The following is a 136,992-nucleotide window of genomic DNA, read 5'->3' on the forward strand; positions in this document are numbered from 1 at the left end:
AAACACACACCCCACAGTCCCTCTCCAACCCCAAGAAGTGACTCAAGAGTCTTTATCTAGGAAGACTTCTAGGGTTCCTCACCACTACAGCAGTATTTGAAACTAGGAGGCCATGGTAAGGAGGAAGGGGAACTCAGGAGGCGAGGCATGTTAAGGGGGAGAGGATGAATTCGGTTGGGAGGCTGGAACGTCAGAGGGGATGTCAAGGAGGCAGTTGGCTGGATTGAGCTGGTGCTCAGAGGGGCAGTCTGGATTAGAAGGAGAGACGGGGAATTCCCTGGCGGTCCAGTGGTTAAGACTCTGCGCTTTCACTGCCGAGGGTCCAGGTTCGATCCCTCGTCGGGGAACTAAGATCCCACAAATCGCATGACGCAGCCAAAGAATTAAAAAATAAATAAAAAAATAAAAAATAGGAGAGATGACTGGCAGCTGAAGCTGTGGACATAAAGATCTCTCACAGTCCTGTACAAAAGAAAAGAGTCCAAGGATGGTGCCCAGAAAACCTAGACTTAAGGGCTAAGCAGAGAAAAACATCCCTGGAAGCAAAGAAACAGTGTCCAGAAAAGTAGGCATAGTATGGGGAGAGAGAGTTGTTATAGAAGGCAAGAGAGGAGGCCACTTGAGGCACTAAATCCTATACGTCTGTGTTTCCTTCTTCCTTGTTCAAGCTCAGCATCTGGCACCCAGTGAGTTGACGAAGACTGGCGGAGGCTAAGGGTTTGGACTTGGTCTGAATCTTGACTCCACAACATATAGGCTTTGTGACTTTGGGCGATGGACTTAACTTTCCCAGACTCCAAGCCCTCAGCTACAGAACGGGAGTAATGCTAGTATTTACTTTATGGGGCTGCTGTCAGGATTACACAAGATCATCTTTGGAGAGCCCTTTGATTCGTGTTTTGTCCACAGTCTAAGAATGAATGAGCATCGTAAGTGCACACATGGCAGGAGCAGGATGCAGTGGTTCCGGCTAATAGAATTGTTTCCTAAGTTCAGCCAATAAGAGGGCTTCAGACAACAGTCAAACAGCCCCTCACCCCTTCTATTACACGCCCCCTTCTCTTGATTTGATCCCTATTAAACAAACCTATGGTGGGCAGGCTCTGTTAAATATTGTCCTTTCTCCAAAGCTTCCTTCTGAAAACTGGCTTTCCCCCAAGTGTGCCCGCAGTCAGATGATGCTGGAGTTTGCCTACTTGATGGCAACTAAACCTTCTTTTCCAGGTAACCATGGTGACACTGCCTCCTCAACACAGCTACCTTCTGTGGGTACAGGTAGGTATTCTTGGGCTCCTTACTGGGAGAAACCACTGATGTCTGCCAGGAGCTTCTGGCCATCTCATCTCTGAAGGAAAGGGAAGTGTGTGGATGACCATTTCACAGCTTAGAAAGCACTTCCACAATATAACCTCCCTTTCATCCTCACAACTGCCCTGTGAGGTAGTAGATACAGCAGGTAATAACTATACTGGTCCACACACATCAAGCATTCCAGTGTACCATGCTCTGTGTTAAGTGTTTTCATAGGTGATCTCATTTGAACTCACCAAAATCCTATGAAATGGGTTCAATCAGTTTTTCCATTTTACAGAAGAGAAAAAATGGGGCTCAGAGTGGTTAGACCTTGCCCCAGATCAAAGAGGTAGTAAGCAGTGGATTCAAACCTCAGACTGTCTGACTCCAAAGCCACACTTTTAACCCTTCTTCAGTACCGCCTCACAAAGCAAGCATGTTATTTCGCAGGTATCATTCTATCCATTAGATTGAAGCTCAGAGAGGTAAAGTGACTTGCCCAAGGTCTCACAACCAGGAACTGGCAGAGCTGGAATCCATAATTGGATCTTCTGATTCTGAGGTTCCTGAAACCATGAAACTTCAGTGACTGGGCTTTATGCTATACAGGATAATTATTTCTGCAGCATATTTGCCTTGCCAACCCTACTCAGCTCAGAAGAGCATTTTGCTGCAGGAAGTCCTTCCCGACCATTTTCAGGAAATTTTTGTTTTTGTTTTTGTTTTTGGCCGCACCCCGCAGCATGCAAAACTTCCCTGAAAAAAACAAAACAAAACAAAACAAAACTTCCTTGACCAGGGATCAAACCTGCATCCCTTGCAGTGGAATCGTGGAGTCTTAACCATGGGACCACCAGGGAAGTCCTGAAATTTGTGTTTTTCTGAATCCCAAAAATAATCAGTCAAGAAATTGGGAAAACAGGAAAAACTATTATAATTCTCCTGTGAGAACGAATGCTTAACAATAAACATCGAGGAATTCCTGGTTTGAAGGAATCCACTGATGTCAAGTAAAAAGCACGGCACGAAAAGGAAACGCTGACACAGAGTCCAAGGTTAAGGTAGACATTTCTGGAACTTGGGACCGAAGTACATAGGAGATAAGTGATCACAACTAATCAGTCTTTTTTTTATACCTGTTGCCATGTAAAAAACGTATTCGTGGGAATTCCCTGGCGGTCCAGTGATTAGGACCCCACGCTTTCACTGCTGAGGGCCTGGGTTCGATCCCTGGTCGGGGAACTAGGTTCCCACAAGCCGCCACAAACAAACAAATAAAAAAACGTATTCGTGGCCCTACTTGTTGTTAACAGTGAGTCATTCTCACAGATTAAAATATTAACCTGTTTACATGTATTGTATATCTTATACAAATTCTATGAATGATGTTCTGAGAAGTAAAAAGTTTTAGAAACAAGTCCTTAAATTGGCAATTTCAACACATGATTCTGTGTAGTGTAGTTGATCTTGTTGAAGGTTTAAACATTTTGTTATCCAAATACTACCCAGTAATGTTCTCTGGTATTTTCCTGGTTTTGAATATTTGCCATAGCCTACAGTTCTTCGTAACCACTACTAAATGTTTATTTCTCATTAAAAAAAAATATAGAAAGTTATGAAAAATACAGAATAACATGACTTCAGGAATTCCTAAGAATTCTAATTTTTCAATCCCCAATCCTAGATTGATATGTGTGGGGAATTTAGAAACCTTAGCCCAGAGAAACTCGATGACCTTCCTAAGCAATTCAGTAGGATGGCAAACTGGGGAGAGGCCATCTTTCTTGGCCTCCAGGAAGGTTCCACACAGAAGCTGGCCCTGCAGCAGAGCTTCCCTGGTCAACATCCCTCCAAAGGCAGAGGTCTGAGAAGAGGTCAGTTCAGGGAGTCAGGGGCTGAGCCTGAAGCCTTGACCTTGGCATGGAATATCTCCGACGTCTCAAGTTGCATTTCCATCTTGGCACAAATGTTCACTTTCATTCCTGGGAGTATCTGCTCACTTTAGTATAAAAAGTGTTTTAGGTAATTACCACGAGAAAAATGGATGCTTCATAAGCAGATGTCCTATCAAACCTGCACCCTTCACTCGTGTACCGGCAGGAGAAGCAGTGCCGTGGGGCGGGCTGCGGAGTCACGCAGGCAGACCTGGGTCTGAATGCTGGTTCTGCCACATACTGGCTGTGTGACTTTGGGCCGGTCCCTTAACCTCTCTGAGACTTAGTTTCTCCTTCTGTAAAATGCTGATAATGAGAACCCCAATGGCACAGGACTGTGGTGAGGATTGAATGAGGTCATTCCCATAAATCACAAAGCCTGGCACGGAGTAAGCCCTCAACCAATGGGAGACGTGATTATTTCATAGTACGACGGGCCCAGCCGTGGAGTGGGCAAGCAAGAACTCGGTGACGGCCATTGGAACCGCTCAAAGGGCTCACTCGCCCCGGGCCTTCTCCAGGTGGGGATTTTCCGGGTCTGTTGCGGGTGGCTCAGGGTTGTGCCAGAAGCTTCGTGAGCTCCCCGCCAGCCAGCCCAGGCCACCTTCCGCATCCCCACGTGGGCGAGGCGGGCGCCTGGGCGGGAAGGTCTCCGGCCCCGTGGTCTCCCGGGGAACTGGCGAGGCTGGCCCCGCCGGGAGGTCTTGCTGCAGGTCCTCCAGCGATCAACAGAACTCACCCGCAGGCGGGGCATCCGTGGGCCTTCGGGGAGGCAGGAGGGAGGCGGTGGGGAGATGGGCGTGTGACGCAGGGTCTCTGCGCGTGCGCTGCCTCCCCGGGCCTTGGCCGGAGGCTGGCGGAGGCCCCGGCGCTTCCCGTGCAGCCCCTCCCCGGGTGGAGGCCGGGCGCGCACCCAGCACTCCGGACCCTCTGGCTGCGATGCGTCTTCAGGCGCTCGATGTGGTCCGATTGTGCCCAAAGCCCTTCCCACACTTGGGGTGTCGTCGAGCCCGCTCTGTGCGGGTGTCGGTGGCGAGCCAGATGGGTGCTGTGGCCTTAGGTTCGGGTCAGGCTGGGGCTGCTCGCCCCCGATGATCCCGCGGTGGCTGTGGAGCTGGGAAGCTCTCTGCACCCTCGGGGGCATGGGTGGGTGGCTGGATCTTGGGGCGGCCAAGGGAAGCCTAAGGGCCTCGCCTTGCCTGGGGAGCCGGCTCACCTCCCCTTCCCCTGGGGGGTCGTCCTCGGTGCCCTCGGGGCCTTGCTTCCTCCCACGGGAGCTCTGGGGTCCTGAGGCACCGCAGAACTGGGCCGGGCGTTTGTCCGGAGGGCCCTCCTGGGAAGGAGCCGCCTGAGGGGCTCTGTTTTCAGGCCTTTCTCGTGGAGGGCTCTCCTGGTCATCCTCACTCCTGAATCCTGCAGTGAAGAAAGAAGAAGCTGTAGTGTTTTCCCTTCTCCTCACCCCAGCCAAGACTAGGAAGACCCCGCCTTGGGAGTTCTAAGTGGGACAACTTGGTGGAAAGTCTTTGTAAACGATGTATTTCTGACATCGGGCAGAGGTGGTGGCCGGGCCCTGTGGGAGCTCAGTTTCTGAAATTTGATAGAGCCGGGCAGCTCTACACTTATTTGCAGTGTGATTTCAGGCAAGTTACATAACCTCTTACAAAGTCTCAGTTTGTTCAGCTATCGGGTGGGGATAATAGTAAGGGCAGCATCATGGTAGCCACAGACCGCCAGGAAGGCAGGGCACAGCAGCGATATGTTAAATTGGAAAGATCAACATAAACGTGTAACGGGGACTTCCCTGGTGGTCCAGTGACTAGCACTCCACACTTTCACTGCCGAAGGCCCCGGTTAGTCCTTGGTTGGGGAACTAAGATCCCACAAGCTGCCCCGCACAGCAAAAAACAAAAACAAAAAACAAAACAAAACAAACAAAAACCAAAAAACCTGTACCTAAAAGAACACTTCTTTCTACCAGGTGAGGTCCAGTACCCCGCTACTAACTCTCATGTATACCCCTAATACCCAGATGTTGGTGTCATATTATTTACCATTAAAATAACCAGGAGTCCTAGGAGGGTAGTGGATTCCATTTCTTGATACAAGAAAAATCAGGATGGGTCTACAAGCATCCTGTTGAGGCCAGAAAGCAAGGATATTTTCAAGGATATCAGGGGTAGTGTTACAAAGAGAAAGACGCTAAGTAAATGGACTGCCATTGTCCAAGCTGTAACGATTTGAGCACCCTAAAAAATATGATGATCGTTATGCTTAAGGGAAATATCTGGGAAAGGCTGTGAGACCCTAAGCTACCCAAAAGTATAGTTAATATCAAGTCTTCAAAAAGGTAGTTGTACTACCTTTCTTACATAAAGAAAGGTGATGAGAATAGATATGTATAATTTTGATGCTTTTTATAAGTAGGAGAGTGTTAATATATGGATATTTTGTTTCTTCTATTCTTCCTCTATTTATAAGGCATAAATATGAACTCATTTCTATATGTGCAAGGAGGAAAGAATAGACCCAGGGAACTGTGAGTCCAGTGACCCTGGAAGAACAGGGTTACCATGACTGGACAGCACTGACGGATACATACAGTAACCAGGTAGGAAATTTCAACACTCTTCCTATAGGATGATATACCCATTTGTCCTGATGAGAACTAACTTAAACACACTGTCTCATTTCCTAAGAGATGACATGCGAAGGAGCTTTAAAAAATACCGATCTACAGGTCTCATCAAAAAGATCCCTAGATTCTATGATAAGCGATTAACATTCAGGCTATCTAAAGAACTCCCACAATATAAAAACAATAAAACAAACAACCCGACTGAAAAATGGGCAAAGAACTTGAAAAGACACTTCTCGAAAGAACATACACAAACTGACCAGCAAGCATATGAAAAGATGCTCAACATCACTAATTATTAGGAAAATGCAAATCAAAACCACGAGATGCCACCTCACACTCATTAGGATGGCTACTATTAAAAAAAAGAAAACCCAGAAAATAAATGTGGGTGCGGATGTGGAGAAATTGAAACCCTTATTCACTGTTGGTGGAAATGTAAAATGGTGCAGCTGCTGTGGAAAGTATTATGGTGGGCCCTCAAAAAAGATCCAGCAGTTCCACTGCTACTGGGTATATATCCAAAAGAATTGAAAGCAGAGTCTCAAAAAAAGTATTTGAACACCAATGTTTATAGCAGCATTATTCACAATAGTCAAGGGATAGAAACAACAGATGAATGGACAAACAAAATGTGGTATATACATGCAATGGAATATTATTCAGCCTTGAAAAGGAAGGAGATCCTATCTGACACGTGAATTAGCATAGGTCCGTACTTCTGGCCATTTCTCATGCTGGACATAGTCAACAGCCAAAATGCACTGCTCGAAGTTCTGTCCAGTGTGAGGATTTTTCTTCACCACTGTCCTCCAGGTTCACCCAGCTGGGGAGCGGGGGCTGTAGCTGTCCACTGTCAGCTCATAACGGCCTATCAGCCAGACTCATCTGTAAACAGGCTTGAGTCTTCATCAGTCAGCTGGGCGTAAGGGACACCCCAGAAAGTCATAGCCAGTGATTGAGGGAGAGAAGACCATGCAACAGGAGCCACCTGGTCCTGTAAATGGCTCGCACCTTCTGGACCTTTCCAAGCCTGGTCTCTTATATCAAGTGATGATAGATTGCTGCTGTGCACACCCAACCTCGTGGTTGGGTTGGTCAGACAACACCCCATTCATGATGAGAAGCTCAGGTTGCATGGTCACCTGATGTCACCTTGTTAGGTGTTCAGTTCCTACCAAGTCCCAATGGCAAGCCAGAGACTGTTGCTGAAAAGCAGAATAGTTATCTATAGAAAAGAGCCTACACTTATCAAAAATCCTATGAGTCTGTGCTTTGATTCTGCTTTTGGTGCTTGCTGGAGTATCACTGGCTCTGGGGGATCATAAATACCAAGAGATAGGGCAGCTGTACTGCAGCCTGAACATGTCACAGAGCCTTCTCTTGCTCTTGTCCCTACTCAAAACTGGCACCTCCCAGGTGACTCTATTGTTGAGATACACTGCCTCCAAAATCCAAATAGGCCTACCAAGCACTGGGCCTCTTTTAGGGGGAGTAGGTTGTATGAGGAGCAACTTGTCTTTCACCTTGGAGAAGATACCTTTTCATACTCTAGGCCACTGCATCTCCAGAAACTTCACTGAATCTTTAGTGGGGCTTATCTCCCACTTTCTAGTTTGCATATGTCTTATTAGGGCAATTAAAGTACTTGTTACTTGCTGCTCATCAGATCCAGTGATGTTGTCAATATAGTGGACCAGTGTGGTGTTTTGTGGGATGTTAATGATTAAGATCTTTGCAGACTCTATTATGGCAGAGCGGAACTGACAGAGCCCTGAGGACACCTGAAGTTACATGGTGGCCTTGCCAGCTAAAAAGGAAACCGCTCTGGTGGACCTTGCACACTGGTATGGAAGAAAAACCAAGTTGATAGCTGCATACCAAATACCAGGGGAAAGGTACTAAATTTGGGACAGCAGCTGCAATTGGAAGTGACACCTGATTAAGTTCATGAAGGTCCACCGTCATTTTCCATCTGACTCCTGCACAGGTCAGACTGGCGGGTTAAATGGGTATGTGATAGGTCTCACTACCCCTCTTCTTTCAATTCTTTGGCATGAATCTCTGCACTTCTCCCAGGGATGTGGTATTTTTACTGGTTTGCTGTCTTTGTAGGAAGTGGGACTTTCACTTAGCCCTCCTTGCCATATTGGTCCCCAGTCTGTGGGTCAGAGACCCTATGTGGGGATTCTGCCACTATGACAGTTTTCAATTTATTGCCTTTCAGCTCCAAATTCAGGCTCTAGTATCTGCTCTGCGATACTGGACTGGACTATTTATGCATTTCTCCTTGCAGTTAAGCTTTGTCAGTAGAGGGCGCTAGAGGGACATTGAAAGAGGAAGGGGATGCTTTTCCTGGCTCTGGTCCTGTTGAGGTTTGTTTTTTTTCTTGCGCTTGCTGCACAGTTTTGCAGGGGCACATCCAGTGGTTCCCTGCCTTAGATGTGTGTGAAAGTGAGGAGTCCCTTGAGGAGCTCGCAGCCCCCAACTTGCAACCACCTTGCCGCACCCTCTCTACCCCCACGTGGTCACCACAGACCCCAGACCACAAGCTGACTTTGCAGTGAGTGGACTCAACACTTCAGACTTCTTTTGCACCTCATGAGGCTTTCTCTAGCACTGATCTCTGGCAGAGCAAGCTTTCTCCAACACTCGACTTTGGTAGCAGTCTGGTTTTCTCCAGCACTCTGCTCTTACCGAGTGCACTTTCTCTCACGTCAACAGTGCTTGATTCTTGGGGCAGCTTTCTCCAGCACTGGGCTCTCCCTGATTATACATCTAGCTCTTGACTGCACAATGGTATGACTTTCTACAGTGCTTGATCCCCGTACTGGCAAAGCTCTCTCCAGCACTGGGTTCCTGTAGAGAACACTTCCTACACTCTTGGTTCCAGCAGTGCTCCATGATTAGCATGACACCCCAGAGGGCAAATTTCCAGGAAGTCCCATTGGTGAGGCAGTCAGCGACTTCTCTGCCATGCCCTTTCAAGTGAAGTCTGGATCTCAGCCTGGTGGGAGAGGACTCTTCCTTGGGCTCTCTATCTCAGTCCTAGGGAGAGTAGCTGATCTTAATACCTCTGTTTCTGTATTCTTTAGAATTGTCTTTAGCTCTAATTAGCCAATTCCCTATTATTTCCAATCCCCTGTTAATAATGCTTTATGTTAAACTTTCCCATTGTGGCTTCTTTCTCCCGGTTAGACCTTGATTGATATAATAATTGGTACTGGGAGTGGTCCCAGGAGAAAGACTCACAAAGATGCGATTTTGCAATGATATGGTCATACCCTTGAGTTTGAGCAGTGCTGAGCTCCTAACCAACGGGAAATGGGATGCCAGCAATCCATGGTATGCAGTGGCATCACAGTTAATCAGACTGTCGCCTGTGGTTGATTGTGATGAGGTGCCAACTGAAGCTCATGCCTTGGGAGCCCAACTGGCTGCTGCCCTTGACTCCTACAGCAGTAGTAATGACTCAGACCTGTGGTGCAGGATGGATTCTTTGCAGTGCACTTGGGTGATTACAGAGAGAAAATGACAAACTCGGGTCTCTTAACTTCCAGCACAAGTCACAATCTGAGAACCAGGATACTTACATGACAGTCCTAAAACTATCTTTTAATTATGTAGACCCAGGGCTGATATTGCTAAAAGTCAAATACAAAATTTAATTGTGTAAGTTGATGATTTATAATGACAGTTGAATTCACACTCTTATCCAATTTGTCATGGGAAAACTAGGGCATCAATCAGGAAAGAATAAGGTCCAGAAATTCGGAAGGGTGCATCTGGTTGGAATCAGATGAAGCAGACAATATTGAACTCCCAGGTCATTCTGAGGCTCCTTTGCCAGTGGAAGTAGCTTGCTCTTCTGTGTCTGATGAGACTAGCTGTTCTCTGTCTGAAAACCCTGTGATAACCTCACCTGGGGCAAATGCCTTGAAAGGGGGTGCTCATTCCACTCAAAATTCACCACAACTACCCTGTTGCCTCTAAGCCTTTAACAAGGGTCAAGTCTCAACACATTTCAGGAAGACAGGTACACACCATGATCCAGGAAGAAACAGCTAACACATCAAAAGAATAGCAATACATTGCTAATATGTTGGCAGAAACCTAAGGAGTATGTGAGAATGGATTCTAAGAGTGTTAGACCAGTGAGGGTAGAATATAACACTAGATAGGGCCACATTCACTTATATGGGTGTATTTACTAAAGATCCCAGATTTAATGTGCTAGCTCACACACCTGAAGTTGGCACTAAGAAGTTATTTGGTTAGCTGACTGAAATTTAGACCTAATAGTGGTCTACATTTAGTGAAGTTGAGATACTAGAGTTCTCCTGGCATCACACAGAAGTGAGAATCCAAAGGCTTGGATGATAGACTGATTTATCATGTGTAATCTGTCAGCTGTATTCAGTGAGAGGACCCAGAGACAATTCCTTTGCTAAAACACTGAAGGGAGCATCTCCATGCTTGAAAAGCTCTCTGGTTATTCTCCTTTGTAGGCCAGATATGACTGTAGGGGGTATCACCATTTATTTGGACTCCCTGCTATCAGTGGGTATGATGGGATCCAGATAAGGTGGACACATTAACTGTAAAGGGCAGCAGGGACCACCAGGCAATCTGATTTCTTGGCTAGCAGAGATCTTTGGCAGTGGTATTTGTTCACTGTCCCTAGCAATGAAATAAATGGGAAACCTACTCCACTACTGTTGGATTTGTTTCCTTCTTGACCTTCTGTCTAGTTATTTCATCCATTATTGAAAGTACAGTATTAAGGTCTCCAACTATTATTGTTGAATTGTCTATTTCTCCCCTCAATTCTGTCAGGTTTTGTTTCATGTATTTTGGGGTTCTGTTTTTAGGTACATATATGTTTATAACTATAATGTCTTCCTGAGGGATCAACCTTTTTATCATTATAAAATGTCTTTTGTCTCTAGTAACAAGTTTTGTTTTAAATTCTGTTTTGTCTGGTAATTAGTATAGCCATTCCACATCTCTTATAGTTGCTTTTGCATAGCATATCTTTTTGTATCCTTTTACTTCCAACCTATTGATGTCATTGATTATAAAGACAGCATATAGTTGGATCATGTTGGGTTTTTAAAATCTGTTCTGCCAATCTCTATCTTTTGACTGCAGTGTTTAGTCCATTTACATTTAGTGTAATTGCTAATAGATAGGATTTATGTCTGTCATTTGGCTATTTGTTATTTATAATTCTTTTCTTTTTTGTTCCTATGTTTCTCCACTACCACTTTCTTTTTGTGTTAAATCTTTTCTAGTATTCTATTTTAATTCCCTTGTTGTTTTATTCTATTCTTTTGAGTTACTTTTTTAGTGGTTTCCCTGGGTATTACAATCAACATCTCTACTTAAAACAATCTAGTTGGGCTTCTCTGGTGGTGCAGTGGTTAAGAATCCGCCTGCCAATGCAGGGGACACAGGTTTGAACCCTGGTCTGGGAGGATCCCACATGCCGCGGAGCAACTAAGCCCACGCACTACAACTACTGAGCCTGTGCTCTAGAGCCTGCAAGCCACAACTACTGAGCCCACGTGCCACAACTATTGAAGCCCACGTGCCTAGAGCCCACGCTCTGCAACAAGAGAAGCCACCGCGATGAGAAGACTGCACGCCGCAATGAAGAGTAGTCCCCACTCACTGCAACTAGAGGAAGCCCGCACGCAGCAACGAAGACCCAATGCAGCCAAAAATAAATAAATAAAATAAATTTATTTAAAAAAAAACAATCTAGTTCATGTTAATGCCAACTTAATTTCAGTAGTATATAAAAACTTGCTCCTATATAGCTCCCTTCTCTCACTCCTCCTTTGTGCTATTATTTTTATTTTTAAATTTATTTATTGATTTATCTTTGGCTGCTTTGGGTCTTCATTGCTGAGCATGGGCTTTCTCTAGTTGCGGTGAGCAGGGGTTACTCTTCGTTGTGGTGCGTGGGCTTCTCATTGCGGTGACTTCTCTTGTTGCGGAGCATGGGCTCTCAGTGCGCAGGCTTCTGTAGTTGTGGCTCGTGGGCTCTAGAGCGCAGGCTCAGTAGTTGTGACGCACGGGCTTAGTTGCTCCGTGGCATGTGGGATCTTCCCGGACCAGGGCTCAAACCCATGTCCCCTGTATTGGCAAGCGGATTCTTAACCACTGCACCACTAGGGAAGTCCCCTTTGTGCTACTATTGTCATACAAGTTACATCTTTATTTATTATAAGCCCATAAACACAGTTTTACAATTATTGCTTTTTGCAGTTGTCTTTATTTTTTAATTATTATTATTATTTTTTATTTTATTGGGGTATATTGTTTTATAATGTTTGCAGTTATCTTTAAAATATAAAAATTATAAACAAAATATATTTATACTGTCTTTTCTATGTACTTATATAGTTTCCTTTATTGATGTTCTTTATTTCCTCATGTGAATTTGAGTCACTGTCTAGTCCTTTCATTTCAGCCTGAAGGAGTCCCTCTGTATTTCTTGTAAGGTAGGTCTGCTAGGAACAAATTCTCTCCATTTTTGTTTATCTGAGAAAGTCTTAATTTCTCCTTTATTTTTTTGAAGGATTGTTTTGCTGGGTATAGATTTCTTGGTTAACAGTTTTGTTCTTTCAGCACTTTGCATATGTTATCTCACTGTCTTCTGGCCTCCATAGTTTCTGGTAAGAAGTTAGCTGTTGATCTTATGGAAGATCCCTTGTACATGATGATTTGTTTTTTCTCTTGCTGCTTTCAGTATTCTGTCTTTCAACAGTTCGATTATGATATGTCTAGATGTGAATCTCTCAGTTTATCCTACTTTGAGCTTCTTGGCTGTGTAGATTAATTTTTAAATTTATTTATTTTATTTATTTATTTTTGGCTGTGTTGGGTCTTTGTTGCTGCGCACGGGCTTTCTCTAGTTGTGGCGAGCGGGGGCTACTCTTTGTTGCAGTACGCGGGCTTCTCATTGCAGTGGCTTCTCTTGTTGCGGAGCATGGGCTCTAGATGTGCAGGCTTCAGTAGTTGTGTCGTGTGGGCTCAGTAGTTGTGGCTCGTGGGCTGTAGAGCGCAGGCTCAGCAGTTGTGGCACACAGGCTTAGTTGCTCTGTGGCATGTGGGATCTTCCTGGACCAGGGCTTGAACCTGCGTCCCCTGCGTTGGCAGGCGGATTCTTAACTACTGCACCACCAGGGAAGCCCCGATTAATTTTAAAAAAAATCAAATTCAGGGAAATTATTTCTTCAAATACTTTTTTCTTTTTTTTTTGGCTGCATTTGGGTCTTGGTTGCTGCATGCGGGCTTTCTCTAGTTGCAGTGAGCAGGGGCTACTCGTAGTTGTGGTGCGTGGGCTTCTCATTGCGGTGGCTTCTCATTGCAGAACATGGGCTCTAGGTGTGAGGGCTTCAGTAGTTGCAGCACGTGGGCTCAGGAGTTGCAGCACGCGGGCCCTAGAGCGCACAAGCTTCAGTAGTTGTGGCTTGTGGGCTCTGAGCGCAGACTCAGTAGTTGTGGTGTGCAGGCTTAGTGGCTCCGTGGCATATGGGATCTTCCCGGGCCAGGGATCAAACCCGTGTCCCCTGCATTGGCAGGCAGATTCTTAACCACTGCACCACCAGGGAAGTCCCCAAATACTCTTTCTGCCCCTTTCTCTTCTCTCCATCTGGGACTCTCATTATATGTATATTAGTACATCTGATGGTATTCCACAGGTCTCTGGGGGCTCCATTCCTTTTTCTTCATTCTTTTTTCTTTCTATTCCTCAGACTGAGTAATCGCAATTGACCTGTCTTCAAGTGTGTTGATTCTTTCTTCTGCCAAGTCAAATCCTCTATTGAGCCCTGTTAGTGAATCTTTCATTTCAATTGTACTTTTGTACTGTTGAGCTCCAGAATTTCTATTTCTGTTTGATATATATATATATGTATGCATGTGTATACACATACATACATGCACATTTTTAATATAAATGTAATTTTTCTATATGCTTATTAATAGTCTCTGTTTGGTGAGACATCATTCCCACACTTCCTTTTGATTCTTTTGGCGTGGTTTCCTTTAGTTCTTTGAATATATTTATAATAGCTGATTTAAAGACTTTGTCTGATAACTTCCTCAGGGACAGTTTCTTTTGACTCCTTTTTTTCCTTTGTATGGGCCATACTTTCCTGTTTCTTTGCATGTCTCATAAATTTTTTTATTGACAGTGACATCTTAAATATCATAAGGTGGCAACTCCAAAAATCTGATTCCACCCCTCCTCAGGCTTTGTTGTTGTTGTTGCTGCTGTTTACGAACTTTCCTAGATGAATTCTGTAAAGACTGCATTCTTTGCGCATGGCCACTGAAGTCTGTGCTCAATTAGCTTGCTTAGTGGTCAGCTAATGATTGGACAGAGATTTCCTCTAATGCCTTCAACCAATAAATTTCCTAGTCTTTTCTGAGGGGCTCTATGTGTGTGTGTGTGTGTGTGTGTGTGTGTGTGTGCACAACGCTGCTTTAACTCCCACTTCCTGCTTGCACAGAGCATCAAGGTCAGCTAGAGGTAAGAGCTTAGGGTCTTCTCAGGTCTTTCCTGAGTGCATACAGCCCTACTCATGCTTGTGACCTTATAGGGATTCCCAGGAATGTGTCAGGGCTTTTCAAAGCCCTCTACGGATATTTCATTCCCTAGTTTTTCCTTTCAAGTTTTTTTGTGTTTTTTTTTGTCCAGCCTCTTTTTTTTTTTTTTTAATATTTATTTATTTAGTTGGTTGCACCGGGTCTTAGTTGCAGCAGGTAGGCTCCTTAGGGAGTTGCGGTATGTGGGCTCCTTAGTTGTGGCACACGAACTCTTAGTTGCAGCATGCATGTGGGATCTAGTTCCCTGACCAGGGATGGAACCTGGGCCCCCTGCATTGGGAACGCGGAGCTTTAACCACTGCGCCACCAGGGAAGTCCCTAGCCTCTTTTTTTTTTAAGTTTTTATTTTTTAATTTTTTGGCCATGCTGCACAGTTTGCGGGATCTTAGTTCCCCAACAAGGGATTGAGGTCCAGCCTCTCGTTACCCCAAAACTGGTATCACCATCTCAGGCTGCTGTGATATTAAACAATGGCCACTGATTGTTTTAAACTAGGGATGTTTCAACATATCCCTAGGGATATGGCTGTAGCACAGGGAGAGTTCTGAGTCAGGTCAAATAAAGACAAACTCTGAGAAGAGAGCTTTTCAGAGAGCTACCAAATAGAGACACTTCTCTGGGAATGGAGCTGTTATGGAGATTCAAACCTGTTCCCCCTCCTGTGGCTACTAAGCACTGGTTTTCACAATTCCTTTAGTTGTGAGGCTTTTATTTTCCAAGGTTTCTGTGAACCTGTGAAGAGGAGAATGGGACTAAGGCAAGTTAAAACTGCACAAAGTTCACTGTTCTCACTAGGACACAGCTGTTTTTCTGGAATAAATGCTCCTTGGGTTGTAGCTAGGCTTTGGTTAATTTTCAGAGTTCTGAAAAAGCTTATTTTGACCATTTTAGCCAGAGTTCTTCTTGTTTTTATGAAGGAGTGAATTTTCAGAGGTCCTCAATCCACCATTCTGGAAGTGTTTCTCTTCTGCTTGATCTACAGTAGAAACCCTACGTCTGGTAGCCAAAATTCTGATTTGAGTTGTCACAGTGGAGAATCATAGCCTGTCACTAGTTCGCAGACCCAAGTCAATCATAGACCCAGAGCCGCTTAACTGAGGGTGATGCCAAGTCTCCTTGAGGAAGGACCTTGTACCATTGCTGCAAGTACTCATCATAAGTCTTTCCCTAAGCCTTCCCCAAAGGGACCTGTGGCCCTTTTACTAGGGTGTGCACTGGGTAAAAGGAAATATCCAGACCCTTCATGGGTTATTAGACATTGGCTCTAATGGACACATTCCTAGGGACCCAAAATGCCACTGTGATCCACCAATCAAAGTAGATGCTTACAGCAGCCAGGGGATAGATGGAATCTTAACTCCAGGCCAATTCAGTGGGCCTAGGTGGCCCATAGACCCATTCTGTGGTTATTTCTTCAATGCCTAAATTTATCATTAAAATAGACATACTTGGTAATTGGCACAGTCAGTAATGAGAGACTCAAAGATACTGGAAGAAATCTTACAACACATCAAAAATATAAGGGAAAAGAAATCATACCATTAAATGTAAATTTGAAGGACAGATCCAGAAGACCTAACACACAAATAATAGGAGTCCCCAAAGGAGAGAAAAGTAACAGGTGGAGAGGGAAATTTGAGTCTGAAGATTAAAAGACTGACATGAATGAAGATAAACATCTAGACATATCCTGATGAAATTCCTGAGTTCCAGAGGTAGAAAACAACAACAACAACAATTTGCAAGCTTCCAGATAGAAAGACTAGGTTACTTAAAAAGGAGCAAGAATCAGACTAGTTTAAGACCACCCATCTGCAATCCTATGAGCTAGGAGACAGTAGAATACAGACTGCTAAGAGAAAAGGAATGTAACCCAAGAATCAAAACAAGTCATCGTGTCACTTCTCAACCAGGGCAAAAGAAAGACATCTGCTAGCATACAAGATTCAGTGCATGCATCAAGTGCATGCCTATCTGAGGGAAGTGCTCAAGAAATTCTCTCAATAGTGATTGAGAGCTCATGATAATGCAAGATGAAGAGATGGGGTAGCAGAGGTGAGCAACAAATCTTGCGATATATATAGTTTGGTTTAAATGGTAGGAGATAGACTGGGAATTTATGCTGTAGGTATTAAGTAAGGATTCTTTTGCAGAAGTCATGAACTTTAATGGAAAGCCTAATAATAGATTAGAACAAAAAAACCCTGTAAACTATCTTAGTAAAACTCCAGGAGTAGGGAGAGTGGGGAAGTTAACAGCATTCTAAAGGTATCATCTTTCAGGAGATTGTGTGGGAATGGGCAAGTAAAACATTTTGGTGAAGGAGTAGGATTATTACCATGTACTGATACAACAATTTAAGAATAATTGTGATTGCTAGGAAAGAAAAGATAAACACTAGCAGCTTAATAAAGGGGGAGGGTGGATGGCAATAAATAGAAACTTGACCAAGTCAACAAAAGTTAAAAAAAAAAAAGCAAACAGGAAAACATTAATGAAAAATAAATAGTAAATGTAAAATAAGGTAGAAAGAAAAAAGTATATTGTTTATTACAATAAATATGAAATTATAAGGCAGAAACTGAGACTAAATGACTTTAAAATCTAGCTATAAGCAATTTATAGGAAACACATAAAGTGACAAAAATGTTTCAGATAAATGGACAAAAAATTTTCAGGCAAATGCAACCAAAAAAACAAGATTGAGGGAAGAGTTCTTGCCAAGATTCTGGCAATGTTTATTTCTGGTTTTGAGTGGTGGTTATGAGGGTATTTTGTTCTATAATATCATGTTAAGCTATTTCTTTATGAATGTCTATGCATGATATTTCATAATTGTGATAGGAAGAATAATGGCCTTTGTCTAATGTCCTAAAATGTCCACATCCTAATCCCCAGAACCTGTGAATCCGTTACTTTACATGGCAGAAGGGACTCTGCAGATGTGATTAAATTGAAGTCCTTGAGACAGGGACGTTATCCTTGATTATCCAGGTGGCCAGTGTAATCACACGAGTCCTTAAAATTGGAAAACCTTTTCTGGTTATGGTCAGAGGGAGATGTAACTGTGGAAGAATGGTCAGAGAGATGCAACATTGCTGCTCTGAAGAAGGGGGAAGGGGACCACGAGCCAAGGACTATGGAGTCCCTCCGGACGCAGGAAAAGGCGAGGAAACGGATCCTCCTCTAGAGCCTCGGAAGGAACACAGCGCTCCCTACCCCTTGATTTTAGCCCAGTGAGACCCACGTTGGACTTCTGACCTCCAACACTGTAAGATAATAAATCTATGTTATTTTAAGCCACCAAATATGTGGTAATTTGCTATAACAATAGAATACTGATACAACAACAAAAAAGCTTTAAGATGTTTGCCTTCCTGTTATGACCTCTACTTCATCTTCCTTTTCTTTTCAGCTTCACTCTTTTTTAAATTTTATCTTATATATATTTTTGGCCGCATTGCGTGCCTTGCGTGGATCTTAGTTCCTGGACCAGAGATTGAACCCAGGCCCTTGGCACTGAAAGTGCAGAGTCCTAACTACTGGATTGCCAGGGAATTCCCCCAGCTTCACTCTTAAGCTAAACTTCCTCCTTGCCCATAGCTTTGTAAGTCAACAGTCATGGGGAGAGAACGAATGGAAAGAGCACTGAGCTTCAAGATAAGGAACCAAAGTTGTAGTTCTAGCTTTGCACTAACTTGCTGTGTGACTCTGAGCCAATTGCTTTCCCTCTCTGAGCCTATAATGTTAATTATTTTAATTAACAAAAATTATATATTGAACAAAATATTTAGCTAGATGTTGTTCAGGGGTATAATACTTCCCCAGTCACAAAGTCTACTTATCCAAACTCTTAAATATGTGAATTTACTTCTTTCTGTTCAACTTATAGGCAACTCTGAGGATTTCAGATCCAGTTCATACAAATTTCAAATCATTCCTTGTTATGACCTTGGGATCTGGAGCTGTAAAAATTAAAAAGGCAACAAACATTCCATAGAAGAATATCCCTCTCAGAGGGCATGCTACCTATCCCAAAATAACCCACAGAAAGAATGAATCCTAAAACATTTCAAGAAAATAAGGAAGGGTATATAGAATATCCATTAATAGAGGAAGTAGTTTAAAAATATTTAAAATGCCACTCTATGCCTATTCAATAACTTTAAGTGAAAGAAAAAAATGTGTAGGATTTTTCATAGGTTTATATATCCCATGCAGCTGCTGAGCATTTATGGTGGAGCCTCACAGACACCTGGGACATTGGTCATGCCCTTTGAGACCCACGGAAGTCATGGGGTCCCTGGAACGTCCGTGTTCCTTAGAAGTGGCACATTCACTCCCAGCACAGTGACCCCACCAGACTCCTGATATGGGCTCTCATGGCCCCTGCTGTTTCAGTTCACTTTTTTCTGGGTCTGGCTTTCAAACTTCCCAAGAGGTTAGATCTGATCAGCTGGGTAGGCATGATCCAGTTGGGCAGTATTTCCAGGCCCAAACACCTCCCAGGCCACCAGGACAGCCTACAGGAGTCCACTGGCGTTCTGGGCATGACCTTTGCTGTGGACACTGCCTGGTGAATTATAGGATGACCACCATCCCTCGGCCCTGCTAACTGCATGCCTGTAGCAGCCTCAGAAATTACGAAAATCAAATCTGCCCTATACTTTTCTGAATGCTCAGGCCCCACTGAGAATCACTGCTATGGAAAATTGGGTTCAGATGCCAATTCCTGGGCCCATTGGGGATTTGAGAGGAGGAAAGTGGGGTGTCATGACATTTGCTCAGATGGGACTGCAGATGCAGCTGCCATGTGAATTAGGGGGACACCTCTCTAGGTACAAGGTCTTGAATTCCTTAACTGGAATTTCTCCCACCATGGGGGTTTTGAGGTATGTAATCATTTAAACTGGAGAAAGAGTACTGTACATGTAGGGGCATAATGGGGGGGGGAACTTATTTTTATTTTATTATGAAAAAGAAAATACAGGGAATTCCCTGGTGGTCCAGTGGTTAGGACTCCGAGCTTTCACTGCCGAGGGCCCAGGTTCGATCCCTGGTCAGGGAACTAAGATCCCACAAGCCACACGGCATGGCCAAGAAAGAAAGAAAGAAAGAAAGTACAGAAATACAGATAAGCAAAAAATAAGAGTAACACTATATTCCTACCACCCAGAGATTCCTATTGCTAACACCTTGAATTGGTCTTTTCTATCTTTCCTAAGAGCTCAGCATGGGGCCCAGCATAGAACAGAACTTCCATGGCTGTTGAGGAATGAACCGAAATGATTCCTCACCTATAAATTAGGAGGTATGATGAAGTGATCTCTAAAAATCTCCCCTCTAAAAATCTAGAAGTGTAGAGTAGGGCGGTGGATAAAAACTTGACCTCTAGTGTGTGTCTCATGTAAACATACACATTACATATACCCATCTATCCAGCACTTAACCTAGGGCCTGGCATGTTAGGAAGACCCAGTCAATGGGAGCCACTGTTACCATCATGTCCTTGCTTCCCACAAGGTTCAAGGATCCCCATCTCCTTTCCCCCAAACTCCAAGCCCCTCAGCCCACTTGCTGCTCTGAAAGCCGTGGCAGAAAATGTCTCCTTAGAGCAGACTGTGAGACTCCTTTCTTTACAGGAACACTCTCTTTACAGTGGTCTTTGAGTTTAATTTTGAAATTGAAAAAAAAAGCCTGCTTTCGTACTTCCCTGGTGGCGCAGTGGTTAAAAATACACCTGCCAGTGCAGGGATCATGGGTTCGAGCCCTGGTCTGGGAAGATCCCACATGCTGCGGAGCAACTAAGCCCATATGCCGCAACTACTGAGCCCGCGTGCCACAACTACTGAAGCCCGCGCGCCTAGAGCCCGTGCTCTGCAACAAGAGAAGCCGCCGCAATGAGAAGCCCGTGCACTGCAACCAAGAGTAGCCCCTGCTCGCCGCAACTAGAGAAAGCCCGCGCGCAGCAACGAAGACCCAACGCAGCCAAAAATAAATAAATAAAAATTTAAAAAAAGAAAAAGCCTGCTTTCATTAGAAAGTTGGGAAGAATAGGGAACACTAAAATTTTGCTGTAGATGATGGAGGAAATAGTCTGACTTCAGAGTCTGTGCTCTGTGTTAGAGATCACACGCTCTCCAATCAGACTACGTGGACTCACATCTGCCTCTACTATTTACTGACTGGGGGACCTTGGACAAGTGACTTAACTTCTCCGTGCCTCAGTTTTCCCATCTGTAAAATGGACACAATAATAATATTTATCTCGCAGAGTTGTTGAAATGATTTTTGTGAGATTATGCATGTAGTTTCTTAGAGTTTTACCTGGCTCAGGTTTAGCTATTTGGTTCTATATGGGCCCAAATTATTCTTAGATCTAAACTGCTTGGAGTGAGGGTTGAGATTCTCACGCAAGTTGAATAACAATGGACCCTAATTGCCTTTGAAGGAGGATAGGTGTGATTAACTTCAAGTTTGGGTCCAAGCTGAACTGCACAGCTATGTGAGTGGAGGACCAAGTATGTTTGGCTTCTGTATGCTACATTTTTAAAGTTAAGATTTAAAAATTAAGCTCCCTGCCCTCGAGGAAAAGAAACTAGTTTAAATGGAAATGGGCTCTGAGTTTAATGTGCTATTAAAGCCAACAGTGAAAGAATATGAAGTGTATTAAGAAGGGTAGGAGGGTGGGAGGCAGAGGGTCTTGGTGGAGGTGATGGCAAGGGATGGAAAAGTCCCCAGGCCTGGAAGGGGAGAGAGGGAGTCCTGGCACATGCCCCAAGGCTGTGCTCCATGAAACTAGCCAGTCCTAGGAGTAGGTGGCTGCCTGATATTCCAGGAATAATGGGATCCTACGTACAAGGAGTCTCAGGCAGCCCTAGATTCTGGTGCCTTGCATGTGGTATGGGGCAGAAGCCATGGACTTTAAAGGACCACTGTCCCTTGGACAGCGATGCCAACAGCAGCCAAGATGAACAAGGGATTAGACCCTCCCTGGCACCAACACACACACACACATGCACACACCCCTAGTTATCCAGGCAACACTTCTTGGATTCTGGTGTGCCCTTGAGAGAGGAAGAAAGCCCCAACAGTACCTGAGATGGAATCTCTGCTTAGAGTCACAAATTACATTGTTTTTTAAAAAAATATTTGATTATTTGTTTGAAGGGATACCCAAAACAACCAGCCTGGTCCCCACATGTTTTGGTCTCGTGGCTAGAGTCCTCTCTCAAGCCTGCTACTCCATTCCTCACCCCCAGTTTTACTTTCAAACTTGGTTAATAGGTAGTCTTTGGAATTAAAGAGACCTTAGGTTAAGTCTAGGTTCTGTCACTAGCTGTGTGACCTTGGACAAGTTACCATAGTTAACTTTTCTATACCTGTTTCTTTTTTTTTTTATTTTAATTTATTTGGTTGCACTGGGTCTTAGTTGCGGCAGGTGGCCTCCTTAGTTGCAGCTCGCAGGGTCCTTAGTTGTGACTTGAGGGATCCTTAGTTGTGGCACGTGGGCTCCTTAGTTGCAGCAGGTGGGCTCCTTAGTCGCGGCTCGCGGGATCCTTAGTTGCGGCTCACTGGCGCCTTAGTTGCAGTACGCAGGCTCCTTAGTCGTGGCATGTGAACTCTTAGTTGCGGCATGCATGTGGAATCTAGTTCCCTGACCATGGATTGAACCCAGGGCCCCTGCATTGGGAGTGCAGAGTCTTAACCACTGCACCCCCAGCGAAGTCCCTATACCTGTTTCTTCATCAGTAAAATGATGCACTTCCTCTTAGGAATTGTTAGGAGATTGAATTGGAATAATAGGGTGGTTTTCCAACTGCGTCCTGGAAAGCCTCAAATCAGACAACCTAGTGTTTTCCAAACTTCATTCACATCCCATGTTCCCAACCTTCAGACACTTGTACACCATCTCTACTATTTGCTTAATCTTGTCGTTTAAAAATATCAACTTTTAAAATGGAAAAACATTTATTCAAGAAGGAAACTTTATATCACTACCATAAACAGGAAGTACCTATCACTTACCCTAGAATGGTAAAAAATAAATATAACAAAATCAAAACGTTGGTATTCAATTCTCGCTTGCCATGGTTATAGGCCAAAGCTCTGAGCTCAAGGCCAGGACTTTGTTTAAAAAAGATTATCTCAGTCATAAAAGGCCACTTATGGCTGTATATGAAATGTCCAGAATAGCCAAGTCTATAGAGACAGAAAGTAGATTAGTGACAGTCTAGGGCTGGAGGAGAATGGGGATGACTGCTAATGGGTATGGTTTGAGGGTGATGAAAATGTTCTAAAGTTGACTGTGGTGATAGCTGCACAACTCTTTGAATATACTTAAAGAACCACTAGATTGTACACTTTAAATGGGTGAATTGTATGGTATATGAATGATCTCTCAATAAAAGTTGTTAGTAAAAAGAGAAAACTGTTAAATCTTATTTTTTTTGTCCTTGAGGTGAATGAAAGGATGCAAAGATACCTGAACCAGGACCACTATTATTTAACTTAACCAGGTCGGTGAGCACCCCCCGCTCCCCATCATCTCCCTGTCGTAAGCTTTTGCCCCCTTATGAAAGGATTCAGTCATAAGCACTCAATGTTAGCTAATATTCCCCCAAACAGATCTGCCAGTCAAGTCACACAAACCTGGTTTATAACCCTCGCTACTCACCCACTGTCCTGCATCATGACTGTGGAGAAAATCGCCCTGAACCTCACTTTTCTTACTTGTAAAATGTGGACATCTCCCGAGGTATGTATGCACCGCTCCTGACACAAAGTAAGCTCTCAATAGTGGCTCTCATCATAAATGTCCTTAAACTCTTGGAGCAGCAGCGCTAAGAATCAAGGGATGTGGCTTTGAACTATGCCTCTGCCCGGACTAGATACACTGGTGGGAAAGCTTGTCTTTGCCATTCCAAAGTCACATTCTCTTGCTGGGCCTCGGTTTCCTGGACTGTATAATGGGGAGACAGTGGATTCCCAGGGGCAAGTAAATTAAAGAAACCGACTGTGATCGGCTAGCCCCGGGATCCTCACGCCGGCATTACAGCCGGGGAGACAAAGGCCCAGAGGGTCTCAGATGCTGCCCACGGTCAAAAATGCTGGTCAGGAACTCGGGGGAAGGGGACACGTCCGCAGGTCCACTCCTAGGTGACCCTGATCTGCTGCTGTAGAGCAGACACAACCTCGGCGGAACAGTCCCCCACCCGCGCCCCGCAGCACTGCAGCCCTGCAGCCCTGAAGCCCTACAGCCCTGCAGCCCTGAAGCCCTACAGCCCTGCAGCCCTACAGCCCTGCAGCCCTGGGGAAAATCTTGTCCGGAGCGCCCGGACCGGAAGTCCGCCGCGGCCTCTCTAGGACCCCGGCTGGGCGCTCGGTGCCCTTAACGCTTGAGACGCCGCGGGGCGCCCTCCCCGCGCTCGGCCGTTTCCGAGGCACACTGCCCTCCTTTGTTTCCAGGAAGCTTCACCAAAGGCAGGGAAAGGAGCCGGGTCTGTGGGTCCAATTCTACAGACAAGGTGACTGAAGTCACACGGCAGCTGAACCAGAACCCTGGCGCCCCATTTAGGGCTGTTTTCATTGATCCCAACCGACTCTCTCTGGCTCCCTCACAATATCTTAAAATAGATACAGTAAAACCTCAACTGGGGTTATAATCGATTACAACAGACTTTTACTTTCGTTTCTTTAGCACTGCATTTCCTACATTTCCCAGAGTGCCTGTAGTCCTACCGGTGATTTTAAAAATTAAAGATCGGAAATATTATTCGCTTCACAAAAATTTGGTTTACATACAGCTTCTCCGTGCGTGATCTGCACTTGGTTCACTCTGCTCCTGACACGGGTCAAAGATAGATGAGGAAAAGATTAAAAAAAAAAAAAAAAAAAAAAAAAAAAAAAAATATATATATATATATATATATATATATATATATATATATATATATATATAGTAAGTCCCCTACATACAAACCAGTTCCATTCCGAGAGCACGTTCGTAAGTCCAATTTGTTCGTATGTCCAACACAGTTAGCCTAGGTACCCCAACTAACACAATCGGCTATATAGTACTGTACTGTAATAGGTTAATAATACTTTTCACACAAATAATACATAACAAACAAACACAAAAAATAAAACAATTTTACAGTACAGTACCTTGAAAAGTACAGCAGTGCACTACAACAGCTGGCATACAGGGGCTGGTATCAAGTAAACAGGCAAGAAGAGTTACTGACTGGAGGAGGGAGAGGAGGTGGGAGATGGTAGAGCTGAAGGATCCTCAGCAATAGGAGACGGAGGGCAAGCTTCAATATCACTCACGCCTAACGTTGATGGCACAGGTTCTGGTTCCTTGCTGGATTCAATTATATCAACCCTCTTGAAAAAACGATCCAGTGATGTCTGGGTAGTAGCTCTTTTCTCCTTGTTGTAGATGACATGGTAGCACTGGATTGCATGCTGAACGGCTGCTGCAACCTTCGTGTACTGTTCTACGTTCAGGTCCTGTGCCTCAAAAACTAACAGTGCCTCCTCAAATAAAGAAAATCCCCTTGCCATTTTCTGCATCGTGAATCTCTTCGGTTCTTCAGTTATTTCTTCTTCCTCTTGTCTCTCTTCGCCCTTCCTCTGGGCCTCCAATTCCATCAGGTCTTCATTAGTACAGTACGTGCCTTCATCAGTAATTTCTTGAAGTGTTTCAGGAAACTCCCGGGCAGCTACCATATCTGCACTCGCTGCCTCACCACTTACTTTTAGGCTTTGAAGGTTAGCTCTAGCCTGGAACCGATGAAACCAGCCATGGCTGGCATTAAAAGATGCACCCTCTGATTCTTCGCTGTGTTTCTTCTTTGAGTCTTCATAAAGGGTTTTAGCTTTCTCTTGAATCAGCATAAGCTGAGCGGGACTCGACGCTGATGCTGATTCTGCACTCACACCCTGAGAAGTTTCTCCATCTCCTCCATCACTTTTCCACGCTTCTTCGATACTATTGTCAACATCTTCGGCACAGCAGACTTCACATGTTCCATGATCTTGTCCTTGTTCTTTAGAATCGTGCTGATGGTTGAACGATTCATGTTATAAGAACGAGTGACATCTACCATCTTTTCACCTCGCTCCACTCTCTCAATTATTTTCACTTTTGTTTCCATCATTATCGCTTGGCGCTTCTTAGCAGTACCAGCTACAACACCACTGCTTTTACACTTGCTTCCAGACATCCTGGGCTTGAAATAAAGATACTGTACTACTGTACCCTATACAATACTGTACAGTAAAGTACACAAAAGCACAACCACTTGTAGAGGATGCACGCAGGTGACAATGTACGCCAGACACGTGAACTAACTTACGTGATTGGATGTGCGAACGCAATTCGCATCTTTGAAAGTTCACAACTTGAAGGTTCGTATGTAGGGGACTTACTGTTTATGGAAAAGATAATATTGGCTTCATGTTTCAGATGAGGCAACTAAGGTCTAGACAGGGAAATGACTTGCCCAAGATCACACAGTTAGTACAAATCAATTGAATCTGGAATACCTCCATTCCTATTCTGCATCCTGACCCTTCACTACACCACAGTTGCATCCCAGAGCTGACTGGAGGAACAAAGGAGGGGACAGGCAGAAAAGCCACTGCCAACAGATGAATATAAGGGAATGGAAAGTAAGTTATTGTGCTCTTCCCTTTCACTTGCCCTGTGTGGGGACCTGGGGGTCACCAACCAGTCATACCTGTGGGGCCAATGCCTAAGTCGCATCCTATATCAATGAAAATGTCCGGGGGTAGAAGCCAGACATCAAAATTTCCCAGGTGGTTCCAATATGCAGCAAAGTTTGGGAACCACTGCCATAGGCTGAGTATATTCTTTGGGTTGCCAGGCAAAGCCATGGGGAGCCATGGGAAGTTTTAGAGCAAGGGAGCAGCAAACCAGTTTGGAGTTTAAGGAGAATCAATTCTTAGAAGGAAGGAAGTGTAGTCTGGAGTGAGAAAGGGCCTGGGAGACTAGGGGCAGTGGTGGGATCCCAGTTTGCCGAGAACTGAGGGATTTCCGGGAATGGAATTTGAAGGGCTAACATGGGGAAAGTCCTGGGCAAACCAGAATGCTTGGTCACCTTAGATCCTACCTCTGATATCGTTCTGTCTCCCCAGATTTCTGGGGGACTGATGCCGTAGACTCTCCATTCTAGAAAGGTCCCTGAGAAAAGGCTACCCATCTCCCTGGGATGTACTCATCCAGGGCTCTGAGCCCCAGGCTTGACAGGCTTGTGCAGGGAAATAGAAACAGGCAGAGGACTTGGACCCATCTGCTCTCCACCCAGCAGAGGGATCCGAGTCAAAGACAAGTCTATGGCATCTAACCCAGCAATAGAAAGGAACAAACTACTGATCCAAGTAACGGTGTGGATGACTCTCAAAAACATTATGCTGAGTGAAAGAAAACGGATGCAAAGGAGTACATAGATTCCACGCATGCGAAGTTCAACAACAGGTTAACCTCATCAAAACCAAAATCAGAACAGCGCTGCCTGTAGGGAGCTGGGGACAGGGAAGGGGCAACAGGAAACTTTCCGGGGGGGATAGTGATATAGTTGATAAGGGCTTGCATTATGCAAATTATATATTTGTTGAAACTCACTGGATCACAGTTAACACCTGTGCATTTTGCTATATGAATAGTTTTTCTTTTTACAGGAAAAGAAAAACCTGTAAATAAATACTGGACTCTAGTGAAAAACATGCATGCCGAAGTGTAGAGAGGGAAGTATACCATTGTCTGCAACTTATTTTGAAATGTATCAAGAAAATAAGAAAGGTTGTTAGATGGATGGCTAGGGCTATGTGATAAAGCAAACACAGTAAAATATAGAATCTAGGTGGTAGGTACATCAGTGTTACCTGTACAATTCTTCCAATTTTGCTGTAAACTTTAAAACTATAATAAAATATTAAAGGAAAAAACCCTCTAAGTCTGATCATGTTACTCCTCTGCGCAGACCCCTTCAATAGCTCTTCATCTCACCCAGAATAAAAGCCAAAGTCCTGACAATGGCCTTCAAGCAGGATAAACTTACATCCTGGTTATCCCGTATCACGTGTTATCTGGGCATAATTATTAATACATCCTCTTTTATCCTCAAAGTTTGAATGACAGGTTATGTGCCTGTCCTGCCTCTGAGGCCCTTGCTGACCTGACCTCACTTCCCACCACTCTCTCCCTCCTCCCTCTGCTCCAGAGGCACTGATCTCATTTCCAGGCATGTGCCCCCTCAGGGCCTTTGCGCTGGCTGTTCCCTCTTCCTGGAATGCATTTCCCTCAGGTATGTGCAAGCCTTTCTCCCTCACTTCCTTCAAGTTTTTTCTCAAATGTCTCCTCAGTCAGGCCTCCCCTGACCTCCCTATTTAAAATTGCAATCTGCTCTTTCCCCACTTCCCTTACTCGATTTTTTCCACAGTACTTTTAACTTTCTACATATAATCTAATTTACTGAAGCTAAGTTCCGTGAAGGCAAGGATATTTTTCCATCTTGCCTATGCTGTATCCCCAGGGCCTAGAATAGTACCCGGCAAACAGTAAGTGCACAATAAATACACGTTGCTATGAATAAAGGAATTCCCCTGCCTTCGTGGAGCTTGCAGTCTGGTGCTGGAGACCGAAGTCAACATCGACCATCACAAGAGAATTCCTGATGCTCTGGGAAACGGCAGAAGAGGGGACAGGGGGCACGAGGAGAGGAGAGAAGACCACACCAGGAAGCTGAGGTTTGAAAAACAAGAAGCCATCTCCCAGATGAAGAGGGACGAGAAGGGCACTCCAGGCCGAGCAAACAGCATGAGCAAAGCCGCAGAGGTGAGGAAAAAAGCAAAGTGTCTGGGGGTGATTATAGGCAGTTCCAAGGGTAGCTGTGCAGGGATGGGAGGAAGAGGCGGAGTGTGGTGCCATCCTGCAGGTAATGAGGGGACTGGAGGGTTTTAACCCCCGGGCAGCATCATGGGCAGATTCGGGTTTCTGAGACCGCCCAGCTGCTGGGTGGACAATGGATTGCTGATGGGCCAGAGCGAAGCAGGGAAACTCACTGGGAGGCACCAGCAAAACAGTGGGGCCCTAAAGAAAGGGGCAAGTGGGAGGGTTATTTAGGACAAGGACTTAAGGGGACAGGGTGACTCATGGGATGTTGACTCTGACTTCTGGGTGCTCCCATCTTAGCCAACTCCTGGGATTGTGGGCCATTTCTGGGGAATCCCAGAGGGGATGCTGGGAACAGGTTGGGAGGAGGGCTAGGCTGAGGATCTGTGGGACGTCCTGTGAAGGCATTTGGCTCTTTGAGCCTGGAGGTAGGGGGCAGAACTGGGAGGCAGAGACTTGGGAACCATTAATTCAAGGAGTAGGTGGGACCTAGCAGGGAGAGTGTTCATGAAAAGAGCTAGGCCAGAGCGAGAGATATTTAAGGGATCAGGAAAAGGAGAGAGTGACATAGGGGAAGAGAATAGCGGAGCACTGGAGGCTAGGGCCTGAGAACCAAGGGTGAAGAATTTCCAAAAAGAGAGTGTGGATGTGGGGAGGAGGCGGGGATGGCATGGCAAGGTGATGGTCAGGAATATGGCTATGGAAGAGGTGGTTTTTAAACCAGGTCACAGAGTAGGCTACAGAAAAGGTGAGGGCAGGCTTGGGCTAAGGGACAGCTGCCCGGGGACTGGGGCCTTGGGCCAGGAGAGGGATAGGAATGGGGAAGACTCAAACTTTAGCCTTTCAAGCCTACTCAGAAATGACTCTTCCTCCCCAGTCTCACTGGCAGGTGAGTCTCTGGCCTCTACAACTACCCCCTAATATCCTCATCTGTAAAATGGGGTAATAGGAAAAACAGCTGCCATTTGTTGAGCACTTACTATGTACCAAGCCAAGGACTCTCTCTCCATGTATTGCCTCATTTAATACTCACAATAATCTCACCAGGCTGATGTTACTATTATCCCCATTGTACAGATGAGAAAACTGAGGCACAGAGAGGTTAAGTCACTTGCTCAAGGTCACACAGTGAATGAATGGAGACGCTGAGATTCTAACCCAGAGCCTGAATTCTGGGCCTTAACACTGTACTACTAATCCATACAAAGCACTTTACATTTTACAGAGCACTCTCATTACCACATGAGGTGATTCAGGGGAATAATGAGATGACCCACACACCCTAGAAATGGCTGAGATTTTTACCACATGTGCTGAGGCTGAATAATGGCCCTCCAAAGATGTCCAGGCCCTATCCCCAGAACCTGTGAATATGTTACTTTACATGGCAAATAAGATTCTGCCGATGTGATGAAATTAACAATCTTGAGCTGGGAAGATTAGCCTAGATTATGCAGGTGGGTCCAATGTAATCACAAGAGTCTTTAATAGAGGGAGGCAGGAGAGTCAGAGAAGCAGATGTGACAATGGAAGCAGAGACAGAAAGGGAGTTTGGACGATGCTATGCTGCTGGATGTGAAGATGGAGGGAGGGGCCACAAGGGGTGCAGGTGGTCTGCAGAAGCTGGAAAAAGCAGGCAAACAGATTCTCCCCTACAGTCTCTGGAAGGAACCAGCCCTGCCGACATTTTTACTTTAACCCACTGAGAGTAATTTTGGACTTCTAACCTCCAGAATGCTAAAGTAATACATTTGCATTGTTTTAAGCCTCTAAAATTGTGGTAATTTGTTAGGCAGCAACAAGAAATGAATGTACCACATCACTGCACACCTGGCTCCCCTGGCCAGCCTGGCTCAAATATTACTACTGAAGCTGCTGTCAGGAAATACCCTGAATTTTTTTAAAAGTTCTTTAAAGTTTCAATTTGGTCTTCTCTGAACCTCAGTCTCTTCCTTTGTTAAAAATAAAAATAGGGTTAATACACCTGACTCTGACTCTCTTACAGGCACAGAGTGAAGGTACCCTTATATTATTTGAAGTTTCCCACAACCCACTGCAGCAGATGAGGCCTAGTTATTGTCCCCATTGCTCAGATGAACAAACTAAGGCTCAGAGAGGGGAAACAGCCAGCATAGGGCCACACAGCTAGTGAGTAACAGAGCCAGGACTTTCACCAGGACTTCTGACTTCAGATCTACCACACTGAGGTACATGTCTCAGAGTCAAGCTTGTGTGCCACCTACTCAGAGAAGCCTTCCTGGAGAACCTCAGCCCATTCATTCATTCATTCATTCACCAAACAATTGCTGTGACTGCTCTATGCCTAGTGTGCTGCTAGGCAAGGCTGGGACCAAGTTCTGCTCTCAGGAGCCCGCAGCCTAGTGGATGAGATAGACACACAAACCAACCATCCCCAAACAGCCTGATAAATGCTGAGACAAAGGGAAAGAAGCACACGGGGTTGTGGGAGCCCGAAGGGGGGAAACTCACTGAACCTGGAGAAGGCTTCCTGGAGAAGGTAGTGACTGAGCCGAAGACAAGCAAGATTCAACCAGAAGTGTGGGCAGGGGTTCCAGTGGAGGAATGGCCAAGCAGAGGCAGGGAGGAATGATGCTGTAGCTTCCTGACGGCAGGGAATGGGTTGGGTCATCCCAGGCCCCAAAGTCCCTCTGGGCTTCTGTGTTCCTGTGTGTGAATGGGAATCACGGGCCTAGCTGCCCAGAGCTTTGGTAATTGCTGGGCCCAGGGGAGGGCTGAGCAGGAAGAAAAGGGGTCCTGGGATTCCCAGAGCAGGAGGGCTGAAGGAAGGGTCAAAGGTAAGGGGGACAGGACAGGGTGGAGGGAGTGCTGGGGAGGCAGGGTCCTGGCTCAAACCCCTCTTCCATGTCTGACTCAGGGTGTGACTACAGGTAGGTCCTCTCAGAGCCTCAGTGACCCCATCTGAGAAATGGAGCGTGAGACAAAACTGTCTCCAAAGACCCTCCCCAGCCCTGACGGGGAAATGACATGACACAAAATTACAAAAGGGTCTTTATTTGTAAAAAGCCAAAGGGACCCCTGGGGCGACAGGACAGGCAGGCCGGCTTCTCAGGGGTCAGGGGCATTTGGGCAGATGCGCTTGAGTGGGGGGGCGCCCTCCGAGTCCTCTGTATCACCCTGGGCTGCCTCGGGGACAGGTGGCACTGGCTCAAAGACGGGGTAAGCTTCAGGGGCCTGGAGAGGAAGGGTGGACAGGCATGAGCTCCACCCAAACCCAGGAGTGCAGCCTCCTTGCCTATGCCTTCTCGAAAGCCTCCGCTCCACTCCCCTCCCGGACCCGGGAGTCTAGCCCAGGGCCAGGGCCCCAGGACGCAGATTAAGCAGGGCGCCGGAAACAACAACAACACCATTTGGGGGGAAGAAGTTGACATTTGATATTTCTCGAAAACGTATCACGGTAGTCCTTGTGGGAAAAGTCAGAAGTTTGTGGGGGACTTTCTTAAGCTAATTACATACTTAGGATTAAAAAAAAAAAAATACTTGGAGGTGCACCATGATCTTTTCAGGCCTTTAATGGTCTCAAATCAGCCCCAATCCAGCCTGCAGGATTTTGTTTCTAAAACACCCTTTTCTTTTCAGTCCCAAGAACCCAGCCTAATAGCCTTTAGCTGTGTCCACGGTCTACATTTCCCACCTGGACCTCGAGAGTGCAGCCCCCAAGGCTTTGGCTACCCCAGAGCCCCCATTCCCTCCAAGACCTGGTAGTCCGGCCTCCCGGCCGCTCTCACCTCAGCCTCCAGCAGTGCTGGAACAGGCTCCTCCTTGGTCAGCATTGGAGGCTCATCCGTGCCGCCTGCGGTTACGCCCCCAGGATCTGGAACATGAAATTAACAGGTGTTCCCTGAGCAGCTGCTCTGTGCCACAGCACAGACTGAGAGGGAAACATACCAGTCACAAAAGCCCGCGGGCTGTGGGAGCACTGAGGGGGGAGCCAGTCACCCAGCTGCAACCCAGGAAGAAAACACAGGAAGGACATTTAGGTGGGATCTTGACGGGTGAGTAGATTTGATCAGACAAATGGGGAGCTGGAGTACATTTCAGGCAGAGGGAACAGAAGCTTGGCAAGCCCAGATTCTGGGGTTGGACTGCCTGGGTTCGAATCCTGGCCCTGGGCAAGTGACTTAATTGCTCTAAGCCTGTTTTCCCCACCTGTAAAATGGAGATGATTACAGTAGTTACCACCTGAGACTGTTGTAAGAATTAAATGAGATAACACGGGAAAAGCCATTACTACAGTGCCCGGCACACAGTAAGTGCTCAATAAATGCTAATTATTGTTTTTATATTAGTAAAGGTACACAAGCGTGTGGTATGATCTAGACAACACAGAACATAGGCCCAAGCCATGGTGTTCTTGGAAGGGAACAATGAGGTCAGCAGGGGACAGTTCACGAAGGGCCTGGAGCGCCAGGCTGAGAAGTCAAAGGTCACAGGCAGCCATTGAAGGCTTTGAAGCAGGAAAATGACCTCGTCAACCTTGTGCTCTGGTAGCTGTGTGGGTCCAACTGGAAGAAAGGAGACCCAGGAGGAGGCTGAAGCTGGGGGCGGGTGAGAGAGATGACAGAGCCTGGGAAGGCAGACACATTGGGGAGGTGAATCTGACCAGATAGGGGATTGACTCTATGGGAAGAAAGAGGAGCTGAGGAGGACTCATACCCCAGATCCTGGCTCACTGGCTGTGTGAGCTTGGGCAACTTACTTAACCTCTCTGGGTTTCGGTTTCTCATGTGGGTTTCTTATGATCTAAATGGAGATCATAACCCTCACAGGGTTGTAGTAAGGATTAAATGAGATAAAAGATGGAAAGTGCTTAGAAGGGTGCCTGGCACACAGAAAGATCTCAATAAGTATTAGCTGTTATTATCACTTATTATTAATCACTCTTACGATTATCACGATTATCTATTCCTTAGCAAATATTTATTGAGCACCTACTATGTGTTCCATGGTGTTCTGAGGATACAGCAGTGAAGATTGATATGGGCCCAACATTCAGGAAGCGACATGAGGTGGGAGTGGCAGAGAAAGATACTTAACTAGTAAAAAGCTAAATTTACATGAAAACCTCAGACAGTGCTAAGTTATCCACAGATGCTAAGAAGCCAGGGGAAGGAGACAGTTCCTAGAGGAAGGGCAGTGACTTTCCACAGGACTCAGGGAAGGCCTCCCAAGGAGGCAACACAGGAAGGGGAGCAGGTCGAGGGGTAAGCTGGTGGCTTTGACCTTGGAGAGGACAAGATTCAGAAGAGAGGGCTCCTGGGAGGCACCTGGTCCTACCTCTCTCCTGGCCCAGCTGTGGGGGCTGAGCATCCTCCGGGACCCCTTCCGGTGGTCCAGCAGGTGACACAGGGCGGCTGGGCTGGGGGGTGCCCCCAGGGCTGGGATCGGTGCCCTTTTGCAGGGAGCCTTCCGAATGGAAACTCTGGTTACTGTTCTCATCTGTGGGAGCAAAAGCCAAAAGGGTTGGGCCTGAGGCCTCCAGCCCCCTCCCTCAATCCCCACAGCCCCCCACATCTCAGCATCCCTACATACCATTGAGATCAAGCAGGATGAGAGGGCCACCCCCTCGGGGACTGGCACCCCTGCCCCTCCGCTCCCGGCCTCGGGATCTCTCTGCCCCGCCACCTGCCCTCCGTCGCTCCTGGGGGTTAGAGGGCTAAGGGTCAGAGTCAGCTTTCTAGTTAGCACTTGCAAAGCCCCCACTGTACAAATAAGGAAACTGAGGCACAGAGAAGCAGAAGGCCCTGCATGAGCGGACAGGTTGTGCACAGTGGGTTAGGTCTTGAACTGGGGTGGGGGGGAGCAGGGTCTGGTGTGGGGGGAGGGGGAAGAGGCGGAGTTGCTACTAATTGTTAACATCTGTCCGGGCTCCTGCATTTGAGGTCTGAGTGGGGACTGGAGGTGGAGGCCAGGGTGGGGAGGGGCTTGCCTGAGGCTGCACAGAGGAAGGGCCTGGTGTGGGAGAACTTGCTCACCTCCTCCTGGGGGTCCACCACTGGCACCCACTTGAAGATACGAAGGGAAGTGTCGCCCACAGTCACCCAGCGCTTCTCCCTGTGGGACAGTGGGGGGACTGGGTCAGAGAGGCCTGAGGAGAGAGCCACCCCAGGAGCTGGACACATCTGGGGATACCTGTAGAGGTGGTGGTGGTGCCGGAGGGAAGGGGCAGTTTTGCTAATGGGACATAGTTAGAGGGAGAAACCCTGCAGACCCGAGGGTATAGATAGGGGGTGCCTCTAGAGAGAGAGTGTGACTTGGGGTCATGGCTCTGCAGACCCCTGGGGTATATACATGGAGACCACGACTATGGGCCCGGCTGGGGACCAAAGCAATGAAGATCACTCTGCATACTTGCGAAAGGAGTGTCAAAGCTTCAGGGGGCGGGGCATAAATGGGGGCTCCAGCCTCGGGAGGGCAGGGTTGGGGAACACGCTTTGTAGACCCCAGGGTGTAGCCAGGAGAAGGAAGATAGAGCCCTGCAGATCCAGGGCGCAGCTGGGAGGCACACCTAACACCTGGGGGCCACAGCTGGCGAAGGGGGTAGACGTATCTGGGGGAGGAGTGGCCCATCGTGTCCCGTCCCTGGCCCCGGGGCAGCGCTCACCATCTCCGGACCTTCTCGATGGTCGCCATCACCTTCTTGATGTCATCCTTGGCCCGGCTCCGGGTCTCGGCCCGCACGGTCCGGCCGGCCATGCTGGCGGGGCTGGGGCCGAGCGCGGCTGGGCCGCCTCCCGTCCGGCTGGCTCAGGCTCGGCGCCAGGCCGGGGCGCCGCTCTCTCGGCCTGTCGTCTCTCCGGGAGTTGGCCGCGCCCTCCCTCGCTCCCCAAGGCTTCCGCGAGTCCCCGCCCCGCTTCCTGCCGCCGCGCCCCGCCCCGGCCCGTCCCCGGAGCGGCCGGGCGGCGCGGGCGGCCAGAACCCAGGCCTGGAAGCCGGCCGACCCCGCCCCGACCGGGCCCGCCCCCTCGGGGCACCGGGACGAGCAGCGCCCCCTGCCCGCCGCCGAGAGGCAGGTTGGGGGCAGCTGGGCGACTGGACGCGCGCGGTAGGGCTGCGGCCGTGCGTTCAGACCACGTGGGCGCCAGGGGGCGCGAGAGGGTGTGTGTCCCGTGTGCTACCGCTGCGCGTGGGGGCGACCCTGGAACGGGGGGTGTGTGTGTGTGCGCGTGTGCATGTGCGTGGGTGTGTGTCCCCCTCGCCAGGCTATCTGGTTCTACACTGTTCAACTACCCATTCATTCAACAGTCTATTGACTGAGTGCCAGTTACGTACGTGCCAGACACTGCAAATATGACTGACTCTCCACCCACCAGAATGGCTAAAGTGAGAATGACGGACCTTACCAAGTGGAGGCGAAGAAGTAGAGCAACTGGATCCCTCATATTTCTGGGGGAGTGTAAATTGGTAGAGACACTTTGGAAAGCTGGCGGTTTTCTAGTGAAACTCTATGATCCAGCAGTTCCACTCCTAGGTCGTTAACACCCAACAGAAATGCGTGGGTATCAGAACCAAGGGGCCTGTACTGGAATGTTTATACCTCTATTCATAATAGCCTCAGACTGGAAACAACCCATCGACAGGGGAGTGCAAAATGATTGTAGCCTGTTCACACCATGGAGGACACAGCAAGGAGAGTGATGTCCTGCTACCCCCAACAACTGGGACAAGTCTCATGAAAGAAGTCAGATACAGCACTACACACTGTATGATTCCATTTATATAAAGTTCAAAGCAGGCAAAACCGGGCTTCCCTGGTGGCGCAGTGGTTAAGAATCCGCCTGTCAATTCAGGGGACACCGGTTCGAGCCCTGGTCGGGGAAGATCCCACATGCCACGGAGCAACTGAGCCTGTGCACCACAACTGCTGAGCCTACGCTATAGAGCCCGAGAGCCACAACTACTCAAGCCTGTGCGCCTGGAGCCCGTGCTTCGTCGAAACGGGAGAGGCCACCGCAATGAGAAGCCTGCACACCACAACAAAGAGTAGCCCCCGCTCACCGCAACTAAAGAAAGCCCGCGGCGCAGCAATGAAGACCAAACACAGCCAAAAATAAATAAATATATAAATTAAAAAAAAAAACACAGACGAAACCAATTAATGGTGTGAGAAATCAGAATAGTGGTCAGCCTTGGGACTGGGAGGGGCTCTAGGGGGCTCTACGGGGCTCTGGGAACTGGTCATGTTCTGTTTCTTAATCTGGTGCTGGTTCCCAGGGCATATTTACTCTTGGAAAATTCGTCAGGCTGTACCCTTATGATGTGTGTACTTTTCTCTGTGTATATTTTACTTCAATGGAAAGTTTACTTAAAATGAGTGTGTCTTGGTTGATTTTGTTTGAGGCTGTGTTTGTCAGCAGATGCCACCTTCTAAATTTCTGTTGTTATGTGTGCGTGTGTTTCAAGGGTGTGGCTATTATGTCTGTGTGTTTTGGTGTTATTATGTTTAGAGGGGTTAAGGTATAGGAAGGTGGTTATGACAGCATTTCTGGATCCAAACTGCTGGGGTAAAATCCCAGCTCTTCTTGTCCAGTGACCTTGGACAAGTCACTTATTTCTAATTCCTCGGCTATAACATGGGAGTGAGTTAATACATGTATAACTTAGAACAGTGCCTTGCACATAGTAAATACCCAACAACAGTCTCTGTTAAAAAAATGTGTGATGGTGACTTCCCTGGTGGCGGAGTGGTTAAGAATCTGCCTGCCAATGCAGGGGACACGGGTTTGAGCCCTGGTCCGGGAAGCTCCCACATGCCGCGGAGCAACGAATACCATGCGCCACAACTACTGAGCCTGCGTTCTAGAGCCCACGTGCCGCAACTACTGAAGCCCGCACGCCTAGAGCCTGTGCTCCGCAGCAAGAGAAGCCACCGCAATGAGAAGCCCGCGCACCGCAACGAAGAGTAGCCCCTGCTCGCCGCAACTAGAGAAAGCCCATGCACAGCAACGAAGACCCAATGCAGCCCCCCCCCAAAAAAAAGTGTGTGATGGCCCCACCTGCTGTGCCCTCTGCCAGTTCATCTCTTTCTTCCTTTATTCTGGCAGTTGTCTGCACATGGCAATGTACTCACAGACACACAGGTCTCCTTCCCAGTTACTTCATTCACAAACCCCATAACAAGCTGTTGTCTATCGTTTCCCCATCAGACTGTGAGCTCCTCAGGGGGCTAGAGACCAAGAATGGATCATCTCTGGGTCCCAGAGCCCAGGAGAGTGTGGGTGCTTGGGAACCATTTGTGGGGATAAGTAAGTGTGTACAGACCGTTCAGCATTTGTCTGCATCAGGTTAGTGGGTTGACGTGTGGGTATGACTCCCTGTACCTGTCTCTTAAGCTTGTTCCTGTGTGAGAACCCTTCAGTAGATGCGGGTGTGTCAGAAGAGTTCTCTTACTGGGTCTGGTAAGGTGAGGTGAGGTGGCCCCCTAGTAGGTGTGACTGTGAAAGCAAGGGCAGAAGCCATCTGAGATAGGCCGGGAGGTGTATGTCCGGGCAGGTGTGGCCTAAGCCTGAGGGCCCCCACCTTGGCCTCTCACGCACCCCGCTCTCCCCTCCCCCAGCTAAGAGGAAGGGCAGCACATTCCTGTCCTGCCAGCTGCTCCCTCTCCACCACCCACCCCTCCCCAGCTTTCTCCGAAAAGCAGCCCGGGCGCCAAGCCTTCCCCCAGGTCGGAGCCTGAGCCTTCTCCTCCCATCTGACTCTGGGCTGTCTCCCAGGCCCCGGCAACCCAAGCCTGCAGGTCCCGAGTCCACCCAGCAGATAACCTGCCGCCTCCTTCCCGACTAGGCCGTGCATGCAGGGAGCTGAGCTCAGGGCCAAGGAATCCTGCCTGGGGCAGCGGAGGTGGGGTGGGAGGTGGGGTGGAAGGGGGTGGTAGATTGTTGGGGTCTGAGCCCTGATTGGCTACGGCCGGGCCACGCCCCTACCCTTTTCCCCTTTCTCCCCTTCTCGGTAGGGGGGCGTGGAGGCAACCGGGATCTGCCTGGGGCCAGCATGAGCCGGAGGGAGGGAAGTCTGGGTAAGGGGCTGAAGGGCCGGATCCCGAGCGCCGAGGGGAGCAGGGGTCAGAAGGGCTGGAAGCTGGGGTCTGGGCCCCTGCCACCCCTAGGTCCGGGAAGGGAGCGGCCTGAGCTGGGGAGAGCAGGGCCCCGGTGTCAGGTAACGAGCGGGTGAGTTGTGCGTGAGCTGTGGGAAGGGGCAAGCGCCGGAGTTTAGAGGAGGCCTGGGGCTGTGCCTTCAGGGACTTGGGCTCAGGAGGTAGATTACCGGTTCGAGCACACCCTAGGGGAGAATTGGGGTCGTGGCTGGGGCAGGACGCCGGGACCCTATCTGAGTACCGGGAAAGAATCAGAGCTGGGAGCCAGAGCGAGGGGTAAAGTTAGGGGCGGAAGTCTTTGGGCCACAGGGGCTGGTAAGTGACAACAGGAGACGAAAGTCGAGGCTGTTAAGGATAGGGACCCGCGGGGCAAACTCTAGCGAGGGGCGGGGCGGGAGTTGCCGGGCTAGGACTACATTCCCCAGCATGCCCTGGGCACGCGCGCTAGGCGTCTCGGGAAATGTATTCTTCCTCCTGGGGCACCACCCTCTAACTTGTGCTGGTTAAGGCCGGTTGCTGATTCACTGAAACTGTACGGTGCCCAGCCCACGGTTTTGCACAGAAGGACCATCAGGGAAGAAATGGCACTTCAGTATCCCAATCTGTAGAGTGGACTTAAAGGCTTGTTTCAATTTTAAGTTCTGTGCTTCGATGATGCTGAATTCCACCAACAATCACTGAGGTACAGAGATAAGTGAGCCCTTCCCTCAAAGGGCTCCCAGGCTGAGGCAGATTCTCACAGATAAAAGAGACATTAAAAGAACCGCCTTGGAAGTATGAACAAATGGCCTTAAGTAGAAGGAAGAAGTGAATTTAAAGGAGGAGTGAATCTGGAGGCTGCACTGAGGAGGCAGTATTTGAATTTGGCTTTAATAGGATTTCAACCATGATTTGGGGACAGGGAACACATTTCAGGGAGAACAACCGTTTGGCAAATGTCTGGTGCCCTATTTTCCCTCAGTTGGAATGGGACAGAGCCTGCCTGGCTTAAAAGGTGGAGAATTCAGAGTGGAGCTTCCGGGTTCAGGAAGAGCCAGCCTGGAAGAAGTGGTCAAGAAGAAAGGGGTTGGGGTGCCCTCATTCCTCCCCCCCTTTTCCCACCAGAGGACCCCCAGGCTGACTCCTCAATCTCACCCCTTCCCCACTTGGAGTCCAAGATCCAACAGACACACAGCCTTGCCCGCCTCCTCACCAAATATGCTGAGCAGCTGCTCCAGGAATATGTGAGTGGGGTTCAGGGTGTGGGTACCAGGGGCCTGGGGAATGGGGAAGTACATACAGATCAAGGGGTCCTTGACCACCCATTTTCTCAATCTCACTTCACAGTTGCAGAAATTGGGGCTCCCAAGAGGGGTCAGTAACGGGCCCCTGGCCACACAGCAAATTGGAGGAGGACACTGTCTGTGCCCCAAATGCCCCTCCATTAGCCTCAGCATGGAGGCTCCCTCCTTGGTACTTTAAGACAGAAGCAACCTGAGAGAGTGAAGAGAACTCTGGTCTGGGAGTCTGGAAACCTATGTTCTTAGGCTCTGTGTGATCTTGTCATCTCACCTCCATGAGCTTGGGACTCCCCAGGTGTAAAAGGAGGCAGTTAAGGGAATTCCTTGGAGGTCCAGTGATTAGGATTTGGGCACTTTCATTGCCAGAGCCTGCGTTCAATCCCTGGTCGGGGAACTAAGATCCTGGCAGGGCAAAAAAAAAAAAAAAAAAAGGAGGCAGTTGAATAAGATGAGCTGTGAACTCTTCTACCTGTGTTATGCAGAGAAGCCAAGAAGGGGTTTCAATCTAGGGGTAAAAATGCCATCCCAAGAGGACACTTTTACAGAGGAGAAGGATCTGCCAAAATCTTTGGTTGGCCAGAGGACACTGACAAAGGAACCTAGATAGTTCCCCAAATTACTCTGGTGTAGTGGAGGGAGGGTATAGTTTTGAATCAGATAGACTGTAGCCCTGCCAACTTGTTGTGACCATGGGCAGTACTGATAACATTAAATATAATAATTTAATAATTATGACAGCAATAGTAAGATAATAAAGCTAGCTTTGTAGTCCTACCAACTTTGGTTCAAATTCCAGCTTCTGCCCCTTCCTAGATGGATGACCTAGGATAAGTCAGTCCCAATATCCTCATTTACAAGACCATGATCATCATCATCACACCCATTTTTTGGAAGATTAGGAATAGTGTGTTTAAAGCAGCACAGTGCCTGAACCAGAAGCAAAATGTTAGGAAAGGATAAATGGTGTTGTTATAGCATCTTTACAAATTACAAATCACCTTTATCTTTTCATTTGTTCATTCACATGACAGTTATTCATTGAGCCCCTGGTTGTGTGTCAAGCAGGTGCAGAAGTGGGGAAGAATGGGGGGGAGGGAGTGAAACAAACTCGGTCCCTGCACTATCTTCTGTAATTCTCAAGAGGTCCGTGGTAGGAAGGCAGGGCAGGGAACTGTTCCCCCATCTTACAGAGGAGACCACTGAGGCTCAGAGAAGGAAACGGTTTTGCACCAAACGGCACAGCTAGTAAGTGGTGGAGACAGGATTTGAAGCTGGGTCTGTAAGATAGCATTAAGAAAAGAGCTAACATTTTTTGTGCCCTTCCAGTGAGTCAGGACCTGCCTTAAGCATTTTAACAGGCTCATAACTACCTTATGAAGTTGATATGGTTATTATCTCCATTGAGGAAATGAGGAAACAAAGCAGTGGTGTAAAGCACACGGTGGTTTTTGTTGTTTTGTATTATCTCAAACACAGCCTCTCTGTTGGCAGGAGTGTGTCATTTACGAGATGGGGACACTGAGGACCCAGGAGAGGGGTGGAGGGCTGAGTTCCGGGTGGAGGAGCCGCCCTGACTGCCGCGTCTCCGCAGGTGCAGCACCAGGGAGACCCCTTCGGGCTGCCTGGCTTCTCGCCCCCGCGGCTGCCGGTGGCCGATCTGAGCGCCCCGGCCCCGGGCCACGCGGGCCTGCCGGTGCCCGAGCGCCTGCGGCTGGACGAGGCAGCGCTGGCCGCGCTGCCACCGCTGCTGGACGTCGTGCGCCGCCGCCAGGCCGAGCTGAACCCGCGCGCGCTGCGCCTGCTGCGGCGCCTGGAGGACGCGGCGCGCCAGGCGCGGGCCCTGGGCGCCGCCGTGGAGGCCGTACTGGCCGCGCTGGGCGCCGAGACCCGCGGGCCCCAACCGGAGCCTGCCGCCGCCGCCGTCGCCGCGGCCACTGCCACCGCGGGCGTCTTCCCGGCCAAGGTGCTGGGGCTCCGCGTGTGCGGCCTCTACCGCGAGTGGGTGAGCCGCACAGAGGCCGACCTAGGCCAGCTGGCGCCCGGGGGCCCGGCCTGAGAGCGGGGCGCGCGCCGCAGCTCGCGGTCCCCTCCTGGGCCGTCTCCGCCTCTCCATCCCTCTCCATCTCCAGCAGCGTCTCTGTGTTCTCCGACCGTCTCCATCTCTCTATTTGCTTTGTACGCTCTCGATCTCTTTTTCTCCCTGGGGCCTTCGTGTCTCCGTCTGTGACTTCCCATGTCTATCACTTCCTTGCTTTCCCCCTCTTTTTCTCCATCGCTTGGGCCTGCCTTGCTGGGGATCTCTGTCTCCGCTTCTCCCCATCTCTTGCCTCCTCTTGGCCCCATGTGAGCATGTGTACATCTGCACCTCATCTCAAGGAGGGGACACCTGGCACTCTGTTTCCCTCTGTCCTTCTCTCTCTCCTTTCCTGGCTAGGGACATGTCTGCTGACCCTGTGGTGGGTGGGCTCCTCCAGACAAATTTCAGCCACCTTCCCCCAGGGTCACTCCACCTGCTGCTCTCCCCCTCCCCCATCCCACCCTTTGCGGCCCTGCCCCCTCTGCCTTTGATGTCCTTTCCCTTCTTCCCCTCCCTCTGCCCTATCCCTGTACCTTCCCTTCCCCCCAAGTTAGGTCTACTGGAGAGAAAAAAAAATCACCCCTTAAAAAGAGTTTTATTTACGAGAATAAATTAATTTTTTGTAAATAAAATGTTTAAAAATAAAAAGAACATTAAAGTTACCAGTATATATAGTTGTTGAAAATGGGGAGACACCTTTAAGGAGAATAAGGTCCTTGGGTTACAAACTGGTTCCCCCAGACATCCGCAAAAGCCACAGTATAAATAGGAGATTCATGAGAGCCCCAGGCCAGGGATGCCATTTCTCAGCCCAGAACAGGAAGTGGATGTGTTCTGAGCAGGAAACAGATGTGACACGAGTCCTGAGTTTTTCAAGAATCGGATGTCCACTGAATAGGAAGTGAAGCCCCTTAAGATGGGAAGTTGGAACAGTGGCCAGAGTCGGAGAGGTAGACTAGGGGATGAAATGAGCTCCAGCAAAAAGGGAGGCCTAGTTGCTCAGAAAGTCCATATCTTCATACAGGAAGTGAGGTAGACGGAGACAAGAAGGCAGCCCCTGGGCCTCCCCAAAATTACAGGAGGGAGAAGGTCTCAGGGAGAGCCCAGGAAGGAGACCAACTGTACTGCCCCGTAGAATGGGAAGTGAAGCCACTTCAAAGAGATACTTTTTTCCACCCAGGAAGTGGGCAACCAGTACCACTGGACTGGTAATCCATAAAATGATATCCATAGAGTCCCACCCAGATCTGGAAGGGAGGCCATAGGACCTAGGCAGTCGCCCAGGCAGTGGCGACTTGAGGCCTGGTTACCAGGAAATTTCCCCAAATACATGGTACACAAGCCCTGTCTCCTAGACAAGATGTGTCTCCTTTCTAGCCAAGAAGCAAGGCAGAAAAGAGTCCGTTGTGAAAGGGGAAGTGTTGCAGCCTCTGACGGGAAGTCCCACCTCCTCTACCCAGGGTATTTGGCCTTGAGCAGAGCCAAGTCCCTCACAGCTCGGTCAGTCCAATGGCCATATTCCCGGGTTACTACATAACCTCGACATTTCCTCTCGAAGGCCGAGGCCCCGAAGGGGACAAGCCCAAGAGTGTCTTCTGGGGGGATAGGCAGGCCCAGGGCAGTCATGATGGCAGCCATGTTGCCCAGCAGGCCTTGGGCCCTGAGTCTTGCAGCCCCGAGCTGAGCCAGAAGGATGGGACTGCCAGGGTTCAGGTCACTCTGGTCATCCCCCACGAGCTGGAGGTGCTGGGTCAAGGCCAGGAAGGCCCCCTGGGCACAGCTCAGACGCTCCCTGTCGTTCAGCGCATGCCAGGTCTTGAAGGAGACTGCGGCAGGAGGCAGGCTGCTGAGCTGGAGCTCTGGGGCTGAGAAGCCAGGGTCACTAAAGGGGCTGCCTTGGCACTGGAGCTGCATGAGGGACAGAGACGGGAGTGAGGAGACCAAAAGGCTGCCCTGGGTCTCCCCTGACTTCACATCTGCCTTCCATGAGACTGGCATCTTCCCAGGGGGAGTCGCCATTCCCTGCCTCTCAGGGAGTTGGTGAAATGTTCTAGCACAGAGCCTGGGCTCTGTTAGGTTCCAATTTGGCCTCTTCCACGTACAAGTTGTGCAACTTTGAATCACAGCTTCAGTAATTCCCATGTGACACTATTATGGTGAAGATAAGTAATATATTGGGCTGGCCAGAAAGTTAGTTCGGTTAATGAATACGTTGTTCAATAAAGTTCTTGGTGAAAATGAAAGAGGTGTCTTTTATTTTTACTTAAAACTGAACGAACTAGTTGGCCAACACAATGTATAAAGCACTTAGCACAGCACCTGGCATACAATAAGGGCATTAATATCGTTCACAAACTATATATTTATATTAGTATCATGAACACTATGACTATGTTACTTATTGCAATATTTTCAATATAAATATATTATTGACAATGTATAATAGTTACAGCCCTATTTTCTTTTTATTCACAGCATTTAGTGGTTTATGTTTGTTCATTTTATTATAATCATTAATAAAAAATTATTAATATTATTAAATTTAGTTGAGTGCCTTCTCCATTAAAGTTCTCGCCTCCACAAACCTAGGCCCACAGAATTTTAATGCACACTGATAAATGCCCTAATTGATAGATCACCTGGTCCTACATCCCCATCTTACAAGTGGGGAAACTGAGGCTCAGGGTGCCCAAAGCTACCCAGGGTTTGGTGACAGATATGAGATTAGAAACTAGATTAAGTAACTTCACATGGACCTAGAATATAGCACAGCGGAAGAGTCACAAACCCCAGGGCCTCCAGGGGCCAGGCAGATCATGTCACTTGGGGAAGAGGGCAGGACTAAGACGGGGGTGGGGGTGGCAGGAGGCCAATAGGATCCCTGTGCCTGTTTTTGACAGGCACTCATACTCAGAATCTGAACAAGCATTGGATGGCCTAAACAAAAACATCTGTGGGTCAGACCCAATCAGGAGGCTGCCAGTTTGAACTTCTAGACAGTTTTGTGACCTCAGGCAAATTATTCCCCCTCTCTAAAACTCAGTATTCCTTATCTGTAAAATGGGTTGTAAATCCACCTCTCAGAACTATTTGAGGAGTCAGTAAGATAATGAGGCTAGGGACTTCCCTGGTGGTGCAGTGGTTGAGAATCCGCCTGCCAGTGCCGGGGCCATGGGTTCAAGCCCTGGTCCAGGAAGATCCCACATGCCGTGGAGCAACTAAGCCCATGCACCACAACTACTGAGCCCGCGTGCCACGACTACTGAAGCCCATGCGCCTAAAGCCCATGCTCCGCAGCAAGAGAAGCCACCACAATGAGAAGCCTGTGCACTGCAAAGAAGAGTAGCCCCCGCTCGCTGCAACTAGAGAAAGCCCGCACACAGCAACGAAGACCCAATGCAGCCAAAAATAAATAAATAAATTAATTAATTAATTAAAAGAAAAGATAATAAGGCTAGAGTTCCCAGCATGGCTTAGGCTCAAGAAAGCACGGGGCAGGCTTCCCTGGTGATGTAGTGGTTAAGAATCCGCCTGCCAATGCAGGGGACATGAGTTCGAGCCCTGGTCCAGGAAGATCTCACATGCCACGGAGCAACTAAGCCCGTGAGCCACAGCTACTGAGCCTGAGCTCTAGAGCCTGTACTCTGCAACAAGAGAAGCCACCGCAATGAGAAGCCCGTGCACCGCAACAAAGAGCAGCCCCAACTTGCCACAACTAGAGAAAGCCTGTGCACAGCAACGAAGACCCAATGCAGCCAAAAATAAATAAATAAATAAATAAATAAATAAATTTATCAAAAAAAAAGAAAAAAGAAAAGAAAGCACGGGGCATGAGGTAGTTGTGGAAAGAATCATGATCCCCTAAAGCCTTTCCCTCTATGTGCTTCCTTTGAATCTTCTAACAGTCCTGAGAGGTCAGCCAAGGCAGGAGCACCAGCCCATTTGGCAGATGAGGAAGCTAAGACTGGGAGAGAAGGAATGACTTGCCCAAGGTCAGCCAGCCATCAGTGACAATGTTCCCGGGGGTATGTCTCTAGGTGGCAGAGTCCCTATACCCTTGGACCCATGGAGGAGCCTTCTTCTGGCCTTGCTCTGCTTCCCCTACCCAGGGCTGGGCCAGGAGGGTGGCGCCCTTCTCCCCTCATTCCCTGCTCATGCCGTATCACTCACATAAGTCTGCAGCAGTGTTGAAGTATTCTTCTGCATGTAGAGTGCCAGGCTGTAGGCTTGACTGATGGGCTCAGCTGGGGAGATGGGGGCCCCCAGACCGAGGGGTGGCAGCAGCAGGGTCAGCAGGCAGAGGGGGGCTGGCAGGAGAAATCAGAGGTCAGTACCAAGTCCCCGGCCTCGCCTGCCAATTCATTCATTCATCATAACAACTCCTCAAATGGGTACAGCCCTTGTGGCCTGCAATGATCTTGTGTATCCAAGTCAGGGCAGAACCATCCTTTAAGCCCATTATTTCCAGCCCAAAATATTCCCCTGAACTCCAGACTCATGTATTCAACTTCCTGCTTGACATTTTCCCTTGGATATTAATAAGCTTCTCAAAGTCAAAATATCCAATGCTCAAAAAAAAAAAATATCCAGTGCTCAGCTCAAGATGCCCTCTTCCCCTTCCTCTCCCAGTCTTCCCCACTCAAGGAAGAGCACATCCATTCTCCCGGGTGCTCAGGTCAAAACCATGGGGTCCTTTTAGACACCTCATTCTCTCCTTCTCTTATGTTCAACCCACAGTAAATCCTGTTGGCTCTGTCCTTAAAAGGTGGCTGAGAGGTCTGTTGTTTTTTTTTTTTCCAGCCACACTGTGCAGCCTGCGGGATCTCAGTTTCCCGACCAGGGATTGAACCTGGGCTATGGCAGTGAAAGCCTGAAATCCTAACCACTAGGCCACCAGGGAACTCCCTCGGTCTGTCTGTGTTGCTTGATCTGAGCACTTATGACAAGGATACCTTGACTTTGTGAAAATTCATTGAGCTATATACTTAGGACTTTTGCACATTTCCCTGTACGTATTCGTTATTTTCAATAAAAAAGTTTTAAAAGATGAAAAGAAGTATCTAGAATCGAACTACCTCTCTCTCTGCTGGTGTCTCTGTCTCCACCCTTGCCTCTCTCCGCCACCCTGCAACTCTCCAAGTCCAGCTAGATCCCTCCTCTGCCCAAACCTTCCCGTGGCTCCCACCTAACAGTGAAAGCCAGAGTCCTCCGTGTGGGCTACAAGGCCAGGCCCCTCTTTTCTGCAGCACCCCCGTGCAGGCTTTGCCTTGCTGGGTCCTGCCATGACCACCCCACAAACCTACCCAAGGCTGCTCCTTCTGGTCCTTCAGGCCTCAACTCAAAAACCCCTCCGTCTCCCTGATGTGTAGTCTTCAGAGACTTCTGCTGTTTACAGATCCCTCATTTATTTATTTATCTACTTGCTTGTTGCTGTCTCTCCCCCTAGAATGTTGGCTCCAGGAAAGAAGAAACCTCACCTGCTTCATTCCCTGCTGGTTCCCCAGCACCTAGCGCAGAGCTTGATAAATATATATATTTTTTTAAATAAATTTATTCATTTTATTTATTTATCTTTGGCTGTGTTGGATCTTCATTGCTACGCGTGGGCTTTTTCTCTAGTTGCGGAGAGTGGGGGGCTACTCTTCGTTGCGGTGTGCAGGCTTCTCATTGCGGTGGCTTCTCTTGTTGGGGAGCATGGGCTCTAGGCGTGTGGGCTTCAGTATTTGTGGCACGCGGGCTCAGTAGTTGTGGCTCGCGGGCTCTAGAGAGCAGGCTCAGTAGCTGTGGTGCACGGGCTCAGTTGCTCCACGGCATGTGGGATCTTCCCGGACCAGGGCTCGAACCCGTGTCCCCTGCATTGGCAGGCAGATTCTTAACCACTGCGCCACCAGGGAAGCCCCCATAAATATTTTTTAAATGAATGGATGCTGCCGTGAACATCATTATCCCAGCCTCTTTGGGAACTGCTGGAAGTGGAAATATCTGGATTGGAGGGTGTATTTATTTTAAATTTGAGTAAATGCTGCCAAATTGGCTTCTCAAGGGTCGGGCCAGTTGTTCCCACCAACAGTGTGAGGATCAGAGAAGAGGGCAATTCCCTAAGGTCACCAGCTATGATGGGGACGAGAGACAAACCAGGGTGGCCTCCTTGGCTTCCCTGTCTACATTCCTGAATTCCCAGAAATTCAGAACTTAAGGGAAGGCCTGAAGGTGAAGTCCCATTCATTCATTCATTCATTCAACCATCTTTTTGTCTGTTTCTTTACTGCTATGTCCCCAAATGCTTAGAATACTACCTAGTGCCTAACAGGCGCTTGGTAAATATTTCTTGAGTGAATGAATGAATGAATGACGAATGAAGTCCTCTGTGTTTAAGGATTTGGAGGTTCACAGCAGATGTAAAATAGCCAGGCACCTGAGACAGATGGGCCAGAGGGCCGGGCGGTACCCCCTCCCGTCCTGGTCTCGGGACCTCAGCGCCCTCCCTCACTCACGCAGCAGATGATAGCTCATGCTCTCTCCTTGGCTCCTTCCTCTCTGCAGTCTCCGGGTGGTTCTGGGGCATCTTTCCTCCCGCCCTTCAGGTGGCTTTATACCTGGGGCTGAGCCCTAGGGCTGCCCACGAGGGAGGGAAGGAGTCACACCCTCAGAGTGGGAGGGCAGGTGCAGAAGCCCCGGGGGCAGGGAATAGGTAGGGAAGGGGACACTGAGGTGACACCCTCGTTCCCTACAGCCCCCAAACTCGACCTTAAACCCCGGTTGCTGGGAGAAAGGGGGCCAGGCGGGGAGGGGATTATCGGGGGACAAAGAGGCCGCCCTGCTTCCTGCTGCTCTGCACGTCCAGGGATCCAGTTTCCCGTGAGGAGGAGGCCCCCTGCTCCGCCCCACGGGGACCCAGGCATTGGGCCCTGGCTCCTGAGGAGTTTGGAAAAGGGACAGGAGGTTGACATGTCAGCAACAGCACCCACACCCAGGTGCACCCTTAGACACAGGAGCATGTGCACGTCTACACATGGGTTGGCAAGTGGGCACACACCAGACATGTGCACACACTTTCATACGTTTATTCAGTCAAGGATGTATTGACCCCAACTGTGTGCTTGTCCCTGTTCCGGATGCTGGGATAGAGCAGGGAGCAAGTCAGACACAAATCCCTTCCCTCATGGAGCTGACACTCTAGTGGACATGCCTACACCCATGTTATACCTCACACCCTGCCTGGGAGAGCCAAACACAGGACTGCGCATGCGTCCACACAGACGCCTATGAACACACAACCATACCTGGAGGCCCCACCAAAGGCACATGCTTGGAGCAGACACATATACACATGGCGTGTACACACACCATGGCCATGTGTGTGCACACATACACACGTGTGCAGCTGGAGGTCAGGAATCCTGAGATTTAGCCATGTCTCAGCCTCTGCTATCCTGGGACATCTTGGGTCAGTGGCTGCCCTCTGCCCAGGTAAAGCACACAGGGACACACAGACATATACCTGAGGCCCTCCCCTCCCCCACCCCACCCACGCCTGGGGAAGCCTTGTGGCAGAGAGGGAGGGCAGAGAGACAGGTCCGGGGTTCTGGTCCTTCTCCAGAGCTTTCCCAGTCTCTCCATAAAGGAGATTCACCTCTCAGCCCCTGTCTACCAGCCGAGTCAGAAAATGGTGGGTCAGACCCCCACCCTGCTTCCATCCAGTTTCAGGGCTGAAATACTGCTCTACCTTTCTCCCCCATTGGGGCTGGTGTGGAGGGAGAAGGTCCATATGCTTCCTGCTAAGGCAGGAGCTACATCTGTTCATTCATTCACCCGTGTATACATTCAGTCAGCAGTTATCGATGGAGCCCCTGCTATGTGCTGGCACCGGGGTGAATAATAAGGGGCACACAGTCCAGTGGTCCCCTGACAATAAACATGTGAACTCATAAAAAAACAAAATTTCCTAAAGCTACAAGGTGCTGAGAGGAAGCCAAAACAGGTTGACGTGATTAGCTGGGGGTAGAGGAGACTTAGATAAGGAGCCTGAGGCCCAGAGAGGGGCAGCTACTTACCTGGAGTCACACAGCAAGGCCAGGACAGATTCTAGACACCTGCCCCCCAGCTTGGGACTGGATCTGGGGTATCCCCGATCGGAACCGTGAGCTGAAGGAGGGAAGAGGTTGAGGGAAAGATGGGCTCTGAGGTGGGGGATCCTAAATTGTGTCTCTGAGCCTGTGGGTTGCCAAGGCTGCCAGGCAGGGCCTGTATTGGGCAGGCGGTGATGTCAGGGGATTAGACTAGGCCCATTGAGTGGGTGCAGTGAGGCGTGGGCCAGGCCAGGTAGTGGAGGAAGAGGAGGAGGAAGAAAGAGGAGGAGGAGGAGGAGGAGGAGGGCAGGAGGGAAGGAGGGGAAGAGGGAGGCAGACACCCGATCTGGTGCTATGCACAGGTGGGCAGTGTACGTGGGGCTGAACCTCACCCTAGAGGGCAGGCTCACCCTCACCCAACCCCCCCACCTCCTATTCCTCTTGGGGACTTCACTTTCTCTCTCTGGATACCCAGGGCACCCAGGTGCCCTTCACAGCTGGAGGAATTGGCCCCCATCCCAGGCCCAGCTCCATTTGTCCAAGGCATTTGTCTTGGCAGATGTCATTAGCTCTGCCACCCTGTCCTGCCCCACCTCCCAGCCCAAGTGTCTCCATCTCTGTTTTGGTCTCACCAGAAGCTGTTGCCTGGGAAATCCTAGCAAATTAAGAGTCAGCAGACTTGGGTGCAAATCCTCCCTTTGTCCTTCGCTAGCTTGGGCAAGTTACTTAACCTCACTGAGCTTCAGTTTGTTTCCTCATCTGGAGACTGGAAAAATCATTCCCACCTCCCAGGCTCTCACTGACTCCACCCACCAAGTGCCTTGACCCCTGCAATGAGGCCCCTCCCAGTCCCCTCAAGGGTTACCCCAATGGTACCTAATGCCTCCAACCAATGGCAAAAGCCTCAATGCCCCACCATCCCATGCTTAGAGCCCAGTCCCCACCAGCCACACTAATGCTCCCAAGAGATCTGTCCCTTCCATCTGCCAGGACACTCAAGCATGACCCCAATGTCATCCAGCAGGTCCCATAGTGAGGCCCATTCAGAACACACGAACATGAACTCCAAGCCAGATCCTCACCTAGACCCCAATATTAAGCCCAAACCCGTTCCCACCCCTGACTGCAAATCTTCACCCCCTACATCTCCAGGCAAAGAGAGAAGCAAGTGCAAAGGCGCTGAGGCTGGGAACATGCTTGGCAGGTTTCAGAAACAAACATGGCTAGTAGACAGAGCAAAGAGATTGGTTGTTGTTGAGGCATGAAACGATGGGGAAGAGCAAGGGTTGCCTTGTCCCGCCCTGCCACCCCCATACCTTTCCTTGACTCTCCAGTGCCCTCAGGATGAAGTCCCAACTCTGTAGCCTGGCCTTCAAGGCCGTTGATCCCCCAGTCCCTGTGCAGACTTGCACCTCACTTCTTGCTTTTCCCCACTTTCTATGCCAGCCGCGTGTCCTACTTCTCACGCCTGCTCAGCACCAGCCCCTCCTGTCATTCCCCCTGTGTAGAAAGTACTCCTTCTTCACCTGACACAATCCTTCTCATATTTTAACCTTCAACTTGGGTTTCACCTCCTCTGGGAAGCTTTCGCTGTCTCCTCTGCCCCTTCAGAGCTCCCACTGACCGCAAGCTCCCCCCCGTCCACTTACTGACCATCCTGCATTGTCATTCTCAGTCTCCTCATTTCTCTCTCCACATGACAGGAGGTGGGGTCATCTCCACAGCCCCAGCACCAGGCCACCCACAAGGAAGACACCTCCAAGAGTGATGGGTGAAGGAAGGCAGTAGCATACTGGTTCCAGCTGGGGGCTCTGCAAAGCCAGGCCAAGGAGTCTGATCTGCACCTGATCTCTGGGAATGCCACGTCAGTGCCTTGTCTTGATGGGGTGGCGGGCCAGCTGGGCAGTCGAGGGCACATGGTCCCAACGCGGGGACCATCAGGACGAGCAGCACAGCCTACTCCATTCATTGATTCCATGAGCCTTTGCGGTACTGTTCCAGAGACTGGGATGGGAATGCACAAGACCGAGGGGCATCCTGCCCTCCTGGAATGTACAGCCTTGCAGCTCAGTTGTCTTCATCATCATCACTAACATTTCTTGAGCACTGACTAAGGGCCTGGTGATGTTGTAAGCTTTTTCTGTATAATAATTCTTTCCTTTATAAAACCCCATGGAATGGATAGTACTGTCTCCCCATTTCACAGATGAGGAAATTGAGGCACAGTAAGGTTAAGTGATTAGCTCAGGGTCACACAGCTAGTAGGACGCATGGCTAGGGTTTGAACACAGGCTCCAGAACCCAGTCTATGAACCCTTTCCACAGCCTTTGTCCCCCTGGGTTCCCCTCAGGAAACTGACGAGGTGATGTCATCCCCATTTTGCAGATGAAATTCAGGAAAAAGACAAGAATCATATTTTTTAGCCTCTATTATGTTACCAGTCACTTTATAAATAGACATTATCTCATTTAATCTTTGTAATGACCCTGGGAAGTAAGTTTTATGGTTATTATTCCCACTTTTACAGATGAGGTTCAGAGAGGTTCTTGTCAAGATCACACAGAACGGGGACTTCCCTGGTGGTCCAGTGGTTAAGAATCCGCCTTCCAATGCAGAGGACTCAGGTTCGATCCCTGGTCAGGGAACTAAGATCCCACGTGCTGGGGCAACTAAGCCCGTGTGCCGCAACTACTGAGCACTCGCGCTCTAAAGCCCGTGCACCACAACTAAGACACGAGGGGACTGGCCCCAATGTCTGAGCTGGTTCTTATCATCCCATAGCCCAGTATCTGCACCACCATCTGTCCGCATTCAGAGGACACATGGTTGGACACCATGGTGACCAAATGGGAGGCACAGAGCCAGCAGTGCTTTGTGTCTATGTCTTAACCTAGTCTCCTCTTGGTCCTTGGCACCTTCTGGAATCCACCCACGCTTTGCCTCTGCTTCCTGAGCATCCCTGGGCCTGATGAGGAGGCCCAGAGGAAGAGGAAGAGCACAGATGGGAGATTGAGGTGTTGGCTTTAAAATTGGGAGAAAGTGGGAGTCCCCTGGTGGCCTAGTGGTTGGGATTCTGGGCTTTCATTACTGTGGCCTGGTTCAATCCCTGTCCCTGGTCAGGGAACTGAGATCCCTCAAGCCCTGCGGCACAGCGTGAAATGAAATGAAATGAAAGTGAAAAAGAGCCAGCAAGGCTGTCCTCCATTCACAGTCACATACTGAATTCCCATTGTGTAACCCAAACTTCCCGAAGAAGTGACATATGAACAGACTCTAATCAGATGAGTAGACCCTACCAAATAGCAAAAACGACCCTAAAACTACACTAAACACTGCATGCCAGAGATGCAGAACTGGACAAGTAGGTCAATGGAAAAGAGTAGAAAGACTAGGAGTAGACCCATGTATACATAGGAATTTTGGATGTGATAAAAGGAACACTTCATATGAGGGAGGATAAGGATAAACTATTAAGATAAAAGAGGGAATTCCCTGGTGGTCCAGTGGTTAGGACTCAGTGCTTTCACTGCCGTGCCCAGGTTCCATCCCTGGTCGGGGAACTAAGATCCTGCAAGTCACATGGCACAGCCAATAATAATAATAATAATAAAAGATATTGGAGTCATTGGAAAACTATATGGAAAAGTTTAAATTAGATCATGCAGTGAACGCAGCTGGTGTTCCACCCAAATCCCCTTTACTGGCAGTGTACCCATCTCCAGCTGGTGAGAGTATTGGCTGCGAATGACTCACAGCTGCCTCCTTCTCCCTGGGATGGAGGCACCCACATGACAGCAATGGAAGCACGGTGGTGGACACACTGCCATTTGCTGCACTATCCAGAAGCTGATGGCCTCTTAGGATGATGAAACCACTTCTGGAAGGCCCAGCTGAGATGCCAGCATGGAGAGGATACAGTACCATCCTTTGGAATAAGGTGTACACCTTAAAACAATGGCTATTTTATGGTGCTGTGACCCAGAACATAGGTACATGAACCTGGGAATTAAGGAGTAGAAGAAAGAGTGGCCCCACTTAGTATTGCTCCCAGTGACCTCCTTGGGGAATTTGTGCTTGCAACCCCCCAACTTTAGGCCCTGTGGGTCTAGAGATCCTAATTTCCAGATTGGGGATGGACATTTCTACCAGGGGACATGGCAAGAGTCCCATTAAATTTTGAGCTACACCCAACCCCTGGTCACTTTGGTCTCCTTCTGCCAATAGACCAGCAGGCAAAGAAAGGACATGCTTACGGGCAGGGGTAATAGACCATGGTCATCACCAGGAAGCAGGACCACCTCTGTGTAATGGGGGTGACAGAAATATGTTTAGCGTTCAGGTGATCCATTGAGACATCTCCAGATCTCCATGCAGAGTTTTATTTGTAAGTGGGCAAGTACCATCACCATGGGCTCATAGGGCATGCTAACTAGGGACTCAGACCCTTCAGGGGTGAGGGCCAGGGTCAACCCACCAGGCAAACTGTCAAAACCAGCAGAAATACTAGCTGAAGCCAGAAGCAGAAGGGAAGGGGAGGGCTAGAATGAGTGGATGGCAGAGGAAAGAGGTGATAAACATCAGTTAAGTCTCAGGAGCTAATCCTCCTTTTCTAAGTTTACCCAGAAATTATGATCAATCAGAATCCTGGGGAAGCTGCACGTGGATGGAGAGAACTTAATGGGAGAAGCAAGTAGATTTGAACAGTGCAAAGGTGAACGGTAGTGCACACTGTTGGTGCCCCACCCAGGTCCCTTTACCAACTGTACACCCATCCCCCCGCCTGCCCCACCTCTGGAGAATTGCCCAGCACCTCTCCTCCTGGAAAAACTTGGCCAGTGACAGACTAGCACCAGATTGATAAAAAGGTAGATCCCTTGCCTCCAGGTGAAACTAACTTGGTGATACAATTTGGGCTCCAGAACTTTCTCTATCCAAAGCTAGTCACCAGGTGAGGCCACATTCTTGCTCAGCTTTTCGTCACTGCCCTGTTCTGATGACCCCATTCTCCTTCTGAGAATACTTCCCCAGTCACTTGGTCAAGAATTTCCATCTTGGACTACATTAAACTCAAAAGCTTCTACACAGCAAAAAAACAATTAACAAAATGAAAAGACAACCTATAGAATGGGAGAACAATTTTGCAAACCATATTCCAATAAGTGTTGGTGTTTTTTTTCTGGCTGCACAAGGTCTTAGTTGGGCACATGGGATCTTTAGTTGTGGCATGTGGACTTCTTAGTTGTGGCATGCATGCAGGATCTAGTACCCCAACCAGGGATCAAACCTGGGCCCCCTGCATTGGGAGCGCAGAGTCTTACCCACTAAACCACCAGGGAAGTCCCTCAATAAGGGGTTAATATCCAAAATATATAAAGAGCTGTCAGCTTAATAACAAAAAAACTAAAAGACAAGAACCAAACAAACAACAATGAAAATAAAGAAAAAAAGATAACAAAAAAGGAAAAAAATAACAAAACCCCAAAAATTCCAATTAAAAAGTGGACAGAGGAACTGAACAGACATTATTCCAAAGAGGACATCAGGACATCAAAATGGCCAACAGGCACATGAAAAGATGCTTAACATCACTGATCATCAGGGAAATGCAAATCAAAACCACAATGAGCTACCACCTCACACCTGTTAGAAAGTCTATCATGAAGAAGACAAGAGACAACAGGTTCTGGCGAGAATGTGGTGAAAAGTAAACTCTTATACATTGTTTGTGGGAGTGTAAATAAGTCCAACTACTATGGAAAACAATATGGAGGTTCCTCAAAAAATTAAAAGTAGATCTACCTTACCATCCAGCAATTCCACTTCTGGGTGTATACCCAAAGGAAATAAATATAGGATTTCAACGAGATATATGCGCTTCCATGTTTATCACAACATTATTCACAATAGCCAAGATATGGAAACAACCCAAGAGCCCATCAATAGATGTAGTACATATACAGAATGAAATATTATTCAGTGGTGAGAAAGGAGGATATGGATGAACCTTAAGCACATATGTTAAGTGAGATAAGTCAGACAGAGAAAGACAAGGACTGTATGATGTCTCTTATATGTGTAATTTACGAAAGTTAAACCTGTAAAAAACCAGAGAATAAAATGGTCTTTACCAGAGGATGGGGCGGAGGGGATAAGAGTGACAGTGTTTAAAGGTACAAACTTGTAATGAGTAGTAAATAAGTCACAGAGATCTAATGCACAGTATAATGAATATAGACAATAATATTTTACTATAATTATATAATGTGATAGATATCACTACATTGACAATCATATTACAATATAAAATGTGTCAAAGTAAGTATACATTAAACTCATACAATGTTACACATCAAATTTATTGAGTTAAAAAAAAAAAGACTCCCCATCTTGGGCTCTGTTTCTCAGGAATCTGACCCAAGGCAGATCCCTTTCTAACACCATTAAAAAAAAGAAATTATCATATCACTATATAGCACAGGGAACTATATTCAATATATTATAATAACTATAATGGAAAAGAATCTGAAGAAAATATATGTATAACTGAATCACTTTGCTGTACAACTGAAACTAACACAATGTTGTAAATCAACTATATTTCAATAAAAAATAAATAAATTATAGATTAAGGACAAATGTGAAAGAGATCTCTAAACTTACTAAACAAAAATATAGGAAAATACTTTAAAAGCTGGGGCTAAGAGAAAGTCTTCTAAAGAAAGTCACAAAACAAAACATACATTAAGTGAAAAGTAAAATGTTGATAAATATAAGTACATCTCTAGTTGTTTTTTTTTTTACCGTAAGTGTACCCAAATATTGCTCTTGGTTACTCACGTGCACTCTCTCACAATACAGACCACGAATATGTCATGCTTCCACTGATATTTCATTAGTATCATGATGATTTAAAAATATGTGCCCACATTTTTTGATGTGCCTCCCTTCAAAGGGAGCAGGCTGATTCCCCTTCCCTTGAATGCAGGCTGGTTCTAGTGACTTGCTAGTAACAACTAGAATGTGACAGAAGTGATCTTGTGTGACTTCTGAGGCTAGGGCATAAGAAGTGTCTCTCTGGACACTTGCCCTTGGAACCTAGGTACCATGTTGTGAGGAAGCCCAGGTGACATAAGAGACCATGTGGTAGGTGTTCTGGCTGTCAGCCCCAAGCTCAGCCCTCATCCATAGTCACACATATGAGTGAATGAGCATTCAGATGATTCTAAGTCCCTCCAACCCCGGCCCCAGCTTTCAAGTCTTATAGTTGACACCCCCAAACATGGTAGAGCAGAGGCAAGCCATCCCTACTGATGCCTGACTGAATTCCTGATACACAGAAACCATGAGAGATCATAAATGACTGTTATTGTTTTAAGCCACTAAATTTAGGAAGCAATAGATAAACTAAAACACAGGGGCCATGTGAAATATATGGCACAAAAATGAAGAGCAATTGAATTACATAGACTCAGTAACAATTTGCAGAAAGAATCCAGACAGTTCACAGCACAGAGTGAGATAAAAGGGCGTTTAACATTTCAGACTCCTTAGAATTTCTTAAGTCTTCAACATTTCGTATGCAGTTGAGCTGACTGTCCCATAAACGTCGTTTGTTGTCTTAGATATATGAAAATTGTCACGCAGAAGAAACTTCTGTTTGGCAAACTGAAAAACCAGGTTGGTGCTCCCGTTCAAGGACTTGAGGTGTACGTGCTTCTCAGTAACATTGAATGTGTGTGAGGGTACGTGTGGGTCCATCCCTAGGCCCAATTCCCCCTCACTCCACCTACAGCCTACTCACTCCCTTTCTCTCTCACAAAAGAGAGAGAGAATCCATGAATCAAGAGAGTGGGAGAGACTTCCCTGGTGGTCCCGTGGGTAAGACTCCATGCTCTCAGTGCAGGGGGCCCGGGTTTGATCCCTGGTTGGGGAACTAGATCCTGCATGCATGCTGCAACTAAGAGTTCCCATGCCACAACTAAGAAAAAAAAAAAATCCCACAGGCCACAGTGAAGATTCCACGGACTGCAACTAAGACTGGCGCAGGGCTTCCCTGGTGGCGCAGTGGTTAAGAATCCACCTGCCAATGCAGAGGACACGGGTTTGAGCCCTGGTCCGGGCAGATCCCACATGCCGCGGAGCAACTAAGCCTCTGCGCCGCAACTACTGAGCCTTCGCTCTAAAGCCCGTGAGCCACAACTACTGAGCCCGTGTGCCACAACTACTGAAGTCCGAGCTTATACTCCGCAACAAGAGAAACCGCTACAATGAGAAGCCCGCGCACCGCAACAAAGGGTAACCCCCGCTCGCCGCAACTAGAGAAAGCCCGCGCGCAGCAACGAAGACCCAACACGGCCAAAAATAAATAAATAAAATAAATAAAAATTTTAAAGAAGCTTATGTATTAAAAAAAAAAAGACCTGGGGCAGCCTAAATAAATAAATACATAAATATTAAAAAAAAAAAGAGAGTGGGAAAGGGAGCAGCTAGGCACAACATCCTACAAAGTAAATGCTATGAGAATCATACCTTACAGATGAGAAAACTGTGGTTCGGAGAGGTGAGGTCACACAGTGCCCCACAGCTAGATGTAAGGCCAAGTCTCCAAACTGAGTCTATGTGTTTCTAGACTTCAGTGGAAAAAAAAATCGCCTGGGATACTCTTACAAATACAGATTCCTGGTCCCCACCCAGACGTTCAATAGATCCCAAGGAGCCCGGGCATTTGCATTTTTAGTATGGGGGCCACCTGCACCCCATCTCCAAGGGGATTCTGGGTCCTGCTTTGAGGGACACTGAATAATACACACACCTCTGTCTTCTATACAGAACCAACCCTGGTGAGAGAGATACACAAGAGGTCAGGGGACTGTTGTAGATTAAGAGATTCTGGAGCCAAAACAACAGGATTAGTTATCATTGCTGTGTAACAACTTACGCCCCAAACTAGCAGTTTAAAATAACAACGTTTATGATTTCAGTTTCTGTGGGTCAGGGGTCTGGGTTGAGAGGCTCTCACAGGCTGCAATCAAGGTCAGGGCTGCAGTCATCTCAAGGGGCAGGAGAATCTGCTTCCAAGTTCACTCACGTGGCATTGGCAGGATTCAGTTCCCTGAGGATTGTTGGTCTCAGGGCCTCGTCCTTCCCTCCCCTGGCTGTTAGCTGGAGGCTGCTCTCAGTTCCTTGCCATGTTTTTTTTTTTTTTTGGCCCCGTGGCTTGTGGGATCTTAGTTCCCCGACCAGGGATGGAACCCAGGCCCCAGCAGTGAAAGCACCAAGTCCTAACCACTGGACCACCAGGGAATTCCCAGTTCCTGGCCATGTGGATCTCTCCATGGGGCAGTTCACAACGTGGCATCTTGCTTTATTAACGAAGCTGAGAAGATCCAGAGAGAGGGCTCAGAAGATGGAAGTGACAGTCTTTCATAGCCTATCTTGGAAATGACATCCCATCACTTTTACTGATTCTGTTCATTATAGAAGCAAGTCACTAGGTCCAGACTACACCAAGGGGAGGGGAATACTAGGAGGCAGGGATCATTTGGAGCCATGTCAGAAGCTGCCTACTTCAACAACCAAATGTGATGTGTGGACATGGGTTGGGTTCTGATTTCAATAAACCAGCTGTAGAGACATTTATGAGATAATCCAGGAAATTTGAACATGGACTACGTATTGGATGATACTAAGGAATTACCATTATTTATTTAGATGTGACAAATACCTGTGGTTATGTTTTAAAAAAACATTCCTTATATCTTAGATAAAGCCTAAAGAATATTACAAATGAAATGTTATGGACTTCTTTGGTGGCGCAGTGGTTAAGAATCCGCCTGCCAAAAACAAATACTGTATGCTAACACATATATATGGAATTAAAAAAAAAAAAAAAAAAAGGTTCTGAAGAACTTAGGGGCAGGACAGGAATAAAGACGCAGAAGTAGAGAATGGACTTGAGGACACGGGGAGGGGGAAGGGTAAGCTGGGACGAAGTGAGAGAGTGGCATGGACATATATACACTACCAAATGTAAAATAGATAGCTAGTGGGAAGCAGCCGCATAACACAGGGAGATCAGCTCGGTGCTTTGTGACCACCTAGAGGGGTGGGATAGGGAGGGTGGGAGGGAGACGCAAGAGGGAGGAGATATGAGGATATATGTATATGTGTAGCTGATTCACTTTGTTATAAAGCAGAAACAAACACACTATTGTAAAGCAATTATACTCCAATAAAGATGTTAAAAAAAAAAAGAATCTGCCTGCCAATGCAGGGGACACGGGTTCGAGCCCTGGTCCAGGAAGATACAACATGCTGCGGAGCAACTAAACCCGTACGCCACAACTACTGAGCCTGCGCTCTAGAGCTCATGAGCCACAACTACTGAGCCCACATGCCACAACTACTGAAGCCCGCGCACCTAGAGCCTGTGCTCTGCAACAAGAGAAGCCACCACAATGAGAAGCCTGCGCACCGCAACAAAGAGTAGCTCCCGCTTGTCGCAACTAGAGAAAGCCGGCGCGCAGCAACAAAGACCCAAAGCGGCCAAAAATAAATAAATAAATTAATTAATTAATTTAAAAAAAAGAAATGTTATGAAGTCTGGGATTTGCTTTAAAATAATATAATGGGGGAGGGGAAGATGGGAGGAATGGAGGTATAGGTGAAACTAGATTTGTCACATGTAACAAATGTTGGAAGTGTGTTATGTTTAGAAGGATATGAGGGTTCATTATACTTTTCTACTTTTATATGTGTTTGAAATTTTCCATAATAGTTAAAAGAGCAAATTGAAGCTAAAAAATCATACATTGAAAGTTGAGGGACTTCCCTGGTGGTCCAGTGGGTAAGACTCCGTGCTCCCAACACAGGGGGCCCGGGTTCGATCCTGGTGGGGGAACTAGATCCCGCATGCATGCCGCACCTAAGGAATCCGCGTGTTGAAACTAAGACCTGGTTCAGCCTAAATAAATAAATAAATATTTTAAAAAAGAAAGTTAAAAGAATATACAAATTCTAAAGTTGTTGCAGATTGACTGTATTTTAATGATTAGAAAAGACAATAACAAGAGGGAAAAAAACCATTTCAGATGGGGAAAGAGAACCATAAATAGGAAAAAGAAAGAAAAGGAAGGAAGGGAGGGAGGGAGGGAGGATAGAATCAAGCATGGGAGACAGCTGACCCCTGACCCTTGCTTAATCAAAGCAAGTGGAATTCAGGTCAATCTAGTGGAAGAGAGAGCTTTGGGCAGCAGAAATCTAAGCCCTCAGGGGTTCCTAATATCTGTGTAGGACTGGCTGGAATTTAGGGCCTGGCCTGCGCCTAGAGGGGTGGTGAAGCTGGACCCATTTCAGAAAGGGAATGAAGGCAGTAGGCCTAGTAGCAGCTGGTGGAAGTATTACACGAGGATTCAGGTCTCTCCACGGAGCTTTGGAAGAATGCAGTATTGTGCAGGAGGCCACAGCCTTACAGATCCTAGATTATGAGGAGACTAAATCTCAAACCCTCATCTCTAAATGAACAAAGGCCTGAGGCTCCCTCCTCATTCTGGATTAGATCAGGGATTTTGCATCATAGCTGCCTAGCATGGGGCATGGCACACAAGCGGTGCTAAATACCCATTTATTCCATCTAGTGGTAGTGGGCCTCGACCAAGCAGATGTGCATATCAGAATTTTCCAGAAAGCTTTTAGCATCATTTTTTAATAATTGTGTGCAATTTTTTGCAAAGGTAGTGCAGTCATTTGTCTGGTTCAATATTCAAAAGGGCCAAAAAGGCATCTGTTCAGTGAAAGGGTTTCCTCCCACCTCTGTTCCCCAGCCTCCCAGTTCCCCTCCCTGGAGGGAACCATGGATACTTGCTTCTTCTGAATACTTTCAGGACATTTTATGTATATGTCATGAAATATGTATGTTTGGCGTTTGCTTTTTTAAAACAAACAGTAGCAAAACACACACACTGTTCTGCATCTTGCTTTTTTAATTTCGCAATGTTGCTCATAATCATTCCATACCAGTTGTTTGTTTTTAAACCACAATTATATCTATATATTCTATCTTTATAAGAAAGTGGAGGGCTTCCCTGGTGGCGCAGTGGTTAAGAATCCGCCTGCCAATGCAGGAGACACGGCCCGAGCCCTGGTCGGGGAAGATGCCACATGCCCCGGAGCAACTAAGCGGGGGAGCCACAACTACTGAGCCTGCGCTCTAGAGCCCGTGAGCCACTACTGAAGCCCGAGTGCCTAGATCCCGTGCGCTGCAAGAAGAGACGCCACCACAATGAGAAGCCTGCGCATCGCAACGAAGAGTAGACCCCACTCGCCACAACTAGAGAAAGCCCGCGCGCAGCAACGAAGACCAAACGCAGCCAAAATAAGCAAATAAATTTAATTTAAAAAAGAGAGAAATTACTGAGACATTGAAATACTAGCCGGTTTCAGTTCTCAGATGCGGGCATTAATGCACAAGGGCTCCCTTCTCCTTCAACTTTGCTTAAAAAAAATTAAAAAAAGAAAGTGGAAAGTTACTGGAATATAAATTTTAAAAATTTCTAGGTACTATTTTGAGTTCATTGCATAAATAAAACCCGTATCTTCTATATCCATTCTAAACTAGAAAACCTGTTGCAGTTACATTCTTCTCTCCGCCCCTTACAGTATAGTGGTTTGTTGTGGTAAATATACATAACACAAAATTTACCATTTTAACCATTTTTAAGTGCACAGTTCAGTGGCATTAAGTACATTCACAATGTTATGCAATCATCACCACTATCAATCTCCAGAACTTTTTCAACTTCCCAAATTGAAACTCTGTACCGATTAAACACTAACTCCCCATTCCCCCTCCCCTGGGCCCTGGTAAACATCATTCCACTTTCTGTCTCTATGAATTTGGCTATTCTAGGGACCTCATATCAGTGGAATCATAAAGTATTTGTCCTTTAGTGTCTGGTTTGCTTCACTTAGCATACTGTTTTCAAGACTCATCCACGTTGTAGCATGTATTAGAATTTATTCCTTATTAAGGTTGAATGATATCCTCTTGTGATATTCATATATGCCACATTTTATTTATCCATTCATTCATCAATGGACATTTAAGTTTGCTTCTACCTTTTAGCTATTGTGAATATGCTGCTGTGAATCTGGGTGTACAAATATCTGTTTAAGTCTCCGCTTTCAATTCCCAGAAGTGGAATTGCTAGACTATATAGTAATTCTATTTATTTTTTTTGGCATGTGGGATCTTAGTTCCCCAACCAGGGATCAAACCCATGCCCCTGTATTGGGAACGCAGAGTCTTAACCATTAGACCACCGGGGAAGTCCCCAGTAATTCTATGTTTGATTAATTAATTAATTAAACATTAACTACACATTAAATTAATGTTTAATTTTTTGAGGGCCCACCATACTGTCATCCACAGTGGCTGGACTATTTTACATTTCCATCAGCAATGCACAGGATTCTAATTTCTCCCTGTCTTTATCAACACTTATTTTCTGTTTGTTTTTATTTTTATTATTTTTTTTTTCGGCTATGCCGCGTGGAATGCGGGATCTTAGTTCCCTGACCAGGTATCGAACTGTGCCCCAGTCTTAACCACTGGACCGCCAGGGAAGTCCCTGTTTGTTTTTAAATAATAGCCATCCTAAGGGGTGTGAAGTGGTATTTCATTGTGGTTTTGTTCTGCATTTCCCAAATGACTAATGATGTTGAACATCTTGTCATGTGCTACTGGCCATTTGTATATCTTTTTTGGAGAAATGTCAAGTCTGCCACTTACATTCTTTAAAATATATATTTAGGGCTTCCCTGGTGGTGCAGTGGTTAAGAATCTGCCTGCCAATGAAGGGGACACGGGTTCGATCCCTGGTCCGGGAAGATCCCACATGCCGCAGAGCAACTAAGCCTGTACGCCACAACTACTGAGCCTGCGCTCTAGAGCCCGCGAGCCACAACTACTGAGCCCGCGTGCCACAACTACTGAAGCCCACACGCCTGGAGCCAGTGCTCCACAGCAAGAGAAGCCACCGCTTCAATGAAATGAAGAGTAGCTCCCGCTCGCCGCAACTAGAGAAAGCCCGTGCGCAGCAACGAAGACCCAACACTGCCAAAAATAGATAAATAAATTAATTAATTTAAAAAAAAAAAGAAGACAAACCTTATTTTTGTACAAATGAAAAGGGGCTCTTGGGTGCTATATACCTTGAGTTTGTTTATGTCTGAGAAGGTCTGAAGTCATCATATTTTAATGTCAACATGGCTGGATTATAGTATTTTCAACTCATGTTTTAAGTATATATAAATAATATCTGCTCATGGTAAAAATGTCAAACTGCAGAGTAAATTATAAAGTGAAAAGTAAAAGTTTTCCTCTATCTCTGTATGCAGTCTCACTCAGCCACCTCCCTACCCAGCCAGCTGGGGGTGCAGGCCCAGCGCCTGGCACTGAGGTGCTCTACGCAGTGTAAAAAATGGTTTTGACCTTCAGTACGCTTACGTTCGTGTCTCAGTTAATGAAGTGGGGCCAATAGTGCTTATGTTAGGACTGAAGCAAGCTGGATGGGGACTGTGTTGATCTTGTGAGTACACGTCTCATCCAAAATGGGCAGCCAACTGTTCAGCTCCAGCTGATTCTTTATTTTTTAAATAAATTTATTTATTTCTTTATTTTTGGCTGCACTGGGTTTTCGTTGCTGTGTGCGGGCTTTCTCTACTTGCGGCGAGCGGGAGCTACTCTTCATTTCATTGAAGTGGTGGCTTCTTTTGTTGCAGAGCACGGGCTCTACGTGCACGGGCTTCAGTAGTTGTGGCATGTGGGCTCAGTAGTCGTGGCTCGCTGGCTCTAGAGCGCAGGCTCAGTAGTTGTGGCTCACGGGCTTAGTTGCTCCGCGGCATGTGGGATCTTCCTGGACCAGGGCTCAAACCCGTGTGCCCTACATTGGCAGGTGGATTCTTAACCACTGCGCCACCAGGGAAGTCCCTCAAGCTGATTCTTGTTCAAGGAATGCAGACTCAGTGTTGCTGGATTTCAAGTGAAAGGAGAAATTTGTGGTTGCTCTGCCAAACTTAACACACAAAGGGGCTGGATTTGATCAGTTGGCGGATGCTGTAGTTAGTTGCTCTGATGATGGGCTCTGGAGTCTTGGGTTTGAATCCTAGCTCTATCTATCACACATCCATTCCCAGTTTCCTCATCTATAAAATGGGATTCTACCTCATAGGATTCTTATGAGGATCAAATGAGATGCTGAAAGCACATATGAGATGGGCTCTTCATAAAGCTTATAATCTAGGGGAAGAGTCAAATGAACCTCATCTGGGAATTACACACATGAAGGCTTCACTGGGACAGAGACCTGAAGGATGAACAGTTAACTGGGTGCAGCAGTGGGAAGGGTGGAGGGGAAGGGCCTAACAGGCAGAGGGACCGGCTCCAGAGAAAGCCCTGAGGCAATCATGCAAACCCAAACTAGAGCAGTGAGGACGCAGAGGAGATAATCTTCTGGGAGCCAAGGACTTCCTAACTGATAAAGTGTGAGCTAGAAGGAGTCTCAGTTCATCCTGAGGCCAGTCCCTGCAAATTTAGGACTTCACATCACACTGGCCTGTGTTAACTTTCCTGACAGAAAAACCACACCCACCAAGTCTTCCGCAGGGCCCTCTAACCCTCTTCTCTCAAACACAGAAGAGAGGGGGGAAGCACAGGGGTCAAAAGTGAGTTGTTTTCCAGGCAGAGGAGGAAGATCAAGAAGGCAGGTAAGAAGGCACGGAGGTAGGAAGCAGTCCCATTTGCTTTGGCAGCTGAGGTGTCTGGGTGAGGGCAGGTGCCTCCAAAACTGGCTGGGCGATTTGCAGCGCCCACAACTTCAGGTTGAGGAATCTGGTCAGTTTGTAAGACCTCAGTCAAATGGAGAATGGGCGCCCCCTGGGAGCAGTACTCGGTACTGGACACAGGAGGACCCAGATGAGGAGCGGTGGGGGAGGAGGGGGTGCGGCTCAAGATGGGGTAGACTGCCTGCCACGGTTTTCTTCTCACAGGAGCTAACTCCTTGCGGCATGATGGATTCCTGGGATCCCGGAACAGCTGGGCTGGAAGGGACCTCGAAAAAGGAACTACCAACACGTGCCCCGTGTCAGGCCCTGAGCTGGGCATTTTCGTGAACATTGTCTTAACACTCCTAACTCTGCTTCGAGGTAGGTATCGTTATCCCCATTTTTCGGATGAGAAAAATCGAGGTTTGGTGACTTCCCAAGAAGGGGCGGGGATTTTGTATGACTCCAGAGCCTTTCCCCTGGAGCTCTCACGACTTGGAAGCTACCGACTCTCTGAGGTTTGGGGGAACAAGCATCGGGTGTGAGGCGCCGAAGCTTTCCAAGGGACAACAGCGTAACGGTACTTTCGGCAAGAACCACGCCTCCCTTGTCGCGACAACACTGATTTCTGTTGCTTTCCTTTAAGAGCCTTCCCCCGAAAGATGAAGTCCTCGCCACACGGGGAGGCGGATATTATATATTCCTGGATCGCCCGGACGTCTTTCTCCCTCACCCGCATTGATCCCCACTGGTGACATAAATTCTCCCCCGCTACTAGCGAGTGAAGGCATGAGACTACATTTCCCGGCAGGTCGTTCAGAAGGGAGTGGCGGGGAGAGAAGGAAAGAGACCCTCTGTTTCCGTCCGCTCTCAATTTGGCGTGTCTGCCGTGATGCATATTTCAACAGCCCACGTCCTTTCTCTGTAGAGCTAAGGAAGGGACTACGTCCCCCAGCAGGCACTGGCGCAGAGAGCGAGTGATAGGCCGCCATCTTATTGTAGTCCTTTCCCCCGTTTCCGCAGGGAGTAGCCTTAGCGCATGGACTACAAATCCCAGGTCGCCGTCTCCCCTTTCCTTCGGCTGCCATCTTCGCTGGTAGCCCCCGCCCCTTTCCCCTTCCATTGTCTCGACCGAAGATAATAGAGGGGAGCAGGGAAGACTGCAACTCCCGTCAGGCTCTGCGCCAACGGGATGGGGATTTCGGTATTACAGGCGGGCGAGATGTCCAAGGTGGTAGAATGAGGCGACGGGGAGAGGTTAGGTAGCCTGCCATCTTTATGGTAGTCTCCTTATCCTCCTGGTTCCGCCATTCTTAAGGAACGCTAGAAGGCTAAGAAACTACTATTCCCATCGCACCTCATAAGATCGACTGCTAGTCAGGTGTCCGCCCCTCTTCCGCCATCTTGCTTGTAGTCCTCGTTCCTTTTCACCTTTCCATTGTTCCTGACGAGTAGAAATGGCAACGGGAAGGCAGCAGATGGACTGCGACTCCCGTCAGGTACCACACACGCGGAGGGTTGTGGACAGGAGGGCGTGTGAGTGCCTGGGAAGGAGGTCGGGCCGGGGAAGAAGGCCATGTTGTTTGTAGTCATCGTTCCCGCTGCCCTATGCTCTGCAACGGGGAGCCTCGGGGCAACCGGACTATAACTCCCGGCACCCTCGGCTCCCGATTTGGCACGTCCTCCGCCATCTTGTTTGTAGTCCCCGCTGGCCCCAGCGTCCCATTGTTCCCACGGTGGCACCAGCGTCCGCAGGACCACGACTTCCGTCGTGCCCTGCGCGTGTTAGTCCTGGAAAGTGGAGGTGGTGGGGGAAGGAGGGGGCAGGGGGCGGGGTTCTTCTGGGAGAAGGAGGGAGTAAAGAGGAGAAGGAGGAGGGAAGGAGGAGAGAGGGGAGGGGGAAGAGAGGAGGAAGGAGGAAGGAGCTCAGGAGGGATGAGAGAGGCGGCCAGGGCCCCGGGCCGAAGCAGCGCGGGGCCGGGGGACCAGGGGGGCTGAGACACCCCAATTGCCCCCTCCCCCTTTTCCTGCCCCCTTCCATCCCTTCCTTCCAGCCTCCGGCTTGAGGAAGGGGATTTATTCAAATTTTATTTAAATCCCTATCTCCGGAGGGTCGCGCGCTGGGGGGAGGGGGAGAGGGCGGGGGCGCGCGCAGGCTGGGGGGGCGGGGCCGAGCAGCTTCCTTCACCCCCCTCTGCTCGCCCCGTAGCAGTCGGGCAGGGGGCCGCAGGCCAGGGGCGGGCCCAGGGGAGGGGGGCAGGTTACAGGGACCCCCCCCTCCCCGGGAACCGGCGGTGGGCGGGGCTTGAACCCCGGAAACGGTGGGGGGCCCAGGCCTGGCCCAGGACCCCTGGGCCGTGGGGGCCGGGAAGGGGCCAGTTAAAGGGCCGGGGGCGCCGGGGAGAGGCGGGGCGGGGTGGGGGGAGGGGAGCTGGGACTCGGACCCCCGGACTGAGTGGGGCCCGGGCAGAAGCTGTGCACCCTGCGCCCGAGGAGCCCCCGTTGGCCTGGGGGGGCTGAGGGACTAAGCCCCCCAGAGCAGGACCTCCCCCTGGAAGGGCCGCGCCGCAGCCCGTGGGAGGGCCTCGCCCCCGGCGCCCCCCATCTCCACTCGCCGCCGTCCCGGCCTCCGCCGGAGGGAGGGGCCGAGCGCCCTCGGGGGGCCGTGGACCCCGGCGTTCTGAGCGTTTCGCGCCCCGTGCCGCCCGGCCCCCCCGCCGCCGATGGCCGCCGACCCGCCGGGAGCTGCCGAGAAGGGAGAGATGGCTCCCGGGACACGTGTGAGGTGGGTTCATGCGGCTCCTCCTCACCCCCAGACCTGGGCAGCTCCCAGTCCCATTCATCCTCAGCCCGGCCTCTCTCTACCTTACCCGCCCCCAGCCTCACCCTCTCTTTGCTCCAAACTCATCTCCAACCCTCCTTCCTGTTACCTCTCAACCTTGGGGAACTGGCCTTCCTTCCTAGACCCTGCTTCCCCTTGCAGACCCCCATCCCCGCCTGCAGTCGCCGCCCTCCAAGGCCCCTCCCCTGGAGCGCTGGAGGGCCCCTTCCCCCCATGGATGGGTCTGGAAGTCCCTGGAAAGGGGGAAGCTGGGGTAAGACTCTGGCCATAAAGAGACCCTCCAGGCTCGCTGAGTCTGTATGGGATCTTGGAGGATCTGGTTTCCATGGGAAGGGGAGCCCAAGGGATTCTAGACAATTAGGAGTGGAAAGCAGCTTGGGAAGCTGGGGGCGGGGGGTACACATGTAGGACTGAGCCCATCTTGAGTTCTGTGGAGATGTCAGGCTGGATTCGAGAATCCCAGGGAATCTGGGAGATTGCCCAGGTTGACCTGAGAGACCCACGAGGAGGCTGTCTTAGAGCAGACGGAGCTCTGTGGGGAGCAGAGGAGTTGAGATTTTTGGCTGAGGAGGGGCTCTGAAGCAGCATCTCAGGGAGGGTTTCCGAGCACTGGGAAGTTGGGCAACAGAGTGACTCTTTAGGGACTGGGTTAGGGAAGAAGGATACCATTGAATCCGGTGAGGAAATCTAGATTTTAGGGGAAGAGAGATTGGGTCTTAGTAGCTTATGAGAGAGAGAAGAGAGGGAGTAGGAAAGGTCTGGAGCTTCCACCCAGGAATCTGTCGGTATTTGGGAGCTAAATCTGGGGCATTTTAGATTGGGGAGAGCATGGGCTGGAGCACATTTGGGTAACAGGGGAAGAGTTGGGACCTGTCTAAGGTAACTCCACAGACAAGGAGCCCCTGGCTTTCCAAGGAGCTTTGCTGTGGGGATGTCAGTGGAGAGGGCCCATGTCCCTCTCAGTGTCCTTTCGTCCTCCCTGGCCTAGGCAGGGGGGCACAATGAAGTGTCAGAGCAGGAGTGAGCTCCGGAAGCCAGTTCTCGGGGCTCCCAGAGGGCCCGGGTGAGCTGCTTCAGGGAGAGAGCGGCCTTGCCTAGACGGAGTGCTTCCCCTCACCCCCTGCAGGAGGGACACCTCCTTGTTCCTTGTCTCCCTGGGTAGGAAGCCAAGCTCTGGCTGCCTAGTAGTGGGGGAAGCTGCCAGGAGTCTCCCCGGCCAGGGCCCCAGTGGGCCCCTGACCTTGCCACCCTCCACCCACAGCCCTCGGCGTTGCTGACGCCCCCAATGTCGTCGAGCAGCCGGGGGCCGGGGGCCGGAGCGCGCCGACGCCGAACCCGCTGCCGCCGCTGCCGGGCCTGTGTGCGAACTGAGTGCGGGGACTGCCACTTCTGCCGAGACATGAAGAAGTTTGGGGGGCCCGGGCGCATGAAGCAGTCGTGCCTGCTCCGGCAGTGCACTGCCGTGAGTTCTGCCCCCGCCGTAGCGGGCACTCCTGGGGCTCCGGGCACCTTTCCCCAGCCAGCCCCAGCGCCTTTCTGGGTGACTGGTGGTGACTCCTTAGAGTGTAATGTAAAGTTGCTGTTTGTTCACTCATTCATTCACTGGCTTGTTCAAATATTCTCCAGGCCCGTTTTTGTCCTCACCTTCAAGCTGGGGCCAGTGTTAGGGTGTACAGAAGAATCCATCCCACTCTGTACCTTCACGCTTTTCCCAACTTTCAGAGGTACAGACCCATAGAAAGCTCAGGCCCTCCTGTACCCCTTCCCAGAGCTGGCCCTGTGAATAGGTCTTTGCCTTCTTTGGCCTCCTTTTCACCTGTTAGAGTGGTCTTGGATTTGAGGCCAGTCTTACCCGCTGTGTGACCTTGAGCAAATCACTTTGAACCTCAAGGTACCTTCTCTGTGAAATGTTTCCTTTGCTGAGTTGTAAAGGTTAAACAGCATGGATATGAATGTACCTGCTACAAGGCCCAGCACACAGTAGGTATCCAAGAAACGTGGGTTTCCTCCCAGCTTCCTCATCCTTTGAGCTTCCCAGGGCTCCAGAGAGTGGTCCTTCCCCAGCAGCCATGAGGAGCCAGCTGCATCCTGGGTCCCCTTCATGCCGCCACCTCCCTTTTTTCCTGTAGCCACTCTTTCCTTGTTGGTCGCTTTACCCCACAGCCCCTCCCTTTTCCTCCTTTCTCCCCCAACCCTTGCCTCACTTTCCTTCCTTCTTCCCCACCTGCTGCTTCCTTGAGCCTGCCTCACAACCTTCTTGATATGACTCAATATTACCACTGATTTTTCCAAAGTCATGTTGTCTGAAGGCCACTCTCCTTTTTCTAGGACCAGCCAGCTGCCTTTAGTGTTCCCAGGGGTCTTGCCAAAACCAGGTTTATTGTGGGGTCCAGGGCAATCCTTGCGCTGCTCACTGAGCAAACTCAGAATCACCCCAAGCTGCTGCTGTGTTCCCTCCAGCCCTCTCTGGGTATTATTGTCACGTTTGCCTATAGTCTTCTTCCTTTCCCAAAGCCAGCTACAATTTCAGGGTCACAAAGGCCCTGGATCCAGATGCAACGATCACAGCAGTAATAACTATGTATCAACTACATTTCCTGCATTATCTCATTTTTATGACAGTCTTGCAAGAAAAAAATTCCTAGCCCCATTTTACAGATGGAGGAACAGAGATGTAAGGAGGTTAAATCGGTTGCTCAAGGTCATACTGCCAAAAAGGAGCAAATTCAGGATTTGACCCAGCTTGGCCCATGGGTTCTGAACCTCATCCAGCAGCTGGCCAGGATCCCCAGAAAGAAGGGTCTTTCTCCTGCTGCTTGCTTTTGGGGTCCCTGACGCCCCCTCTCCCCCGACAGCCTGTGCTCCCACACACAGCTGTATGCCTCTTGTGTGGGGAGGCTGGGAAGGAGGACACAGTGGAGGGAGAGGAAGAGAAATTTGGTTTGAGCCTCATGGAGTGTACAATCTGCAACGAGATCGTCCACCCTGGCTGCCTGAAGGTGATGGCCCTGGGGACCCTGGAGGCTGGGGTAGGGCAGATTGTCGGGGAGCAAGGAGGTGGGCTAGGCTGCCTCTGAGTTTGCTGGCACCTGACATCCACTCCCTGCCCTCTGCCTGCAGATGGGGAAGGCTGAGGGTGTCATCAATGCAGAGATCCCCAACTGCTGGGAGTGCCCTCGCTGCACCCAGGAAGGCCGGACCAGCAAGGTAGGGGCTGGGGCTTGTCTGGGTGCTAGGCTCTGGGTAGGTGGGAGGTTGGGGATCTGTGCAGAACCTCACCCCCAGCTTCCATCTCCCCAGGATTCAGGTGAGGGACCAGGCCGCCGCAGGGCTGACAACGGCGAGGAGGGCGCCAGCCTGGGGAGTGGATGGAAGCTGACGGAGGAGCCGCCACTTCCACCACCCCCACCCAGGCGCAAGGGTCCCCTACCTGCTGGGCCCCCCCCAGAGGACGTGCCTGGGCCCCCCAAAAGAAAGGAGAGGGAGGCAGGGAATGAGCCCCCTACCCCAAGGAAAAAGGTGAGCCAGGGAGCATGCTCACTAGGTCCAGCCTAAGGGATTCTGGGAGCTGTAGTCCTGTTCCTTTTGGAGGGGAGGAGGCCCTGGGAGATAGTGCTTCATGGGTTTCCCCCAGAGATTGTAGGGAGATGTAGTTCAGGAGTTGTTGGTGGGAGGATGGCGCGTGCTCAGTATGGTGGAGAGGTACAGGTGAGAGGCAAATGGCACTGGACAGGGAAGCTTTGGGTGCTTTAGAGAAGAGGCAGAGAGCATGCTCAAATTAGCTGCTGCAGAGGAGGAAGGAGGGGCTGGAAAGGGCCTGAGGGGGAAGAAAGAGGAGATGAGAGCATGCTCAGTGAGCCAAGACACTGGTTACAAGGTGAGCATGCTCAGAGTTCTCCCTGAGATTGGGGGCTTCTGGGATTTGTAGTCTGAGAGGAGAGCATAGCTCTTAGTTTTGTGGACAGTGCGGGGCTAATGGCGTCTCTCCCTGTCCCCCTATCTCCTTCTTGCCTTGGTAGGTGAAAGGAGGCCGAGAGAGGCACCTGAAGAAGGTGGGTGGAGACGCCTGCCTCCTCCGAGGATCGGACCCAGGCGGCCCCGGCCTTCTGCCCCCCAGGGTTCTGAATCCGAGCCAGGCTTTCTCATCCTGCCACCCTGGGCTCCCTCCCGAGAACTGGGAGGTGTGCCGGGGACCTCCTCCCTCCCCTTCCCACCTTTCCGTGCCCCACCCTCCACCCTGAAGACAGAAATCTGTCCCTTCTTGCCTACGTTGTCCTGCCCCAGCCCCACTTGGCCATGATGGGCATTTGGGCCCCTGGGAAGAGTGGAGGGGGAGAGTGGGTTGGGGCCAGGCCACAAGAGCCCCGGATTTCCCAAGAACCCTTGGGGTATCGTCTGACCCATTTGCCTTGTCTTTCCAGACCTTAAAGGGGAAAGAACTGAGTTCAAATCCCTGTTCAGCCACTGACTCCCTGATTGGTCTTGGCAACTTGTCAGCTGCTCTGAGCCTCAGTTTCCTCATCAGTGAAATGGAGATGATACTACCTCCCTTACCCCATCTATGCCACCGAGCTGTTTAATGACATTAAAGTAAACGAGCTTTGTAAACTGAAAATGTACTAGATTCGAGGGAAATAAGGCCCAGAGAGGTTTAAAGACTTGTCCAAGGTCACACAGCAAAGCTAGAATTCAGATGTCACTTTGCACTGACACACTGAATGCCAGGGTCTGCCTGATTGTGTTCAAATTCTGCCTCTGCCATTTATCAGTTTGTAACCTTGGGCAAGTCCCATAATCTCTGAGCCTAAGTTTCCTCATGTCTAAAAAGAGTGGCCCAAGTTGCCCACTCCATCCCAGCACTGTGAGGATGTCATGAGTCAGGATGGGAGGCTCCACCCAGGGCCAGACAGTCATTGTTACTGTCCCATCATTGAAGAGACACTTGAAATTGTCTGGTCCAGCGTTCCATGTTGTAGATGATGAGAAAGGGGCTTCCCATTGTCAGACAGAGAATGGATAGCCCAGCCAGTACTCAAAACTAGACCTGTAACTGTTCTCCACACCTCACTGCTTTTGGAAACTTATAAGCTAGTGAGACCCATAAGACTTAATTCATTGGATCAGCGCCTTCATGTGACAGATAAGGATAGTGAAAAGTCCAGAGAGGGCCATGGCTTGACTGAGGCCTCATGTCACTCAGGAGCAGAGCCAGGGCTGGAACTCAGGACTGTCCCTCTGGCTGTTCATCCCTTGGTGACTCCTCAGGGATAGGGGGTGGGGAGGAATGTGCCAGGCCCTAGAACAGCCTTCCTCTCTCCCCGCAGAAACCAAAGCCGCCTTTGGCCTCTGCGGAGGGCCCGGCGGTGCCGTCCCCATCACCCCAGAGGGAGAAGCTAGAGCGTTTCAAGCGGATGTGCCAGCTGCTGGAGCGGGTGCCTGACACCTCCTCGTCCTCGTCAGACTCCGACTCAGACTCCGACTCGTCAGGCACATCCCTGAGTGAGGATGAGGCTCCTGGGGAGGCCCGGAATGGGCGACGGCCAGCCCGGGGCAGCTCAGGCGAGAAGGAGAACCGCGGGGGGCGGCGGGCTGTGCGCCCTGGCAGTGGGGGGCCCCTCCTCAGCTGGCCCCTGGGCCCCGCCCCCCCGCCCCGGCCCCCACAGCTGGAGCGGCACGTGGTGCGGCCCCCACCTCGAAGCCCCGAGCCCGACACGCTGCCTCTGGCTGCCGGATCCGACCACCCCCTGCCCCGAGCTGCCTGGCTTCGAGTCTTCCAGCACCTCGGGCCCCGAGAGCTATGCATTTGCATGCGAGTCTGCCGGACTTGGAGCCGCTGGTGAGTGGCCTGGTCAGGCCTGGGTTCCATTGCCCACACGCTCCTCGCTTGCTGTGTGACCTGTAACAGATCCCGGAGCCTCCCTGGGCCTTGTTCTTGTAATGATAATGCTTCTGTAGGATGTACGTACTGCGGTGTGGTACTTCCGTGTTGACTGTGTACAGGCTGCTTTTTATATATGAGCTCACTGAACCCTCACAACTTTGTGAGGTGGGTGCTGTTATCCCATTCTTCAGATGAAGCTGAGGTCAAGGTCATGTGGAGAGGAAGCAGTAGAACCAGGAATTTGAGCCCAGTCCTTCTGGCTCCAGAACCTTTCCTCTTAATAACTGTCATTTATGAGTGCTTAGTATGTGCCAAGCATAGTGCTGACTGCTCTGCCTGCATCATCTCACTTGCTTTTCTCCTCCCTCTGCTGAGGACAGTCTCATTGTTGGTCGCACTTACACATAAGAAAGCCCTTTGCCGAGTGGCCTCTGTCCTCCCAGAGGCAGCCATATTTGGGCCTCCTGATACTGCTTGGAACTTCTTTGTGGCCCGGAGCCACCACCAGCACCCTCTGCCTACCCTCCTCCCATCTCCGCACTGCTTTCTGAGTCTTGTTTCTACAGAAATGTTGGTCATCCTCCCAAACCCCTGGTCTTCCTCTTTGGTCCTGCCCCTGGCAACCCCCCCGCCTCTCCATCAAACTCCTACAACACTCCTCCATCTGTACCCTCCCTCCCCCCCACCAAAAGAGCACATAGAGGCTTTCTGCATGTTGATAAGCCTTAATTCACTTTCATGTTCCCATGAAACTGTTCAGGGCAGATACTGTATCTGTTTTAGCTTTATGTTCTCAGCACAGGACAAAGGGTAGTGTAGGTGCTCAAAAAACATTTTATTAAATGAGTAAATCCAGACTCTTTCCCAGGCCCTTACTGTGGGCCAGGCATCCTGTTGGGCACTTTGCAAACATTAGCTGATGTGTTCCTCATAATAACAGCCCTGCGAGGTGGGGGAATGAGGGACACCTGAAAGCACAGTGCAGTTAGTGGCTGACCTCAAACCTCAGTCCTTTTCCTAAGGATTTTGGGGTGCTTGTTCATACTTTCTGGTCTCCGTGGAAGCTATAGAGCTAAGAAGAGAGGAAGGTAGGCTCTGGAGGTAAATTACCCGTAGGTGAATCTTACTCTTCCTCTGATTAGCTGTATGTTATCAGGCTAGTTCCTTAACTTCTCTGTGCCTCAATTTCTTCATCTGTTAAACCAGGGGGACCAAGGCATTTACTTGCTAGTGTTTTTGTAGGTTAATATACATAAAAAATTGAGGACAGTACTTAGGGAAGAGAAACTTCTCAGTGCCTTAACAGCAAACATTATTACTCACTCAGCTACAAATATTTACTGAAAGCACAGACTTTTACATCCTCAGAACACAGATCTGTGCCCTTGAAGAGCTCCCAGTCAAACTGCAACATAGAAGCAAATAGTTACAGCAGTTGCTGGGGATCACCACCCTTGCCCCAAGTAATAATTGAGGAAATGTTTGCTGAGGCCTCTTCATCAGGGCCAGCCCTGTGTTTGGCACTGGGATCCAGAGCTTGAAGAGAACCCGATTTCTGCCTCAAGGGGAGACTTGTGACTGGAGGTGGACGAAGCACAGAAGCTGGACTGGACGGTAGTTTCCAGCTTGGGCCCTGGAGTCTGGCACCCATGGGTTTCATCAGCTGTGATCCCTGCACTTCCTGGATGAAACGGCCATGGGTGGATAGCTATACCTATCAAGGCCTCCCTTTTCCTGTCTGTAGTCTGGGTTCATATCAATACCTTGTAGGGCTAAAATGAGGTGGTTCTTGCAAAACACTTAGCACAGTACCTGAAGGGTGCTAAACACTCAATAAAGTAGTGGCTTTTGATGAGAAGGATGAGGGGAAGGTGGAGCAAGGGCCTGCGGGGGGCACCGTGGGACCAGTCAGGAGGCTCTTCTGAGGCCTCTTCATCAGGGCCAGCCTAGGCACAGAAGCAGGGGCAGTGAGGATGGAGAGGAGGGACTGGAGTTGGGAACTTTTTAAGAAGCAGAATGGCTTGGATTTGGTGACTGAATGGCTGTGGGGGCAGCAGGGTGACTCTCAACTGAGTTTCTGGTCCATGAGCCTGGGTGGGCAGCAATGCCATGGCCCAGGCTTGGGAATACTGAGGAGGGGCAGGTTCCGGGGTAAAGCCAAGAGCTCAGATTTGCCATGTTTGGTCTGAAAGGCCTTTGGGCCAGTGAGGAACAAACAGGAGAGAGAGCAGCTGGATGTACAGGTCTGATGCTTAAAAGAAAGATCCAAGTTCGGGAGTTTTTAACCTATAGGTAGCGACTTCAAGGAAGAGGGCAGAAATCAGAATGTCAGCATTTGTGAGTTAGAGAAAGAACAGGCAGAGAGAGATCGAGGGCACGAGTGTGTCCTGAAGGAGAGAGGTTGAGGAAGGAGTGAGTGATGAACAGGGTCGGGTGTTGACGAGAGGTCATGAGAGGCCAAGGACCAGAAGTGGCAGTTGGATTTCGCTACAAGGAGGCGTTGATATCTTTGGCTGTGCTACATGGGGGTGAGGGCACTGGAGCCAGGTCGCCTGGAGTTGAGGTTGGACTTGATCTCTTTGTTCTCTGCTGTGTCCCTCGTTTCTAAGATATGTGGCATACAGTAGGTACTGAAAAAACACTTGTCGAGTGAGTGAATGAATGAAAGTGAGGAAATCAGGATAGAGTGTGGAAAGAGGTAGGGTGGAGTGGGATAGAAATTTGTAGGTGGGAGAGCAGGAGGTTGCAGGCTTTCCTGTCTGGTGCCTTCCATCTTCTCTTGGAAACAGGCGGCAGAGTGATCTGCCCAGGCGAGCGGAGGGAGGGCGGGTGGACAAGGCCTGGGGGAGCTGCTGAGTCGCAGGGGAGAGGGTTGGGACTTCGGAGGAAATGAGCAAGGAAGGAACTAGACCCCAGGTTCAAGGCAGTTGGGGTTAGGAGTAAAGACTTAGAGGGGGACAGATTGGAGGACAGCGGTGGCAGCAGGGAGCCCAGAGAGCTGAGAAGGAAGAACTGTCTTCGGTTGGAGCCAGGAGGCCGTGCATTCCTTACAGGTGGTAGTTTGGGCTGGTCTGGCTCTGTGGCCCCAGAGGGCCTCTGCAGGAGGGAGGTTTTGCACCCGAATTTGGGGGTTTGGAGGTGGACTTAGTAGGGTGCTGACTTGGTCAGGGGTGTTGAGTCGAGGGGAAAGGGAATGGGGTGAGGCATTTGGACATCAAGCTCTACCTCCCCTGGCTTGATGTATGCTTTGGCCTCAGACTTCTTCTGACCTCTTGCCTAAGTGTCATTCTCTAATCTAGAAAGAACTTGGCTATGGCTCCCTGTCACGTTCACAATGAACTTCCACGGTCCTGTTGGACATTTGGACACGAACAGCGACTGCACTAAACACTTCTTTTTAGAGAAGCCCTTTCAGAAGGGTCCTGCACTATCTCCCTTCTTCTTTTTTTTAACATCTTTCATTTAATATTTTTCAATCATTGTTTAAAAAAAATGGAAGTGTAGTTAATTTCCTCTCCCTTCATTTTTGCAGCAAACCTTTGAAATAAGTGCTGCCTTTACCCCATTTTATGGTATGGAAAACGGAGGCCCAGAGAGAGCAAGTGACTTGCCTAAGGTCACTCAAAGCACAGAGGTGGCAGAGCTGGGACTTAGATCCCCACAGCTCACACTCCTCACCTCTGAGCTCTGTGGCCACAGCCGTCCAGCCTGGCATTCCAGCCCTCCTTGCCACGGCACCCCTACCCTGGGCCTCCTCTAGCCTCACCCCCGCCTCTTCTCCACTTCAGAGTTCAGGCTCTCGATCCAGACTAGCCTGGTTTATGACCTGGCTCTGCTACCACTAATAGCTGTGGGACGTTGAATAAGTCTCTTAACCTCCCTGGGCCTCATTTTCCTTACCTCTAAAAAGGAGACTAGTATTTACCTCCTAGGGCTGTTGTGAGGTTAAATGCTTAGTGCACAGAATGCAGTAAACCCTCAGTGAACACTAGATGTTCGTGCTAGAGTCACTGTCATCGTCATCCTCATCGTTCAGGGGAGCTGATGAATTGCCCTTTGTTCTGCTGCCTCGGGTTCTCAGAGCTCTCCGTTTTCTCTCTGTGCACTGGGCCTGGATACTGGTTCTTCCTCATCTGGAACTCACATCATCTTCCTCCCCTCACCGGAATAACTACTGCCTTCCTTTTCTTTTTCTTTTTTTTTGCCACACTGCGCGGCAGGCAGGATCTTAGTTCCCCGACCAGGGATCGAACCCGTGCCCCCTGCAGTGGAAGCTCAGAGTCGTAACCACTGGACCGCCAGGGAAGTCCTAACTACTGCCTTCCTTAAAGTCTCAGATCAGTCATTGTCTCCCTGGGAAGCTCCCCCTCCCAGTTTCTCATTGACTCTTATCATGTCCCTTGTTGCCTCAGTTACTGTGGACTTAGCTGTCACCCCCCTGTTTTCTCACTGTTCCATGCCTGGACACTTAGTATTAGTAGGGCCCTCAGTGACTGTTGGCTGCCACTCTGAGCTTTAAACCCAGTGTTCTGGTCATCTAAGGGCAAAGGGACAAATTAGCTACAGCCAGGAAAAGTCAGGAGAGACTTCCTGGAAGAGGAAGCACTGGAGCTGAGCCCTGAGTGATCTGGGGTGGTTGGCATTTCTGTCAGTCACACATGTGCCAAAATGTGTTGGCACCAAACAGCATGTGTCTATAGGCGGGCAGGTGGTTTGGCCTGGCTCTTGTGGAGTACGATATAGAAACAGTTGGTGGTCTGTGTGTGCCTCCAGGGGGAAGGGCTCCCTTCTAGCCGTGGAAGATACAGGAGGGCTTCAAGGTGGTGGCGGCAGTTGAGCTGGAACTCAAGACTGGGTCGGAGTGAGCAGAGAGAGATTTTGGATGGCGTAAGATGGAGAAAAGGGGCAGGACCTAGGGGCAGAAGCTGGGTTGAAGGTGGGTTATTTTGGGTTTTGTTTTTTTCCTTTTCCTTTTTAGAATTGGAGAGATTTGCAAATGTTTATTGGTTGAGTGGACGGAACCGGGAGAGGGAGAGGCTAGAATGCCGGAAGAGGGGGGAAATGGTAGGAGGTGGCAGGTGGGACAGAGGGGTGGAGTTGTTCAGATTGAAGCCTTAGTATCTGTGCTTGTAGCTTTCCCTAAAATGTCACCCGGGGCTCCGGAGTGTGCCTGGCAGTTGTAAGTGGCACAAAAACATGGCTTAATCCTTCCATTATTGATAGTTTTGAAAAGGAAATCTCTCCATTGGGTGCTATTATATCTTTAACACCTTTCTAATACTTATCTCCCTGTTTAATAAAAATAGTCTTTAGATGGTAGCCAAAAGCCACAGCAACACCTAGCTAGAATTTAGTAACCCTGGCCTGTTTTTATGGTGTTTATTTCTAAGGTTAACATATTTATGTGAAACAATACTGGTTTTAAGTTCAAAGAGGGGAATCAATTTAAACATAAATTCATGTTCTGCAGATGAGTGGATAGCGAATGACTAGAGTTTGGGCATCACTGCCCCAGCACAGGGCTTCTTGAAGGGAAAGCCTCCAGAATGGGGGCTGGGAGGGAGGTAAGAGACAGCTTCCTGCATCCCTCCTCACCCCTGTTGCTTCTGACACAGTTCATCTAGCCCAGTGGTAATTTCCTGACATGGCTTTGAACTACTGTACTAGAAGAAACTTTTCAGACTGAGTCTTGAGGAACTTCAGTGTACTACAAAGTATTAGTAGATGACCTTGGGAGAGATGGGGAAGGGTTCCCTGGTAAAATAAGTTTGGGAAGCCCTTCTCCAGGTCTCTGCATGTTGGACTAGTCAAGGCTCTCAGAAATGCTGGGATCAGGATCAAACAAACCTGTTTCACTTTGTTAAGCCTTCATTCGTCTTTGTGGTTTCAATACCTGGGACCTCCTAGGCCTTCCATAAACACTGACTGAGTGAATAAATGGGAAGCCATAAATGAGGTGTGTTGTAGGGGGTGCTCTGTGGGAGCTTTGAGTGGTTCACACTGGCTTGGCATCACCCATTCATGCAACAGATGTGCAACAGGTAATGTACTATGCACCTGGGCCGGTGCTGGGCACTGGGGCTGCTGAGGGGAAGAAGCCAGGGCTGCCCTTGTGGAGCCTCCATTCTAGCTGAAGGGATACAGTAATCAAAGAGAGAGACTAGGGCTGTAAGTCAAGCCTTGGGCAGCTGGTCCTCAGGATGGGCAGATGCGGATCAAGGGCAGAAATTACTAGAGGATGAGAAGTGCCCACAGCCACCATAAGAAGCCCAAGGTAGGGGATGGGGAGCTGCTGGAAGATCTCTTTGGGGCTCCATCAAATACAGTGTGTAGGGGTGGGTGCGTGTGTCTTTGGCAGAACGGCAGAACGCTTTAGCAGCTGTAAGGCCCGCTAACTATAGTAACCCCATTTGAGCTTAGAACAACCTTGTGGGCAGGCTGAGTCTGGACTGTCATCTCTACAAGGCCTCTGAGGCTCAGAGAGAGGAATGGACTTGCCCAAGGTCTCACATCCAGTTAGTGATGGAATTGACCCCTGAACCCAATGCTCTTGGCCTGGGTTCTGGGGCTTCCTGCCCTCCCCGCTATCTTATATGGACCAGGAGAGAGCTGGGGTGAACCTGTTAGCATGGGGGTGGGGAATTGTGGGCTCCCTGAGAGCTGAGGACTGAGGTCTCTGTCTCCCCCTTGTGGCCGACAGGTGCTACGACAAGCGTCTGTGGCCTCGAATGGACCTGAGCCGGCGGAAGTCACTGACCCCGCCCATGCTTAGTGGTGTGGTTCGTCGCCAGCCTCGAGCTCTGGACCTCAGCTGGACAGGTGTCTCCAAGAAGCAGCTCATGTGGCTTCTGAACCGACTGCAAGGTAGTGCCGGGTGGTGAGGCGGGACTGGGGGAGGAGGGGGACAGACCTGGGACGGAGTCCTCCTAGCACCAGTTTCCCGACGCCCCCCAGGCCTGCAGGAGCTGGTGCTCTCTGGCTGCTCCTGGCTCTCCGTCTCTGCCCTGGGTTCAGCCCCACTGCCGGCCCTGCGGCTCCTGGACCTCCGCTGGATCGAGGATGTTAAAGACTCCCAGCTCCGAGAGCTGCTGCTGCCTCCGCCAGACACCAAACCAGGTGCAGCCTCTGTTGGCTCCTTTGTAGAAGGGGTCGGACAAGGTGGGGGTATGAGGCCTCCAAGGTCTCTTCTGACTCCTGCTGGGTATTAAAGGATTTGAAGAAAGGACAGGACACATGAGTTTGAGTAGACAGGCCCTGCTTGGCCATTGTTCATTCGTTCACTCTCCTGCTGTGTGCTGGGCCCTGTGATCAGAGCTGAGGGAACAGGAGGAGGAGGATGTAGCCCCTGCCTTCTAGGGGGAAGATGATTATGGGGTGAAACACAATATAGGACAGGAGGATGACACAGAATTCTGCGAGAAGCCAGGGGATTGTGAGTGAAGTCTCTGGGTGTGGCGGGCACTACTGGAGAGCCGTCGCCAGAGGGAGCAGCGGTGACCGCTGTGGAAGAATGCAGGCCCAGTGTGGCTGGTCAGTTCCATTTGTCAAGAGGAGCCAGAAATAAGGATTTTCTGTGAAATATCCTGGTTTTTAAATGATGGCAGTTAATTCAGATTCTTTTAAAATTCATGTGTGGACCCAGCAAAAATATGACTGAGCAACAGATTTGGCCCCTTGATCCTCTTGTTCTACAGTAAAAGGATAAGGATTTTCCTGAGGGAACAGAGCAGAAAGAGGGAGCCAGTTGACTTGGGAGGTTGTGTGGAGGTGGTAGTTTCATTTCCCAAGTCAGACCAGCCACCTCTTCCCCTGGTCAGGCCCAGGTCCCCCGCCAGGTAAAGTCAGCTTTATGGCACACATAGTTCTGGGTCCGGCCCTGTGTAGGGCCCTGGAGACCTCAAACTGAGTCAGACCCACTCCCCACCCGGGTGGAACCCCAGTCATGCGAAGAGACTCAGAAGTAGAAGGTTATGGCGTGACATGGTGAGAGCTGTGGTCAGGGGGGCGGGTGGTGGGCAGGAGGGCGGTGAGAGAAGCCCTCCTCGAGGGAGTGCTATTTGAACTGAGTCCTGAAAGGGACAGCGTTTTCCCAGGGAGTGTGAGGCAGGAATAAACAGTTTTATGAGATGTGAGAACCATATTGGCAAAGGGGGATGCTGGGAACTGAGGCTGGTCAGGTGAGCACAGGCCTGGTCACTTTGGGGGTCATACGGAGGTGTGAGGTGGGGATGCTGAGGCCTGGGGCTCTTTGTCTAGCTCTAGCCGGGAGATGGGATACTCACGGCATCTTCTCTGGCCCCCACCAGTCTGTTCTCCATAATGAAGCTGGGGGACTATCCAGAAGGTCAGATCTGTCCATGTCACCCCATGCTCTACACTCGTTCTCGTTGCTCCCTGGTGGTCTCTGGATGAAGATCAGTATTTTACCACAGTCGATAAAGGCTGGTCTGGCTCCCACTGACCTATGGTGTCCTTACACTTCAGCCACCTCAGCCTCCTTGCCAAGTTTCCTCCAGCCCCAGGGCCTTTGCCCACTCCTCTTTGCTTAGAATGCTCTGTCCTCCTTCACCTGATGAACACCTAATCATCTTTCAGGCCTCAGCGTAAATGTCACTTCCTCCTAGAAGCCCTCCATGATCTTATCCCCCATTGAGATTACAGTCCCTCTTCTAGAGAACAGTCCCCTCCCAGCATATCACTGTACAGTTGTGAAATGATTTGATTAATATCTGTTTCCTCCCACAAGATTCTTAAGCTCTGTGAGGGTGAGGACTGTCCGCTCACCCCAGCACCTTGCTTTCACAGCTCTCTTTCATGGCTCCCTTCTTCCCACCCCATAGCCCTCCACAGCAGTCTTGGAAGGGGAGTAGAGGAAGAAATAGGATTCTTCCCATTTTCTGGATGAGGCCCCAGAGGCCCAGAGGGGTTGAGAGCCAGACCTGAGCACCCACCCACTGCCCACTCTTACTGGAGTTGGACTGAGCATTGGGAACAGTGAGTTCCATGAGGTGAGAAAGTGCCGGTTGTCTGGCAGACTGACTCCATCTCCTCCTGCTTCAATTCACTTCAGTCTAAGCCCCTTTCTCAGGAGCTTGCAAAGGTGAGCTGTCCAGGCCTCCAAGGCCTAAATTCTCATTGGGACTTTACACCCACCTTTATCATCTTGGCTCCCTGGCTTCATGCAGCATTCCTGGAGCAAAACTGAAAGTTTTCCTACTTCCTTGCTTTTGCCCCTGCTGTTCTCTGCCTAGCTACGCTTCTCTCCATGTTCCCTCTCCACATGTTCAAATGCTCGAAGGCCCACCTCAGTGAAAACCTCCCTGATGCCCACTTCTCCCGCCCCGGCCACGTGACCTCTCTTTCCTCTGCTTCCCTCTATTGGCTCTTAGCTGTGGCCCGAGGTTGAGGGCATCTGCAGATATATCCCCTTTCCAGGCTCTCAGCTCCTCAAAGAAAAAAAAAGAGGTAGAATTCAGAGCTTGCCAAGTCAGGTGCCCACAGACTTGGTGGCCTGGCAGGTTACAGTGGTGGTGGGCTTGGTGCAGGATGTTAGGGAGTACACCATGCAGCTTTCATCATCAGGTGAAAGGGGTAGCCCGGTGATGACAGAGCTGACAATTTTTCAAGGAAAAGCTCCATATCAAAAATTTCTTTATAAAAATGTCCTTTTGGGAATTCCATGGCAAACCAGTGGTTAGGACTCCAAGCTTTCACTGCTGAGGGCCCAGGTTCAATCCTTGGTCGGGGAACTAAGATCCTGCAAGCCGCGTGGAGTGGCAAAAAAAAAGAAAAAAAAAAAAGTCCTTTTATGTAGCATCAGTCACTAAGAAAATTTTTAGCACTATGCAGACACCATAGAACACTTGTGTAGGCTAGCTTCCTGACTTTGTGACATCTGATCTAGTTTATTTAGGGGCTAGGCTGGTGTCTGGGAAGCAGATAGCGCTGTGGGAAGAGTTTGGACTTAAGAGTCACAAGGCCTGGTGTCCTGGCTCTGTTAATTCAGATCTTGGATAGATTGTTTAGTGATTTGAAGCCTCCGTTTTCTCATCTGTAAACAGGAATGATGATCAGAGAACTTGTCTCTCAAGGCTGTGGTTCTTAAAGTGTGGTCTCTGGACCAGCAGCTCAACATCGCTGGAGAACTTGGTTTTTTTTGTTTGGTTGGTTTTTTTTGGCCACACCAGGCGGCATGCGGGAATCTTAGTTCCCCGAATCAGGGATCGAACCCTGCAGTGGAAGCGCACAGTTGTAAACACTGGACTGCCAGGGAATTCCCTGGAGAACATATTAGGAAAATAAACTCTGAAGCCCCACCTTAGACTCCCTAAACTCTGGGGGCGGGGCCCGCTGCCAGGGAGATGCAGAAGCCTCTCCAGTTGGAGAGCCGCTGGCCTAGGGGCAGGCAACCACTTAGCTGGTGCCTGGCCCACGGTGCGTGCTCAAGCAATGGCTGCTGGTGTACCAAGGGAATTAAGTTACAAAAACCAAAAACGGAAATGCAGAATTGTGGTAGATACAATAAATGGAAAGCTTTGGGTGCAGAGATAAGGGGTGGGTGCTCTTCTACCCCGGAGAGAGAGGAAGAGGAGACCTCTGAGCTCGGACCAGAAAGCCAGGGACCCTGGCCAGGCAGGGGATTGAGCGCAGGTGGCCCCAGGCACAATCTCTTGAGGTAGGGTCCCCTGTGGAGTTTGGCCCAAGTATTTGGCGGGGAGAGAGAAGAGTTTGGAGCTGAGACAGGTGAGACCTTGTAGGAACTGGAATGTTCTACCAAGGAGATTGGACTTCTCTGAGGTGCCCTTGGAAAGTTTTTAGCAGAGGAGGGATGTGGTCCCATTTGCATTTGAGAATGGCTCTCTTTGGATGAGTGAGTGAAGAGGCTGGGGCAGGAGTTCAGGCAGGAGTGGTGTCGCCCCAGTGGTGAAGGGATCCAGATGGGGACTCCACTGATCATGGAAGGAGAGAGATGTGCCAGAGGAGCCTGCTGGGATGGCAGTTCCGTCGGGGATGTCATTTGTTGGATGAGTGACTACATATTGAGCACCTATGCCCCAATTCCTGGGCACAGAGCAAGAACAAGACAGAAATTCTTGCCTTCATGGAAGTGACATTCTAGTGGGACGAGAGGAAAAATATATAATATGTCAGATGGTGAGAAAAAGAGGGAAAAGTGCAGGGAAGGGGTTTGAGTATGTGGAATGTTATAGTTTCAGGTGGAGTAATCATGGAAGGCCTCCTTGAGGAGGCAGTGTGAGCACTGGACAGATGAAATGATGTCGAGTTGTGTGTGTTTGGGGGAGAAGAGCAAGCCATGAGCCATGTAGAGAATGCAAGTTGAGGTTCCCTTATAGTGGGAACAGGTTTAGGGGGTGGTGAGGGATGAGTGTGGAGACACAGCTGGTGCAGGGATGGCAGCAGCCAGGAGACTGACCTCTTCTCTGCCTGCCCAGGGCAAACGGAGAGCCGTGGGCGGCTGCAGGGGGTAGCTGAGCTGCGCCTGGCCGGCCTGGAGCTGACGGATGCCTCCTTGCGGCTTCTGCTGCGCCACGCACCCCAGCTGAGCGCCCTGGACCTGAGCCACTGCGCCCACGTTGGGGATCCCAGCGTCCACCTCCTCACGGCCCCCACCTCCCCGCTCCGAGAGACCCTGGTGCACCTCAACCTCGCCGGTAAGTGTGGTCCCTTGTCTGTCCATCCTGCTAACCTCTTGGTCCCTGTGGTCCGTGCCTACCCGCTACTCACCTTCCTGGTCTCAGCTGCCATTGCCCCATCCCCAGGTTGCCACCGCCTCACGGACCACTGCCTCCCGCTGTTCCGCCGCTGCCCGCGCCTGCGCCGCCTAGACCTGCGCTCCTGCCGCCAGCTCTCCCCTGAAGCTTGTGCCCGGCTGGCAGCCGCCGGGCCCCCTGGCCCCTTCCGCTGCCCAGAGGAGAAGCTACTTCTCAAGGACAGCTAGTTGGGTGCCCCCCACCCTCCCCCAGGACTCATCAGGAGCCTGGACCTCAGGCCTTCATTTCACCCCTGCCAGGAGGCCAGGTTCCCCACCTCATGACTAGGGGTTCCTGCCCAGGGACTTGAGCCAGCCTCCCCCCTCTCTACCCCCTGCACTGATATCTCTGGGGGTCTCTCCTTCCCATCCCCTCCCCCTTCCACCTGCTTCATTGTCCATCCCCTGGGGGGAGTGGGTCAGAGGTACTGGGGGGTGCTGAGCCAAAGGGATGGTGGGAGGGGGGCTGAGGTGCAAGTCTGAGGGAGGGAGAATGGGGAAAGGGTATCTGCACACATGATACTGGGAGCCAGGGGGCTGGGGGAGGTGGAGGATGGGCGGGGGGGGTGGTGGGGGGCGGGCAGAAAGCAGACCACCAAGGGTTCAGGGAACAAAGACCAGATACTTGGAGTTGGGGGGTGGGGGTGGGGGCCAAAAAGGGAAACCAGAGGAGCAATTGGGGATCTGGGCGTCGGAGCCAGGGGAAAGGCAGGGCTGAGTGAGGGGTAGGGGCAGGAGCACCCCCTCGGGGTCACCCCTCTCCTTCCTCCCTCCCCAGATTTCAGTCCCTTCCCCCCAGCCCTGACTCCTTGAACGTCACTGACAATGGCAGCTATTGTGAGGAGTGGGGGCTGCGGGCCTACCCGCTGTTCGGCGCGGCCCTGGGGAGCGGTGAGGGGTACCCCAGCCCCCTACCTGCCTCCCCGCACTATACTTGAACATTCATCTGTACTGAAGTGTTACTTGAACCGGGGGAACCTCGGACCTGGGGGAGCCGGAGCTTGAGGGGACAGGACCAGCTTGGACTGAGACTGGACTGGTGGGCACCCAGTTTGGACTGGACCACCCCCAGGCTCTCTCTTGCTTTACTGTATTGAGCAGCTCCACCCCTCCTGACCTGGGGTGGGGGGTGGGGTGCCAGCCCAGTGATGGGGAAGATGGGACTCCTCCAGCTTGGCTCTTCCCACTCTTTCATCGTCATGGAAACTTGTATCCCATTTGCCCAGGGAACTGCCACTCCTGGTTGCCATGGAATTAGCAGCCAATGGACACCTCCCAAAGCCAGTGCTAAGGCTGGAAAGGGCCCCTCTTAGTTGCCGTGGGAACTTAGTAACAGACTCTTGGCCCTCTCCTGCCCCTTCCTCCACTGCGGGGGCGGGGTTTGGGGAGCCAGGGGGAGGGGTCGGGGCCAGGTCCCGCCCTTCAGCCCAGGCCTCCCTGGGGAGCCAGGTTGTACCATGTAGGGGAGGGGGGAATCTATCCACATACCTCAGGTAACAGGGAGGTGCGCGGGTGGGGGGAGGGACTGGGCGGACCAAAGGCCGGAGGGGAGGGAGTCCTGGGAATCGCAAAAGGCTTGAGGATGGGGCCGATTGGGGGAGGGGGAGGAGGCAGCCCGGCGGGGGCAAGTGGGGGACCCAGCCGGGCTGGGCCCCTGGGCCCCGGGTCTGTACAATATGGTTTGCTATAAAAGTCAAAATCTTCCAGCCGGGGCCGCCGAGTTGGTGTGTGTGTCTGCGGCGTTGGGGATGTGGGGCTAGGGCGGGGAAGACCCGAGTGTTCGTTGAGGCCCTGGGAGGAGGGGGCTGTTTGGATGTATCTGGGAGACCTAGGTCCTACCGGGCTTCCGGAAATTGAGGATGCAGGGTCTCCTGCGGTCCCTACAGTTAGATGAGCTCACTTTCCCGGAGTTCACTGTTTAGGTAGGGCTTTGGAGTCTGGACGTTGGAGGTGTCCAGGTGTACCTGCAGTGGTCCAGAGCCCGGAACTCCCAGTCACTGGCTGGGGCTGGGCGTTCATCTCAGCGGGGCTCAAGCACCTAGAGGATATTCTAAGTGGACTGGGGTCTCGGGGTCCCTTGGGATCTCTGCGGACGGTCCCCCGGCTCCACCCCATCATGTGGCCGCCCCGGCTCCGCCTCCGCCCCAGTTCCTGTTTCGGCCTCGGCAGTCCTGCTTCAGCCCCTACGGCTCCCCGCAGACGCCTGTTCTTCCTGCTCCGCCCGGGCCACGTCTTACTGGGCGCTCGCCGTCGCATCCCCGCTCGTCCCGCCGGGGGATGGGGCCTTCCCCCGGCCTGGGCCCGCCCTGTTGGGGTCCCCGAGGCGACTCGGCCCCGCCTTGATGGACTGGCCCGCCTGGTGCTGCGGCCCCAGGATGAAGGGCGGCGAGGGGGACCCGGGCGAACAGGCCCCGCTGAACCCGGAGGCCGAGAGCCCCGCGGGTTCGGCCACCTACCGGGAGTTCGTGCACCGCGGCTACTTGGACCTGATGGGGGCCAGTCAGCACTCGCTGCGGGCGCTCAGCTGGCGCCGCCTCTACCTCAGCCGGGCCAAGCTGAAAGCTTCCAGCCGCACGTCTGCCCTGCTCTCGGGCTTCGCCATGGTGAGGGAAGGGAAGGGGCGCACAGGGTGGGGGTGAAGCACATGGGGGGCACCGGGTTGGGGGCAAGTTGAACGGGTACCCAAGGGAGACAGGGTAGAGGAAAGGGAAAGACTGGTTTTTAAGAGGTACAAGAGGGGTAGCAAACAACGTCCCAAGGGACTCCGCAAGTCCCTTATGGGTGGGTGGGTGGGTGTGTATAAACAGGTCCCTAGCATAAACTGGGCCGTGGGGAGGATAAGCAAGTCCTAAAGGGGTCACAGGGGACACATCATGTCATGGGGGTAGGCAAATCACCAAGGGGGATACCTATGCAAGGGTAGAGTGAAGTGCTCCAAAAGGAGCATGGTCCAGCAGAAGTGGTTACTAGATCCCCACCGGAGGTTCAACAGCAAATCAGAGCTGGGTGGGGGCTGGGAGGTGGGGTGGTTGAGAGAACAAACTGGATGGAGTGGTCACACAAAAGAAGGAGGGCGGCCAGGCCCCAGCAGGCACAGAGGGTGCTTAGTGTAGCCCAGGAAAGCTCTGAGAAGAGAGGATGCCTGTGAGGGAGCCCCTAGCGAAAAAAGCTGCTTAGGAAGTTGATACATGATTCTGGAGATGATAAACTCCAAGTGCAGGTGATATCCGCTGACGGTCGCGGGCAGAGGCCTCACAGGAAGTGAGACCGGGGGAGGTCCCAGGGTGGGGAGCAGTTAGCAGACACAAGTCCTGGCTCTTTCCTGCTTGGGGCCAGCTATGTAACCCTGGACAGGCCTCCGCCTCCTCGGAGGCCAGTGGGAAATTGTGAGATCATGGAGGGTGCACCCTCTGTAGCCTGCCAAGTAGCTGCCCCAAGGTGAGCTGATTCTTGTCATCAAACCCTAGATCCAAGCATGTCAGAGCAAGACACACATCAGAATGGCTCAGACTACCTGTTAACAGAAACCAAGGCCCAGAATGGGGCAGTGGCTTTGCCTGCCAAGAGCACTCAGCAGCTGAAGGATATAGGATGAACTAGGACCCAGGGTGGCTAGACTGTTAGTCCAGGGTTTCCCACCATCATGACAGGAAGAAGGAGAAAATGGGCTGGAGGGGGGTCCTCACAGGAACATGAGGGGGATATCAAGATGAGGCTAAAAAGGGGTCATAGCACTAGGTGATTTGTGTTAGTCTCTGCTCCTCTCTGTGCCACAACCTCTGTATTGGAATGATGAGAGGGAAAGTTTCTACCCCTAAGGGTCATCCTAGGTCTATGGTTTTCTACATGGGGGTCCAGGATCTGCAGGTCAGCTCACCCTTCCTGATATGGGGTCATCTCAGGACAGGGAGCTGGCTCCCCTTCACCTGTACAGACCACAGAGGGAAGGGAGCAGCCCCGTGGACCTAGCTGAGGGAGTTGCCCCACCCCCATGCCCCCCATGGTCCAGCCTGTTCCCAAGGGGACAATCCGGCCAGCTGCTGGACTTGTACGTTGCTGGGGTGACAGCTTAAGGGCCAGGACCTTCTCTGCAGGATCAAGAGGCCAGATGAGTAGGTTCTGGGGGCCAGACTGGCCCCAGTCCTGCCAGGGGAGATCAAGGCTGAGTCAGGCTGTGGGAGAAACCAGGACCAGGCCTGGCCCAGATCTCTGTCTGTGGAAAACACCTGCTAACACCCGCCATGGCCCAATTTTCCAAAATATTCAGCCTTGCCTTCCTACCACCACCCTCCCGGCTCTGCACTTTCCTCCTTCCCCCAGCCCCAGAGCAACTTAATGGATCTTGCAAGAACCAGGCATGGGGAAAGATCCCGATTCTGGAATTCAGATGGCCTGGGTTAGAATAACATTATATAAATTGTATTGAACCATTGCTAAGTACCAGGCACTATGCTTAAGGCTTTTTTGTGTATCATCCTTCTATTATCCTGTGAAGTAGGTACCACTACTGGGACCATTTTACAGATGAGAAAACTGAGGATCAGAGATGTTAAGACACCTGCCCAGGGTTCCACAGCAAGTAAGTGGCAGGATTGAATTTAGGCAGTCCAGCTCTAGAGTCCAAATTTATACAAGCCTAGAACAGGATCATCAACTCAAGTGTTTGCAAAGGCCTTTGGCAATATGGATGCCAAGTTGGCTGGGTGGGGACTGTGGCTATCAAGAGACCCTCCTCACCCATCCAAAGGGAGCAGCCATGACTCAACCCTAGCTGATCGGTGCCATGCAGGAATGTGGGCCTGGTGTAACCAGACCTTCCAAGTTTCCAAGAGGATCTGGAAATAGGAATATTTACATGAAATCTCTTGAGTTTTAGAAGTTGGCAACGTAATTCTTTAAAAAAACACACTGTCTGAGCCAAGCAAAACATGTTTGCAAGCTGGCCTGGGTTTGTGGTGTGCCAATTTGCAAACTCTGGCCTTGGACTTCAGCATTAACTCTAATAATAGCAGCAAACACTTACCTGAGCACACTGTGTACCTCACACTATTCTTATCACTTGATATATATTACCTCATTAAATTTTCAAAACAACCGTATAAGACAGGTAGGTGCTGTTATCCATCCCTATTTTCCAGATGAGGAGACTGAGGCACAGAGAGAACCAAACCACTTGCTCAAGGTTGCACAGCTTGTGGAGTTGAAAATGAACCCAGGCTGCCCCACTCCAGAATCTGTGCTTTTTAACCCCTATGTTATAACAAGATAAGATTGTCAGAAACGTGCCACCAGCCCTCTAGATAGCCAGGTGGGGAAACCGAGGTCTGGAACAGGACAGAGCCTTGCCAAGGCTGCCCATTCATTCACTCAACAAAGACTGGGTGCCCTCTCTGCCAAGCACTGTTCTAGGTCTTAGGGATACATCAGTGATGTATACCAACAGGCAGAAAACCCCTCTACTGTTGAGGTTATGGGCACTCAACCCATCCCTTCTTGTCCCCACAGGTAGCCATGGTAGAGGTACAGCTGGAGAGCAACCACGAATACCCGCCGGGCCTGCTGGTGGCCTTCAGCGCCTGCACCACCGTGCTGGTGGCTGTGCACCTCTTTGCACTCATGGTCTCCACCTGTCTGCTGCCTCACATTGAAGCCGTTAGCAACATCCACAACCTCAACTCTGTCCATCAGTCTCCACACCAGCGACTCCACCGCTACGTGGAGCTGGCCTGGGGCTTCTCCACTGCCTTGGGCACCTTCCTCTTCCTTGCTGAAGTTGTCCTGGTTGGCTGGGTCAAGTTTGTGCCCATCGGGGCCCCCTTGGGCACACCAGGCTCTGTGGTACCTGCCTCCCAGGTGCCTGAGACTCTGCCACCAGTGGCCACCTCCCTTAGTCCAGCTTCCAAGCCATCCTCTGCTTCTGTAGCCCCGTCACAGGCTGAGCCACCTGAGGCCTGCCCACCTCGGCAAGCATGTGGCGGTGGTGGTGGGGCCCATGGACCAGGCTGGCAAGCAGCCATGGCCTCCACGGCAATCATGGTACCTGTTGGGCTTGTGTTCATGGCCTTTGCCCTTCATTTCTACCGCTCCTTGGTGGCTCACAAGACCGACCGCCACAAGCAAGAGCTAGAGGAGCTGAGTCGCCTGCAGGGGGAGCTGCAGGCTGTGTGAGGCCGGTGTTAGCCACAGCTGCGAGCACCGCCTCCCTCAGGGGTCAGCCAGAGACCCCAGTTCTACGGACCCCATCCCCCGCCCTGCCTGGAGCCACTTCCTGTGGCCACTCTCAGGTAGAGAACAGATTCCTGCCCTCAGGGTCCTTTGGGCTGGGCCTTGGGCAGCTCCCACATTCCCAGGGATTCTCCCTGTCAGTCTGTCCCGTGGGTTTTGGAAATTCTACTCTACACCTGGGCTGGGAGGAGCAAGGGAGGAAGCGGAAGGTCCTCAGTCCAAGGCTCATGCGGTAGGTAGAGGGGAGGCAGGGAGACCCTGTCAGACCTTTGGTGCTGACTCTTAGCCACTTGCCCCCATATAGAATGTGGAGGTCAGAAGCTTACACACCCACCCAGCTGCCCCAGAAGGCAGCCAATCGTTGCTATACTTTTGTAGAATCTATTTTATGGTTGGCTTTTTTTTTCCTTCCTCATCCTCAGATTTTGATGGGTCCCACCCTCTTGCTTTGGTGTTTGGGTAGAGCGATTTGGGTGTTTCTACCCCAGGCATATGTCCAGCCTTTCCAAGGAGAAGCCACCCTATTTGGAGGAGGTTCAAATGCCTGCCCCACTGCCCTAGACCCACACTTATGCTTCTGTATCTGGTTCCTACTCTCCTGGTTCAGGGCTGGGTTCGGTGTGCCCAGCCTGATCCCTAGCAAGGGTTGGGGTGAGGTTTTAAGGGAGGAGGTCCAGTCCATAGCCCTTGGAATACAGAGCTATTCTGACACTGAATTTTTGATGCACCTAGTTTTGTATAATAAATTGTGTTTCACACATGTCCCTGTGGCTGTGAATGGGGTGAAGGGGAGGACTTGTCGGGAACAGCTGACTTGTTCTTAAGAATCAAGTGGAGGCAAGTGTCCCTGGGGGCAGGGCAGGGGTGGAGGAGAGGAGGTTCCAGGTATGACCCCCTTGTGGTGCTGACAGGGGCCAGTAGCTTCTGAATGTGGAGACTGAGTTATTCTAAGGCTAAAGGCTTTTGCACTCTTGTTACTGAGCCCAGGGTCTCTTATATCGTCCATTGAGGATTTAGTATAAGTTTCTTTTAGCGTAAGTTTCTTTCTTGAGTGACTACTACATACTAGGGGCTTCTCATAGGTAGTCTTATTTAGCCTACTTAACTTATTTAAAAATCACCTCAAGCGGCAAGTCTTTATCATTACCGTTTCAGAGGTAAGGAAGCTTCAGCCTAAGAAGGCTGAGGATCTTGCCCAAAGCCACCCAGCTAGTCAGTGAAAACTTGGACTACTTTTACCATCCCATGGGGAATGGTTTTATTTAAGAAAAGGAACCAATATCTTTCAACTGGGACAAGAGAAAGGAATCTGATCTCATCACCCATGTTTCCATTATAAATTTAATTTTTCAGCCTCATTTTCCTCAAATTTGTAAAGGGTCCTAATCCTCTCCCAGAAGGATTCTTTTGGTGAGACTATGGACAAATCTCTCTTTCTCTGTTCCATAAAATTGTGAATTTGCATGAACCAGGCCTCAAGGGCCTTTCCCACAGTTTTAATGCCTACAATAGTTCCGCATGACAGTATTTAACATCCATTTTCAGAGAAAGAATCTGAAGCTTTAAGAGGTGGTTAATGACTCGCCCAAGGTCATACAGTACTGAGAGAAGTCTGGAACCTAGAGCATCCTCAGCACAGGCAGTGCCTGGGAGTGCCATTACCCTGAGACCTAGATGCCTGCATCCAAGCCTAAGAAAAACGGTGCCCAGGATCAGGGCGACCTCAGCCCCAGGGTCCGAGGTTTAAGCCCGGGCTGGTGCTGCCCTCGAGCGGCGGGACTGCGTAAGCGAAGGGGGGCGGGGGGCAGAGGGTTGCACAGCTGAAAACGGCAGGCACTGGGACCACGACGCCCGGGGAATCGACCAACCCACCCAAGTTCAAGTACGACCTAGTTTATCGTTTCTTACAGGACCGGTTCAAGGTCCTTTAGGGCCCACCGGCCTTATTACATAACTTTGAGACAAAGATTTAATCATTAATGGCGTGCCAGTACGGGCAAAATGCGGCACCTTCTGAAGGCCTCAGTATCCCCATCTGTCAAATGGGCATCTTAAACAGCTAGCGGCCCAAGGAGGCTAACGGGAGGAAAACGCTCCCTGCATTACGTGCGGCGCCAAACAGCCTGAGTCACCGTTGCTGGTAGTATTTTTCCACCTCCCGGGCGCCGCTCCCAGCCCACCCCGGTTTCGGAGGGTCCTACAGGAAGCGCCCCCGCGACGCCCGGCTCCACACGCTGACCACGCCCTCTGCGCGCGGCGCCTTGGCCCCGCCCACGAAGGAATTCGCAGATTCGCTAGGCCGGCTCCTCCTCAGAATTATTCGGGCCTCTCTATACTCGGCTGAAAATCCTCATCGGACTCTGTAGCCATTTCTCCCAGGTCAGAACTGAGCAGTCCTCTGAGTTGTGCTAGTAAGGAAGATCCAGGAAAAGTGGCCCACTCTGCCAACAGGGCTTGGCTAACCACGGCATTATTTTCTTGACTCCACCAAGGCGGTTAAAGGGAGGCAACAGCTGAGGCCAGGACTTGTGGCGAATCTGCAGCCTCCCAGACCTTTGGCCGCATGAGGAAGCGGCAGGTTAGAAGAGCAAAGGAGCGCGCATCCTGTCTACTGATTCGCCCCGCCCGCCTGACGAATCTGCGCCTGTTCAACGCGCCACTCAAATCTCCCCAGCTCTGGCTGGCCTCCTCCCCTCCGCCCCGCCCCCTTATCCTCAGGGATTAGTCGCTGCTTTCGTCGCCGCCGATTCGTCAAGGACCCCAGGCCAGAGCAGCTGGATAGCCGTGGTGAAGCCCACTCTCCGGGGGATGCGGCCAATCTCCAGGCTCCCTGGGCCGCAACTCTTGAGCCTTACAGCGCGCTGGCCGAGGCGAAGCCGCTGTCCTCGGCCCCGTGGGTCTCCCGGCGGCGCCCGTGGCGAAAGTGCGAATATAGAAGCTGTGCCCGCTGGGCCTCGCGCAGGTGGCGGTGGTGTTTGGTGCGCGCGCCGGGGAGGTGGTGGTGGGGGGGCGCCGCCACCGCCACCGCTGCGGGGCCGGGTCTCGCGCTGTCGCCGCCGCCGCCACCGCCTCGCGCCGCTAAGGTGCCGCGCGGGGTGGGGGGAGGGGGAGCCGCTCGCCGCTCGCGGGTGAGTGGGGCCGCGCCGCGCGTGCGCGGAGGTGGGGGGGCAGAACGCGCCGGGGCGGGAGAAGAGGGCAGCGGCGCGCGTTCCCCCACCCCCCGCCCAGATTCGGGGCCGAAGCCGGGTCTCGGGCTCGGTCTCGCGGTGTTTCCAACGCCCCGAAGAGGTGCCACCTCTTGGCCAGAGGATCGGGGCGCGGGGACGGGAGCCGGTGTGTGGGAGCGGGAGCCGGGCTTGGCCTGGGCCGCTGGCCGGTGAGGAGGCGGGAGGGGGCGGGGCCTGCCAGGGGGCGGGGGAGGGGTCTTGTGCCGAGGCCAAGTGGGGCGCGCGCTAGGGAGAGCGGGAAGGGAAGGGGGCGCGAGATGGGCCTGGGGCCTTGAGGAGAGAGTTGGGAGGTGGAGAGAGAATGGGGTGTTGCGGTGAAAGAAGGTACTTGGGAGAAAATCTGGGGGAGCCTCGGGTCATGGTGAGGTGTGGAAACTGGGGTGATGAGGGTACCTGGAGTCGGGGCTAGTCGGTGAGGGGCAGCAAGGGAGGCAGGCCTAAGTCCTGAGCCCTCTTGCGTATTCCTCTTTCCTGACAGTGTAAATGAGCAAAGATGGATCAGGAAGGTGGGGGAGATGGGCAGAAGGCCCCGAGCTTCCAGTGGAGGAACTACAAGCTCATCGTGGATCCTGCCTTGGACCCTGCCCTGCGCAGGCCTTCTCAAAAGGTGTACCGATACGATGGAATCCACTTCAGTGTCAACGTGAGTGCCCCAGGCTTTTCCTTACCATCTAGGGAACTCAAGCCCCGTTCTCTGTTACCTCTGTTCAGCACCTAGAACTCCCATACCCATAGCCTGCCTTCTTTAAAGCGGGCAGCCAGCACCCAGCTCTTTTGCATATGGGTCTTCAAATGGGCTCTAGAGCTCAACACTGATTTCACCTTGAGCTGTCTTTCTGTTTCTGCTTTTCTTCCTAGGACTCAAAGTATATACCAGTGGAAGACCTCCAAGACCCCCGTTGCCACGTCAGGTCCAAAAACAGAGACTTTTCCCTCCCAGTCCCTAAGTTTAAGGTACGTGTCTGCTAGTCCCCTGGTCTGGTGGCCCTTGGAGGGTGTGGAGGATCCATCCTGGTAGTCCAGTCTAAGTGTAGTGTAATAAAAGGGAGTTTTCCAATGAAAGGATCACAGCCAGATCTAATAATCTCTGAGGCTGTGAGACTGAGTTGTTCTGGACAGGAGATGTGTTTATTTTCTAGAAAGATATAGGTGAGGTGTCTCAAGCAAGGGTGTTAACTTTCTGAAGGATGAAGACAGGTCTAGCTGCTACACCTGTCACTGTGTACTTGTAGACAGCGCGTAGCAAAACAGTGCCCTGTGTGTCGCTGCAGTTTCTCAGTTAAGGGGAGTGACAACACCAGGGACTCCACCCCTGGAGTCCTCTGTTCCTCGCCCCTTCTCCGTCTCGTTTCCTCAGAGGATTCCCATGTCCCTGTCCAGGCAGGAGACTCATCAGGCCTTGGAGCACTGGTCCTAGGAAACTGGTGGTTCTTAGTCTCCTTCGCTAATTCTTTATTATTATTCCTTTTTAAATAAGTCACTTGTGGGATTCTCTCATCCCACTTTTTTCCCTTTGTGCACTTGTCCTGGACAATCTCTTTCCCACCCACAACTTTGACTATCACTGAAATGTTGATGACTTCCAAATCTCTGATCCCAGCCAAGATCAGTCTCTTGAACCCCAGACTTATACGCTTGGTGGAGGGACAGCTCCATCTGGAGGCCCCACAGAAACCTCAAGCTCAAGAGATGTAAAACAATGATCTTCACCCCCTTAGTCCTGCTCTTCTTTCTACTCTCCTTTTACTGATGACTGGCAACACTATCTACTCAGCTGCACAAGCTAGAAACCTGGGAGTCATCTTATGATTCTTCTGTCCTTAATGTGTCACCAAGTCGTGCTGACTCTTTTTTCTGAACACGTCTCTTTTTACCTTAATTTTTCTATTTCTGCTGCCACTCCTTTAATACAGACTCGTATTCATTTCCCCTGGTTTCCTCGTCTCCGTTCTCTTCTCCATTTTATTGCTGTTATTTGTCTCTGGTTTTACTGTTCTTTTATTTTACTTTTGCTGCCAAGTCCACGTTTTTTGTGCATTGGTGTGTATGATTATTCATCTGGCTAAGCCTCATCTCCTGCCTCGATACTGCATGCCTGTGTTCCGTCCTACCACACACTTTGCAGTTTCTAGGCAATGTCATGTTATTTTATAGTTCTCTGCCCTGCAGGTCCTGTCATTTTGGTGAACTCCGGTTTATCCGAAAAGCCCAGTTTGAATGGCACCATCTTTATGAATTCTTTCCTGCCTCCACTCTGAACAAAGGTTTCCTTCTCTGGGCTCCCAAACACCCTGTCTCCACCTTTGCTGACACTTGTTTTGTCATGTTGCGATTGTGTGTGTCTGTGTTGTCTACTTTTCTGAATAGGAATCTCTTTTTTTCACATCTTTGTATTCCTAGTGCCCAGTCCTTGGTAATGACTTAGTAAGAGCTGAACTGGTGAATTATTTCTATATAACTAGTTATTTCCATGGAGGTTTAGTTTTCAGTGTGTGCGTTTCTTTTCCTGGTTCTTGTCATTATTCTGTGGTGAGAAGAATTCAGGGAAGAGATGGGTCAAGACTGATGTATCCCTTGTTGGGACCCCCTTCCCCGTTCCCTTGCCTCGTAGTTTCCCAGTTTTATCTCTCTTGGCCTCATGGATCTCGCTAAAATTTCCCAAAGGGCAAAGGAGCAGTGGTCAGTATTTAGATGCTGGACTTAACTACTGTCCTTTCCACAGCTGGATGAATTCTATATCGGACAGATCCCGCTGAAAGAAGTGACTTTCGCAAGACTGAATGACAACGTGCGGGAGACCTTCCTGAAGGACATGTGCCGAAAGTATGGCGAGGTGGAAGAGGTAGAGATCCTTCTTCACCCCCGTACTCGCAAGCACCTGGGCCTAGCCCGTGTGCTCTTCACCAGCACTCGGGGAGCCAAGGAAACAGTCAAAAACCTCCACCTTACCTCCGTCATGGGCAACATCATCCATGCCCAGCTTGACATCAAAGGTGAGTTCTCCGTTGCCTGCTGCCCACGGTTGGGCTCTGGCAGAGATGGTACACGCAAATGCCTATTGGGGCCAGGCAGGTGATCAGGTTCATGATTTCTCATCTGAAACCTTTGGGCCAGGTGTGTTTCTGACATCAGAATTTTACAGAGAGTTTATGGTACAGATACGGGTTTTGTTTTGTTTTGTTCTTTTAACGTTTATTTATTTATTTACTTACTTATTTATTCATTTTGGCTACTGCCGGGTCTTAGTTACAGCACGTGGGATCTTCCTTGCAGCATGCGGGATCTTTAGTTGCGGCATGGCGGGCTCTTAGTTGCAGCATGCGGGATCTAGTTCCCTGACCACGGATCGAACCCGGGCCCCCTGCACTGGGAGCGTGGAGTCTTAACCACTGGACCACCAAAGAAGTCCCCAGATACGGTTTTTTGTGTATTGTCTTTGGCAGGGTTGGGGCAGCACCCTTTAGTCTAATGTATGACTGTATTTGCAAGAAAATGTATGAAGGGTCACACTAGGTAGGATGAATAAGAACTATAGTAAATAGCCTGATGTCAGGTTTTGACACCAAATTCTAAAAACACGAGGTTTTGAAATTTTGGATTGAGAATTAGGGATCTGTATAGGTGAGTGAAGCAGTCTGGGCTTCTGTGCTAAGGAGCAGTAGGGAGGGGTGGGGACTGTGGCATACTAGTGGCATCGGAAGGAGGCAGCTGTTAGTTGGCATTAGCCAGTTTGTAGGTGGGAATGAGGACTAACATAGATAGTTTTTCTTAAAGCCAGAAATCTAGGTTCTTGTGTGAAATCTCCTGGGTTTTAAATATTGCATTCCTCCCTTGCCCTTGCCAATAGTTTAAGTGATTGTGTAGGGCAGATAAAACACAATGGTGGGCTGCGTTTAGCCTTCAGGCTGCCATTTTGCAACTTTAGTTTATAGGATGAAGAGGATGGTGGGATGTAGCATCAGACGACTGGGTTTGAATTCTAGTTTTACCACTTTGTGCAGGTTAGTTTTCTTTAAGCCTATAAAGTAAAATAGGGGTACGGATGCTTCTCTCTCCTGGTGATCATCCAACATAGTAACGCATGTTAGAAGTATTTTTGTAAACTGTGAAATGTCACCCAATACATTATCTGTAGTAGTTATTAGGTAGAGATGAGGTAGAAGGACTGAAAGCCTCAAACCCAAGACTCCAAGAAATCTTAGGAAACTTGAGGCCCGAGAAAGAAGTGTGGGGACACAAAATCAGAAAGGAGTTGTTTCCTCCATCTGACTCTGTTGGTTCCCATTTTCCTCCCTCCAGGACAACAACGAATGAAGTACTATGAACTGATAGTCAATGGCTCCTACACCCCTCAGACAGTGCCCACTGGGGGCAAGGCCCTGAGTGAGAAGTTCCAAGGCTCTGGTGCAGCCACTGAGACGGTGAGAAGCTTGTGGTTGCTTTAGCCCTAGCCACATGGGCCCGGTGCGCAGATGCCAGAAGCAGCCTTTGGGAGGTTCTGGACTTCATTGTTAAGTATAGGAAAAGCCAAGGAAAAGAGGCCTAGCTTTTTTCAAAAAGCAGGGAATTGGGGTTCTTGGTTTGGTGAAGGGCATATTGTCAAATGGTGCTTGATCTCTTTTCCTTTTTCCCTGCTCCACTCTCTCCCTCCAGACTGAATCCCGCCGCCGCTCCTCCTCCGACACAGCTGCCTTCCCAGCAGGCACTGCTGTGGTGGGCACTCCTGGCAATGGCACCCCCTGCTCCCAGGACACGAGCTTCTCCAGCAGCCGACAAGACACCCCATCTTCCTTCGGCCAGTTCACCCCTCAGTCCTCCCAAGGAACCCCCTACACGTCTCGGGGCAGCACCCCCTACTCTCAGGATTCTGCCTACTCCAGCAGGTACAGCGGAAACACCCTCTGGGACCCCCAGATTCTGGGAGCTGCCACTGGGAAGAAGAAACCTAGAGTCTCTAAGAGGGAGTTGGGAGTAATTTGCCTTAGTTTCTCTGGATCCAGCCAACAAATCCCTGTCCTCAGGGAATTTACTCTCTAGCTAGGAACCCAGTAGCGTGTAGATCTTCCTTTGGGGGCAGCATAGAGGGGTTTTGGGTACTGACAGCGGGGCATTGGGGTTGGGGCATGCGGAGCTGAACACAGCTAACCCCTCTGCACGTTTTCTCCAGCACCACTTCAGCCTCCTTCAAGCCCCGGCGGTCAGAGAACAGCTACCAAGATTCCTTCTCCCGCCGCCATTTCTCTGCGTCTTCAGCCCCCACGACCACCTCTGCAGCTGTCTCCACCACCACTGCCGCCACCGCCGCACCCTCCTCTTCTTCCTCCTCGTTGGCCTCGTCCTCTTCATCGTCCTCTTCTTCCTCATCCTCTCATTTTCGTGGTTCTGACTCAAACTACCCAGCATATTATGAAAGCTGGAATCGCTACCAACGCCATGCTTCCTACCCACCCCGCCGGGCAACCCGGGAGGAGCCCCCTGGGGCACCTTTTGCCGAAAATACAGCTGAGCGCTTCCCACCTTCCTACACCTCCTACTTGCCCCCTGAGCCCAACCGGCCAGCTGACCAGGACTACCGGCCTCCTGCCTCAGAAGCTCCACCCCCAGAGCCTCCAGAACCTGGTGGAGGCGGGGGTGGTGGGGGGCCCAGCCCTGAGAGGGAAGAAGCTCGGACCTCCCCCCGCCCAGCCTCACCTGCCCGTTCCGGCTCTCCGGCCCCAGAGACCACCAATGAGAGTGTGCCCTTCGCTCAGCACAGCAGCCTGGATTCCCGCATTGAGATGTTGTTGAAGGAGCAGCGTTCCAAGTTTTCTTTCCTGGCTTCTGACACCGAGGAAGAGGAAGAGAACAGTACCACGGGCCCTGGGGCTAGGGACACAGGGAGCGAGGTTCCTTCTGGGTCAGGTCACGGGCCCTGCACACCCCCTCCAGCCCCGGCGAATTTTGAGGATGTGGCACCTACAGGGAGTGGGGAACCAGGAGCTACCCGGGAGTCACCCAAAGCCAACGGACAGAACCAGGTGAGGTTGGGCTCAGCCAGGGGAAGTCCCTGGGATCCAGGAGGCAGGGTTGGGAGAAGGAAGGGAACTAGGCAAGAGAACAGAGATTTGAGGAAAAGCCCAAGGAACAGGCAGTAGCTTTCTGTGACCGTCCTCTGCACCCCTACAGGCTTCTCCATGCTCTTCTGGAGAGGACATGGAAATCTCCGACGATGACAGGGGCGGCTCACCCCCTCCGGCCCCAACCCCCCCCCAGCAACCTCCCCCTCCTCCCCCTCCTCCTCCCCCTCCCCCTCCGTACCTGGCTTCCCTTCCGCTTGCTTACCCTCCCCACCAGCCTGCCTATCTCCTCCCACCCCGACCTGATGGGCCACCGCCCCCCGAGTACCCCCCACCTCCTCCACCACCCCCCCACATCTATGACTTTGTGAACTCCTTAGAGCTCATGGATCGACTTGGGGCTCAGTGGGGAGGGATGCCCATGTCCTTCCAGATGCAGACCCAGATGTTAACCCGGCTCCACCAACTGCGGCAGGGCAAAGGATTGACCGCTGCCTCAGCTGGTCCCCCTGGTGGGGCTTTTGCGGAGGCCTTCCTCCCATTCCCACCCCCGCAAGAGGCAGCCTATGGCCTACCATATGCTCTGTACACGCAAGGGCAAGAAGGCCGAGGGGCATACTCCCGGGAGGCCTACCAGCTGCCTTTGCCCATGGCAGCCGAGCCCCTGCCCTCCTCCTCAGTCTCAGGAGAAGAGGCCAGGCTGCCTCCCAGGGAGGACGCAGAGCTGGCAGAGGGCAAGGCCCTGCCATCGGCAGGCACCGTGGGCCGTGTGCTGGCCACCCTAGTCCAAGAGATGAAGAGCATCATGCAGCGAGACCTCAACCGCAAGATGGTGGAGAATGTGGCCTTTGGAGCCTTTGACCAGTGGTGGGAGAGCAAGGAAGAGAAGGCCAAGGTGAGGGCCAGTGCCTGGGACTGGGGAGACCTGGGGCTCCACTGGAGGGAATAGACCTCCAGCTTCTTCAGGCTACACAGCTCAGAATAGAGAAGAGAGGTGACTGGGGCAAGTGGAGAGAGAGACTGTGGGCACTCGGTGGCACGCACAGCTGGGCCCAGGGGAGTTGTGGGGCACACAAAACAGTAGAAGAAGCAGGAGTCTGAGAGTCAGAAGAGCTTTGTCTTGGTTCCACTGCTTCCTTGTGGTGGACGAAGCCCTTAAATCTCTCTGGGCATCAATCTGCAGGGTCTCCATTTGTAGCGTGGGAATAATAGTAGCAGCTTCATAAGATTGATGGACTGAATGAGTGGACTTTCGAGAAAATGCCTGTACAGGGGCTGGTGCGAGGGAGGTGTGGCATAGATGTGTGTCAGATGGGGAAGTGAGTAGATGCATTTCTGTATTCCTGGGGCCTGGGAGTGGTTCTGAGGCAGGAGGGAGCGCCTGGGTTCTGGAGCTCGGTCCCCCTACTGCCTGCAGCCATTCCAGAATGCAGCTAAACAGCAAGCCAAGGAGGAGGATAAAGAGAAGACAAAGCTCAAAGAGCCAGGCCTGCTGTCGCTGGTGGACTGGGCCAAGAGTGGGGGCACCACCGGCATCGAAGCCTTCGCCTTTGGGTCAGGACTGCGAGGAGCCCTGCGGCTGCCTTCTTTCAAGGTACCCAGAATTGTGATCTTGCCTAGTTGCGTGGGGAGAGGGGTTGAAGGGGGGCTTCCCTTCCTTGGAGTGAGGGTGGTTGGGAACCATGAGTGTTTGGGTTTTAAAGGGCACCATCTCTTTTCATCTCCCAGGTAAAGCGAAAAGAGCCTTCGGAAATTTCAGAGGCCAGTGAGGAAAAGAGGCCCCGGCCTTCTACTCCAGCCGAGGAAGATGAAGATGGTGAGTGGGAGGTCAGGTGAAGCAGAAAGGAGAGAAACAGCTGCTTCTATTCTGATAGGAAAGCAGGAGGCAGGGATGAAGGGGTGAAGGTGTCTTGAGGGCAAGGAGCCAAGTGAAGAATTGCAACAGATTATAGTAAAGCAGTTCTTTGAGATGTGAGAAGCTTCAGGTAGGGTTATCCCTGGATTTTAGCTGTGGTTTTTATTTCTGGTATGTTGACGTAAGTTTTCTGTATTTCACTTTTTCCCCATAAGAGAGGAATAATCGCGAGGTTAAAAGAGGTTATCTACCCAAGGTTACCATCTAATGCTTAAGCGCTCTTAACACCCTTCCTACCAGTTTGTCTAAGTCTGAGCTATAGGTTGACAGCTTCCGTGGCGGGAAACTTCCTTACTGAGTCTGATCTGCTTCCCTGGAGACCCATTGGCCTTAGTACTATTTTTTTGGGCCAGACATAACAAAATCGCCTCACTCTTCCACCCATTGCAGAAAAAGATGAAAGATAAAATGGGTGCAATGTGTTTAAAACTGTAAAATGTGAAGTAAAATGTGCAGTTTTTATGTTTCTCTGCTGAGCTTCACCTTCTTGTCTGTAAAATGAGGTGTGTGTTGTGGGACTCTGCGAAAGATCAGTGATGGTGTGTGCAGAGCTCCTTTCCCAGGGTAGGGCTACTACTGCTGATGGTAAACTGCACTACTCATCTGGGCCTAGACGCTGAGCGAGAGAAGGAGGTTGGAGAACCAGGACGTCCGGGGACCAAGCCCCCAAAACGAGATGAAGAGCGAAGCAAGACCCAGGGCAAGCACCGCAAGTCCTTTGCTCTGGACAGCGAGGGGGAGGAGGCATCCCAGGAGTCCTCGTCAGAGAAGGTGAGGAGCTGAGGCACCCGGTCCCTGCCAAGAGCCTACGTCCTGAGTTCCTGCCGCCGTAGCCAGCTTCTCTCTGGGCTGGAGCCCTGGTAGCTGTGCTTCCTGGAGGACCAGTTGTCCTTCTATTAATTCCCCTTTGTCCCTTTCCTTAAGGATGAGGAGGACGAGGAGGAAGATGAGGACGATGAAGAGCGTGAAGAAGCCATGGATGCTGCGAAGGAGACAGAGGCATCAGACAGTAAGCACACACAGAGTACCGTCAAATTCTGGGGAAGGAGGGACCAGCCACCTGTCCAGCCCTTTCTGAGCCCACGTAACCTGCCTGCTGGATTGATTGGCCATCTTTCCCTTCCCCCCAAACAACTGCCTTTTAGCTCTATCCTTTGGAACCCTTGGCCCACTGTAAACAATACCCAGAACACTCCCTCCTGCTTACCTCTGAACCATGCTCTCCCCTGAAGACAACCCAGTACAGCCCATTTATTTTCCCAAGATAAGGGGGCTGCATTCTCCTGCTGCCCCACTGTGCCTTTCTCCCTTTGGGCACTGCTCTTCCGTTAAGGCCCGGCCACCGAGCTGTGCCTCCTTCTTCCCCTCGCTGCAGCTGCTGGCACCACACACACCCCTGTTCTTCAGTTGAACACCTGTCTGTTCCTCCACATTTATTGAGGCTTGAGTACACGGTTCAGTCTCTCTTTTATTCCTTTGCTCAGAATTAGATATCGAGCCCCTCCCGTGTGCCAGACACCATTCTAGGTGTTAGGGACATATCAACGACCAAGACACATGTGGTCCCTGCCTTTTTGGAGCTTACGATCGGTCAAGGTGGGGAGGCGGGGACTTGACATACTAGTGGACAAATAGTAGCACCTCAAGTAGAGATACTTGCTTTGAAGAAGATGAACTAGGGTAACGGGGTAGGGAGTGACAGGGTCAGGGAACAGGGGAAAGGTGGACTGTTTTACATCTGATGGTGAAGGGATGCCTCTGAGAGGTGCCATTTCAGCAGAGGCCAGAATCATGAGAACGGTGATCTGAGAGCCTCTCTCTCAGGAAAGCAGAGGGCGAGGTCATCTGCTAAGAGTGAGCGGTGCAGACCCCTACACATCCACTTGGTCACCAATTCCTGTCCGTTTTACCGCTTCAGTGTTTCTTGAATTTGTCACCTCCCTTGTTCCTGCTCTCCTGTCTTTCTCACTCAGAGTTTGCAGCAGTTTTTTTCGTTTGTTTGTTTAATTAATTAATTAATTATTTTTTGTCTGTGTTGGGTCTTCGTTGCTGCGCGCGGGCTTTCTCCAGTTGTGGCGAGCGGGCTATGCTGTGGTGGCTTCCCTTGTTGCAGAGCACGGGCTCTAGGTGTGCGGGCTTCAGTAGTTGTGGCACGTGGGCTCCAGTAGTTGTGGCTTGCGGGCTGTAGAGCGCAGGCTTAGTAGTTGTGGCGCACAGGCTTAGTTGCTCCACGGCATGTGGGATGTTCCCAGACCAGGGCTCGAACCCATGTCCCCTGCATTGGCAGGCGGATTCTCAACCACTGCACCACCTGGGAAGCCTTCTGCAGCAGTTTTGACTGTTTTCCCCATTTCTGTTTCCATCCCTCTCATTTCAATCCATTTTCCAGCCTGCTCATGGAATCTTTCCTAAAATGCACACCTGACCCTGTTACTCTCCCCCATTAAGTCTCTTCCTGGCTCCCTGTCTTCCACAGGTGACTTCTCAGCCTGATGCCTTAGGCCATTTGTGATCTAGCTCCTGCTTATCTGTTCAGCTTCATCTTGCCATTCTCCAGACCCCTATTTGATTATGTTCCTCCAAGACTCTGAAATTCTTAATTTCTTAGAGCCCTTCCAATGTATTACCACTCCCAGAAGCATAGACCATATAACATTTTCTAAGCTTATTTTACCCTGGAATCCTTTTTCAGAGTCTGTTGTCCAGGCAGTGTCTATAAGACCCACTTTGGGAGAAGCTTTGGTGGTTAGGGCAAGGCTGCTTGCCAGTCTCCAGGGGCACCATCTTCTCTTACCTTTGACGTCCCCACTCAGCCCCCGCGTCTGCTGGGTGGACTCCTTGTCCTTCTTGACTTCAGCATCTCCTTCACAGGGATGCCTTCCCTGACTCGATCAACCAGGCAGAATCCAGGGCTTCCCTTTGCCTGCTCCACTAGCCCTTCATACTGAAGTTTATCACACTGTGGACAGATTGGGTGCTTCTCCAACTCCTTGAGGGTAGGAATCCCCAGCACCTAGCATGGAGCCTAACATATCCCTAGTAGTGAGTCAGTGAATGAACCCACGGCTTGACCAAGCGAGGGGTCTTCTCACCTCGCCTGATTCCCCCTTCTGGATTTCCAGGCGAGGACGACGAAAGCGATTCGTCCTCCAAATGTTCTCTGTATGCTGACTCAGATGGTGAGAATGATAGCGCATCGGACTCGGAGAGCAGCAGCTCATCCAGCTCCGCATCTTCTTCATCTTCTTCATCTTCTTCCTCATCGTCCTCCTCATCATCTGAGTCCTCCTCTGAAGAAGAAGAGGAAGAGGAGCAGCCAGCAACCATACCCTCAGCATCATCGCCCCCCAGAGATGTCCCCGTGCCCCTGTCAGCACCTGCGGAGGAGCCTGAGCCAGAAAGGGTTGCAGACTCCCCAGTCACACCTCTCCCCGAACAGGAGAAGTCTCCAGCAAGACCTGCAGGTAGGTGGTGTGGAACTGTTGTTGTAGTCTTTGTGTATGTGTGTGTCTGTCTTCATGGGAACAGTGTGGTTGACGTTTATTAATTGTATACGAGTGTGTGACTTTGTTGGAAAACATACAAAATTGGATGGAAGTCACTATCTCCTGTCACTCCTCCCTTGGAGACATTTATGGCCTAACACACTCAAACTGCACTGCCATGTACAGTTTTCAGAGTTAGACCAGGGTGTTTGGCTACTAAAGTAAAACAGAATGATCTTTTCCCAAATAAGTAAAAGAGAGAACTCCCAACTTAGTACATTTCTCCTACCAATTTTTCTTAAGCCTCTTCCTTAATGTGTAGTATATGCCTGATTAAATGGTCAAATTGGATAGATAATAACTATTAACAACATAAACTCAGAACTTAATTCTGTCTTTGCTTTCCTTTGTGGATTTGTACATTCAGTTGTTATTTTATATCACGCGTGTAATGTGTCTTGCTGAGTGAACTGTTCCTTCAGGCAATAGATACTTACTTATTGAATCCTTACAGTGGGTGCAAGGGATGTGATGGTATGCACAGTAGGCACTGTTTTCACTGTCATGAAGCTTACGGTCTATAGGGAGAGACAGTTTAATCTCTACTTAAGATAATACTTAAGAAAATCTGTGACTACACGCTGTAAGAGCCATGAAAGAAAAGTACAGGGTACTCTGAGAACCTGGGCATATCTGTGAGGAAGTCTTCTCTGCTGAAGCACCATTAGGCTGAAATCAAGCCAAAGCAGGCAGGAGGGTGTGATTAGCATGTGCAAAGGCCCCAAGGCAGAGTAAATGGCATGTTGGAAGACAAAAAAGAAAGCTAATCTTCTGGAGAGCTGAGAGTGAGGGGGAGCTGGGGTGGCCTAAACTGGAGAGATGAGCGAGGGCTGGATCATGCAAAATGAGTAGGCCACACTAGGAATTTGGGCTTTATCTTGAGGGCAGTGGAATGCCATCAGAGGACTGACGTGGTTGTATTTGTGTTTTGAAAAGATGCAGTGCAGAGAAAACTTGGAGAGGGGCCAGAGTTCGTGCAGGGAGATTAAGAGGCTATTGCAGGAAGTAAGGCAAGCAATGGTGGTAACTTGGAGTAGGTTGCTCTTATGGTGGAATTAACTCAGTTTTCAAGTTATGCTTCAAAGATGCATGTGGCCTTCCAGAGATCTCTCTCAAACATTATTGAGAATCCGTGGTCTGAGATAGGCAGTGAGCACAGGAAGACCTCCTAGCACTGAGGCGCTCTGTTCTGGCCCAGAACCCATGAGAGAAGGAGCTGAGGTTCTGATTAATCCTAAGACGCCTCTCAGTCTCTCCGAAGTCCGTCGGTGGCAGAAGAGCCGATGGAATCGTAGGTCAGGGGGCAGCAATATCAGTACTCTTTCATTTTCAGAGTAGGAAGAAAAAGTGGGATGTGATCAGATTTGCATTTCAGAAAGATCATTCTCACAGGAGGGGGAGGGATTTGGAAGAGGTGAGGAGGGAGGTGGGGCAGCTCATGAGACGGTTTGAAAGGATGCAGGTAAGCGAAGGGCCTGAACCAAAGCCAGGGTGGTTACAGTGAGGTGCAGGGAGTGGAAGTGGGGATGAGGGTTTCAGAGAAATTTAGAACCACTTGGTTAAACTACTTACCAGGAAAGGAAACTCGAGAACCAGAACTAGGAAGAAGGCTGATGCATTTAATTGGGGTTAAGTTTCATGTCCCTCTGGGACCTCCAAGTAGAAACAGTCAGTGGGCTGTTGGATCAATAGATCTGAAGCTATACACCTGAAACTACCACAACATTGTTAATCAACTATATTCCAACATAAAAAGTTTAAAAAAAAAAAAAGATCTGAAGCTCTAGAAAACAGTAGGCTGGAAATGCTATAGGTATTTGAAAGTATGGGTGTGAATACACTTGTGTATACCTTGGAAGGATGTATGGAATGAGAGAAGGGGGCCAGAGACTTAATTGTCTTACAAGAGATAGGGGGGCAGAGTGGAGCCAGAGGAGGCTGAAAAGGAGTGATCAGAGAGGTGGGAAGGAAACCAGTGAGCTCGGGTTTTCAAAAGGAGGGAGTGGCCTATATTGGAAGGCCACAAAAGGAAAAGCGTCTGTTGGATTTGTCAGTTAGGAGGTCACTGGTGACCTTATCAATTTCAGTAGCATGGCTCAAGTTAGGGGGTGTTAAGGAGTGAGGGCAGGTGATAGATAACCAGTCTTTTGGAAGGGTAAGCTACTCTTGCGAAAGAAGACAGTTGAGGGGTGGTACTTAATAATATTAGTTAATGTTAATTGAGTAGATCCCATGTGCCAGGCCTAGCACGTTGCAAATTTCACTTTCTCATTTACTCCTCACAACATCTCTGCTACTCCCATTTTACAGGTGAGGAATTTGAGGCTTAGTGAGTTGTTCAAGGTTACCCAACTGGAATTGGAGAGACAGCAAGAAAATGCAGGGTTGGTGGAGGGTTAGCTTTTCTGAGTACATGAGACTGAAGGGACGAGGGAGCTGGTGGATGGACCAGGAGAGAGAGGAGCACTTGCTGGAGCAGCACACCTGGGGGGGATGGACGCTCTAGGTCGGATGCAGATCTCTCCGTAAATGGGGAAGCAGGGAGTTGTGGCGTTTCAGCCGAAGGCCTCCTTTTCCTCTCTTCAGTAGGAAGGCAGGACATTTCTGAGCATGAGGGGGCATGAGTGGAGTAGAAGCCTGGAGTATGAGGAGGGTGGGGAGTGAGGATGAAAGCCAGCAACTCAGAAGCCCTGCTGAGGCCGGGGGTTGGGGTGAAGGAGGAGAGAAGGCAGGTGGTTCGGTGGATTCTGGGTTAGGGGTCTACAGGGTGGAAGTGGTGGAAGGCTGCGGAAAGTAGCATGAAAGGAGAGGACAAAGCAAGGGCTGCTGTGGTCTGTGCACAACAAAGAATGAAGTTAATTTAGGGGCAGGGTGATGGGCTAGAGGGCGGGGCAATAGAGGATGGAAAATTGAACAGGTGCAGTGGAGTGAACTGAAAGGACCTGGGGAACTGTGGTCAGAGGGTAGGGGTCAGAGTGTCACCGTCCAACGTGGAGGGGGGTGACAAGGTCGGGTGTGTGACTGGTGGGGGGTAGCTGAGGATGAGTGAATGTGAGAATCTGGCAAACAGGTGGGCTCTCAGAGTCCCTTAGGTAGATGGCAGAGGTGGGAGAGGAGAGGAAAATTAAGGCGGGTCCCTTGGCTTTTAGAGAATGGTAGGGAAAACCGAGCTACCAAGGACACAACTGGATAGAGGCCTGTGTGGCCCGATGGCAGGAGCCTAGGAGAGGGCTTGTCTGGTGGATCCCAGGGACAGGGGCCTGGACACCTTTAGGACTTGCTTTTCTTCTGTCTTCCCCTCTGATTCATCGCGCTGTCCTGCAAATGGTCTTCCTCTGCTTCTCCATTCCATCAGAGGATGTCTGCCCCCACAGACAGACTCCCTCCTGTCTTTCTTTTTTTTTTAAGATTTATTTTTATTTATTTATTTATTTAGGCTGCACTGGGTCTTAGTTGCGGCACGTGGGATCTTTATTGCGGCATGCGGGATCTTTTACTTGTGGCATGCGGTCTTCTTAGTTGTGGCATGAGGGCTTCTTAGTTGCAGCATGTGGACTCTTAGTTGCGGCATGCGTGTAGGATCTAGTTCCCCGACCAGGGTTCGAACCCAGGCCCCCTGCACTGGGAGTGTGGAGTCTTACCCACTGGACCACCAGGGAAGTCCCACCCCCTCCTATCTTAGAACCTTATCCTCAGGGAAGTTTCTGGTTGGGCTGGCTTGGGTCATTTAGCCATCAGTTAATGATGGCCGGGGGCAGGGAGGGAGTGGGGTAGGTCATGCCGTAGAAACAGTGGCTTCTGGGAGTTGTGTAGACTGGGCAGGTAACCTGAAAGTTGCCTCCCTAAATGATGAAAGGCCCTGCCAGCTTTCCTTCAGGACGGGGATCAAAAGGGAAATCTGTGGGAAGAAGCTGAGTTGGGGGTGGCGGGGTGGAATTTGTTCTCAAGGGCCAGGCTTCCAGAGGGCCCAGTGGGCTAGGTTGGGAGGATGGATCAGAGGAGAGGCCCGCCCCAAAGCGCTGGAGAGGAGAGGATGTGAGAGGACTCGTAGGACCTGGGGGACCGGGGACCAGCACCTGGGGCCTCACTAGCTTCAGAGCGTGGGTTACTCCTGGCTGAGAGCCCAGGGGTGTCCAGACCCTCGGGAGACAGGAGGCTGAGGGCGTGTCGGTTGAGGCAGTGGATACATGTTGATCACTGCCTGCTTGCTCAGGCCAGGCCTGGTGCTGGCTGCCCTTTAGCTCTGTGGGTGGTAGGACCAGACCTGTAGCCGCTGAGTCCTAGGCTAGGAGGTCCAGAGCAGTGCGGGGCAGTAGGTAAGACCCCAAACTCAACCCAGGCTGCCCTGGGATGCAGGTCTTGTTCTGTCACTTGCTAGCTGGGTGACTTTGGGCAGGTTATCAGCCTCTCTCTGCCTTGACTTTCGTATCTGTAAGAAGGCATTAATATAGTACTCACCTCATAGGGTCGTTGTGAGAATTAAATGAGTACTTACTGTATGCGAAAGACTTGGATTGGTGCTTGGCACAAAATTCTAGCTATTAATCTGCTGCAGCCAATTTGAAGATGGCAGTTGAGAACCACCAGCCTTCTGGTTCTGAGAGGAAGATGTTACCAATGTCTGAGGAAACTGGGGAAGTCTTTACAAAGGTGGTGTCATTGAGCTGGGTCCAAAAGCTGCGTGTGGGCTTTCTGGATGGGCGAAAGGAGAGAGGCATTCCGAACAAAGGGAACCATGTGAACAAAGGGAACCATGTGAGCAAAGGGCCGGGGGCCTGAAAGGCCATGCCTGCTTGACTGGCTAAAACCTAGGATGAGAGGGCAAGTCTGTGGACCGGTCATGGGGATGGGTCAGGTCTGCAGGACAGGGTTGGGCCCTGGGGAAAGGGCTATGCATGCCTTGAGCAATGTTCAGACCCCAGCACTCAGCAGCAGGCTTGGGGGTGTCCGCAGAGGGAGGATGTGCTCCCTGTCCCTGTTAGCTGGGGAGAGACAGCACCGCCTGCTCCTCATCCTTGGGACCTCAGCTTCTTTTTTTAAATTTATTTATTTTTGGCTGCATTGGGTCTTCTTTGCTGCGCACGGGCTTTCTCTAGTTGCGGCGAGCAGAGGCTACTCTTCGTTGTGGTGCGTGGGCTTCTCATTGTGGTGGCTTCTCTTGTTGCAGAGCACGTGCTCTAGGTGCGCAGGCTTCAGTAGTTGCGGCACGCTGGCTCAGTAGTTGTGGCTCGCGGGCTCTAGAGTGCAGGCTCAGTCTTTGTGGCGCACGGGCTTAGTTGCTCCGCGGCATGTGGGATCTTGCTGGACCAGGGATTGAACCCATGACCCCTGCATTGGCAGGCGGATTCTTATCCACTGCGCCACCAGGGAAGCCCCACCCTCAGCTTCTTGAGGGGAGACTTCCTGACCCCTTTCTCACTTGGGCAGGTCCACAGTGCAATTTTATAAAATAGTTTAATAAAAAGATTGTTTCTTACATTGTATCTTTTTCACCTCACTGAACAAAGAATATTGTTTGTAGTCAAAATAATGGATGCTTTAATTCAGATCTGGACAACTGCATCCTGGTTATAAAATGCAGCTGAGAGAAAGTCGTCTGATCTCTGTGTCTAGTTTTTGGATGTGGTTCTGTCACCGCCAGTCTTGGTAAAAAGACTAGAGTCCAAGTGTTTGTTTCCTTTGAGCCCCTACCCCCGCCCTTCAGAGATCGGGCTGCACATGTGTTTCATGTGATTGTCTCCATTGCACCAGAAGTTCTGTGAGGGCAGGAGTGTCTGGGGAGCTGAGGAGTGAGGGCAGCTGGGGTGTGGACTCCCCAGGGAGGCTGGCCGGGTTCTTGCCGGTAGCGAATCTGTGCTGACGGTCGGCCGAGAAGCTGACCCTCTCCCTTTCCCTGTGTGCTTCCCTCCCCAGGTTCCACGGAGGAGCTGCCCCCCAGTGTGCCCCAGCCAACCCCAGAGCCACCGGCTGGGCCCCCGGCCCCCGCCCCCCGCCCCGATGAGCGCCCCTCCTCTCCCATCCCCCTCCTGCCCCCACCCAAGAAACGCCGGAAAACCGTCTCCTTCTCTGCGGTGGAGGAGGTACCGGCCCCAGAGCCTCCCCCCGCTGCCCCACCGCAGGTCAAGTCTCCCGGCCCCGCCTCCCGCAAAGTCCCCCGGGCCGTGGAGCGGACCATTCGCAACCTGCCCCTGGACCACGCGTCTCTGGTCAAGAGTTGGCCCGAGGAGGTGTCCCGAGGAGGCCGGAGCCGGGCTGGAGGCCGATGCCGCTCCACCGAGGAAGAGGAGGCTGAGCCAGGGACAGAAGTGGACCTGGCCGTGCTGGCCGACCTGGCTCTGACCCCAGCCCGACGCGGGCTGCCTGCCCTGCCCACTGGCGACGACTCAGAGGCCACAGAGACATTGGACGAGGCGGACCGCCCGGGCCCCCTGCTCAGCCACATCCTCCTGGAGCACAACTACGCCCTGGCCGTCAAGCCGCCGCCCTCCACGCCGGCCCCTCGGCCTCTGGAGCCAGTTCCTGCCCCTGCGGCCCTCTTCAGCTCCCCGGCAGACGAGGTCCTGGAGGCCCCTGAGGTGGTGGTGGCTGAGGCAGAGGAGCCAAAGCAGCAGCAGCAGCGGCAGGAGGATGGGGAGGAGGAGGAGGAGGAGGAGTCGGAGTCGTCGGAGAGCAGCAGCAGCAGCAGCAGCGACGGCGAGGGCGCCACCCGGCGGCGCAGCCTCCGCTCCCACACGCGGCGCCGGCGGCCGCCACCTCCCCCCCCGCCCCCGCCGCCCCCCACCTTTGAGCCCCGCAGCGAGTTTGAGCAGATGACCATCCTGTATGACATTTGGAACTCGGGCCTGGACTTGGAGGACATGGGCTTCCTGCGGCTCACATACGAGCGGCTGCTGCAGCAGACTAGTGGGGCTGATTGGCTTAACGACACCCACTGGGTCCATCACACCAATATCCTGAGCCCCGGAGGCTGGCCTTCTCAGGACAGGGAGGCAGGCCCGGGGGGGCGGGGGGGGGGGCTTCCCTGCGGTCACTCAGCCAGGCACTGTCCTCCTGAGATCGTTCCTAGGGTCTGCATTGGCCTCCTTCCCTGTCCAGTTCTCTGCCACGTTCAGCTTGGGTATTTATTTCTCCCCTGGCTACCAAGCCACCATTGCTGTCTGTTTTGTGCCTCTTTTCTGCCTCCCAGAGATTTTGTGGCAGGAAAGGTGGGATCTAAGATTTATTTCTCTCCATCTTTTTGTCCTCACACTGAGTATGCTCAGGACCTCCAGCTAAGGTCTCCTTGGGCTGGGACTGCGGGGGAGAGAGGAGCGGAGCCCCAGGGATCTGGCTGGTGAGGACCCCGTTCTCTTCCTTAACACCCCGCACTCACCAACCTGAGCACTCCGAAACGCAAGCGGCGGCCCCAGGATGGGCCCCGCGAGCACCAGACAGGCTCGGCCCGCAGCGAAGGCTACTACCCCATCAGCAAGAAGGAGAAGGACAGGTACCTGGACGTGTGCCCCGTCTCGGCCCGGCAGCTGGAAGGAGCGGACACTCAGGTGAGGCTCTGCCCTGGTACCTGCCCACTGGCGGCATCTTCTTCCTGTTAGTTATCCTGTCACTTACCTCCTCCCTGGCCTGCACCTCACAGGGGACTAACCGTGTGCTTTCGGAGCGCCGTTCTGAGCAGCGGCGGCTCCTGAGTGCCATCGGCACCTCCGCCATCATGGACAGCGACCTGCTGAAGTTAAACCAGCTCAAGGTGAGGAGTGGGGACTGAGGAGGGAAGGGGCGCCACTGGAAGACAGCGTCGTGGAGCCCGCCCCCCCCGCCAGGGGTGGGCCGGCGGCGAGTGGCCAGAACACCCTCCTGCCCTGGAGGTCTGAGGAGAGGCAAGCAGCAGCTAGGTTGAGGGGGAACGTCCAGCAGCACAGTCTGCCTTCTGCCCTCTAGTTTCGGAAGAAGAAGCTCCGATTCGGCCGGAGCCGGATCCATGAGTGGGGGCTCTTTGCCATGGAACCCATCGCAGCTGACGAGATGGTCATCGAATACGTGGGTCAGAACATCCGCCAGGTGAGGCCCCACGCCCAGCCCCTGACCTGACGGCAGCCTGGGCTGCCAACACGAGAACCACCTGGCCCTCGGGGTCCCTCCTGGCTCTGAGACTTAGCCAGTGAAACCTGCTTTTCTTTTTTTTCCCTTCCTTCCTTCAACAACTAGAAATGGGTACTAGTAAACTAGATGTTGATGATCCAGCAAGAAACATAAGGATGGTGTTGGGTTGATACGAAAGGGGGTGTTCAGGGAGGCAGGGGAGGTGGGAGCACAGTGATGTTTAAACCAGGGGCTGAAGGACGCTGAGCAACTCCCAGGCCCGGGTGAGGGGAAGGGTGCTCTCCACTGTAGGACGGCACATGCAGAGGCCTGGAGGCAGGATGGTCTTAGGGCAAGGAGGTCAGTATGGCCACTTGGAAAAACTAGGGCCAGTGGCAGCAGCGTGAGGCTGGAGGGGGCCGGTGGAGGCCGGACGCCGCAGAGCTTGGGAGCTACGTTAATGAGTTTGGACCGACGGTGAGAGGAGAAAAGTTGCTGCGAAGCGTTAAGCAGGAGAGGACTTTGGAGGTTAGTAAGCTCCATCTGACTGCAGCATGCAGAGAGAACTGGAGGCTGAGACGGCGGGGTGGGGCTGTTGCAGAGATCCCGGCTGAAGGCTTGGGCTAGGCAGTGGGTCCAAGGTAGCAGGAGTCTGTGGGTCCAAGGTAGCTGGCAGGACCAGGCAACGAGTTGGTTCTGGGGAATGAGGGCGAGGGCCGAGGCGAGATGGTTTCTTGGTGCTGCTTTAGCAGCTGGGAGTAGGTAGGGCTGCCAGTGAGATAGGGAGCGAGGAGGAGCGGATGTGGTCAAGATGAGCTCCTGTCAGCACGTGTGAAGTTGCAGTGACCGGGGGACATCTACCGGATGTCACCCAGCAGTTCCACTGAGGTGGATTTGGCTGGAGATGGAAGTTTGGGAGGAGTTCCCCCAACTTAGCTGGCAGTTGAAGCCCTGGAAGAGAGTGAGTTCACCCAAGGGGAGTGTGCAGAGGGTTTATCGTCCTGTTTTCTGGGAAATGAGGTACTCCTTCTCACCCAAGAATGTGGGCCCTGGCGTGGACAGCAGCAGCCATGGGTGCCTGTTTCGGAGAGAGGGTCCTGGGAGAAGGGATGAGTAGGATTCAGTCCGTGAAACGGCCACTGTCATCTCAGGAACCGACCCAGTCCCCAGGAGTCTGGGGGCTCTCCCGTGGGCCAGGCAGACACTCCAGGAGGAGACAGTGACTGCTTCTCCTGCCCAGTGGCCAGTGCAGACTTCCCTGGGGTCCTGTGGGTGACCTTGTCATAACGGCAGCCAAAGGTATTGGGAGGTGGGGGTCCTGGAAGCGAAGTCAGGAGTCAGCGCCTTGGGGTAGCGGGTGCCAGAGGGAGAGCTGTGGATCCAGGACAGGCCAGTGCGGCTCCCGGGGTGGCAGCTGGGAGACTGTCTGGACCCCCCATCACAGGGGCCAGTGGGGTCAGGCCTAGCCCGGCAGGAAGCTGAGGGGAAGCCCCCTGATCATCGCACCCTGTCCTCTATTAGATGGTGGCCGACATGCGGGAGAAGCGCTACGTGCAAGAGGGCATTGGCAGCAGCTACCTGTTCCGGGTGGACCACGACACCATCATCGACGCCACCAAGTGTGGCAACCTGGCGAGGTTCATCAACCACTGCTGCACGGTGCGCAGGGGGCCGGGTGGGGGGGAGCGGATGGGGCAGGAGCCGAGGGGGCGGCCGTGACTCACGCTGCCCTCTTCCTATAGCCCAACTGCTATGCCAAGGTGATCACCATCGAGTCCCAGAAGAAGATCGTGATCTACTCCAAGCAGCCCATCGGCGTGGATGAGGAGATCACCTATGACTACAAGTTCCCGCTGGAGGACAACAAGATCCCGTGTCTATGTGGCACCGAGAGCTGCCGCGGCTCCCTCAACTGAGGTGGGGCAGGACTGGTGCCCTCACCCCTATTTATTCCCCTTGGTGCCCTGAGCTCCCAGCCCACCCAGCCTTAGTGGGCTCAGCAGGGCCCACATGCCCCATCTCCAAATGTGGGGTTGGGGGGCCCCGAGCCTCGCGAGGGAGCCTCAGTCCCTTGAGGCAACGTCCGCTTCCCTTCTTGCCCCTGCCCACCCACCCCGATTTTTTTTCTTTGCGGAGAAGAAGCTGTAAATGTTTTGTAGCTGCCAGCAGCTGTTTCCTGTGGAAACCTGGGGTGCCGGCCTGTACAGATCCTGTTCTTCGGGGGGCTGCATAGCCCCCTTGCTTTGTGTTAATGGGGACTTCCCCTCTGTGCCCTGCGTGCACCCCTCCCCAGTTTAGGGGTCTCTAGGGGCAGTGGCCATGTTCTCCCCCTGGGGGGGGGGCCCTCCGCCCCCAGTCCTGGGGACTCTGTGCCTGGAACCCTGCCTCGTCTTCTGTTCCTGCCAGACCCTGTGGGTCACCCTCCCACCCTGGTGTCTGGAAGCTCCGGCTTTGCCAGGCCAGGATGGTGGGGGGCGGGCCCTTCCTGTTGGGCTGGACTGTACATATGTTAATAGCGCGAACCCAACGCCACATTTTTATAATTGTGATTAAACTTTATTGTACAAAAGTGCTTTGTCAGTATCTTTGGGGAAGAGCAGGGTGGGATGGGGGTTGAGGACAGAGGGTGGGGCAGGTTAAGACAGGGAAATAGGTGGCCTGAAGTTTGGGGTGGCTAGAGGGGCTTTCAGGCAAGATCCCAGACCTGCAGACTCAGCCACCATCACTCTGGGCCAGCAGACAGGCTGCGAGAGCCATCCAGAAATCCCCCGCCAAGGCCAGCCAGTGTGGGGCCAAGGTCAGGCCTCCCTTCCCTTCCCAAAACCACAGCTGCTGCTGGGCTTCTGGCCTCCTGGGAAATCCAGCAAGAGGGAAAGGCTGATATCATGCACCGGGAGTGAGGTCACCCTGCCTGCTCCATTCTGTGGCTGAAACCCCTACTCAGCACCCACCCGGCAGGTTCTGGCTCCCCCATCCCCCTTGCCCAAGTTTTGCTGGAACCAGATGCCAGTGCAGCCCGGAGCGGCCACCAGAGGGTGCCCTGTGGCAAGAGTGTGGGGGGCGGAGAGGTGGAGGCTGGGCTGGCCTCTGTTCCTGGAATGGGCCAGGAGGGAGGAGGAGCAAGCGGAAGGGGACGGTGTGTCGCTGGCCCAGGAGACTATAGAAGTCGGCCTCCGGTGGCTGGTTTGGGCGGCCTGGGACCGTGGCTGCAGGTAGGCAGTGGTGATGCCAGGGCCCGGGGGTCCCTTCCCCCAGTCCCAGCCCTTTTCGCCTTCCTCTACCCTGCCTCCCCAGCTCCCTGCCAACCACCCTTCGTTTTTTGTCCCAGAACCTCTCCCTCCACCTCAAACCCTGACCCCTTCCTGCACGCCAAGCCCTCCCCCTTATCTCGGTAACTGCAGCTGGCAGGGTCAGAGGGCAGGTAGCCTGGCCACTGCAGCGACAGCTACAGCCTCCAGAAACAGCTCTGGCCCCTGGGTCACTGCTCCAGGCCACTAAGCCAGGGGCCCCTCCTAGGAGTAACGGGGCCGCTGGTGCTGGGGCAGTTGGCAGCTGACAACCCAGGCGCGCCAGTGTCTCTTTCCCCAGCCAGGCATGGCAGACTCTGCACAAGCCCAGAAGCTGGTGTACCTGGTCACAGGTGGCTGTGGCTTCCTGGGGGAACATGTGGTCCGCATGCTGCTGAAGCAGGAACCCCAGCTCCGTGAGCTGCGCATCTTTGACCTACACCTGGGTCCCTGGCTGGAGGAGCTGAAGACAGGTGACTGGTGGGGACGGGGTGGGGGCGGGGGAGGGTGTGGACTCCCTTCCTTGTGGAAAAGATGATGCCTGTTATGTTCTCCAGTGCGAATGGATAGGATGAATGAGTCACACTGGGAAAATGTGGCTCCCAAGGGTGTGGGCCGAACCCAGCAGCTGGCTGACAGCCTCAGCTCTGACATTGCTTCTGGCTGCCCCTACCCACTCCCAGGGCACGTGCAGGTGACTGCCATCCAGGGGGACGTGACCCAGGCCCACGAGGTGGCAGCAGCTGTGGCCGGAGCCCACGTGGTCATCCACACAGCTGGGCTGGTGGATGTGTTTGGGAAAACCAGTCCTGAGACCATCCATGAGGTCAACGTGCAGGGTGAGATGCTTCTTACCTGTTCTGACAATGTCCTCAATACTCCCTGGCACATGGCCTGATCTTGGCTGTTTGTTTCCTGCCCCCCTCTTTGACCTTGACCTCTGTGATTCTCCTGTGACAATCTGTCCTGTGGACACTTCTGCCCCTGTCATGGCAGGCCGGCCCTCACTGACCTGCTGTGGTTCTCCCTGGGCCTGGGGAAAGAAGGCACGTGTCCTCATCCAGCTTTGGGATGGGGAGGGGAAAGACGCAGAGTGGGAGGAAGCTTCAGCTTGGATACACCCCCGCCTTCCCCCAGGCACGAGGAATGTGATTGAGGCTTGTGTGCAGACCGGAACACGCTTCCTGGTCTACACAAGCAGCATGGAAGTTGTGGGTCCCAACATCAAAGGCCAGCCCTTTTACAGGTGAGCTGAGGTTCCCCCAATACTTCAAGGGCCCCATCTCCCCTCAGCATTAAGAATCTTCCCTCTCCCCCGACTAGGGGCAATGAGAATACCCCATACGAAGCAGTACACAGACACCCCTATCCTTGCAGCAAGGCCCTAGCTGAGCAGCTCGTCCTGGAAGCCAATGGGAGGAAGGTGAGACTGGAGAAGATGAGATGTAGGAGACGGGGGTGGAAAGGGCTGCCAGGCAGAGGCAGAGCCAGGGCCTGTGGGCTCCTCCTTTTTTTCTCCCTTCTGGCCGCACTGCACGGCATGCGGGATCTTAGTTCCCCCACCAGGGAATCGAACCCAGCCCCCTGCGGTGGAAGGGCAGAGTCTTAACCACGGGGCCACCAGGGCAGCCCCTGGTTTTTTGTTTGTTCATTTGTTTCTTACCGTGGGCTCCTCTGCATCCTGCCCTGGATTCCTTCCATCTCCAGCTTGAGGAGATCAGGGCAGAGGGCAAACCACCAGGTCCTAGGTCTTAGCAGTGCCTGCCTTTTGCCCCCAGGTCCTCGGGGGGTTGCCCCTCGTGACATGTGCCCTGCGTCCCACCGGTATCTACGGCGAAGGCCACCAGATCATGAGGGACTTCTACCACCAGGGCCTGCGCCTGGGGGGTCGGCTCTTCCGGGCCATTCCAGCCTCTGTGGAGCACGGCCGGGTCTACGTGGGTGAGGCCGGGGCTAGGCGTTGGGGGAGGCTTAAAAAACAGGGCAGGACCCACATGGTTCTGGGGTGAGGGTTTGTTCTGTACTCTGGTTAAAAAAGGATGGTCTGTACATGGGCCAGAGCAGACTCTGATATGTGGACCTTGTCTGCAGGGGCCACAGAGAAAACAGTGTCCGTGCCAGCTGGGAAGGCTGAGGTCAATACCATGTCATAGGCTGAGGAAAGGCTGCAGTTTTGTGAGCAGCATCTTCCCAGGAGAGGAGAGGGGGAGCATCTGCCCAGGACTAACAGAAGAAGGAATAGCATCCACATAGGCTGGCCTGGGAGGGTAAATGGCTACAGGGGCCTGGGAGAAAGCAGCCTTCAGCAGGCCCGTAGTTATGTGGGCAGCATCTACGTGGGCCCAAGGACGGGGTGGCTTGTCCATGCCCAGGCCCAGAAGAGAGCAGTATCTACATGGTTGCAAGGGCACTCAAGGACATATCCGCCCCTGGTTCTCTCCTCGGCACCCCCTCTCCCCCCCGTACCCACAGGTAACGTGGCCTGGATGCACGTGCTGGTGGCCCGGGAGCTAGAGCACCGAGCTGCGCTCATGGGTGGCCAGGTGTACTTCTGCTATGACAACTCACCCTACAAGAGCTATGAGGACTTCAACATGGAGTTCCTGGGCCCCTGTGGACTCCGGCTGGTGGGCACCCGCCCACTGTTGCCCTACTGGCTGCTGGTGTTTCTGGCTGCCCTCAATGTCCTGCTGCAGTGGCTGCTGCGGCCGCTGCTGCTCTATGCGCCCCTGCTCAACCCCTACACGCTGGCTATGGCCAACACCACCTTCACCGTCAGCACCGACAAGGCTCGGCGCCATTTTGGCTATGAGCCCCCGTTCTCCTGGGAGGAGAGCCGGACCCGCACCATCCGCTGGGTGCAGGCCATGGAGGGCTCAGCCCAGTGACGGTGGAGCTGGGCCTGGAGGCCAGCATGGCACAGCCATCCAGGTCCAGAGCCCTCAGACCCCTGGTGGGGAGGGAAGGCTGCATTCTAGAGCCGGAGGAGGGGTCTGGTGCCAGACTGGCTGTCCTAGAGGTCTCCACGTTGTAATTCATGAGCCTTGAGCCTGTGTCCTAATACCCCTCAGTTCCAGGGCAGGGTTTTGGAGCAAGTGTGTCTTCACTCTCAACCCAGGCCTGACGGCTGGTTGGCGAGGGTCTGATTCCCCTGACGTTCTCAACGGTCCCATCCCATTTCTGGCTTTTCAAGCAGGAAGTGGGTAGAAGTTCCACAGGGCCTCGTGCTGGACCTCGGATATCCAGGTGTGATCCTCAGACCCGGATTCAGAGTGAAGATGCTTTCTGGCTCCTCCCACCACCTTTGTCCCTCCTTGGGGGTCATAGTCCCATTATTTTAAAACATTTATTACCTTTGGACATTTATCTTTTAATTCTCTTCAACGAAGGCTGAGGAAATCTGTGTATTTTCACCTCTTGCCACCCCTCTACCCAAATCAGTTCCTGCAACACTGTTTGATCTCTGCCTGAGGATGCCCCAGTAATGCTGTACCAGTCCAAGCCCTGGATTAAAACTCCTTCTCCAAGCCCGCGTCCATCCACCTGTCCAGCTCCCACACCCGCCTCCCACCATGCCTCCCACTCCCCACGGCGCCCGTCCCCTGTGGGGACAGAAGGAAGTGAGCACACAGCACGCCCGCTGTTGGATTGGTTGCTATTTCTCCCGTCCCACGGGGCCCGACCCGGCCCGGGGTGGGGGTGAGGGGCTCTGGGGACAGGACATGCAGGGCTGGGAGGGGGGCAGAATTTTCCTGTGTTTTATCCATTTGCAACTTGGTCACCAATAGAGAGAAATGGGACTCTGAGGGCTAACAGGAGAGGGTGGCCTGGCTCTGGGCCCACAGCCAGGCCCCAGGAGTCCTGTTCCCTCTGGGGAGGAGAGGGAAAGAGCTCTAGAAACCAAAGGAGAAACAGAAGGGGCAGGGGCTCATGTCAGCAAACACGGCTATATCACGTGACACGCCAGCGACACAGAAACACACGCCAACGCACACGGCTGCACAGCAGGCAGGGGGCGGGTGGGGGAGGAGGGAGCCGGGGGCCACCCATCTCGTCCTCTGCGGGGCAGGCTGGGGGTGGGGCAGGGTGAATGCATAGAACACATCCTGTACGCACGCTCGAGGCGTGGCAAGAGCGTGCATCAACCCACAGGCACATGGGGCGGACACGCAGTGTGCTTCGTGAGAGGCAGGGGGAGGGAGGAAGGGGGAGGGGAAGCAGCGAGCCCTGGCCAGGTCCGGGACCACCCGCGGGGCACACAGGGGCTTGATGGTTGTAGGTGCTTGGCGGGCGGGCAGCACACACTTGTCTGAGAACATGCAAAAGACACCAGCCCCCAGACAACATTCCAGGACACATACAGACACGGCAGCCAACAAGCAAACACATCATGTGATGTGTGGGACTTAGAGAACCTGGGGCAGAACAGACCCTCAGGGATGCTCTGGTCCATCTGAGGCCCGGAGATGGGCAGCTACGGGCCTAACACCAGTCAAGGAGGCAGTTGCATCACTCCAGCCATGGCTCCACCCTTCTCCTTGTGGCCCCAAGGCTGTGGGAATTCCAGAAACACCTGGTATGAAAGGGTACCCTGGCTGGACAGCAGGAAGGAAAAAGGATGGGGTGGTGAGGTGCTGGGGCCTGCTCTGACGTCCCCAAAGAAGCCTGAGTGGGAGCAGGAGGGCTGAAGTCAGATACGGGGGCAAACTTCCTGTCCTGACAAAGGGCACTGTGGGAATGGACAGCCCACCTTGGGGGTTACATATATATATTGGCCACACACAGGCAGGGCCCCAGCCAGGTAGGGAAGAGGCTGGCTATCTGAGCTGGGGTGGGAGTGGGGTACTATGTTCCGGAAGGTCACATCTGCACTGTCTCTCTCTCACACAGACACGCTTCACATGAAGAGGGACTCCAGGAAACGATCTGCACACACACCAAAGTCCTCCACCCTGTGCACACGGATGTCGGACCCCAAGGCAGGGCGCATTCCTGTACTTGTGTGTTCAATCCTGTATATGTGGGGCCATGTTCCTGGGCCAGTGGAGTGGGAGGCTTCTAACACTGTCCTTTGCCCACATACCTCCCACCTGCCACCCAACACACAAACCCACGCATGCATATGTTGTCTACGTAGCAAGGGAGGAGTCGGCCGCTTCCTCACCATCAGAAACTCAGGACCGTGTCCCACCCTCAGTCTCAGCCTGCAGCGGAACAGCTATTGGTGACATTTCAGCAGGAGATGTGTCCAGGGCATGGGCCCCAGGACTTAGCCCACTCCAGTACGTCTGAAATAAACAGTTCCCTAAATCCAAGGTTCCTGAGGCAAAGGCCAGAGCATCAGATGGGGCGGTGGGGACCATCGCTGGCCTCTCTCAGTTCTGAGGTTAGTGCTCAAGAATGTTCTCCTTTCTGAGAGCCTGGGGCAGCCCTTGAAATTCCCGTGATCAGTAATGTTTCCCATCAATAGCCCATCTGGGAGGCATTCATGTGCAAACGAGTGCCCGCCTGAACAGGCACCGTGCCAGCGTCAGCATACGCCAGGCTCCTGTGTGCATGTGTGTGCCTGGGTGTGGCCTCATCTGCCGTGGCGGGTGGGAGCACACTGAGGTGTCCCAGCTTCCACACGTGCAGCCTTATTTGACCGAGAAAGATAAGCATGTGGGCATGTATGCACAGGGGATCCGACCACGCAGGGCAGGAAGCTGCAGTTGCATGATGTTGATGTAGCAGTGTGTGGCCACATCAGATAGCGGCCAGCAGCTCTGGGGAGAAAGGGAGGAGGCAAATAATCTGGATAGACAAACCTGGATGGGGCACAGGTCCTTGAAGGTAAACGTGTGTGTGTATAATACACAGGAGGGTAGAAACACACTACGCAGAAATCCTCTACACACACACACACACACACACACACACACACACACACTCACGCAGGTGTACTCTAGATAGCGTAGAAATATAGATTTCTGTGCCCACCCAAAACAGGTGTCCAGTGCAAAATGTGGAGGGCTCTGTCTCAGGAGAAGACCTACTGACACTTCAGGCACATCCTACACACACACACACACACACACACAAACACGTCCCTCACATCCCCTGTTGGGGGAAATGCACATGGATATACAGGCCGAGCTAGGTTATTGACACGTGTATGCTTCCACTCGCCTCGAGTGAACTCCACACACACACACATGTTCCCCAGGACATGTCAGTCCCAGGGTGACTAAGCCAGGAGGGTTTGCTCAACATCACGCTGGGGTGTCTGCCATGGCCTGTGTGTGTATTGTGCCTGGATCCTCTGGGAATGTTAGTGTGAGCCTCCGCACACTCACAACCTGCCCCATCTGTAGCAGACATGGGGGAGGGGGGTGTCAGTGGAGGAGGTGCTGTTACATTGCATTTGAACACTCAAACACAAAATTCCATGTACGCAAACTGTGTGTCCACGGATCTGTGGCGCCACACACACACACACACACACACACACACACACACACACACCCCTATTCACAGAAGACAGAAGAGTGGGGCTTGATGGCTGCTGTGTCACACCCAACCACAGTCTACACAACAACCCAGGGGAAGGGGGAAAGCTCAGACAACACACAGACTTGAGGTGGGGGGCAGAAAGGGCGATTTGGTGCTTCTACACACATCTACACACATACACACACACACACGCTGGGGTGTCCACACGTCTCGAGCATGTGCCGGCGGCATGCATGTTGGTGTGCACGTGTAATCACGCCTGCTGCTATCTACGTGCGGGGGCAGGGGGTGGTCCATGGCGGGGGGAGGTCCAGGGACTCCAGGGTCTGACGGGCGGTAAAGGTTGCGGGTGCTGCCCGGGTCTGTCTCGAGGGTGAGCCTGGAGCAGGGGATGGAGTGAAGGGGTGGTGGGGGTATTGCTCCCGATGTGGTGGGGAAGGGTCTGGGAGGGATAGGGGTGGGGGGCCTACAAGCCCAGCGTCCCCCCAATGGATGACGCCAAGACCACCCCCAGCACCACACAGCAAATGATGATCATGATTTTCTTCTGCAGGCAGGAAGGGCGATAGGGAGGGAGGAGACGGAGAGACAGAGAGGTAAAGAGACAGACAAACCGACAGACAGATGGGGAGGAGGATGTGAGGAAAAAGAAGAGGGGAGAGAAAACAGAAAAAGGAAGAGGTCAGAACCAGAGATAAGGCCTCTCGCGGGATTTCATCACTCACCTCGGCCCTGGCCTGAGCCCAGCCCCGCCCGCTCGGCTCCAGCCCACCTACTCCGCAGGCCCGCCTGCCCCGGCTCACCCTCCGGGCCTTGCTCTGATATTTCACAGCTTTCTTGGTGTCAGACACGGCTCGCTCCACGTAGTCCACGGAATGTTCCACGTTGTACTCAATGCGGTCAATCATTTCGCCCTGCGGAGGACACACGCATAGGACGGGGTGGGAGCTGGGCTGGAAGAGGGGATCCCGGGGACCCGGGTGAGGTTCCCCGAGGGCTGTGGCAGAGGCAGTACCTGGCTCTCCACGAGCATGGCCATGTCCACAAACATGTCGTGCAGCTCACGGATGCTGGTTTCCAGTTTGATGATCTCGTTGTGCCTCGTCTCGATTTCGTTCAGCGCCTGCTTTGTCATCTGTGAGTCCATTTTGATCTAGGGTGAAAGGGGAGGGGCGGGGGGAAGAGCGAGGAGAGCTACAGACCACCCTTCACTCCCAGAAGAGCTTGGGTTCTGCAGCCAGAGCGTCTGGGTTCGAACCTGGCTGGCGTTTACTAGCTGTAACCATGGGCAAATTGTTTAACCTCTTCAGGCCTCAGTTTCCCCACCTAGAAAATGCGGATACTTCACACCTCACAAGGTTGTGTGAAGATTAAGTGAATGAGTATGTGTGTATCAATTAGAATAGTACCTGGCACACAGGAAGCACTAAAGAGACATTTGTTAAATTACAAGAAGGAAAACTTGCCCTGAGCCCGCCATCTCAGCCCAGGGCTGTCTCTATCACACACACCAGGGAGGCCCTGGGAAGGGAGACGGGGTCCTGGACCCCTATCAGGATTGGGGGGTCACCATCTGGTCAAAGGCAGACAGGATAATGGAAGGGGGCACAGCAGAGAGTGGCAAGCAGAAAAGGAGGCCCAGATGAGAAGGCAGTGTGCCCTGGAGCCCCCATGATACGGGCCGGGGGAGAAATAATAAGGAAATGCTCTGCAGCCCTCAAGAGTCAGTGGGAGAGAGACTCTAACCCACAGTCAGATATACCTCCTCCCCACGGAAGCCAGACCACTCACTTTCCAAACCACTCACTGTTTAGACCACATGCAGCCACTCTTCTGCTCTAAAGCCCTCCAAGGCTCCCCCGCACCCACAGGCCACACACCTTTAGCTTAGCAGTCAAGGCCCCGTCTCCCCTCCCGTCCTCATCTCCCTAAATCCTAAGAGCCCAAATCAGCCAATGGCTCTTTGGCAAGTGGTCCACTCTCCCTGTTTTTGCTCAGTCTGTCCCCTTTGTCTGGAATGTCCTTTACCCATCTCCCCGTGTCCAAATGCTCCCTGTCTCTTAAGGCACACAACTCAATGCCACCTCCCCCAGGAAGCCTTTCCCGACCCTAGACGTTAACTACTACCTTAGGGCCTGTCTGCATCTTGTTCAGCCCTCAGGCAAGGTACCGACCACCCTGCATTGTAATGATGGTGGGTTAACTGGCAGGGATCAGCTCTATCCCCTTAGAACCACTCACCAGGTTTCCCTCCACTCTCAGACAGACTGACAGCCTGGGCAGAGCTGTTTGGGAGGGCTCCAGGCTAACTGGCCCATTATAAATTTGCTCAAAGCTAATTTAACAAAGATCAATTCTCTAAATAACAATTTGCTGAAAACTGCTAGACAGTCACTGAACGTACTTTAATGCTGGTCTAGAAACCTAAACCAGAGTCATTTTGCCACCAGAAGCAGAAAGGGAGACAGAACCTGTCAGCCAGGGCAAAAGTCAAGAAAGAGAAAGAAGAACTACAGTTGGGGAAAGCCCATCTCTTTCACATATAAGATGACGAGCGCAGGGCAGTGTGCAAAACTTCAGCAAAACTAAAACTGATTATTTAGAAAACCTTCAAAATGTAGGCAAATTAGTCACTTGGTGAAATGACCCGCATCACTAGGGAGAAGTGTATCTTAGCACTGAAGAGTCCTGACTGCAGATTCAGATCCTTGCTCTGCCTGTAGCTGTGTGACCTCGGCAAGTCATTTAACCTTTTTGGATCAGATTACCTCATCTGTGAAACACGACTCCCTCAGAGGCTTGTGGTGAGGATTAAATGAGTTTAGTAGGTAAATGTAAATACGTTCAGTGCTTAGAACGGTGCCTGGCACCTTACTGTTTGCCATTTTTATGAGGGTACTTCCTGCTCTGCCCCCATGGAATTCCCCAGTTCCAGGTTCAGACTTCCCGATGTTTGTTATTTCAGGGCGGACTTAGGACCTTGAGTTCAGCCTACGCTTGGGGAGGAAAGGCGAATGCTTTCCAAAAACAGACCCCACCCCCACGCGGGGCTCACATCGTCAGTGAAGATGGCCAACTTCCCACTCTCCAGCATGTCTTCCAGTTCTTCGTTGGTCGTGGTCCTTCCAGCTGTGGGGAGAAAGGACTCCCTGCTCAGGGACTGGGCCAGCCTGGACACCTAAGGTGGTGGGATGTGGCAGGGACCCGGGAGCCCACCCTCCCATCCGGCCTCAGGCCACGAGTCCCCTCCACGGAGGGGAAGGGCCTGGAAGGAGTATGGGACAGGTCTGGGGAGTTTGCGGGGGAGAGATGTCACACGCACTGATCTCCAGCTGCCTCTGGATCCGGTCCTTGCAGCGGTCCCGGTACTTGGACTGGGTCGCGTTATATTCAGTCATTACCTCCACGAACTTCCGGGAGAGTGTGGAGTGCTGCGGTGGGGGGTACAGACACATCAGGAGGCAGGGAGCAGAGACCGTGGAGGGATGGAGTGGGCGGGAGGGGCTGAGTTAGCCTACGGCCCCTTCTTCAGCTCGTGCCACGATCCCAAGCCCTCGCAAGTGTGCAGTCCCGTACCCCAGCACCCCCATCCTACGCCCAAGCCAGCCAAGGCCGGGCTAGGGCTCTGGGATGTAGCCGGGTTCCGACCTCCGCTGTAGTCCCGCCCCAAGCCCCGCCCCTGCCCAGGCTCCCCCTTGGCCACGCCCCACGCTAGTGCCTGCTCTGGCCCGCCCACGCCCAACAGGCAGGGCTCCAGCCTGGGCCCCTCCCCTGTCCGGTCCAGTGCGGTTTGGTCCCGGCCCCGACCCTGACCGTGCCTGGCCGCTGCCTCCTACCTGGGTCTTGCGGATGCGCAGGTCCGCAGAGGAACGATTCAGCCCCTCCTCCTGTTCAATGCTTTGCTCGATCGCTGCGGGAGAGAGGACGCAGTGACGGGAGGGCGGGAGACCCGGCGCATGTGGGGCGGGGGTCTGGGACATATGAAGGGTGGACACCCCGAGGCAGGCCCCCCAGGCCCGTGAACGGATGTCATACCCAGGCGAGGGCAGACAGTAAAGACTCTAGGGTGGGGAGGCAGGAGGCCAGCGAATAAAGGGACCAATGTTTGAGGGGGTCTGGAAGCCAGGTAGGAGGGGACATTGAGGGTCAGTCAGTCACCAGACAGAAGGGGGCTATTTGTTCTGGTGGAAGGATTGCGTCTTGGAAAGTCCCACAGCTGTAACTCCTGCCCAGCCCCTCAGTCCACATTCCCTGTATGGGGGGTGGGAGAACTCTCTGCTTTTTGGAGCCTCAGAAAAAGGTCAGGAACCCACCCTGGGAATTTTCTGGTTGAGGGCAAGCACTTTCAAGTGGGTCAGGTTCTAGTGGCCGCCCTTTCCTTGGAAAATTCTAGGGTAAGTGGATGGATGTTCCAACAGAGAAAATAGCTCCCCCACTGCCTTACAAAGTGATCCCTGTCCCAGGAATCCCCACTTCTAAAGGATGTTCTGGAAAAGCACACAGATTAACTGGGATTACTGCTTCTAGAACATGCACTCCCCACACTTATTCAGATTTTCTAAAAAAGAGCTTGAGGGTAAGATCTACTGTGCTCGGAAAATGCAGCAGGGATGAATCACCAGGCCGTCTCAGACCTGGAAGAGCCTCCAGGCCACTCCCAAGAACATTGCTTCTCCGTTCCTGGCAGCGGTGGAGGTACGGTGCTGGATGGCACCCCAACGCTCCCCCGCCAGCGATGGCGGGCCAGTGAGTGAGTGACAGCTCTGGCCCAGCTATTATGGGAAAAGTCCAGAAACACACACCCAGGAATGTCGGAATCTCTGGCCCAGACGGGGACCCTGTTGTCAGACTTGGGGCTGGGGCCAAGCCCAGGAGGAAGGGATCTTTTACAGGGTCTTATTGACTTCTTACAGTAATCCTGGGAGTTCAGTGATAGCAGTCCAGGTTTCAGACTAGAAACTGAGGTTGAAATAGAGAAAACAACTCATTCAAGGTCACACACAATGCCGGAGCTCATGCCACCACAGAGCTGGAGAAAGATGGAGAAGAAGATGATCTCTCTTTTTCTGGAGCTCTGGAGGGTCAGCTTCTCTAAGCCTCTGCCACTTTTCCTAGCTTCTTTCTTGGTCTATTCCTGAACTCCTAAACCATACAGCCCTCCTCATGGTCTTATAAAGACTGTTCATGTCAGAGCTCAATGGGCTCAAAGAAATTGCTGAGCCCAGGGATTTTTAAACTTGTGTCCCACAGAACCCTGCTTCTGAGAAGGAACCTCAGAGGGGTCTGTTGCTGGGAGTGATGAGGAGGCTAGGCAGGTAGGGCTCTGGGTCTCCCAACCCCAGGTCAGCCAGAACAGCCTGACGTTTATGTGTTGTATGTATTGGAATTTGGGGTAAGATTTCACTTAGGAAAAAAAGATTTTGCTACCAAAAAACAAAAACAAACAACAACAACAAAAACATCTAGCTTTGAAATTGCTTTAGTAGTTCTTACTGTACTGATGAGGAACTGAGGGTAGGGTACTTGTCCAGAATGAGCTGGTGATGCAAGTGGGCTCCCTCTGTCTGCATTTGCAATCAGTGTGCTCCCAGTTTGGATCATTTTGCTTTCTAGCACGCTCTCCTGAGTGCAAAGGGCTTACAGTTCAGCACTGGAGGCTCACATATGGCCTCCCGTTGAGTCCAGGAGGGCACGGAGTCCCTGTCCTCATCTCTCTGGACCAAGGTCATTGTGCTCAGGGCCAGGCATCTGACATGACTCCTTTCCCCCAAAGCCCAGCAATGTGCCTCAAGGTGCTCGGCAAATGTTTTCTGATGCTGAATTACCATGAGCATACAAATTAGCATCACGGTAACACTGCTATTCCCCTGGCACCAGCAGACAAGGAGGTTCCCAACCCATAGTGATTTGGGGGAAGGTGCTTATTACCAGCACCCAAGTCCTTAAATTAGAGTGAATACATGAGCATTTGGCAAGTCCCTCCTGAAAGTTTGCCAGCCCCTGATGTCAGCCGCACAGTCCAATCTGTCCTGAGCTAAGGATACCAATTCAGAAGCATTTGCTGAGCCCACCTACTGGGTGCTTAGCGCTATGTCCGGCAACTGTTCTGGAGAAATGAGGCCTTCGTGAAACTAAAACCACCTGGAAGACTGTATTTTCCTGGTGGACCTTCCTGCTGATGGAAGCAGCAGAGCTCAGATGCAATTTGGACAGAAAGCCTCCTCTCTCTCATTTCCCTGTCGTATCTGTATCTTTCTCCAAGGCATCTGGAGCAAGTTGGGAAATCTCGGGTTTTATGCTTTCTCAGTGTTTAGGAATCTGGCTCCTGGAAGTCTGTAGACATTCCTCATACAGAGGCCTGTTTAGTCCAACGGAGGGCAGAGTTTTTTTCCTCCTTAGGCAGGGGATGGCATTCCTCACCTTTCAACTTGGATCGAACCTTGTTGGCCGTCTTCTTGATGTCTGCAGTGAGGTCCTCCAGCTCCTGTTTGGTCTCTGAGGGGAGGGGAGGGGCGGGTGAGATGTCTGGGTGGGACCCCAGACTCCTGCCCGCAGCCCCCAGCCACCCGGCAGCAGCACTTACTCTCATCCGGGTTGGGGGCGGCCAGGATGGCACTATGCTGTTTTTTCACTTGTTCCACATCCTCTGACAGCTTCTCAATGCAGCCCCGGATCTCTTCCACCTGGGGCAGCAAATCGGCTATACCCAGCCAAGTCGTCGGGCCAGACAAAGGGATTCAGGGGGCTCAGTCAGGGTTCAGGGAAACGGGCCAGACCCAGAGGGGTTGGTAAAAGGCCAAGGGGATGGAGGAGTAGAGAGCAGGGTGGGGGCCGGGGGCCGGGGAGAAGGAAGTTGTTGGCTGGGGGCCAGGTTCTGTTACCTGTTCAAAGAACTCATCCATGAAGTGGTCCCGGTCCACATGGACCACCTCCTCCTCATCATCGCTGTCTTTCGCCTGGGAGGCAAAGAAAGGCAGTCTGTGCGCAATCCCGATGCTGCCAGCTCTGGGCTCAGAGCGGGGGTCCTGGGAAGGGTCACATACAGGGGGCCAGGGCACCAAGCAGTCACAACGAATACTGGGTGTCTTGTGGCACAGAGTCCCGGAGGCCGGGTACCTGACAGCCCAAAGGACACCTTGGAGGGAATTAGCCAAAGGCACCGTTTCAGGGGTAGAAGTGGTCCTGTGAGTGCAGTCACCCTGGAGGCAGGTGGAGCTCTGGACAGATGCTTTAACCAACCAGTATGGAAGTATTTCGATATTGTAACAACCAGCTCAACGTCAGCCTTGCAGTAATTGGCTCTGGGCTGCGAGAAGGGGTCTGGAATAGCGTCCCAGGAGCCTGACCCCCCCTCCACCATCCCCCCAGCCACTCCTGCCAGGCTTCAATTTGCTCCCTTCTCTTCCCCTCCAGCCTCCAACACGACCAGCCACGTCCCCTATGCAAGGTCACTTCACTGCCAGCGGCAGGCGCCAAGTTAAGCAAGCAGTCGGCCAGGGGAGGGCTGGATGAGAGACACAGCACCCCGACCTCCCTCCTCCCACCCACTCTCTTCCCCTCCCCCCACTCTCCTCCGTGTATTCACTTGCTTTCATCCAGCCTCTTCCAACTTCACACCCACCTACTCTCACTTGCTTGGATTTCCCAGTTGCAACCTGCAGCTGCTCAGCCCTCCACCCCCAGGGCTCAGAGACACAAGGGATTTACCCACCCACACCGCCACTGCCGCCACCAGACAGGCCAGTGACATAGACAGAAGGGCTGACACACAAGGCACACAGAAATAGGCCCACTGACACCCACACAGACCCACAGCAAAGCTGCCTGCCGACACATGTGGACACACAGACGTGCAGCGGCCCCTCTGCCCCCAGGGACATTCGGGAGGGCCCACTGGGGCTCTTCTCCCAGCCTCTCTGAGCATCCAGTCTGCACACTCACTCAGAGCTGGGAAGGAGGAAAGGGGGTTAGGAAGGGGTCCCCAGTGCTCCAAACTCCAGTCTCAAGACTCTGCTCGAGACAGAAGTCTGAGGGCAAAAGCTGAGCCCATCAAGCTTAATTACATCTGGGGCCCTAATCAGCCTCCATGGAAATTTAAAACAGTTCACCCTGATTTCCAGAAAAAACCGAGCCAAAACTCAGACAGAATCTCATGACCAGAGCCTGAATGAAATCAAGATAGGATCCACACAGCGTCTAGCGGGGGGTATTGCCATTTGGGATCTAAAGAGAAGAGCGTGCACAGGGCCTCGACAGGGTCTGAGCAGATCGCAGACAGGACCCGACAGAAACCAGCCAGCTCAGACCGGACCAGACTCCGCGCAGACAGATCACAGGCAGCTCAGATCGAACCTAGACAGAGCCAGATGGGACCTAGATGTGATCTAGACAGCCAAGTGAACTTGGAATCAGAGGGACCCGACAGCACCCCGAGGAACCGTGAGCACAGAGACGTCCAGCTGGACCCTCTCGAAGGTACCCCAGCTTCCCACCCAAGCTCAGATGGTCCCCAGGGATCCTCCCCTCGCCATGTTGGGGAATGCCTTCAGCACTTCCATTTAATCTCCAAATATCTCCCAGGAAAGGGAGGCTCTTCTTTCTCTGCCCACCAGTAAGACATGCCAGGCTGCAAGGAAGAGCCCAGACAGGAAGCCAGCTGTTCTAGCCTCCATTTGAGCTGCCCCCAGAAGGAGGGGCGGTACCAGGTGGGGCTTGGGGACCCTGATGGGACCTCTGGCTTCTGGAACCACACCAATAGACCTTGGCTCCATGAGGCGCTGGGATGCTCGGCTCATCTCTGAGGACCCACCGGCCTCCCATGTGCCTCACGAGGTTCCCCTTCCCCTAGAGCCAACCTGCAGCTGCTCAGCCCTCCACCCCCCAGGGCTCAGAGACACACAAGGGATTTACCCACCCACACCACCACCACCGCCTCTGTCCCTTCTCTGCCTTCAAGCACTTGGCCCTCAGCTTGGCTGCCCACAGGTCATGAGGCCTCTCGCTGGCCCAGGTATCTGGGAATTTTCCTGTTCTCTCTTTCCCCTCCCCAGGCTGACTTTAGACTTCCTCAAGTCTCATTTCTCTCCCTCTCTCCTTTGGTTCCCAGGGCCAGATCCCTGATTCTGCCCTGGGGCATCCCTGGCTGCCTGTTTACTTGCCCTTGAGAGAGGAGGAAAGGTAGAGTGCCCAAGGATGACTTAGTTGGTGTAAGAATTACAGACAGCTGACAGCTAAAATCCTCTCCAGTTGACAGACACTTTTACATCTATAATCTCTTCTGATCCTCACTACCACAGCCCTCGAGAAAAGCTGTCTCCATTTCACAGACGAGGGGAACGGGAGGTCTGAGGGGGAAGAGGAAATGGACTTGCTCAAGGGCACCCAGGCTGAAAGGGGCCAGGAAATCAAAGACATCTAAGACATGCCTCCTCCCATAGCCCCTCCTTTCTTTCTTTCTTTTTTTTTTTTTTCTTTTTGGCCTCGCTGTGCAGCATGTGGGATCTTAGTTCCCTGACCAGGGACAAACCTGTGCCCCCTGCATTGGGAGCGTGGAATCTTAACCACTGGACCACCAGGGAAGTCCCTCCCTTAGCCCCTTCTGAGGCTTGAGACCAGGCTGCCTCCTACTGGCCACTCTGCCACCAGAGATTTCCCTTCTCAGGTCCCCTCCTGACAAGGCACAATCTGGGCGAGGCTCTGCGCCCCGAAAACCTAGCAAAATACTAGCGTGTGATAGCACCTTTGGCCTAGGTCTTGCATTCTTGTTATCTCATTTAATCGTCATTAAAACTCTGTAAGGACCATTGGTCAACATAACTATAATTGTGGAAAACATTTACACAGCATTTGATAACCTGCTGGGCACCATTGTAAAGCATACTGTGTTTATTTATCCATTTCATTCTTACAATAGCTGCCTTCTATAGATAGGGAAACTGAGTCACAGAGAGGCTAACGAGCTTGCCCAGGTCAGCAGCTGGAAGGCCACATGCCTTCTTCCCTCTGAGTTTCAGTCTCTGCATTTGCTGAATGGCGAGAAAGTCCTCCCTAAACGGTGGGCAGAAGGAGCCAGAGAGACGAGGCAGTAAAAATGCCTGATGCTGCCTGAGAGAATAAGTGCTCAGGGAGGCTTGGCTGTTACCCACTGCCTCTCCCATGTTACAGATGAGGAAACAGGCTCAGAGAGGTTGCCTGACCCTGCCTAAGGCTTCACAGGAAGTAAGGCCAGAGGTGGGACCTGAATTGTCCTGGTGCTAAATCTCAGGCTCTTTCCCTTCTGTCTCTCTATTCCTTCCTGGCCCCTAAAGAGTCTGCTCTGCTGTGCCCTCAGTACCACTGAACTCCTGTGGCTGGGACAGAATACCAGTAAGACGTGCCAGGCTGCAAGGAAGAGCCCAGACAGGAAGCCAGCTGTTCTAGCCTCCATTTGACTTGCTGTGTGACTGTCAGACCCTCTCTGGGCCCCGGCTTATCTGTGAAGTGGGCGGGCCCTCCCTGCTCTGAGGTGTGTGTATTTCATAATGAACACGGATTCCATTTCTGGAAGAAGCTGGCCAGCCTAAAAGAAAACAGGCTGAGGGCATATGAGACTACCTCAGAAAAGATGACCAAATGTGCTCCCATCCACTTTATGGACAATTCAAGCCTCAGTTTCCTCCTGTGCGAAATGAAGAAAGTAAGAATCATATATACCCGACAAGTAGGTAGCAATTACCATGCGTCAGGCTCTGTTACAAGTGCTTTGCATTTCTCATTTAATCCTTACAGCCACTCACTCCATGAAGTAGATACTCTTCTTATTCCCCTCTGATGGATGAGGCAGAGAGAGATTGAGTAATTTGCCTACGATCATACAGTTGATGGGGTGCTGACACGATGGTGCTGGATTGGAACCCAGGCACGCTGCTCTTTACGCTTGCCAGCTCCTCGAGCGCTCAGGAGGATGAAATGGGAGACCATGGAGGCCCTGGGCACCTTCTGGAACCGCCCTGGGGAGAGGGGGCATCAGATTCAAGCCTCTAGCTTCAGTCCTTCCCCATCAGAGACACCGGAGGTCTTCATAGGAGTGTCAGTGGCGGGGAGACAACATAGACAGATGCGTGGATGGAGGGAGCGGGACAACGTGAGCCAGGAAATCAACAGAGACAAACGAGAGGGTGACTAAAACAGAGGTGGAAAGAGACTGGAATTGGGTGATAGAAAAGTCAGAGAGTGGGGACTTCCCTGGCGGTCCAGTGGTTGGGAATCCATGCTTCCAATGCAGGGGCTGCGGGTTTGATCCCTGGTAGGGGAACTAAGATCCCAGCATGCCGCATGGTGCGGTCAAAAAAAAAAAAAAGGAAAGTCACAGGGTTTCCCTGGTGGCGCAGTGGTTGAGAGTCTGCCTGCCAATGCAGGGGACACGGGTTCGAGCCCTGGTCTGGGAGGATCCCACACGCCGCGGAGCAACTAGGCCCGTGAGCCACAACTACTCAGCCTGCACGTCTGGAGCTTGTGCTCCGCAACAAGAGAGGCCGCGACAGTGAGAGGCCCCCGCACTGCGATGAAGAGTGGCCCCCGCTCGCCGCAACTAGAGAAAGCCCTCGCACAGAAACTAAGACCCAACACAGCCAAAAAATAAATAAACAAATAAATAAATAAAATTAAAAAAAAAAAGTCACAGAAGATATGTGTGTGTGTGTGCGCGTGTGTGTATGTGTGTGTATGTGTGTGTGTGCGCGCGTGTATGTGCGTGTGTGTGTGTGTGCGCGCGCGCGCGTGTGTGTGTAACACACATGCATGCCCACGCAGACAACACACACGTGCTCACACCTGCTTCTCAGGGGCATGAGCATCCTTTGATCTAGAGGCAGCAGCCTCTCTCCACCGCACCCCCTGCTTCTGTCCATCT

General features: G+C 51.5%; 8 protein-coding genes and 2 long non-coding RNA genes across 25 annotated transcripts in view; 6 read left to right on the top strand and 4 right to left on the bottom strand.

Annotated features, from left to right (window-relative positions):
• Window positions 1-2,344: 2,344 nt before the first annotated feature.
• On the bottom strand, window positions 2,345-35,407 carry BCL7C (BAF chromatin remodeling complex subunit BCL7C). 3 transcript variants are annotated; one of them, XM_082360235.1, is made up of 6 exons: window positions 35,049-35,404; window positions 34,420-34,498; window positions 33,977-34,085; window positions 33,722-33,883; window positions 32,173-32,258; window positions 2,345-4,640 (listed from the first exon to the last, which is right to left on the bottom strand). In XM_082360235.1, the coding sequence occupies exons 1-6, from the start codon at window positions 35,138-35,140 to the stop codon at window positions 4,440-4,442; spliced, it is 729 nt and encodes a 242-aa protein (XP_082216361.1). In that variant the 5' UTR covers window positions 35,141-35,404; the 3' UTR covers window positions 2,345-4,439. The 3 variants fall into 3 exon arrangements, with proteins under 3 accessions (XP_082216361.1, XP_082216363.1, XP_082216362.1); XM_082360236.1 differs by lacking the exon at window positions 2,345-4,640 and adding an exon at window positions 31,423-31,618 and having other exon boundaries at window positions 35,049-35,388; XM_082360237.1 differs by lacking the exon at window positions 34,420-34,498 and having other exon boundaries at window positions 35,049-35,407.
• Window positions 12,716-23,677, bottom strand: LOC309613429. Its single transcript, XR_014235720.1, has 2 exons — window positions 23,162-23,677; window positions 12,716-22,167 (listed from the first exon to the last, which is right to left on the bottom strand). It is a non-coding gene; the product is annotated as an uncharacterized lncRNA (long non-coding RNA).
• Window positions 35,408-38,354: 2,947 nt separating the features above from the next.
• CTF1 (cardiotrophin 1) lies at window positions 38,355-42,018 on the top strand. Of its 2 annotated transcripts, XM_082360313.1 has the most exons (3): window positions 38,355-38,459; window positions 39,642-39,760; window positions 41,409-42,018. In XM_082360313.1, the coding sequence occupies exons 1-3, from the start codon at window positions 38,435-38,437 to the stop codon at window positions 41,871-41,873; spliced, it is 609 nt and encodes a 202-aa protein (XP_082216439.1). In that variant the 5' UTR covers window positions 38,355-38,434; the 3' UTR covers window positions 41,874-42,018. The 2 variants fall into 2 exon arrangements, with proteins under 2 accessions (XP_082216439.1, XP_082216438.1); XM_082360312.1 differs by lacking the exon at window positions 38,355-38,459 and having other exon boundaries at window positions 38,617-39,760.
• Window positions 42,019-42,472: 454 nt separating this feature from the next.
• LOC309613475 (cardiotrophin-2-like) lies at window positions 42,473-50,213 on the bottom strand. Its single transcript, XM_082360314.1, has 3 exons — window positions 48,389-50,213; window positions 46,065-46,201; window positions 42,473-43,802 (listed from the first exon to the last, which is right to left on the bottom strand). The coding sequence occupies exons 1-3, from the start codon at window positions 48,405-48,407 to the stop codon at window positions 43,347-43,349; spliced, it is 612 nt and encodes a 203-aa protein (XP_082216440.1). The 5' UTR covers window positions 48,408-50,213; the 3' UTR covers window positions 42,473-43,346.
• A 130-nt stretch (window positions 50,214-50,343) lies between these two features.
• On the top strand, window positions 50,344-66,563 carry LOC309613701. Its single transcript, XR_014235848.1, has 2 exons — window positions 50,344-66,167; window positions 66,433-66,563. It is a non-coding gene; the product is annotated as an uncharacterized lncRNA (long non-coding RNA).
• Window positions 66,564-68,250: 1,687 nt separating this feature from the next.
• Window positions 68,251-86,808, top strand: FBXL19 (F-box and leucine rich repeat protein 19). 3 transcript variants are annotated; one of them, XM_082360829.1, is made up of 11 exons: window positions 68,251-68,571; window positions 69,890-70,090; window positions 71,484-71,627; window positions 71,749-71,835; window positions 71,929-72,147; window positions 72,648-72,809; window positions 73,953-74,464; window positions 81,210-81,373; window positions 81,464-81,625; window positions 85,963-86,181; window positions 86,290-86,805. In XM_082360829.1, the coding sequence occupies exons 2-11, from the start codon at window positions 69,914-69,916 to the stop codon at window positions 86,466-86,468; spliced, it is 2,025 nt and encodes a 674-aa protein (XP_082216955.1). In that variant the 5' UTR covers window positions 68,251-68,571; window positions 69,890-69,913; the 3' UTR covers window positions 86,469-86,805. The 3 variants fall into 3 exon arrangements, with proteins under 3 accessions (XP_082216955.1, XP_082216957.1, XP_082216956.1); XM_082360831.1 differs by having other exon boundaries at window positions 72,648-72,680; XM_082360830.1 differs by lacking the exon at window positions 69,890-70,090 and having other exon boundaries at window positions 68,449-68,571; window positions 86,290-86,808.
• A 1,039-nt stretch (window positions 86,809-87,847) lies between these two features.
• Window positions 87,848-93,264, top strand: ORAI3 (ORAI calcium release-activated calcium modulator 3). Its single transcript, XM_082360856.1, has 2 exons — window positions 87,848-88,882; window positions 91,785-93,264. Exons 1-2 carry the CDS (start codon window positions 88,622-88,624, stop codon window positions 92,445-92,447), a joined length of 924 nt encoding a protein of 307 aa, XP_082216982.1. The 5' UTR covers window positions 87,848-88,621; the 3' UTR covers window positions 92,448-93,264.
• A 107-nt stretch (window positions 93,265-93,371) lies between these two features.
• SETD1A (SET domain containing 1A, histone lysine methyltransferase) lies at window positions 93,372-117,892 on the top strand. 6 transcript variants are annotated; one of them, XM_082360815.1, is made up of 19 exons: window positions 93,372-95,632; window positions 96,210-96,374; window positions 96,590-96,685; window positions 98,454-98,724; window positions 100,031-100,152; window positions 100,385-100,614; window positions 100,899-101,748; window positions 101,897-102,682; window positions 103,205-103,381; window positions 103,516-103,603; window positions 104,316-104,473; window positions 104,627-104,711; window positions 106,825-107,166; window positions 113,161-114,195; window positions 114,616-114,788; window positions 114,881-114,991; window positions 115,183-115,302; window positions 116,845-116,982; window positions 117,066-117,892. In XM_082360815.1, the coding sequence occupies exons 2-19, from the start codon at window positions 96,225-96,227 to the stop codon at window positions 117,237-117,239; spliced, it is 5,106 nt and encodes a 1,701-aa protein (XP_082216941.1). In that variant the 5' UTR covers window positions 93,372-95,632; window positions 96,210-96,224; the 3' UTR covers window positions 117,240-117,892. The 6 variants fall into 6 exon arrangements, with proteins under 6 accessions (XP_082216941.1, XP_082216942.1, XP_082216943.1 ...); XM_082360816.1 differs by having other exon boundaries at window positions 106,879-107,166; XM_082360817.1 differs by lacking the exons at window positions 116,845-116,982; window positions 117,066-117,892 and adding an exon at window positions 115,450-116,229.
• A 511-nt stretch (window positions 117,893-118,403) lies between these two features.
• Window positions 118,404-122,137, top strand: HSD3B7 (hydroxy-delta-5-steroid dehydrogenase, 3 beta- and steroid delta-isomerase 7). Of its 5 annotated transcripts, none has more exons than XM_082360847.1 (7): window positions 118,404-118,535; window positions 118,912-119,083; window positions 119,294-119,449; window positions 119,748-119,856; window positions 119,934-120,033; window positions 120,389-120,551; window positions 121,083-122,137. In XM_082360847.1, exons 1-7 carry the CDS (start codon window positions 118,422-118,424, stop codon window positions 121,496-121,498), a joined length of 1,230 nt encoding a protein of 409 aa, XP_082216973.1. In that variant the 5' UTR covers window positions 118,404-118,421; the 3' UTR covers window positions 121,499-122,137. The 5 variants fall into 5 exon arrangements, with proteins under 5 accessions (XP_082216973.1, XP_082216972.1, XP_082216975.1 ...); XM_082360846.1 differs by having other exon boundaries at window positions 118,415-118,535; window positions 118,897-119,083; XM_082360849.1 differs by having other exon boundaries at window positions 118,419-118,535; window positions 118,916-119,083; window positions 119,988-120,033.
• A 109-nt stretch (window positions 122,138-122,246) lies between these two features.
• STX1B (syntaxin 1B) overlaps window positions 122,247-136,992 on the bottom strand; it is an 18,776-nt gene continuing 4,030 nt past the window's right edge. Inside the window, exons 2-10 of one of the 2 annotated variants that reach the window (XM_082360857.1) lie at window positions 131,984-132,058; window positions 131,686-131,785; window positions 131,523-131,597; window positions 128,939-129,012; window positions 128,425-128,533; window positions 128,158-128,231; window positions 126,118-126,255; window positions 125,906-126,016; window positions 122,247-125,649 (exon numbers count right to left, since the gene is read on the bottom strand). In XM_082360857.1, coding sequence (XP_082216983.1) covers window positions 125,569-125,649; window positions 125,906-126,016; window positions 126,118-126,255; window positions 128,158-128,231; window positions 128,425-128,533; window positions 128,939-129,012; window positions 131,523-131,597; window positions 131,686-131,785; window positions 131,984-132,058 — 837 coding nt within the window. In that variant the 3' untranslated portion in view covers window positions 122,247-125,568. Of the gene's footprint in view, window positions 125,650-125,878; window positions 126,017-126,117; window positions 126,256-128,157; window positions 128,232-128,424; window positions 128,534-128,938; window positions 129,013-131,522; window positions 131,598-131,685; window positions 131,786-131,983; window positions 132,059-136,992 lie in introns of both variants that reach the window. The other variant, XM_082360858.1, reaches the window with a different exon arrangement.

Source organism: Balaenoptera borealis (assembly GCF_965194805.1).
Source record: "Balaenoptera borealis genome assembly, chromosome: 16".
NCBI classification, from domain to species: domain Eukaryota; kingdom Metazoa; phylum Chordata; class Mammalia; order Artiodactyla; family Balaenopteridae; genus Balaenoptera; species Balaenoptera borealis.

Excerpts from the sequence above, each read along its gene's own strand:
- BCL7C (XM_082360235.1), bottom strand. The coding sequence starts at position 35,140 with ATGGCCGGCCGGACCGTGCGGGCCGAGACCCGGAGCCGGGCCAAGGAT. Across the intron at positions 33,884-33,976 it reads CATCCTGCTTGATCTCAATG|ATGAGAACAGTAACCAGAGT; the intron begins GTATGTAGGGAT and ends TTGCTCCCACAG. Across the intron at positions 4,641-32,172 it reads CAGCACTGCTGGAGGCTGAG|GATTCAGGAGTGAGGATGAC; the intron begins GTGAGAGCGGCC and ends TCTTCACTGCAG.
- CTF1 (XM_082360312.1), top strand. The coding sequence starts at position 39,473 with ATGTCTGGTGCCCTATTTTCCCTCAGTTGGAATGGGACAGAGCCTGCC. Across the intron at positions 39,761-41,408 it reads AGCAGCTGCTCCAGGAATAT|GTGCAGCACCAGGGAGACCC; the intron begins GTGAGTGGGGTT and ends GCGTCTCCGCAG.
- LOC309613475 (XM_082360314.1), bottom strand. Across the intron at positions 43,803-46,064 it reads CAACACTGCTGCAGACTTAT|CTCCAGTGCCAAGGCAGCCC; the intron begins GTGAGTGATACG and ends TCCCTCATGCAG.
- FBXL19 (XM_082360829.1), top strand. The coding sequence starts at position 69,914 with ATGTCGTCGAGCAGCCGGGGGCCGGGGGCCGGAGCGCGCCGACGCCGA. Across the intron at positions 71,628-71,748 it reads TCCACCCTGGCTGCCTGAAG|ATGGGGAAGGCTGAGGGTGT; the intron begins GTGATGGCCCTG and ends CTCTGCCTGCAG. Across the intron at positions 71,836-71,928 it reads AGGAAGGCCGGACCAGCAAG|GATTCAGGTGAGGGACCAGG; the intron begins GTAGGGGCTGGG and ends CCATCTCCCCAG.
- ORAI3 (XM_082360856.1), top strand. The coding sequence starts at position 88,622 with ATGGACTGGCCCGCCTGGTGCTGCGGCCCCAGGATGAAGGGCGGCGAG. Across the intron at positions 88,883-91,784 it reads TGCTCTCGGGCTTCGCCATG|GTAGCCATGGTAGAGGTACA; the intron begins GTGAGGGAAGGG and ends TTGTCCCCACAG.
- SETD1A (XM_082360815.1), top strand. The coding sequence starts at position 96,225 with ATGGATCAGGAAGGTGGGGGAGATGGGCAGAAGGCCCCGAGCTTCCAG. Across the intron at positions 101,749-101,896 it reads AAGCCAACGGACAGAACCAG|GCTTCTCCATGCTCTTCTGG; the intron begins GTGAGGTTGGGC and ends GCACCCCTACAG. Across the intron at positions 116,983-117,065 it reads TCATCAACCACTGCTGCACG|CCCAACTGCTATGCCAAGGT; the intron begins GTGCGCAGGGGG and ends CTCTTCCTATAG.
- HSD3B7 (XM_082360846.1), top strand. The coding sequence starts at position 118,422 with ATGGGCCAGGAGGGAGGAGGAGCAAGCGGAAGGGGACGGTGTGTCGCT. Across the intron at positions 119,857-119,933 it reads AAAGGCCAGCCCTTTTACAG|GGGCAATGAGAATACCCCAT; the intron begins GTGAGCTGAGGT and ends TCCCCCGACTAG. Across the intron at positions 120,552-121,082 it reads GCACGGCCGGGTCTACGTGG|GTAACGTGGCCTGGATGCAC; the intron begins GTGAGGCCGGGG and ends CCGTACCCACAG.